Genomic DNA, 142,851 nt, shown 5'->3' with positions numbered 1-142,851 from the left:
TCTGTGAGAACAGAGACTTCAGTTCCATGCCAGTCCCAAGGCCAGGGCCCTGAACTCCAGGCAGCAGCTGTTGGTTACTAACATAATCATGTTTTCCTTGTTCTGTGGCAACATTTTTCCTGTGTCTGAGAAATTGGCTGTCATGGCCCAGGATTGAATTCTCAGTAATTTTTTCATTAAAATTAATGAAAATATTTCTTCCCTTAATGGCTTTTCATTTAGGGGCAGGACTTTCAGGGATTAATGGCTTGCTGAGTGAGGAATAGGTACGGACTCAGGCTTTAGTGAGCGTGCCTTCCTGCAGCTTCTTGGAGGCAGCTCTGTCTCCAGCAGACCGGCCTGACCCCTGATGACAGGAGGAGATCCATGTGTTTCTGTCGGCCTCCCCATGGGACCCCTCAGGAAAGAGAGGTGAGCAGGCCCTGGTCCAATCAATCCGCAGTGGGTAGGTGTTCTCTTTGGAATGTCCCACCCTGGGGGTGGGGGGCTCTGATGGGGAACTGCATCTCCTTGCCCACCCCAGGACACTGGGCCCTCAGGCCTTACCGCAAGCCCACTCTGTCCTAAGATTTCAGACCACAGGCACAGGCTTTGCCAGACCTGCAGGACCAAGGAGTCCTGGCAGCTAGGCTTGGAGGCAGCGTAGGGAAGGGTAGAGGCTGGAAACCTCACGAGAGGCTGGGGGTCAGGAAGGCAAGAGCTGGAGCTGAAGCAGCCTGAGCTGGGGAGGGCAGGGCCAGAGTAGGGGAGAGGCTTCTGGCTGTGCTGGGGTGGGTCCCACATGCTAGGGGAAAGTCAGATGGAGTGGGTAGCTCAGGGTGGAGATGGGATCTGGGTGGAGTAAGAGCAGATCTGGAGGCCGAGGTGAGACTAGGTTGGGGGCTGGAGATCCCCAGGTCTCCTAACTCACGCCTTCCAATGTGTTAATCCAGTGGGCTTTAAACTTGTCTTCATCCCAGCGTTTCTTTTACACTGGCCTGTGACACTGTAAACCCTGTATTAAGCAAATCTGAGGTAGGTGGGAGCCCCACCTTGAGCTGTCTGGTGCATCCGCAGAGGAGTCTGGGGAAAAGCAGCCAGCTGCCCGGAACCAACTCTGGTCACAACATCCTCAGCTCCTCCCTGGGTAGCCATCTCCATGGTCACCTGAGGCCATCTCTGCTGTAGTCCTGATGTGATGGTGCAATCCTGTGCAGTCCATCCCTTCCAGGGCTGCAGTTTCTCTGCAGCGGACAGACCACAGTGTGTGTGCTCCAGAATGGCTGCATAATATCCCCAGAGCTGCGCAGAGTCAGAGCCCTTATGTGTACTGAGTGTGTACACATGGGAGCGCATCTGACGGTGTGTGTCCCCGTGAGAGTTCTTTTGTAGATGTGTGCATTTGTAGCCTGCATGCACAGGGATGCATCTGGCTTTCCTGTTTGTTTCCCAGGTTAGTCTACCTTGAGTCACAAAGGCAGGAGTGGGGTGGGGGCAGGGGCAGAGGAAGCCTGGGGAGGGCCTGGCTCCACCCCTGCCTTTGCTGACAGGTGTTGGCAGTTTCTCTAACTGTGATAACGGAAGAGTAGGGGGGATGCTAATTCCTTCTCAGTTTATTGAATCCACCAATCCCTCGAAGCCTTAGGGGCTGAGAGAGAGTGATTAAAAGACACTTCAGCACACTGGTTATTGCCAATTAACAGACTGCAATATAAACAATTAATAAAGGCACACTGGGAGGTAAAGGGGGGGGTTGTCATCTCCCACAGGGCATACTGGCTGGCTCCTAGGACAGCCTGCAGGGTGGTGGTCAGAAAGAATGGGCACCAGAGAGACATCAAGGATGAGAACTGGGGGTCCCCCCAGGGGCCGAACCGCAGGGGGACGCCTGTACCTGTCCTATTGATGTCAGTGAGGCTGCGCCAGACACCTGGCGAGCTCTTTGTCACATCATCTCTGCAGCCCAGCCTGGTGAGTGTCCACCGATGTGAGGCCCAGAGGTCTTCACCATCCACCATGACTCTTAGGACAGACACCAGGACACGGTTTCCTTGCCGGGCTTCCCTCCCCACCCACTGCAGTCCCTGTGACTCGCTTTCCCCAGCAAAGGGTGCTGCAGCGGCCTGGAGTAACAGTGTCTATTGAGGGCACCTTCCAGGGACTAGAAAGCACCACTGCGGCCCACACATGTCAGATGTTGCCAAGATCAATCTCATGAAACCCTCAGGTGATCTTAGCAAGAGGCGTGCTGAAAAGAGACCCCCGTGCTAGGGAGGGCTGGAGACCTTTCCATTGGCAGCAAGCTGATGGTGGACCTACCCTTGACTCTAGAAGCTTGCCTCCAAAGACCACCATGCTTCAAGTAGGAGACCTCCATCTCAGTCTGGGAGGGAACAGAGAGTGTCTGAGCCTGGCCCAGCCCAGCCTGCAGCCCCTGCAATCCCACGCAGCCGAGCAACTATAGGAGCAGCTACAGACGCCTGGCATAACATGAGCACAGCTGTGTGCCAATAAAACTTTATTTATGGCTCTGAGATCCAGATCTCACACAGTTTCACATGTCCCATATACGCTCGGCGGAACTCTCTGTCAACTGTGTACAAACATGGAAGCCATTCTCAGCTCAAGAACTGCTCAAAACTGGGTAAGGGTTGGCTGTGGCCCAGAAGCACAGTTCCAATGTGGGATCTGGACCTGAGGAATCTGGGGCTTTGGAAGGGAATTCTCCTCAGACATGACTTCTCCTGGAGGGAGAGTTCAAGTCCCCTCTGGAGTTCTGTGTTGGAGAGAGCCTAGCTGGCCAGGCAGCATGGCCCACAGAGGAGGAAGGTCAGCTGAGAGGTGAGTAGGAGCCCCAGACCATGCAAACTAGCAGTACCCAGGACAGCTCGGACACTCACCTGGGATGTGGCGACGTCAGCTGCTTGAGACTTTTCCCTTTAAGAGTTTGTATCTTATGGGCCTGTGTATATGGCTAGGGGTGTGTGTGTGTGCATGTGCGTGTGTGCGTGTGTGTGTGTGTGTGTGTGTATGTAGACACGCCATTCCTTAACAGCTACTTGGATTACTGTTTATTTGTTTGAGACAGGGTCTTTCATTGTAGCCCTGGCTAGCCGGGGACTCACGATAGTATTTTTGTGTTTTGTTTTGGTTGGTTTTATTGTTTTTGTTTTTGTTTTGTTGTTGGTTGGTTGGTTTTCAAACAGAGTTTCTGTGGGGCAGTGAGCTGTGCACAGACAGTCTGGTCCCCTGTCGGTCGAGCACAGTGACCTGGTGGTCGGTGACTTCTGCCTTCATGGGATGGCAGGTATTTGGCCACACCTCCTGGTCCCCTGGCTCCTGTCCCAGCTACAGCCTCCCACAGCCCCTCCACACACACACACACCCACCACCACCTCCCCTCCCTGCAGAGAGGTATGTGACCATCAGTCAAGTAGGCAATGCCCCAAGTTCCTGGTATTTGTCTGGACTCCACCCTCACAGTTACCTGGCAACAGCCAAGTAAGCTCCTCCCCACAGGATGGCCCAGCCCACTATAAAAAGGGCTACTTGCCCCCTCCTCTCTCTCTTGCCTCTTACTCTCTTGCTCTTACTCTTGCTCCCTCCCTCTCTGCCTTCCCTTCTGCCCCTCTCCACGTGGCCATGGCCGGCCTCTGCTTCTCTACTCTTCTCCTTCTCTCTGCCTTTCTACAATAAACGCCTTAAAACTATGGACCGTCTCTTCTCATCAGGATCCACTGAGCTGGAGCAATGGAGCAGCTCTTCCCCCAACGAGCCAGGCGTCTAACCTCCTGTCCAGGAGGCCTCCTGAACTTTCAGCCACAGCCGCCAGCTGCCACCAACCCAAGCCACCAAACTAAACACCCACGGAACCAGGCTAGGACTCCTGCCAGAGCACTCTCCTCCCTGCCCTTTTCCAGAGTCTGCTTGAGGGTCCCCACTCTGTTCTCAACTCTTCCAAGACATACAGGAGTGAGAACCTGTCGTCCCTGGCCTCCGTGCAGGCCTGGGGACCCCAGAACTGGCTCTTCCATGGTACCCAGCAGCATCTGGTGCCCAAGAGTTGGAGCCCAACTCCAGCAGTTCCTCGAGGACCCCAGACTGCGCCTTCCTCACCCTGAGAGTGGGGTCCTCCAGCTTCCCACAGGCTCAGGTACCTGAGCTGCGGTACCGTGGGATGTGCGCAGTCAAACTCCTGGAGTCCGGAGTCCACCTCACCCAGTGGCCCTAGCCCTGAGCAGACATGGGACCTCATTTTTGTCCCACTGGTTTCTCTGTGTAGCCCTGGCTGTCCTGTCCTGGAACTCACTCTATAGACCAAGCTGACCTCAAACTCAGAGACTGCCTCCCTGTCTCTGCTTCGGGGTTCTGTGCCACCTCTGTGGGGGGTTAGAACTCACTCTGTAGAATAAGCTGGCCTTGAATTCACAGAGATCTGCCTGTGTCTGCCTCTCAAGTGGAGAGAAAGGCACGCACCGACATCATTTTGGTGTATGTTTGCTTTTGAGGTTGGGTTTCTCACTAGCCTGAAATTCAATTATAGGCAGGCCCATGGCACACTAATCTCTGCCTCCTTGTTCTGCACGTGGGTTGATGCAGGGGTCAAAATTCAAGGGCTTGTGCTTTTACAGCAAACACTTTAACAACCCTGGGATATCTAAGCTAATGCAGGGGCCAGATGCAGGGAGGCTCAGAAGGTCTTTGTGCCTCAATCAGTTCATAAACTTGGTCCTCCAACTGTGGCTTGTGTTTGAGGCCAAGCTCCTGGTCTTGCAGCAGCTGTCTGTGGAACTGTCCCTGGAAGAGAGCAGTGTTGTCACGGGTTGCCAAAGATGTTTCTGAGCCTCCTGGGAAGTGAGTACAGAGGGTGTCTGTGACTTTTATTTTTCAAATGCCTATTTTTAATGATGGTTCTTAAACGCTTTGACCTCCTTCGTAGCCCACCACCCACCAGAGGTAGTGGGAAAGAAAGGATACAGGGGAAGTGGACCTGTTTAGAAAGGTTCTTTGGAGCAACTCCTGTCTATGTTATCTAGAAATCGGCAGTTCAGTTCATGGGTCAGCAGTGGCAGTTTGATTCACTCGTAAACACTTCATGGATACACCAGCAGTCCAGTTCAGTAGAGTTGGAATAGCAAACAGGAATCAGCAGTGATGGCACGACCTAACAGACAGCTAGGCTTCAGCAGGAGGAACCTGGAGGAACGCCAGGAAAAGTGCCTCCCTCGGCGAGACCAACAAGCCTTACACAGCCAAGCTCACCCTCCATCACTATCCGTCAAGTCCTTTTTATACTCTCCAAACATCATGTGTCCTTTACGGGTCCTGCCTCAGTGCATGTGTCTGTCTCAGCTGACATCACTCTGGCAATCAGCCTGAGCCCTCAGAAGCAGCAAGAAACTACAGCACACCACCAGAAATTTTTGGTGCGTTTCGCTTTATGGAGTCCCGACAAATGCAGCTCAACTATGCAGTGCAAGGCAGACCAATGCATGCGTGTTGTTAGCAAAGAATCCTTCATCACGTGTCCTTTCACGTGTCCTTTCACGTGTTTGCTTTAGTAGAACATCCTCTCTCCTGCGTCCATGTCAGGAAAACATTCCTTCGCGAGTCTGCCTGAGCCTTTCACACCTGTGTCCACTTGAGGAAAACACTTCTTCATGTGTTTGCCCCAGCAAACACTATCACACACAATTGACTTTCCAAAGAACCCTTAAGTTTCCACTTCAGATATCCATGATGGCGGAGCTGAAAAAGGACTGTGTGAGGGGTTCCCTGGGCATCAGCATAGCAAGTCGGTAGATGGAGCAGCAGCTTTGAAAACCCCAGCGACCTTGGGTCTGTCCTGCTGGGGGCTCCACAGCGGTCCCTGCTCATCCCTTCCCAGGTCTCTGGCAAGAAGGAGCACAACAGGACCCTGAGAGTTAGACCCAGCACAGCTCTGCTAGATCCCTGACCGCTAGGGAAAGATACATCTGTTATCCACCCAGCGAGGGGTCTCAAGGGGATGACACCCACATGTAGTGTCCCAAGCATCAGGTCCCAGCTGGTGTTGTCATCTTACAGGTAAGGAACTCCAGGTACAGGGATTAGGTGGCTCAGCACTAGATCCTCTCACTGTGCAGAGGCCTCAAACTTCCTTTACATGTCCCAAGCTAGCCTCAGCCTTGTTTGGCAGTGTCTGCTGGAGCAGACTTACATGGGTTCTGAGGTTCTGCTGGGACCACAGGGTGTGGATTTGGGGGCTTCTCAGGGACACTCAGCAAGCCTCCACTTCACGCCAAATGTGACTCTGACCTGTGAGTCTCTACCTGTGAGAGGCCCAGATACCCACGGAATAGTAAGGGAGGCTGAGGACCAGTGCCAAGACTGGGTCCAGCCTGGCCTGCACTACATGGCCATAGCTGCCCCAGAGCACCCTGGGAAGAAGGGTGTTAGGGACAGGGAGAGTTACTGGAAGGGGGCAGACTGGGCTGCTGCCACAGAAGACAGAGCTGAGCCGAGAAAGGCAAGAGGACAGCCATGTCAGCCCCACGCTGACCGCTGTTCCAGGCTCCTTCCTGGTAGCATCACGGCCGTGAATGCCTCCAGATCCTGGGGTCCTCGAGAACACCCTCTTTAGAGACACACTCTTTATTAAGAGCACTCAGTGTTCAGGAAATACAGGAAGTCAGGCTGGCAAACCCTGTTACCAAGGAAGCAGAAAGCTAGCAGCCTGGCATTCAAGTGGCCATAGGACACACACCTGGGCCTACACAGCCAAGCCTGTGCAAGAAGGGACCACAGTAGCTGGCAGTCCCTCGGCTGCCATGCTGCCTCGGAAGGACATCAGCCCTCCTGATCTTTTCCACTGGCCTCAAAGGGAGGGCCTAGGACCAGAGCTGCCTCGGGGCCACGAAGGCCATTGCTACTGTCGCCACTGAGATTGGTCATCCGTATCAAGAACTTTGGATCTTGTCATGTTGGGGCCCCACAGGCATACTTGTGCCTCTGTGTGCATATCCACATAAATATGCAGGCGGGTCCATGTATGTCTGCAAGACGGTGCACGTTAGTGAACATGCAACTGTGCATAGGTGCATGGGTGCTCATGTACAGTGAGTGTGGGGACACACCTGAGTGTGTGGGTATGAGTGTGTGTGTGCATACTTGGTGACATCTCTGTAAAGAGATTGTGGGTGCTGCTGCCTTCTTGCCCCTGCCCTGGAGGAGGAGGCTGCACCCAGCTCCCCTGGGAAGGCCTGGGAGCCTGCTCCCAAAGGTTCTGACAAGCATGGAAGGAAGCAGCAGCTGATTTAAATGCAAAGGACTGAAATCCAACTTTCTTTATCAAAATGCAAATCGTGCTTCAGTCTGGCATCTTCTGAGCACCCAAATCGGGGAGCACCACCCAGAACCAAGCTGGAGGCAGCTGGAGCACCCACAGCATGAAGAATCCCCCTCAAAGACCTTGAAAAGAAAGCTGACCAGAGAAGGCAGCTAGACCCTGAGACAGGAGCTGGTGGGGGATGGGGGCAAGACCCAGACAAAGTTGGCGCTCTCAGCTGATTTAAGCTAAACCTGTGCCCACTCTGGCCTGAGGCAGCCCAGCTTCAGCACCCACACTCCCCACAGGGCTCAGGCCAGGAGCCATCAGCTCCACGGAATGACAGTGAGTGGCAGCAGGCCATGTCCTCTCCCCAAAGCCACAAGCCCTGGTATGGGGCCACATCACGTGTTGGAAGGGTCGCTTTCTTCACACAGCTACTATGGACAACAGTCTTTTTCCAATTTATTCAGTGGCAGAGGGTACCTCTGTGGAATCAACTCTACTGTTGCAGCTTGGGGACGGGGCTAAGGCTCCAGGCTCCTCCCTGCTGCTCCTCATCTTGCTCTCCCTCCCCTTCCTGCTTCAACATTCCCAGGTCTTTGCAACAGCCCAGGGGCTTTGCTCACCCCACCCCTTCCCCCACACTTAACTACCCCTCATCTGTGGATTCCCCCATCTGGTTCTTGGAGCCAGGCTGCTCCTGGAAGGGAGCTCGGGAAGGGTGGTGGGCAAGGCTCCCGCGTACTGGGAGGGGGCGGCACGTGCCCCGCGCCTGAGCTTGGAGGAGGGTCGTGCAGCTTCGCATCACTTCCATCTGCCTTACTCCTAATATAGGCTGCAGGAGCCACAAGGAGGAGCCCCAGCAGGGGAAGCGGAGGCAGCTCAGAGTGGAGGTGGATGAGGCTGCCTGCATTCTAGCACACAGTCTGTCTGTCACCCTGGGGCGGGTGACATCCTGAGGCTGTGCGGCTAAGGTACAAGAGGTCACCTTGACATGCCCGAGGTCTCCACACCTTGGCCAGCTGTGTGTGGTCTCTCCAGCGCATGTTGGTGACCAGGGCTTGAGTCCCACTAAATTACCTACACATAGGGTTCATTTTTGTAACACCCACAGACTACTCAGCCAGAGCACAGCCCCTGGGGTGGTCCTAGCTACAGGCCCCCTGGGTTCTGCCCTGCTCCCTGCCTGTAGGTGAGGGGAGCTCTATTTCTGGCTCTCTTCCAGGGCGTCCTGGAAGGACAACACACTGGGCCAGGCTTCAGGTTTCCTATGTTGCTCTAGCTGATTTAGATCCTAGTATCCACCACAACCAGAAAGTGGAGGACACAGCTGCCTCCAGTACCAGAGCTGAGCCTCCCTCGTCAGACAAGGTCCTGGAAGGCCACACACACCCCTACCCTTCATGCACAGAGAACTGCTGGTGGTCTCCCTGGGAGCTCTGTGGTGGGAGCTCCTAGGGAGATGGTCCCAAATGAACCCTGGGCTGTACAGCAAGAGCAAGGATGGGTGTACTGCTGGCATTTTGCCAGAGGCCCTGCACTGAGGCAACACTCTCAGTCCAAACACCACTCTGAGCCATGAGTCCCCTGCCTGCCCAGGGTGAGGGGCTAGGCAGCTGCATAGGAACCTCCCTCACCCTTTAGGTTCTGTGGGGCCCAGAGAGAGAAGGCAGAGCATGCAGGGGCCAAGCGGATGGTTCCCTGTGGGTCCTTCCTAAGCCTGGAGGACTGGACAGAACAGGGTAACAAATTTCCTTCCGTGCTGTGGTCCTCAGCACTGACCTATGGAAGTATCCTCTCTTGTCCAAAGGGACCCCAATGGCACACATGGGCGCCCAGAAGGAGGCAACCAAGAGCAGGGCAAGAGTTTTGTTTTTGTTTTCCTTTTAAGACATGGTTTCATGTAGCCCAGGCTGGCTTCATGTAGCCCAAGCTAGCCTCAGACTCACTCTGTGGCCGGCTATGATCTTGAACTTTTGATACCCCAGGCTGCTCTTCTCGAGTGTAAGGATTACAGGTGTTTGTGGTGCTGGGTGTTGACTCTCAGGCTCTGGACCAACTTTGTACCAGACAGTCTAACAACTGAACCCTAATCCCAGCCCTAGGGAGTAAAAGACCCTAGTGGGGAAACCCCCACTCAACTCCCGATTCAGCGTGCACCCAAGAATCACGAACAGATTGTCTTGATGTAAATACAGGAGGTAGTTTAATGGCAGAGCTCCAGATCGAAACGTATATCACGTAGGAGACAGTGGATTTGACCACAAGGCTTGGAAGCTAGGGGTTTTATACAAAAGGGTCTGGGGCTGGGGGAGGAATTGGCACAGTTTCACATGATTGGTTCATTTAAACATCAGCAGACTGTACATGCAGATAACATTTAACTTAGGTCAGAAGGGCGGGAGATAGGGAGGCACTGGGCCAGTCAGGCATGTCATTCTCTTTATCTTTATGGCCAAGCAGCCTCAGGAATGTCTTAAGGACGACGGGCCTGCCCGGGCATGTCCTGGCCTGTTCGGCTATGTTCTTAGGCCCAGGTTTCAAAGCTCACAAACAGCTCTTTGGCTATTTGGCATAAATTACATGAATCACAGGTCTCAAGTTTTATTTTTTCAGGAGACAGTTCTCCACAAGTTCAGCAGACCCTCCCTGCTTTTAGTGCTGTGACAAGAATCCTCTTGTCTGCTTGTCAGGGTGGTTTGCTTGGTTTTGTTTTGTTTTTTATTGTTTTTTTTTCTTTTTCCAAGAACAGATCTTATGCTGCCCAAATTGGCTTAAAACGGGCCATGTTCCTGCCTCTGCCTCCAGCTGGGACTGTAGATACAAACCACTGTGCACCCCAGGTAAACTCATTTCCTAGAAGAGGCCTTCTAGCCCGTGGGTAGCATCAGTCACATAGAAAGGTGAGGACGAACAAGCATGGGTACCACTGAGGTCTATAAACCCACGCCATAGACAGAGTGGCCACAGTCAGTCAGGATAGCGACTGTATGAGATCTCCAGGTAAGAGTATCGACAGCTCACACTCCTGCCATCAAACTGTGTCCTTGGAACTTAGTCGTCCTTCAGTGGGGAGGAGAGGGGAGTTATTACTTTTCGATTGCTGTGATAAGGCACCACGACCGGTTTATGAAAGAAATAGCTTCCTGGGTGGGGGGGGGGGTACAGCTTCAGAGGGTTGGTTAGCTCATGACCATGGGGATTGGGACCTAGCAGCAGACAGGCAGGCACGGCTCCGGAGCAGTAGCTGGGGCTCCCTTCTTAAGACAATGAGGCAGAGAGAGCTAAATGGGCAGAGTGTGAACTTTTGAAGCCCCGAGTCTCACCCTGAGTGACACGTCTTCTCCAACAAGGCCACACCTCCTAATCCTTCCCAAACAGTTCAACTAATTAGCAACCAGGCATCCAGACATAGGAGCCCAGTGGGACCAAACTTATTCCAACCTCTTTTTTTGGTTTATGTTAAAGCCCAATGTGTACACCCACCATGTTGCTTATGAAGCAATGCCTGAGCCTGTTGTGTGAAACACAGAATGCAAGCAAATTGCCATAGTCCCTCAGCACAGGGGCAGTGAGCTAACCTCAAACCCACAGTCCTTTGGTACACAGGTGGTTAGGCTAACCTCAGACCCACAGTCCCTCAGTACACAGGTGGTTGGTCTAAGCTCAGAAAGAATGCTGGCTGCATTGCTAACTGTCCTTCTGCCCTGGTGGGACTGTGCCAGCTACAGCCATAGGAAGCTCCAAGACTCCTGGTCAACTAATGGTTGCCCCTCCTGAGCTGACTGTGAGTCTAGGAGCCAAGCCTGAGCCACTGGCACAAGAGGATGAGGTGAGCACAGGTAGAGACAGGCATGGGGACTGAGCAGTCCCATGGGCCCCTGGGAAGCCAGTGTGCTATGCTGTTAAACAGGAAGTCACTTGCCTCCTGCACCGGCCTGGATTAAACCAGCCATATGAAGGTTTCAAAGGGACAAGGGATTCTGCAGGCCTTGCTTTGCCTAAGTCAGTTTATCACACGCTTATCAGCTGCCTGTCCCAGGAGATGCCCCTCCACTGCCTGGCAGCCGATCTTCCCCAAGGCTGCCCCCCACCTCTCTTCTCAGATGCTGAGCAGCACGGCCCAAATGCCAGGCTGCTCGCTCATGACTCAACCCCCCCACCAGCCAAACATCTGGCTGACAGAGGGCACGGCCCGCCCCCGATGCAGCTCCTTCTGCACAAATATGCTCTTAATATTCAATTAGTATTTATCCACCGCGAACAACAATTATGCCGTTGACTCTCAATGAAGCGCCTGGTTAATTAATGAGCACGGTCTTTAACACACTGGCAGGATCTCTCCGAAAGCGAGTACTGGAATAATGGCAAGAGGGTGCCAGCGTGAGCCAGCTGCGGGGATGGGTTGCCCCTGGGGATCCCCGGGCTCCAGATGTGGGTCAGGCTGAGCATGCACCTCAAGAGATGTCTACTACAAATGAAAGACACTGACTGGGACTTCTAGCAAGCCACTTAACCTGACTCACAAGCTCCCTCCCCAAAAGGCCTGGGCCACCAAGGTCACCTAGCTCATGCCTCTAGGCAACCAGTTTGTACAGTTCCCTCCGGAGCTACCCGTCAGCTCCATATGGCCTACCCCACACAGCAGCTGCCTCAGCTCTCACCCCTCCGTCTGCCTCCTGCCTTTCTCCCAACAGCTTGGGCACCAGCCTCCCTTCTCCTGCCCCTCGGATGCCATCCCCCACCAGCTCGGCCTGGCCTGGGTCTGCAGATCCCAACAGCCTGGCTCCCAGATTTCACCACCATCAGACCTTGCTGAAAGCAAAGGGCACGGCAGCCCTGCCACTTCTGGTGCCCTGGACACCTACAGAAAGTGTGCTCTCCTAGGTAGTTACTCCGCATCTGGTGCCTCAGTTTCCCTGATGTGCACTAGGAGAGTGGCAAATGTGTATGACAGATTCAAAGTACGACACAAGCTTGGTGTCAGTTTTCTCTCCTATCGCAGCCCAGAGTCACAGCCTACTGTGCGTGTGTGTCCCTACTGTGCGCACATGCAAGTGAGAGCAGTCTAGGATCTTGCTGTCTTGTTGCTCTGTTTTCCCTGTGGGCAAATGGAGCAGGGAAGACAGACGGGGAGTTTGGAAGCCCCTCAGGTACTAAGTGAATGATGACACTCCGGGATCAGCTTCAGAAAGGCAGATCAAATGTATTCAGGGTGAACAATGCTTATATGAAACTTTGGGGAGCGGGGTAGGAGTATCTAGGGTGGGCAAAGGTCATTGGCTGAAGGCTAAGGTACTGAGATGCTCATTCGCATGGGATGGCATATCCAGGGATGTCAGGTGCTTGCTGAATGGGTTTATCATCAGGAGGAAGGGAGTTGGACCTGTAATTTTCCTAAGGGCAAGGAAACATTCCTCAGGAAGCGGGTGTGAGGTCCAAGATCCCCCAGCTGACAAAGGGAATCCACCATTTTGCGCCAACCTCAGGGCTTTCTGGTAATGTCAGACTTCGGCCTTAGGAACAGAGTTTCCCGATCCCCGCCACTATCTTCATGGCTCTCACTGTCTTCCACCACCAGAGTCCCACTGGTGTCATTGGCAGAGGGGTGGGTCCCACTGGTGTCATCGGCAGAAGCTCACCCGCATGCTTAACACCCTGCTTGAACTGGTCCCTATGCCCCTGAGCAGCTCCCATAGGTGACAAGGGGGTTATACACACGCACACACGCATGCACACATGCACACGCACGCACAGCCACAAGGCATGCCAGGAGATGAGGCCAGTCAGACCCCTAGGAAGGAGAAGTGAGAGTCATGAACAGCAGCCTTTCCTTAGAAGGTCACTAGGAAGAGCAAATGACAATATGAGACCCTATGCAAGGGGCCACCATTGTTATGATTTTGTGCCAGGGATCTGCTAGGGTTGGGGGCTAGTTAGTATTAGAGTTTAACACTAGAGCTGGGGTTTAAGTTAGGGCTTAAGGGTAGTGGTTAATCTTAGGGTTAGGACTGGGTTAGTGGTGAGGGCCAGTCAGGGCCAGGGTCTTAGCTTAGGGTTAGGAGGTGAACTTGGGCTAGGGGTTGACTTTGAGTCAGGGTTAGTGGCTCCAGGCTGCATTTGGATTTAAAGTTAGGGTCTGTGGTAGTCTTCGAGTTAGGATTTAGGGTTCGAGTTAGCATTCAGGGTAAGTTGTAAGGGTAAGGTGTGGTTTGGGTTAGGGTTAGTTTTTGGCTCTGGGCAAGGCATCTTCGTTCTGCTTCCTGTGACTGGGATACCCTAAAAAAAGCAACTGAAGAAGAAAAGAGCGCATTTGCTTCCACGGTCATGGTGGGGAGGTCAGAGGGGCAGGAACTTGAAGCAGCCAGCCACATTGCATACACCCACAGTCCGGAGAGCAATGAATGCAAGCAAGCCTGTGTTCAGCTAGCTGTCTCCACTGTATCTATAGTCCAAGATATCCTTCTCTAGGGAATGGCGCCGCCCACACTGGGTGGATCCTCTCACCTTAATTAACAGCATAATCAAGACCACAGCCACCCCAAGACGTGTCCACTGATTTGGATAATTCCTCAGGGGAAGAACCAACTCTGCCAGGTGACTCTGCCACGTGACTCTGCCACGTGACTCTAGATCGTCTTAGGCTCACAGTTAAAACCACTGCAAGGCTAGAAGTCACAGCTAATGCTGGAGGTTAGGGTTAGGGTTGAAAGTTAAGATTAGAGGTTAGGGTATGGTTTAGGAACACCAGAGCAACGGCTGAGAAATCCCTGAGCCTCCATCCTTCCGTGAATGGTCACAGGCATCTTGAATCAAATCTAGATAGCACAGACCCAGCTAACCCTCCCCCAAGGGGCAGGGAGGGGTGCTCTCTGAAGTCCCTTGGGTCTCAGTAGAGTCCCCCTGAAATTAATGCTTTGTGTATTGAAAAGAGCTTAGGTAACAAGTCAAACCCTGTATTCTCAGATTGGCATAGAACACTTACTGACTAGAGCTCTTGGGGCCCACTGGATCCAGTAGAACTAGCCAGGTTCTACTTGCCATCCTAGAGCCAGTGAGACCCCTCCCCTGCTCCTCCACATACCCTAACATACCCCCTCTCCTTGTGACTCTGTCCTAATCCAGCCTTACCAAGGCTGCTTGGCGGCAGGGGCTGAAGTGGAACTGGACCCATGGTGAGACAGTAAGTCCTGGGAGCATCTCAGCTTTATAGGTCGGGCTGCTGAGAGGTCTGAGAAAGGGGCCTGAACTTCCTGTGAATCGGGGAAACCAAAGCCCCTCCCTCGTGATTTGATGTGTGGCGCTGAGCTCTGCTGCAGGCACCTTGCAACCCTTCACAAGGTTCTAGAAAGGGTCAGTAAGGCGGTCCAGCAGGGAAAGGTGCTCCCAACCAATCCTGATGACTTGAGTTTGATCCCTGGGATTCATATGATAGGAGAGAGCCAAGTCCTCCAAGTTGTCCTCTGAGCTGCACTTGTACACATGTACGCCGTGGTGCTTGCAATAAACAAACAAACAAGTATATCAAGAAATTTCAGTGCTCCTATGTGACATCACCCTGCCCGTTCCTCTCCCAAAGCTTCTCAGACCCAAACTCCCGGACCCCTCGCCTGCTCAGGCAGCATCTCCCCATCCCACAGCAGAATTTCCCCCATTCCTCCTCATGCTCCCTTTGTGATCCATTCACAGTCCCACCCCTCCCTCCCCCATCTCTATTCCGCCTGTCCCTCCCCCAGCCTGCTGCTGCTGACGGTGACATCAGCTCTGGCTAGTCTCAGGCTCCCTTCAGGCTCTCCCCCTGCACACCAGCTGCTGAGATCTTTCTCAATTACAAATCGGATCATGTCTGCGCACAACACTTCAGGGGCTCCCTGTGGCTTAAGTCGCAAGTCCCAGCCCCTGTTGCCCCAAGCATAAACTGCTTTTCAAGTCAGACCTCCCTGTGGCTGATAGCATCTACAAGGGCTTTCCTGCACAGCTAATCCCCCGCCACTGTGTCCCTGGAAAGAGCCAGGATCCTCAGTGGGTCTCCGCAGCTTCTGCCTCCACATCCTCACACCTGGGTCCTGCTAGACTTTGAGCAATTCCCCAAGCCCACCAATGGGCCCCCAACCAGACAGCCTCCATGCCTGTCTCTTGGTGTCTCGGCATATGACACTGTGATTCCAGGGTACCAGGGATATGTTGAACCCTAGGGACACCAAAATCATGTCCCCTCTTTAGACATCAGCCTTATAGTTAAACCATGTGTGCACGGCCAGGCCATCTCCACCTCTGGAGAGATGACTCAGCAGTTAAGAGCACTGCCTGATCTCCCAGAGAACTCAAGGTGCCCAGCAGCCACAAGGATACTCACAACCATCTATAACTGCAGTCTTTAGGGTTCTAACGCCCTCTTCTGGCCTCTGCGGGTAGTGCATACACATGGTGCACAGATACACATGCAGGCAAGACACCAGTACTCTAAATACATACATACATACATACATACATACATACATACATACTACATACATACATACATACATACATAATACATACATACATGCATGCATACATACATACATACATACATACATACATGAAAATTAAAATAAAATAAAAAGTAAATCTTAGGCAGAGAAAGGAGACAGGCTGAAGCAGGCTTGAGACAGTGCTGGCAAGGGACTGGTCCTCAGGAGAGTCTCTTGCATGGAGGGACAGGGTGAAGTAGCTACGGCTGCCTGTCAGTCCCGAGGGGAGGAGATCTGGTGCCAGAGGGAGGGGTTCCAAGTAAATGGAATGGTGGGTGACCCAGCAGGGTGGGGTGCAGATGGAGTGGGGATGTGGAACACAGAGAGACAGACCCCGCTAGCCCGTGCTGCTTTGCGGATGCTAGGGAAAGTCTGCCGCTCTTCCACTGGGAATTGGAGCTGCCTAGTCCCTGGCAGTCACCAGTCAGAAGTGGCCCAAGGCCATGACTGCAATTTAAAATGGCCTTCAATAAAACAGCACAATAAAGCCACACTGCAGAGCAGTGCTGACAGCAAACACTTCCCTTGAAGAGTCAGAATCTTCGGTGGGGACAGCACAGCACTGGGGGTAAGGAACACAGGCCTGGCTGGCCAGGGCAGAAGCCTGGATGATGGTTGGTCCCCCAGACATCGGAGGAGAACCAGGCTTCCTACGTGGGGGAGGATGCAGGCCCACCTGTGCTGAGCTCACCTTGAAGGAAGCAGTGGGAGGAACAGCCATACTGTCTGGAAGATAAAGGAACTGTTTATGCTGATAACTTACTCTGAACGGATCAGGTAGAAGTTTTCTGTAGCCACTTTGTGCAGGAAGAAAAGCAGGCGGAATGTTTCCCTGTAAGAACAGGGCAGGGGTGTTCACGCTCCTTCTTGTCGCCACGCACAACAGCGACTGGTTTCCTGGGCACTAACACAGAACGGTCTGCTTACACGATTATCTAGGTCCCGTGTATACAACCTTTCTCTAAGAGCCCTGCACTGCTGTAAGGGGTTAGCAAAGTCGGTCACAGGACACAGGTCAGCACACAGAAATCCACCCCTGGCTACAGACAGGCATGTGCCTAGAGATGACGATGTCTAAAGCAATATCAGATCGTGGTGCGTGTCTTCAGTTCCAGCACTCAGTGGGCAGAGGCAGGCAGATCTCTGTGAGTTCAAAGCCTGCTTTACACAGTAAGTTCCAAGCTATCCAGAGCTACCCACAGAGACCGAATTTCAATAAAATAAAATGAACGCTGGAGTAAGAAATAAAAGACTCAAACAGACACAGAACATGTTCCTAGATTGGAAAGACCCAAACATACAGAGAGGCACAGCACAGGCAAAGTGTGGGAGACTCACAGGTGAGTGCAGATTCAATCCATTACCAGCCTAAGTCCCAGCAGGTCTTTGTGTAGACGCAAAGCGATTCTAGAATCTGTGTGGAGGAATGACAGGATAAGATCATCAAGAACACTTCTTTAAAAGGAGAGGTTGCCCGAGCATGGTAGCACAGGCCTGTCCATCTAGCACCTAGAATGAAGAGTCAGGAGGATCATCGTGAGTTCCAGGTCAACTGAAGAATGACATCCTGTCTCAAAAACAGACTGACAAGTTAAATTTGAAGGATTCCCAGTACCCAATTCTACGATGGAATTAGTCCCCTGGTAAAGAGGACTCAGACCAGCAAAGAGATAAATATCAGGTCCATGGGGCAGAATGAAGGCCAGAAATAGACTCTCTTGAGCACACGCTGCCCATTGTCCTTTGACAAAGTACAGCAGGGGCTGACGGAGAAACGGTCATCTTCCCAAAAAAAATGGTGTTGTAAGGAAAGGTTAACCTCAGACCGTATCCCACACCGTGCACAGACTGACTCATGGGACATATGTGGGTGTAACACTGTAAAACTCAGGCCAGAAAAGCGGCTCAGCTGGTAGAGGTCCTTGCTGCCACCAGGCTGTCAACCTGCGTTCAATCCCTGGGGCTGTGTGGTGGAATGAGAGAGCCAACCCCCTCAGGTTATCCTCTGACCCCTGCACTCTCCCTGAGGCACACATACAAGTAGATAAATAATGTCATTTTTACTAATGTAAATCCCCAGTGCTGGAGCTGGCTCAAAAGTGAACTAACTGCTTACACATGTCTGGTAGGAAGCAAACTGCTCAGACCCTCTGGGGATAGTCTCCTGGGCTCCACTGCTTTCTTTCTTTCACTATTTATTTGCTTTTAATAGTTAGTCAGTTACTTAGTTAGTTCTTTAGTTGAGTCTAACTGTAGCCCATGCTGGCCTGGAACTCATATAGACCAGGCTGACTGTGAACTCACAGAGATCCACCTGCCTTTGCTCCCTGAGTGCTGGTACTACAGGAATATGCCACCATGCCCAGTTCTGGTTTCCTGTAAAGTGGAATGTATGTATGCATCTGCAACTCCTGTCCACGTGTGTTCACCCCGGAGAAAAGAGAGTGTGTGTTCTGTGCGCTTGAAAAAAAATACTACAGACAGAGATGGCGACAACAGCTCTACCCACAATCGGCCACACTCGGGGAAACCAGCAGGAAGCACTCGATGTGGAATACTGCTTAGCCCCGAAGAGGGAGCGCTGACACTTTGGCCTTCATGGCTCTCAAAGGCACCCTGAGTGATGAGAGCCAATCTCAAGATGTTTTCAACTTCACCATTCCCATCCCGTTGCATTCTGAGAACGACTTTTGGGAACGGATTTGTGGTTGCCAGGGATGAGTGTGGGAAACGGGCCTAGGAGGCTTCAGAAATGGGCTGAGAAGCTAAGAGGCATGCTCTAGAGTGTGGGGGATGATTATCCTCACCCAGGGCTGTGTGTGGGCCCTGGGGACTCTTGCTGATGCCCCACACCTAATCCCAGGAGCCCACCCAACCATGGACCCTGGTCACCCCTGGGGTCATGCGTAACTACACACAAACAATATAATTTGTGGGGAAGAGGAGGGAATGATTCATACTGAGCCTCAGCCCGAGGGTCCCCTACGGCTCACCTCTGGGACCCTCACCTGACCCCATTGTGCTGGACAGAGGACAGAGGCTACAAAAATGTCCCTTCTCATTCATTTAATCATAGCAGCAGACCTGGGGTCATCAGATCACTGCCAAGGTCCTCAGATTTTTTTCAGCCTTACTGTGGGCCACCACCACGGACCCCGCGGGAAACCCAGCAAAGGCAGCCGGAGGGCAGTAGCGTTTATTAATATCCTACCAATGTGTGTCTGCAGCCCCAAGCGGGGCCCTGGAGTCTCAGTCCAGTGTATTAAATAATGCTGTCTGGGAAAAAGCCGGCATGCACGATGATGGGACTTTAAAATTTAATTGCTGCCAAACAAGATTACAGTGGGGAGGTGGGGCAGGTGGAACTGGGAGGGGAGAGACTGAGGGGCGACGGCTGTCATTGAGCCATGGAAGATGTAGAGAATGAAACACAGCCTGAGCTGCCCCCATGACGCCAGGCTCCCAGAGGCCTCTATATCTCTCACCTGCAACTCCTCCCTACCCCAGCCAGGCCTCCGCAGACCTTGGGGTACAACCTGCCGACCTCAGATGAGGCCCCAGGAACAGAAGATCAGACAAAAGCACACCTGAGTACAACTCAGACGTTGCTTCTCTATCACTGTTTTGAGTCTTGGGCAGCCCTAGCTAGCCTTCCACTTCCAGCCACTCTCCTGTCTCCAAATGCTGGGATTGTGGGTATATGCTACTGGACCCCCAAAACCTTTTGCAGTCAAAAGAGATCACTTATAGATTTTTCCCTTCCTGACAAAATAATTAGTCCCAGTTCAACAAGGAACCACTGTCTGCAGAGAGGGGCAGAGTCAGGCTGGCCTTCTCCCCTCCTCTGGTGCTCACTTCTGAGCCCCACACTCTTCAGTCTGGCTTCCCAAAAAACCCAGGGTGAGTCTCCATGTGCTTCAGACATCCCACTGCCACGCTTCAGCCCCTCTGTCTCCTTCCCTCTCTTCCCACCCTCGCTCTGTGTTCCTGTTCAAGCCCAGCGGCTGCACTTAAAACTAAGGGTGCCCATTGCTTGCCGCTCTAGTTGGCGGTATGAACCTGAGAATGTGGAGCCTTAAAAAAGAATGAGGTTGATGACAGTCTCACGAGCAGTCAACTTTAGCCAGAGGTCAGACGTCCTGTACTCTGAGGGCTAGGGCTCATGTGAGCCACGTGTCCACTCACGACGTTAAGGTGCACGGGGCGGGCAAACAGCATGTGGCAAAATCCTGTTTCTCTGTAGAGGCATATAAGCAAATAATCGCTGGCTGTGATGAATAAGCTGAAGTAAACTCACTCCTATCCGCTACACCCGGGAGGGCACAGAAACCCATCCCAAAGACAGTTCTGTGGTTTTGAAGAAATTGAGGTCACAAAACTCTCGTTTTCTCACAAGCACTCAGAATTCCCCTCACATCCCCACCCACTCTTGGACTGGGTTCTGACAGCTCATTTCTCCACCAAACACCCTAGAAAAGCCTACGCCTTTCGAAACGAACCCCCAGATCCCACTAAGGTCTGCTGGGTCCTGCTGCTATGTGCAGGTATGACGCTAGGTAGGAACAGCGGACACAGCAAAGAGGACAAGGCCCTTTTCCTGGAGCTGTTTTTCTGGATGTGAAGAAAGGAACAAGAGGCAGACAGTGTGGTTGTGGGCAGTGAAGAGAATCCTGGAGGAGGAGGGTCATTGGCCAAGGAAGTGACACCTGTGGCAGGACCAGAAGGAATGTTCAAGTGAAGATCTTATCACCCTGTGCAAATGCAGGACATACCTGGCTAGCTGGGGAGGCTTGCAGAAGGACTGTGAGAGATGACTGAGTGACAGAAGCGACGGCTGGCATTCTGACCCCTTAACCCTTTGGCCCAGGCAGAGTCAACCCAGGCCTGATGGAGGAAGGCTCTTGAGTTTTCAGGGAGTTGGGGGGTGGGGGGAGAGGCTGACAGGTTCTTTCAGTGTCAAGCTAATGGATACCTTCACAACCCAGAAATTGCCTCAGCTGCCCCACACCCTGGCAGTAGGGGAGGTTCAGGGTTATACTTAGCCTCTGGGCCACTGTGTCAGGACACACAACAAGGTTGCAATCCCATTCTGGAGACTAGCCCATCTGCCCTTTAATCCCAACGTTGGCCAAATGAGCCCTTCAAGGCCTCTGTCTTTATTCTGATGCATGCATGGCCTCCTGGGTCTGGGGCTATAGCTGGCCTTGATGGGCCACTGGCTGTCCCCATGAACACTGCTGTTGCTCACCCACCCCTACCCTCACAGAGAAGTAGCCAAGAGCTCGTGGCTCCTGTTCCTCCACTGGAAGTGTTGGGCCTCTCCAGCCATGAACCACAAGCTAGGTCTGAGTGTGAAGACAGAACGCTGTGAACCCACCATCTTCCCCTGTTGCCCCCCCCACACACACACTTACTTAGAAGAAGCCTAGGGGTGGCAACTTGGATCACCCACCATGGTGGTGCCTGGCACACTCAACTTGAGCTCCCTCGCAAATAATAAAATCCAAAGAGAGACTTGTGCAGTGCGTACCACAAATCAGAGCCACGCTCCTCGAGGACAGAAGCCCTTGGCATGTTCACGTGTGTGCCACGTCCTCCTTATAATGGGAGAGAGCAATTACGAACACATCAGATAAGATGGAAACAGGGCTGCTTCGGGGAATATAAAACATAAAAAACGGGATTAGCAGAGACAGTTCCCTCCCACATTCGCTGCAGCCTCCCTCGGACTCTTTTTTTTTTTTTTAAAGATTTATTTATTTATTATTATATGTAAGTACACTGTAGCTGTCATTATGGATGGTTGTGAGCCACCATGTGGTTGCTGGGATTTGAACTCTGGACCTTTGGAAGAGCAGTCAGGTGCTCTTACCCACTGAGCCATCTTGCCAGCCCTCCCTCGGACTCTTGTACTCTACGTCTGTGCTGAGTCTGTCCTCACTGGTATAGATAACTGCTTGCAAACTAAAGCGTGGCAGGGAGGTTTCTCGTTTCTTCTATCTATCCCTTCTTAAGATGCTTTTCAACCAAATACGGATGCAAGAGGGCTGGGGGTACGGATCAGTAGTAGTGGGCCTGCCTAGAATCTACCAAGGAAGGATTGGGAGCACGGCCTAGTGTCCCCCCAAGGGAGGGGCTGGGAGCCAGCCTTAGTATCCCTGAGGCTCCTGGCTCATCCCCAGCAATGCAAAGAGAACAAAGAAAAATCAGCCACAACGGGATAATCTTAGCCTGGGACCCTCCCACTGCCCCTCCTAGCGGTTTCCAGTGCGCTGAGCACTGTACAGTCCTCGGGCTGTGCTTGTCTCACACATGAGTGTTAACAGTAAACTTGGGGCCAAGCCTGTGAACTCTGAGCTATACCCAGAAAGGCCCTGGGAAGCCACATCTCACTCTGTGGTCCCCCACCCCCACCCCAAGGACTGGGTCCTGTCACATCTCCTGGGGCTTATTTCTGCCTCCCTGGAGACTACAGCAGACACAGGGAATGCCTGTGGCCCTGCAACTTGAAGCCCACCTTCTCAGCAACTCTTCCATTCCCATTCGACAGCGAGCCCCTTGGCGCTGCTTGAATACCTAGGGTGATGGGGCTCTTACCACTATAGGAGGCCACCTAGCCTGGTCCATTGTTGGGTGACTCCCAGACATTTCTCCTCTTGGTATCTAACCTTGTCTGTGGGATGGCTTGATAAGGCTGACTGGGCCAAGCTGTGGAGCCCAGAGGGCTTCCTACCATGCATGAAGCCCTGGGTTTGATCCCAAGAGCCACAAGCCAGGCCTTAGCTCTAGGGGCAAACCTGTAGTCCCAATTAGTGGGGAAAATAGAGGTAGGCAAAGCTTCAGTTACTGGGTTGGGGTTCTCAGGTAGGGACCACGAGGAGGTACAGAAAAGGGGGCAAGGGCAAAAGATGGAGAACCAGAAAATGGCGTGATGGAGCGAATCCAGCAGAGACAGGACAATGATTGGTGAGTAATTTGGGGAGCCCAGCTGGGAAACAGCCAGTCTAGTGCAGAAAAAATAGTTTCGGGGTAATCGCCCAGGTCCTGCTGTGCTGAAGCGGATTAAATTAACCGATAGGACTCTGTCTCAATTATGGGGGGTGGGGCTGGTCAGCTAATAGGGTTATTAAATAGATAACAATAAATAACTCTATTAGATAGAGTTATTGACTAATCAATAACAATAGAGGATCAAGAGTTCAAGGCTACCCTCTGCTGATTCGGAAGAGTTCAAAGAAGGGGCTGGAGAGTTAGCTCAGCAATTAGAGGCATGGCTGCTCTTGCAGGGGGACCCAGATTTGGTTCCCAGCACCCACATGGCAGCTCACAATAATCAGTAGTTCTAGTACCAGGGCACCTACTACCATCTTCTGGCTTCATGGGTACCAGGCATGCATGCAGTGCACAGATGACATGCAGATAAAACATTCATTCACATAAAAAGATGCTCAGATGCAGTTCAACAATGTTCAGACCCTGTCCCCAGCCCTGTGCCCTGTTCCTGTCCCCAGCCCTGTGCCCAGCCCTGTGCCCTGTTCCTGTCCCCAGCCCTTTCCCTGTCCCTGTGCCCTGTTCCTGTCCCCAGCCCTGCCCCCTCTCCATGTGCCCTGTTCCTGTGCCCTGTTCCTGTCCCATGCTCTATCCTGTCACAGGTTTTAGAAAGTTTCATGCCCACAGAATTGAAGCTGAAGTGGGGATGCACTGTGCCTTTGTGGACAGAGCTAAGGGACGCTTGTGTCCTTGGGCACCTCAGAGAGCTTGCTGAGGAGGCAGAAATGGACCAAAGCCCTAAGGACTGACACAGTGGGACCCAGTGGGCTCCCCCACTCCGCATTCCTCTCCCTCCCACGCCTCGGAGCCTCGTCCATCCATCTTCCCTCCTTCTCTCCTGTCACAAAGCCTAGCGGAGGTGGTAAGGGGATTAAGTCCAGGCTGGCCCTCACCCCCGCCAAGGAGCTGGGACTTCATTACAGGCCTGCCCAGCTGTCTGCAGCCATCGATTGGCCCTGGCCCCGGTGACCTCCCGATCAATGGATAGCATGTTATTTACTGGATTCTGTCCTGAGCTGGCTGCAAAAGGGGAAGGGGCCTGGACAGCGCAATCCAGAACCGGCTCTAAAGGCCTCGCTCTTAAGGCAGAAGACAAGGTCTGAATCCCTGAGTTGGGGGGTGGGGTGGGGTAGGGGAGCAATGGCAGGCGATGCTGGTCTGACGTGCACAGCTGTGGGGCCTTGGCTGTGGCTGCATGGCCTCAGAGTCCTCTGAAAGAAGTTAAGGTGTGTATGTGTGTGTGGTTGCTACATAGGAGCTGTGGTGAATGCTGAAGAGATACAAGCTTGGAGGAGCCCCTTGACTCTGCAGAGCCTCTCCCCCCAAAAGATACAACCACTCCTGAATGGCTGCTATTGGCAGCTGAAGCTGCAGGATTCAGGGGTGAGTATGCATCTCTGTGTTCCACTTCCTACCTCAGGACTTCAGTCCCATCAGCCCTTTGCTGGGCAGCCAGGGGGTCCCAGGCCAGGCGAGGGTGTGTGTGGCTCACAGCCATGGCCCCAATTTCCTACTTTCAGTGGACAGTTCTGAGGTGTGGTCTCCTCAGGCTCCCAGGAGAAGGAGCCACCGTGTCCGCGGCAGCTAGCTTAGCTCTGCACTGGCTGGCTTTTCCCTCTTCCTGCTCAGTCTGCCCCACCCTTGCCCCTGGGGTTCACCTCAGTAAGAACAAATCCTTTCCCAACTCAGGCTCTGGTCCAGGGGGCCCCAAACTATCACCCGTGAGAAGCTACCCAGCAGGAGGGCTGGGGCTGCTCCCTGAAAGAGTGATGTCACCCATACTAGGGTGCGGGCAGATGATGTCACACAGCCACCCATCCTCTCCATCCCTTGCACCATCACGTTACAACACAAGTGGGCTGGGTGGGGCAGTGGACCGCGCCACCAGACAGAAGGCCTGGTAAGGTAGTATCGGTGCAGAACCCCATTAAAACTTGTAACTGATAAATGGCAGGAGTTCCAACTAGCTCCCGACCAGGCTCCTGTCCTGGAGCAGGTGACTGTGACAACCGGTCACATAGCATAGAACCTAGAGTTCTCCATGCTAATGAGGTATCTAGATAGTCCCTGAGTGTTTAGCCAGTGAGCCTCCCTTCCTGCAAAAGGCATTTAATCTCTAGTCTGAGTAAGTTGTATGCATCTTCATCCACCATGAATAAAAGTCGTACGGACAAGCAAGAACTGTCTCCTTCATCATGGATGGCCATGGGTTAGGGGGCTATATAGAGCTGGGCCTAAGTCTCCCATAAAGGATCCCTCTTCCAGTCCTTCCACACTCCTGGAACTCACTCTGAGCTAAGCCTTGTTCCCCAACCCCAGGCTCATCACAGGACCTTGGGCCCCATTCCCAACTCCTTGCAGTCTCCAGTGGGGCCTGAAGACGGCAGAAGGATGGAAGTCCCCGTACTCAACTCTTCATGGTTCCCAACAGCATCTGGGCACACAGGAGTTTGCGAACTACAGCCTCTGTCCCAGCCCCTGCCGTTTCTCACCAGAGAAGCACGGGATGGGATGCCTATCTCAGACAAAGTTTTGCCTCCCCTGAGCATGTATCCGCAGCCAGCACCCCAGAGGCAAGGAAGAAACACAGCCTAGTAGTATCTCTGCGTTTCACCTCGAGCAGCGTATTGGTGACCCACAGGCTGTACGGATGCCAAAAACAGGCCACCGCAAGATATCCTGATGTGTGTATAGTGAGACCCAAGTCATGGCCTCCTGGCCTCTGGAGGGTAGAGGTAGCCCGTGGTGTTTCCTAGGAGTACTTGAAGTGGCTCTAAAGGGAGTGGGGTCTTTGAGAGACAGGACCATTGTAAAGATTATTGGAAGAGCAGACCCCTGACCCCCAGCCTGTCCCAGTCCCTTTGGAAGCAAGTGTAGCAAAGATACCTTATGCCCTTGGTCGTGGTAATGGAGGCTGGGCAGATACCTGTCAGTCACTAGTGACTTGAGTGGTAAGGGACTCCGAGTGGGGACAGCAGAACCCAGGATGGAGTTAGACTGGCCCACTTGGAGTAGGGTAGAGTAGGTGGGTGGGATGTGCCCCAGGCTCCTTTGGAGGTTTGGAGACTAGAAGATCAGCGTATCTAGTTACTAAGAAGCCAAGGCAAAGCACGGAGCCCGAACTATCTACAAACTTGAATCCAATAAATGTGAATCTTGGACGGATGGGGCCCAGCATGAGGAGAGGCTGCAGGGAGGAGGCTTTCAATAGAACAGGAGACTGAGGCAGACCTAGAGCTACAACAGAGGCACGGGGTGGTGTGAGGACCTCAGGCAGCTGAGACACTGTAGGGACATTGGCTCAGAAATGAAGCTAGGGTTGAGCTGGAGCTTGCGGGGAAGGTAAGACTGGACCAGGCCGTGGAATGTCATTTCCAGCCCCGACATGGTGGCTCGAACCAATGTCAGAGAAGTCAGCACTGGAGGGGATCCCAGGGCAGAGTTCTACAAAAGATGTTGCCTACCCACCACCCATTCTATAATGGGCAGGCAGAGTCTTGGGTATTAACCATGCTGAGACCTCTGGACCTGACACGTGGGACATGGGATATGGCTTCTGGAACTCAGGATTTTGTCTATCTGTTGTACAGGTGCCCATGGTCTGCCTCTCCTGGAGTCCCTGGGAGTCTCCCTGTTATATGGAGGTCTGCATGCTGTAGGGGGTTCTGCATGCTGTATAGGAATCTCCATGCTGTATGGGGGTCTGTGTATGAGGGTCTCCCTGGGTAGAGGGATATCCTTGTTGTTAGGGGTCCCAGTGATAGGGACCATAATCATGTTTCCCCATGTTACCCGGACACCTCCTCAGGGCCTCTGATTGGCCAGAGGCCCTCACCTGCCTCTACCACGTTATAATACACCTGTGTTCTTCTTACTCTACATGCCTAGCTGGCCAGTTCTCAGACTCCAGACTGCCAGGGCCCTTTGTGATCTTAAAAACTGGGCTGGGGATGTCACTGGTCGATAATGTGCTTCTATAACATACACAAAGCCCAGCGCCTTCCTCAGCGCCCCATGAAAGGGGAAGTGACGTCACATATGTGCTATCACAGCAGGGTCAGAAGGTCAAGGTCTTTAATAAAAACAAAATTTGAGATCTTGTCCAAAAACAAAACCAAAACTTACTGCAGTGGGCATGGTAGAACATGCCTTTGACTGAAGAACTTGGGAGGCAGAGGCAGGTGGATCTCAGTGAGTTGGATGTCAGCCTGGCTGACAGAACAAGTTCTACGTCAAATAGAGCTACGTAGTGAGACCCTGCCTCAAACCTGGAAAGTATTGACACCTCCCAGTGTGTTGATTGGTATGGCTTCAGAAATATTTGTTATGTCAAATACTTAAAACAGAGAACTCTTAACTACTTGATTCAAGGATGGCTCAGCAGTTAAGAATACTGGGGGCTGGTGAGATGGCTCAGTGGGTAAGAGCACCCGACTGCTCTTCCAAAGGTCTGGAGTTCAAATCCCAGCAGTCACATGGTGGCTCACAACCATCCGTAAGGAGATCTGACTCCCTCTTCTAGAGTGTCTGAAGACAGCTACAGTGTACTTACATATAATCAATAATAAAAAAAAAAAAGAATACTGGTTGCCTGGCCTTCCAGAGGACCCAGGTTTGATTCCCAGAGCCCATATAGTGGCTCACAACCATCTGTAGCTCAGGTCCCAGGGGTCCAACGCCCTCTTCTGGCCTCTGTAAGCACTGAACGCACATGGTGTCCAGACATACGTGCAGGCAAAGCCATACAATCAATAAATACATGTTTAAAATATCCAATAAATTAACTCATTTAAGATAAAAAAATAATCACCCAAGTTCACATTAACAAAGTAACGTGTTTTTGTGAAAGATAACTATTGTAAAGGCAAGAGGCAAGAAGAATGATCATTAAACCTCCATGATCACCGTGCATGGATTTTGAGTCACCTTTGAGTCACTCACTTCTGGGTTTATCTAGAGGGTGTTTCCAAAAAAGGTTTGTCCGAGGAGGGGAGGCTCACCCTAAATGTGGGTGATGTCATCCTGTGTCTGGGGTCCTGGACTGAATAAGACGGGAATGAGCAGAACTTCAGTATGCATCTCCTCTTCGTCACTGTGGACGTGAGCCGCCTCACACTCCTGCCACCACGCATTCCCAGCACAGCAGACTGTGTCCCCTCCAACTGTGAGCCAAACTAGCAAACCCTCCTCCCTCAAGCTGCTTCCTCCAGGAAGTAACCAACCAGTGTGTGCCACATCGCTTTAAGTTTTACAGTTTTTGTGGTGGTCCAGTGTCTGGCTTAAGAGCAGATGGCTGGGTTCTTATCTGCTTCTGCACTAGGTCTCCCACAATATGTTGTTTTGGTTGAAGGAGATTAAGAAACTCTAACCTCTCCCGCCGCATCGGGAGCCCATCGGTGGCTGGGGCATTCAACGCTAAACCTTAACATATGGTAGATCCTGGAGGGTGCTTACAGCCTGAAACCTTACAACTGCAAGCACAGGCTCCACGCTGCATAATATTAATGTCCTCATGCAGCTCATGTGTGCCATTGCTTCCTGTGGTAACCGTGCATGCCCGGCCACTTGTGAGAAAGGCTTTCAAGGGTGGGGAAGCCAAAAGGCCCAGCTGTTTCCTGAATTCAAATTAAGGCTTGAAAACTCAAACTTTATCACTGGCAGCAAATCCTAGTGGTATTTTTTGCTCAAAGAAGCATACTCACTCATTTCTGTCAGGAACAGAGGTGTCAAACACCCAAGATGGAGTGACTCTGGTTTGTCTGTGCAGTGTGTGTGTGTGTGTGTGTGTGTGTGTGTGTGCGCGCACACACACACACACACACACACGTATGCCGCAGCCTGTATGTAAAGGTCAGAGGGCAGCTTGCTAGAGTTGTTTCTCTTCTTTCACCACATGGGTTCCAGGACTTGAGCTGTGGTTATCCAGCCTGACCACAGGTGCCCTTACATGCCGAGCCAGCTTGCAGGCCCCAATGCACCCCTCGCCCTGTGAAAGTGGTGTCCACAGGGAGGGTAACTCCATCTCCCTCCTGCTCAGTGAAAGCCTCCCCATGGCCTTGCGATTTTTAGAATTTAAAAGACTCAGATATCAAAGGAGAGAGATATTTAATCAAGTCTGTGTTTTGGGTCAGCTCATCAGAAGCATTAAATAAACTCTTTTTTCTATACGTTGCCTTAGTCTGCCTTAGTCGTGGTGTGTATCAACGGCAATAGAAAAGACAGACAGACACTTACACTGTGGTCAGAGAGACAGAATCTCAAAAGGTTAAGAGCTCAGTAGGGGCAGAACCGGGGTCCACTGAGTCTTGGACCCCAGAAGTCCCAGATCATTGAGGAGTAGCCTGTACCCCTAGCAGCAGGGCTCAGCTGGCCCTGAGGGGCTAGTCACCCCTTCCCTCACATTTTTTCTCCTGGTACCAGCCCTTGGGCCTTGCAAGAGGGCCTCACCTGGGCTGGACACTGGGTGGCAAGTGGTGGCATGGCTTCTCTTTGCTGTGCTAGAGAGCCCCACCCTCGTGTTGTAACCAAGTCTCCTGCACACCCACCATGCATGCCAATGACTTCTGGGATGCGACTCCGCAGAATCAGTCAACACTGGTGATTCCTCTCCATGAGCTGAGGTCTCGCTAGGCCTCTGCTCCTTTCCCCTCCCATCTTTGCAGAAAACAACACTTGGGAGGGAAGCCCATGGGTAAACAGCACAGAATTTGCCCTGAACTTGCGATGGTCCCACCCCTAGGCAGCAGCTGAGAACAGCAGATTCCTTTCCGACTCCCTGCTTCCCACCCTGTACCAGCTGCCATGCCCTAGAGCAGGCAGGGAAGCCTATGGGCCCAGGGTATAAGAGGCTCCAGCCAGACTCCTGACACAGAGCCAGAAGCTTCCCGAGGCCTGAAGAGAGTGGGACCAGTGCCCAAAGGAGCATGGAAGCCTTGAGGTATACAGTGGGGACAGATGTGACTAAAGCCAGCCGGTACTGGGGACCTTCTGCCAGGAGGCATTCCAACAGGTGCCAAATCTTGCTGACACCTTGGGTCTTGTCTTCTTACTGCACCCTGTGCCTTGCAGGCCACCTCTCTGCTGCCTGACTCTACCTCAACCTCTTTGATTCTGCCCACTCACCACCTCCTTGAACTAACTTGACTGGTGCTGTTCAGGGTCCTGGGGGCCCTGGGGCAAGGCCAGGACCCAAGGGGTGCACTTTCTCTATAGCTCAGGATGCAGTCATAGCACTGTGGGAAAGGACTCCAAGGTTCCCCATGAAGGATGATGTAATGCCTCGCTGGACCACTGAGCTCCAGATCTTTGAAGGGCTGTGGGAGACAGAGCTGCAGAGGACTGAAGGAGTCAGGTCTCAGCTGGGCTGTGTGGTCTCGGGACAGGCTAACAACTGTGAGCCTCAGTTTCTGCATCATTGGGGGGTGATCTTGTGCATTGTGTATTCAGATGCAGAATTCTGTGCCCCGAGATCTGTTTTCCAAGCCTAAGCATCCATCTACAGTCCAGATGATGACGTGGCCAAGCATCTCCAGTCTCCGTGTTATATAAAAATTATTTTCTGTCACCTCTCATTGGTCAATAAAGACCCGATTCAGCACATGACTGGCAGAGGAGACAGGAAGGCTGGACTTCACATCCCAGCCAGGGTTCCCAGGGGGAGAGAGATAAAGGACTAGGAAGAGAGAAGGAACAGTTGTGGGGGACCATGTGGATGGACCAGGAGGATTTGCCATGAGGCTGCGATGAGAGATACACATGATACAGCCATGAGGATACACATGGAGCAGAGTGAGCCAGGGCAAGGCTTGTACTGAAGGTAAAGGACCACGTGGTTGAGAAATAGGCAGCCTTGGCGGGTTAGAACAGCTTAGAACCAGCCCTGAGTAGTACCAGCAGTGTATTCATAAAACTATAAGGTCTCTGTGTCTTTATTCAAGAGCTAAAATAGGCTAACTAGGGCATAGAAACACCCTGTAGTTATGTAGTAGCAGAGGCAAACCCTCTGAAAAGACTATTATGCTTTGTCTATAAAGCGGGGCGGGGTGGGGTTCACACCTGTGTTAAGATTCTAAAGGTGTGATTGTAGGGAGTTGGAATGTTGCAGGTCCAGAGCCTAATCCTGTTCTATTTCTCCTGGCTCTGGAGCATGGTTTAAAGGTAGCATAACCGTGTGCCCCTGGGCATGTTCACTTGCATTTCCAGAATAAACTGGTATTTACTCCCCTTGAGCTGAAAGCCAGTTTTCTGCATCAGCAGATGCAGCAAACTGTAAGGACAGCTGTCACCCAGCAGGTGCCAGGAGGCAGAAGTTCCATTCGACAATGGTTGCCACACTGCTGCCAGTGTGGTAATGGCCGATGCCCATCCCAAATCCAAACACCCCTGGACCCCGGGATGTGAGCAGAGGCTCAGACTCTTGTGACTTGACTGAGGAACAAGGACCAGACTAGAAATGTGACAGCTGGGATCAGAGTCACGGTGGCAAAGGCCCAAAGCGAGCCCAGCCTAAGAGGATTAAGACATGGAGTGTCACGTTGTGATTTCACCTAGAGAGTAAAAGACCATGTGTCTCCTGCTGCAGACCCAGATAAGACCTTGTCTCCAAATCCCCAGGCCCCAGGAAGGGGAACCGAGGGCTAGAGAGGACAACCTGGAGCCAGGGCATGAACATAAGTCAGGGACCAGGGCCAACCCCGCGAGCTCCTGTACTAGCAGCCCACTATATGTGGACAGCTCTTGTTTTGGGCTAGAGAAAACCCTTAAGTGTCCACAGCTAGTGCCACAGTGATGACCAGAGGTTGTCACTGCCCCTGATCAGTCTTAAGTGAGACCCAGGTCCAGAAACTGCATTCATTGGACAGCCTCCAGGGGAGCTGGGAACCGAGTGGCTAATTTGTGGTGTGACTGGCCTGGCTCCCACAGATATTTCAGTCACTGTTAATGTGGATCCCCGCCATGTGGCACAGACCCCATGTATCTTAGTTAGGGTTTCTATTCTTACACAAACATCATGACCAAGAAGCAGTTGAGGAGGAAACGGTTTATTCAGCTTACACTTCCCACATTGCTGTTCATCACCAAAGGAAGTCAGGACTGGAACTCAAACAGGTCAGGAAGCAGGAGCTGATGCAGAGGCCATGGAGGGATGTTCTTCACTGGCTTGCTTAGCCTGCTCTCTTATAGAACTACTAGCCCAGAGATGGCACCACCCACAAGGTGCCCTCCCGCCTTGATCACTCATTGAGAAAATGCCTTACAGCTGGACCTCATGGAAGCATTTCTCCAACTGAAGCTCCTTTCTTTGTGATAACTCCAGCCTGTGTCAAGTTGACACACAAAACTAGCCAGTACACTATGCTAGCCAGCAGTTCATGCCCCTGGATGGTGGCAGCAAGCCCGAGTCCCCGCCAAGACATAATATTTTTTGTTGATTCTTTTAAATTTTTTATTGTGTGTGTTTGTGTGTGTGCGTGCGCGCACGTATGCTGAGGGACTCACATGCTGCAGCAAGAATGTGGAAATTAGAGGAGAATCTGTGGAAGTGGGTTCTCTCTTCCATCCACGTGAGTCCGTGGGACTGAACTCCTGTCCTCAGGCTTGACGTAGCCAAGTCTTCCCTAATGAGCAAGCTCCAGGTTCAGTGAGAGATGCTGACACCAAAGGCGATGTAGAGCTATGGAGGTGGCTCAGTGGGTAAAGGCACTTGCTGCCAAGTCTGACCTCCCTGAGTTCAATCCCCAGCACCCATGTGGTGAAAGGAGAGAGCTGACTCCTACAAATTGTCCTCTTACCCATGTAAGTGTCCCGTGGCCTATGTGTACATGCATGGATACACACAGGCATGAACACACAAGCTGCACAGGAACCGTTCCTTAACAAGTGGCATGAGAGAGCTTTCCAGAGTGTGGGTAATGGTCTGTATTTTGATTGAGGCTAGGCTATCCAGATGCTTCATTCCTCAGAGCCTCCCAAAACACTCCACACAAGCTCTGAAATTCCACTCGGTACAAACACATCTCAAAACAAACACACAGAGAACCAGAAGCAAACACTGAGAGCCCTGCCTACCAAAGCTGGTGGTAAGGTCTGGGGCTTGGTGTGAACCCAAGTGGGAAAGCCTCGTGGGCCAGAGGATGGCTTCTCTAACCTGCTCATTTGAAATTACGATGGTAAAGTGGGTTTGGGGGAAAGAACTGTCTTCCTGTCTCCTCTCCATTCTCCTCCCAGCCTCTGATGTCCTTGGCTGATGACATTGGCAGGCATCAAGGTGTTAAAAATAGTGCACAGTGAGTTCCAGGACAGCCAAGGATACACAGAGAAATCCTGTCTTGAAAAACAAAAACAGCCGGGCGGTGGTGGCGCATGCCTTTAATCCCAGCACTTGGGAGGCAGAGGCAGGCGGATTTCTGAGTTCGAGGCCAGCCTGGTCTACAAAGTGAGTTCCAGGACAGCCAGGGCTATACAGAGAAACCCTGTCTCGAAAAAACCAAAAAAAAAAAAAAAAAGAAAAACAAAAACAAACAACAACAAAAAAAAGTGTACAGGCCACCTTTGTCTTCGAGGAGCCTTGTGGCCAACATGCTTCCTGTACTTCTGTCCCTCCACTGAGCGAGCTCTTGATCGTAGCTTCCAGGATGCCGCAGTGGAGGAGCTAACTCAGTCTTTGGATGGATGGTGGCCCTCTGCCCTCCAGTCCCCTACACTCAGCTGCCCACAAACAGGATTGGACCGGTGTGGTTCCCAGACCCCAGCACTGCTGGCAGGGAAGCAATGGAAGAAGTTAAGAGAGGGCAGACATCCTTGAGGAGGAGATGGTCCTTCTGCCTTTGCTCTGCTTCCTGCCAGTCACAAATGGAGCAGCTTCCTCCTCACAAGCTCCCAGCATGCTCAGCTGCCCCACCACAGATGGACCAGCAGACTCTGAATTGACACCTTCCAAACTGTTAGCACCCCTTTACCGTGGTCTCAGGGATGCTACTGCCCGCCTTCAGGTTGGGTGTTTCCACTCAGCTCCTGTGGGATCACCCACACAGACACACACATCCTACGGGAGCACTCTCACAGACACACCCCTCTGAGGTACACTCACCAATTATCTAGTGACTAAATCCAGCCATGTTGGCCATGAAGAGGAACTGCCACAGAGCACTGATCCCCATCTTTGTTCCCTCTGAAGTCTCCGTCCCTGCCTCAGGATGTCCCAGGCCACCTTTCTGGGTGTCCCTTGCTGTGACACGCTCTTCACAGAAGAGGGGGCTGAGGCTCTGCTGGAGACCTGGTGATGTCTTGAAAGATGAACTGGATCCTGCAAACTGGGGGTGGAACCAGCGTTGGAGGCTGGGTAGCAGCTAGAAGTGGGAGGAGCAGGCATGCGAGGAAGATGTGCACCCATGTCTATTACCTTTTAATGAAACCTCCAACTCTGCTTGGAACTGGAGAGATCTGGAATTCTTTTCTACCTCAAAACCAAGAATCCTGGTTTTTCTGAGTTGAGGGCCCCTCAGGAGAGTGGTTAGAGGAAACCCTCAGGCTCTTAAGAACCACAGCAGAGATGGCCATGAGAGCCTTGGAGACAGAGCAGCATACAGGCCTGGAGACACTCCTCCATCAGTCAAGCGCTCAGCACCCACCTGCTGTGTGGGAAGGCACAGCGCAGCGCTCAGGGCACAGTGACGTCAAAGTGCCCCCCTTACAGACTGTGAAGGAGACAGACTGCTGGGGAAGACAGAGCAACAGAGAGGTGAGCTTGTTCAAGAGCTCAGGAGTGTGTGCTGTCTTAAAGGGACCAGCAAAGAAGACATGGCAAGTCTTAGGCTGGAAGGGAGAGACAGAGTGAGCCAGAGGGGTCCCCTCTTCCCCCACCACCTCTCTCTCTAACTCCCACCGGCACCACAGAAAAAGTACTATGTTGGATCAGGTTCAAGGAGCTGTACCTGGGACCTCCTCTTGAAGGCCCCCAACTGCAGTCACACACACACACACACACACACACACACACACACACACACACACGCATTTTCATGCGCATGCACACATCCCATGCCAGGCCTAGCACCTTTCTACTTAGCAGGTAACTGGGAGGCCTGAACTCATTGCATTCCAAAACCGAGTCCCAAAAGTGAGGACTCAAAAACCAAACAATGCCAGACTTGCCTGAGCTTGGACAGGAGGTTAGGGTTGCCCTCAGTCGTGGTAGGGGAGGGCCTTGCCCACCCCTCTATGGATGCTCCAGCTCTGTCCCGAAGCTGGCCAAATGAGGGCCCTGCAGAGGGTTCGAATTCCAGGGAAGCCCCCAGCATAGCCAGGCTGCACAGCTGGGCTCAAGGCCCATCAGCCAGTTCCATCATTCCTGAGAGCCTACCACCATGTGCTGCCCCCGGTGGGCACGGCGACCTGGTTAGTGCCTGAACGAGATGAAATGACATCTGCAAGGTGCTTAGGCCCTGACAAGCCCCATCCGAGTGTTTTTAAATAAAAGGGAAAGTGCTTAGCAAAGTGTATTTTAGAATCACTGTCGCCCCTGTAATTGTATTTAAAATGTTCCCTGGGAAAGGGCCTGCTCCCTTAAAGAATGACTGAGAAGAAACTGCCTCTGTCAGCACAAAGCCAAGATTGGGAGACAGAGCCGGAGTGGCCAAGGATTTAATTAGCTCAGCCAAGAAGCCTGAGCAGGTGGCCCTAATTGGGGGCACCACTTGGACTGTCCCATCTCCCCTACCCCAGGCCAGCCCTCCCAAGCTGAGAAAATTGGGGGGGAAGGGTGACAAGAGTCTCAGTCTTGGCTGTTGGCATCTGACCCAACATAGTTTAGGGCACAAGTAACCAAGGTCAGAAAGCAAAAAGGGGTAGAGAAAAATACCAGGCCACTGGAAGAAAGGACAGAGTGATGGCAAGGACAGTTTAAAGTCAGCAGGTATGGTGGCTCACACTGTCATCCCCTGGCTCAGGAGGGGGCAGGCAAGAGAATCATGGGAGTTTGAGGTGAGGGCTGCATAATGAACTCTAGACTAGCTTGGGCTATTTGGCAAGACGCTGTCCCCCCCCCCCAAAAAAAAAATCCAAAAGGAAAAGAAAGGATTGGGGGTGGGGCGGAGCACAGTGACATGGCTCAGTAAAGATCAGCCTGATAATGTCTGTGATTTCCATCCCAGGTCCCCCACGGTAGAAGGAGGGAGCCAGGTCCTGAATGCTACCCTCTGACCCCCACATCTGGGTTACTGCTTGAGTAGGCCCATCCACCACAACCACAAAATAAATAAGAAGGATTTAAATGTTTTAAATGTTAGTTATGGTAGTGCATGTCTAAATTTCCATCAGTCAGGCTTGGGCAACAGAGGGAGATTCAGTCTCAAACGGGGAAGGGAAGGAAAGAGGAGAGAGGGCTCTACTGTCCTCCCAGACCGGAAGAGTAAGTATTGATAGGATGTCAGTTTTCACCAAAATGATCTGTAGCCTGGTGAGGGATGCACTCCTGTGACCCCAGGACTCTGGGAGCTGAGGCAGGTGGATGGCTGCAAGTTCCAGGGCAGCCAAGACTAAGTAATAAGACCCGTGCCACAAAAACTTAACCAGGAGAATAAAACATCTGGAGAGTTTCCATCAGCAGAACCCAGTGTCTACAGGGCAGCCTGTTTGACATCAGGAGCTGTGTGGGAAACTGCGTAGCATGGAGACCAGGACCAGGCTGCCCAATCAAACCCTCCTGAATGTGGAAAAGGCCACAGGAAGTTGAGACAACCACAGAAAGGCCAGCAAGATGGCTGGGCCTGCAGTGCCCTGGGTTCTATCCCCTGCATACCACAGAAACCCACACAGAGGTGTGGGCATCAAAAGAAAAAAAAATTCAGAAGTTCTAAATCATCCTTAGCTAATGCAGAAATAGTTTAGGGCCAGCCTGGGATACCTGAGAGCCTGTCAACAAACCAACAGATCCCTCAGCATGTATTCATTTCCTGTTTCTTGGATAACCCCCGACCCTTTAACACCCTATTGTCCAGCCCCTCTTACCCCAGCTTCTTTCCGACTCTATGCCACGGGCCGGCACTCCCATGATTGACGATCCCAGGTACATCTGTCAGCTGCAATGGCTGAGGGTGCTCAACCTGGGACCACAGTAACAAGTTGTATAGAGCAGGGTCTGGAGTCCTGCAGTGGCCTCTCTTTTCACAAGGGAGCAGCTGCTGGAACCCCCACGTTGGGAATCTGCAGACACCGAGGCAAACCTGTCTCCCAGCACTCAGAGTAGGGGGCTCCCAATACTGAGATGTAGGGAAGCCGCTTGCACTGGCTTGCACGGAGGAGGTTCAGGCAAAGCTCCCAGAGAAGCCAAGGCTCAAGTATGGATCTCTGCCTATCCAAACGGGGCCTCCCAACCTCACCTGCAAGGAGGTATCAGCATTTTGGTTATAGTGCACAGTCACAAAGATGTTGCCCTGAGGATTCGAACCCTGACCCTACTGCCCCTCTCAATACAATTGCCAAGTATATGCACCTGCTGAGCATGCGCGGAGCTGCATAGAGTCGATAGATCTTAAGCCACACAACGAACGACACACCTAAACTTGGGAGCCTTGAGGTTCATGGGCGCTTGGAAGAGTATTCACGTGAACTGTAGATGAGCCAAGCCACGCTGTGGACGAGAGTCACTCTGTGAGCAGGGAGTGGGGTCCTTCCAGGTTTGAACCATGCCCAGTGAGGTCTGCTGTGGGCTTGGGCTAGCGGCATCGCAGTCTCCATAGCTACGTGCAAGGGCGGTGGGAGCATCTGCGGATTGATCCGGCTCAGTCAGATTCAATCGCGAGCGAAAATGGATTTTTTAATGCGTCTATTAGCTGCTTTGAAAACGCAAATTGAGTTCAAGAAAAGACAGACGCCGCCATCAGAAAACAATTTGGCGTCCGTCAAAAGGCGCAGTGGGCCAGGGCGTCCAGCTTGGGCAACACACCCACCGCAAGCCTGAGAGCACCTTGGGCGGGGTCAAGGAGGGTCAATAGGCCACACTGCGGAGTTGTGGATGGCTCTGCTACAGAAATGTGCAAATTTCCCACCCAGAAGAAAGCGGGCTCCTGGGACAGGACTATTCTGGAAGGCGTCCCGGAGTTGGCAATGCCTGAACACCTTTGAGAAATAGCCCCCATCTCCGCTCCAAAGTGGAGATGCAGAAGAATTTAGTCCGTGGAGTGCAGTCAGGCCTGGTGACGCATCACCCCGTGTTTGGGACACCTGTTGCCTGGGGCCAACCAGACGCTGCAAAGGCTAGACTCTCCAGTCCATATTTTGAGATCCCCTTCTGGAGGAGCTGACTGTCGGCCTTGAGGAGAAGGCGGCCTCTGCAGCTGTCCAGGGAGGCTGAGGCTAGCCTAGCCTCTACAGGGGTGAGGTCAGATGACAGCCTTCCCTCCATTGTCTCTGTCTGTAGCCTTCTTTGCATATGCAAATGAGCTCATCCTCCCGCAATTACACAGTAATCAGGAGCAAATTACCTTCTTGCTGTTTACTTTCAACGTCCTTAATTAATCCGGTTATTAGACGATTAATGGAGCTTGTTTGGTGAGAAACTCGTAGCAAAAATGGAGAACAGGGCGGTGCGGTGTGTGTGTAGCTGGTCTTAGCTATTTTTGTGGGTTCTTTCTCCCACCTTTCTCCCCCCTCCCAGTTTCACACCCCACCCCCCCATCACTAGATAGGAGAGGAGGGATGTGGGGGGAGAGAGCCTGGAATCTAATTTATTTTCTCTTGTTTCTTCTTTGACCATGACTACTAACAAACCACAACCAACCCTCCTCCCCTCACACACACACCCTGAACACCACCAACCCTGCCTCTTGGGGCTCCAGCATTTATTTACCCTCTGAAAAGTTCCCAGAATTCTAAATGTCACACAATTGCAGAAACTATCTGCAGCTGGCAAAACCAGGCCTCTGTTAGAGCACGAGGCAAATCACTGTCATCTGCCTCGAACAGTCCGGAGCTGCCCCATACCCCACTCCTGGGATTAAAATGAAAGCACATTCTTATAATAGGTCTGTGGTTCTGAAAGAAACCAAAATTCCAAAATTGTCACTAAGGAGTGTGTATGTGTGTGAGTGTGTGTGTGACTATGTGAATGTGTGTGGGCGCTCAAGGGGTGTGGGAGTGTGTGTATGTGTGTGGGTGCTTATGGGAGTGTGTGTGTGTGTGTGTGTGTGTGTGTGAGAGAGAGAGAGAGAGAGAGAGAGAGAGAGAGAGAGAGAGAGAGAGAGAGGCTGAATGTGAGTGTGTGCTCCTGGGAGTGTATGACTCTGTGTGTGTGTGTGTGTGTGTGTGACTATATGAATGTGTGTGGGTGCTCGTGGGAGTGTGAGATTGTGTGTGTATGTGTGTGTGAATGTGTGTGGGTGCTCATGGGAGTGTGTGTGTGTGTGTGTGTGTGTGTGTGTGTGTGTGTATTGGGGACAAGAGATGCTGTCCATACCCAGAAGTAAAGGATTGCCTTGGGTTTTCTGTTTCTCTGTTCCCTTCTCCACCTCCCCATCCCCTGCCCCCACCCCTGCCCCATGCACCACTCCCTTCCAATCCCTACAGCTTTTTCCCTTATCCTCTCCTTGGAGCCTTTGAGGGTCAGGCAGGCAGCCCCACCATCCTTCAGAGTCCCTGACCAGCAGAGGCTTCAAGAGACCTAAGGTCCTGGAGCTTGAACTCAGGCTTCCTCTGTCCTCCAGAGCCTACTCTGGTACCCAGAGCGGCACAGCAGTGTTTCTTCTCTGCACGTGGGGACTGTGTCCTGTGTGCACTGACTTGAGAAGCCAAGGATGAACTTAAACCCTTTTCTTAAACCCTTTCCTTTGAGGTGTGACCTGCTGCCTGGTTTGTCTGACTCCCCAACAGTCCCCTTCCCCCACCCCACCGCTAAGTGCTTTTAAGATACTCTTCTTGGGGGCCTGTGAGATGGCTCAATGGCTAAGAGGTGTTTGCTGCTAAGTCTAACAATCTGAGTTCAATCCCTGGGATTCATAGTGAAGGAAGAGAATCGACTCCACTAGTTGTCCTCTGACTTCTACATACACACTGTAGGGCATGTGTGTACATGTGAACTGTGAGAGAGAGAGGGGGGAAGAGGGGGAGGGGGAGAAGGAGAAGGAAGGAGGGAGAGAGAGAGCGAGCATCTTCTTGGGGGGTCTATAGTTCACAGTAATAATTTTTGCTCTGGGTTTCTTTTATTTACTGTAAGAATCTCTCTGCCTCCTTAGTGTTCATATCACCATCATCATCATCACTGAGAAATTCCTTATCACTCTACATCATTAAACATCTTGGTATCTCTTGGTGTCTCCTTGGCACTCCTCATTCTCTGACCCCATACTTCTCCCTAGCTTCTAGCTCTCTGTGTATGCTCTGTTACAGCTAATGACTTCTTCAGATCTATTTTCCAGTCCACCAGCTGTCTCTTTGGCTGTATCTAATATGCAGTTTAACTCTTTGGCTGGGCTTTCAGTTTCAGCATTATCATATTTGTTTCTGAGTCTCTTGGTTCCTTTTCAGATTTGTCTAGCATGATAATTTACCTTTATCCAACTGGGTGGGCTTTGGAATTACCTAGAAGACCCATCTCTGAGTTTAGCTGTGACAGCACTTCTGGAGACGTTTAACTGAGAAGACCCCCTGTGAATGTGCGCAGCACCACCCCATGGGCCGGGTTCTGAATAGATACAGACAGAAAAGAAGAGAGTGGAGTAAGCAGCAACATTTCTGCCACTTCTCCCTGATGGGGGTGCAGTGTGACAGGTCACCCACACCCCCTCCACCTCTGGGGTGCCATGTGACCAGCCGCCCCACACTTCCTCTTCCATGACCTCTCCACCTGAACTCTAAGGCAGAAAAAAAAATCTCCTCTTTCCATAAATTGCTTTGGTCAGTGTGGTGCTTAGAATGAGAATGCCCCCCGGTTGGAAGGCTTGGTTCCAGCTGATTTGGGAAGGATTAGGAGGTGTGGCCTTGTTGGAGGATATGTATCTCTGAGGGTGGACTTTGAGGTTTCAAAATCCCATACCAAGTCCAGTCTCTCTCGGACTCTCTCAGCATCACCCCACCTCCTCCCCTGCCACCCACCTCGACCTCTCTCTGTCTCTCTCTCTCTCTGGTGCTGCTACTGCCTGGGAGTCAGGATGTGAAGCTCTCAGCTGCTCCAGCACCCGTGCCTGGCTGCTTCCTGTCATGATGGTCAGGGACTAACCCTCTAATACTGTAAGCAAGTTCCCAATGAAATGCTTTCTTCATAAGACTTGCCTTGGTCAAGGTGTCTCTTCACAGCAGTAGAGCAGCGACTCAAACAGCTGCTTATATTATCAGAGCAATAAGAAAAGTAATTCACGCACCCAACCATCCTCATAGCAGACTTATTTGTGCTTTAAATGTGGCATTTTAAGTAAATACGCACATAATTTGGACGTGGAAATAAACCTTCTTTTAAAAAAAAATTTTAAAGTATTTCATTATTTTATGTGTATGGATATTTTAGCTGCACATGTATCTGTACACCACATGTGTGCCTAGTACCCTCTGAGGCCAGATACCATGGAACTGGAGTTGTGGATGGTTGTGAGCTGTCATGTGGCTGCTGGGAATTGATCTTAGGTCTTCTGGAAGAGCTGCCCGTGCTCTTAACCAGCTCCAGCTCTCCAGCACCTATTCCTTCTTTTTTAAAAAGATTTTTTAAAACATTTATTTGATATTTATTCATATGTGTGTGCATGTGTATAACTGCAGGGCTACCTGGGGAAGTCAGAAGAGGGCCTTGTTACCTGCCGGCCCTGGGAACTGAACTCAGGTCCTCTGCAAGAGCAGTCTGGGCTCTTACCTACCAAGCTGTCACTCTAGCCTCTTGGTTCCAGTTTTTTGAGATATGTCTCATGTAGGTAAGGCTGGTCTCAAACTCACTACCTAGGAGAGAATGGCCTCGAACCCCTGAATTTGAACACATGTTCTATCTGTAACAAGGGACTAGATTACTCTTCTGAAATAACTAAATAGTAGGAACATAAAATGCATGAAGCTACAGTTCCCGAGACTGTAAGAGGCTCACACCAGGCAGCCTGCGATGGGACAAAGCTGCAGAGCTTACAGTGGTCCCATGGAGAACTCGGGGGAACTCCAGGCCACAGTGAGACCAAAGGCTGGGGGAGGGAGCACTAGGTAAGGATCCAGAGAGGGGCTAGGGGAATGGAAAGAAGCTGAGCCCCGAAAGATGAGGACACTACCTGGAGCTCCCATGGGCCCCCAGAGACTGCCCCAGCACATGGACACAGTGGACAACAAACAGACCTGGCCTCCCTGCCTGCTGCCCAGGACCCTGGGCAGACTGCTGCTCCCAGCATCTTCTGGAGCTGACTTGAAAGAATCTGGCTGTTTCCAAGTAACCGCGCATACCCATAAAGTCAGGTGACTTCTTTGTAGACAAAAATACCTGGTACCGTAGGAGGCCATCCGCCGTGTCTGGATCTGGGGTCAAGTCTGGCGTCAGGAGACAAAGGCGGGGAAGGTTTGACAGTGATGAGAGAGAGAGCAGCCAGGAGCGACCTGACAGCAGAGGTAGCCAACAATAGCCCAACGGTCTGATCATCACACACGTGTGCTCAAAAAGGTCAGAGATGAATCTGTAACTAGAGCCATGGAGGACATTAAAGGGACCCACTAAGCTCCGGAGTGGGGACGCTCCTACGCTGAAGCTATTAACGTGCCAGGTGTGATCCGCAGCAGACCGGGGAGCCAAAGTTAACACAAATGACCCTGACGACAACAGCAGAAACCACAAAGGAACCAGTTGTGGTGATATGTGTCTGAGAATGAGGAGTTGGAGGTCCAGCCTGAACTACACAGTAGTAGTCCAGCCTGGGCTAAATGATACTGTGTTTGAGAGACAGGCAGACAGACAGACAGGAAGATGGGAAATAGGAGGTAGACAGACAGACTAAACATAGAAGGATAGACAAAAAAAATCAAGAAGAGGAAGCTATCAGGATTGCTCTGAGGTAAAGTTCTTGCTGCCAACCGTAAGCACAAGTTGTCTGCTCATTTTCAAAAGCACATTCCCCCAAATAAACAAAGTCATAAAAAGAAAAGATTTTTTAAAAGAATAAAGAAACCCCATGGCATGGGGGACAATCATCGTCTGCGGATGTGACAGAAGTCTCTAGAACGGAGGATGTGAGAGACGCCACTAAAACATATTTGAAGAGATAACGGCCCCAGACTTTCCAAGTATAATGGCAGCAGTAAAGCCCAAGAGACTGGGCTGGCAAGATGACTCATGAGGTAAAGGAGCTGCACCCCGAGTCTGGTCCCCAGAACCACATAAAGGAGGATGGAGAAACAGCTCCACAGAGTTGTCACCTCACCTCCACACATGTGCCTGTGCACACAAGAAATGTGCAAAGTGTCTAAGAAACCCAGCAAGCACAAACAACATGAAGAACGCTGCCCCATGGCATATTACCAAACTGTTCAGAACTAGAGGGGAGCACCACGCTAGAAGGGAGCACCACACTAGAGGAGGGGAGCACCACACTAGAGGAGGGGTGCACCACACTAGAGGAGGGGAGCACCACACTAGAGGAGGGGAGCACCACACTAGAGGAGGGGAGCACCACACTAGAGGAGGGGAGCACTACACTAGAAGAGGGGAGCACCACACTAGAGGAGGGGAGCATCACACTAGAGGAGGGGAGCATCACACTAGAGGAACACCACACTAGAAGAGGGGAGCACTGTCCTAGAGAGAAGAACTTCACTACAGGAGGGGAGCACCACACTAGAGGAGGGGAGTACCACAATAGAGGAACACCACCAGTGGTGAGGAACACGGGACAGATGACACAGAGGAGGGATAAGGATGGCAGCAGAGGGGGTGCTCCTTGGAAACACTGCCATTCACAACTCAGGAGCTCTGTACAGAGTGAAGTAAAGGATAGCAGAGGGGCTGCTGAGATGGCTCATCAGGTAAAGGGGCTTGCCACTAAGCTAAAGGACCTAGGTTCACTCCCCAGAACCCACATGGTGGGAGGAGCAACTCCCACAAGTTGTCCGTAGACCCTCACACATATGCTATGGCACATGTACAACCACGGTAGATGAATGAATGCAAAAAGGAAATTAAAACTTAGAAAACAAAATCTGGGAGCCTCCCTTCTCACTCCTGTGTGTGATGGACAGTGGATGGGCTTGGCGGCCTGGTCCAGCTCAGCCTTCAAGTTCTCTGTCTTCTTCCACCACGACAGGCAAAGCATCACCCTGGGCAGATCTCCTCTGGGCCTTCTTCCACCCCCTTCCGTGACTCCCTCCCTCGCACTAAAAAGGCTTCAGCCAATCCACCAAAGCTGGAGGAGAAGAGAATGGTCTCATTTGTATGTTCAGCCTCTCCCCTGCCCCTTATTAGGGGCACAGTTACCATAGTAACTGCTCCCCCCAAACCTCTTCCGTCTCTTTCTCCCCTTTTCACAGGGTAGGATCTCTGTCTGCTTACTCAGCTTTGAGCTCAGAGCTCACCTCCTCATCTTAAGGGGGAAGAAACTGGACCAGAAAAGGAAGGCAGTTTGTCCAAGGACACCCAGCAGTCAGTAGCAGAGCCTTAGCTGGAATTCCGGACTCCTCATTCCCAGTGCATGCTGGGAAGAAGCTGGGCGCTAGTGCTGCTGGTCCACACTTTCCCCAGATCCCCCACCCCCACCCCTGAGGAACCCTGAGGAGGGGGGGGACATCCCTGGAAAGCCCTTTGAAAGCATAAGCTGTTTCCCGCCCCTCACCATCATGGCTGCTGTCTGCATGCTGGACTCCAGCACAGTTGCCAGATGCTCAGAGTGATTCAGGTGAATGGGGGGCACCTGAGACTTTGTTTGGGGCTGGGGGCTGGGAGCATCTGGTTCCAGGCATTCCCATCAGGAAGGGACATTTACCTCCCCCTCACACACATACACACACACACACACACCACACACCACACACACACACACACACACACACAGAGCACTAATTAATGATGGAAAGATGTTGCTCTGGCAAGCCCAGAAAGCAGCCAGCCGACTCCTTCCTGGGAGCAGAGTTTCATTTAACTTTTTATTATGGAAAATTTCCAGCATCTGCAGAAGATGCAGGGGCTCCCTCGTGCCTGCTCCCAACTTAGGAATCATCCCTTCGGACACAGTTTCTGCTCTCCCCTGGGTGGGCCATCAGGCAGGGCTAGAGGGAGTTCCCAGAGATGCTGAGGGGAAGTGGCCCCCAGAAGGCAGGGAGGCTCTGGCTAAGGAAGCCTGGCCCGGGTTCCTGCCCTGGCCCCGCCTCTCTTTGTTTCCTTTTCCCCTGCTTTCCCCCCTTCACTTGCAATAAAAACATAATTATGGCTTTGTAAGGGGGAAAAAAGGCAAATTATGGTGACATGCTTTAATTATGTGCCAGCAATGGCGGGCTGAATTCCACGGGCAGGGCCTCAGAGGTTACCTAAAAATAAAGCAAGAAGGCTCATTAGATGCTAATTGCTACCCTTGCCAAATGAAGTGAGATCCTGGCTCGCGTGTGCTGTTCAGCACGGAGAGCTGTCTGGGGAACAGGCCTGGTGATGCTCTGGGCCCAGAGCTGAGGCTTGGGGCATGGCCAGGGTACTACAGAGAGGCTGACAGAAGCCAGGGAGCCTGAGACTACCCGGGCGCTCAGTGGACATCTGGGCTCTGAGACCCTCATGAGACTATAAAGGGGTCCAGGTCCTTCAGATTCCTTCCTTGGGGCTCCACAGCTCCTTGGTGGTCCTGAGGGCAGACGTAGTTCAGGGGCAGCTGGCACAGTGCTAATTGGGGTCTGCATTCCAAAGCTGGCTTCAGCAGGTCCTGAAAGGGAGGGGGGAGGTGTCACTAGTATGTCCATGTCACCTGGCAGCTCTTGGCCCTGGCCCAGGCAGGAGCAACTGTCTTGTCTGTGAACCATAGGCAAGCTTGTAGGGGGGCACTGCTGGTTCCTCTTTGCTTTGCCGACCCCAGGGCCAGGTCCGTGACTGGCCCGAGTGCCTCAGCCATCCCTGGGCTGTTCTGAGAGCCACTTAGCCTCCCCAGGCTAGTGCAGGTCTGTGGCCTGAGAGTGCCTTAGGCTGTGTCATATAAGCAAGGATGGAGAGGATGCTAGGGTAGATTTACCCATTTAACCTCCTCAAAATTGAGACCCCAGGAGAATAGTCCAGCCCTACAGGGATTCCATCGTCCTGTCCTACTGAAATATAAAAGCCTGGGTGTCTCCAGCACCTATCTGCGTGACTCAGTGTCCCTTATGAACTAGGGAATGGGGTGTAGACTAGACTTGTCCATGTGGCTAGGGGGTGTAGACCTATCCGTGTGGCTAGGGGTTACAGACCCGTCTGTATGGCAGAGAGCGGGGGAAAGGGCAGTACAGACCTGTCCCTGTGGCTAGGGGGTGTAGATCTGTCCGTGTGGTGGGGGTTGGGGGGGTACAGACCTGAACAATGTGGCTGGAGCGGGGAGGGGTACAGACCTGTCTGTATGGCAGAGAGCAGGGGGAAGGGCAATACAGTCCTGTCCCTGTGGCTAGGGGGTGTAAATCTATCCGTGTGGTGGGGGTTGGGGGGGTACAGACCTGTCTGTATGGCTGGGAGAGCATACACACCTGTTTTCTAGCTACCCCAGAAGCTGGGGCAGCAGAATCAAAAAGTTCAATGTAGAGAAAGACTGTCTGAGAACAGAAAATAAAAACAAGAGGGAGACTGGAGGTAAGCTCGGTGGGTAGAGGGCACGCCTAGTGTGTAAGCGGCCCAAGATACCAGTCCCCATACAGCAATAGGAAATTATCATAAAATTCAATTTATAACATAGGATGGGAGCTGCCAGCTGGCCCAGGAAGAGCCTCCCTCACCTCCAAGTGGCTCACACCGGCGCTCTAGCCACTCCTGTCTTCCAGCAGTGCGTATGGACCCTTCTCTACTTTCCCATGTTGCAGGCAGCCCTGACTTTCGGGTTACTCATACCAGCCTTGGGCCCACAGGCCCCCACTTTTCAGTACCCACATTCTGGTTCAGGGATTCAGACCCACCCAGCTCAAGGCTTCCTACTTAACAATCTGTGACTATCACCTTCCCACAGGAATCAATGTTTCAGGGTTAGTGTGGCTTTCTGAGGGCTCCCTGGCAGCTGGGTTTTCTCAGCTCTCACATAGGGGAAGGAAGGCTGGGGACTGACCTCAGCCGCTCCAGAGTGATTCCAAACTAGATCATAAATGATGTCACCATGCACAGTGGGAATGGGCTGCCAAGCGTGGCATTATAGCTCTGGGCCAGGCCTTCTCCCTGGGAAGCCTCGAGCCTCAGAGCTGAGGAGGGGCAAGGCTGGGTGCTGCAGGAATCCCCCAGAGGAAAGGGGGGGTGCTGCGGGAATCCCCCTGAGGGTGCCTTTCTCCTCTGAAGTTAATCCTTCACCCCATATACCTATTCACCTGGAAGCTTCCAGAAGTCTGTGATCTGGTACTCTGGCTTTGCCTGAGTGAGCCTACTTGTAGCACAGGCCTGGCCAAAACCTAATCTGAGCAGTTGTGGGACCATCCCACCAGGCAGCCAGTCCTCTTCTCCCTTCCTCACACATCCTGGGTACCACTCAGTGGTGAAACCTGGTGATGCGAAGGGCTGAGCAGAGCTGGCCCCCAGGAGTAAGGGCTGGCTCAGGGGGCTCAGGGGACCTCAACACCTGATACCACCCAGTGATGTCATCTGCATCCCTGCCCAGGGCCCCTCTGTCCCTTTGGCTATGATGCCCACAGCCCTGTCATTAACTGTTGGGTGGAAGAATTGGGGGAGGGACAGTGCCAAGAACCAGGGTCAGATCCCATTGCCAGCTCCTGGCAGAGCCCAACCTCTTAGCCATGCCCCCTGCCTACCTCCCAACCTGTCAAGGGAGCCAGCTAGTAGCAAAACACACTTGCATGCCTGCCACACACACTTGTCACTGGCTAGGACAGATGCATATGAGGTAGCGAGGCACCTGAGCACACAAAAGAGGAGACATGTGGGAAGCCACATGTGCCGTTGCAGGGTGGCGCTGGCTTTCGCTGGCCACCACGCATACATAGGCAGTAAAGTTCTTTTGCCAAGATGAGGTTTTGAGAATTAACCAAAGTTAACCAATCAGATGAGAGACAAGTTAACCAATCAGATGAGAGAGAAGTTAACCAATCAGATGAGAGAGAAGTTAACCAATCAGATGTAGGCATGCAAATGAGGTGAAAAGCATAACCCAAGCACAACCAATCCGGGTGTGAGACACGCCTCTCCTAGGCCTATATAAGCAGCACCAGTTCTGGGCTTGGGGTCTCTTCGCCTCTGCAATCAAGCTCTCCCAATAAATGTGTGCAGAAAGATCCTGTTGCAGCATCGTTCTTGCTGGTGAGTAGGGTGCGCAAGAGAGACAGACACACAGACCACAAGGAGTCATACCCCTACAGTGCCATGTGCCAACACATGGGTCCCAGGCACCCTAGCACCTGAAGATAGGAAATCAGGACTGGACTGGGGACCCTGGTATCCTGAGCCAAATTCTGCAAGAGACGCCCTTGCCTGGAGAGGTGCAGGTTTCTTTAAAGATTTTTAAATTTTGTGTGTGTGTGTGTGTGTGTATAGGTGTGTGCCCAGGTTAGCCCAGAGAGAGCAGGTGATCCCCTGGATCTATGCTGATGTGGATGCTGGGACCCAAACTTGGGTCTTCTGTAAGATATATTTAACCACCACTCCATCTCTCCAACCCCCTGAGGCACTGCAACACTCTGCAGTGTCCTGCTCACTTCGTTTGAGATGCCGGCAGTCCAAGTCTAAAGCCCTCACAGAGCCCCGCTCCCAGCAGCCTTCTGGAGTTCACAGTCCTTCTGCCCCTGCTGACCTCTGGCCACCAGCGGTGGCTAAGCACGGGGCCCGCAGTGGACACGCAGGCCGGGTGCAAAACCATGTGTTTATCTTTATTAGAAATGTTCTCGGTATAAAAACAGTCATGCTACACATCAGAGACCATCACCAAACACCCAGGCACTGAACTCCGTGTCGTTGGCAGGAAGGGCAAGGCGGACAGGCGGGCAGGACACATGGCAGACGGGTAGGGTGGGCGAGCAGGCTGCAGGCCACAGGGACACACAGGCCACCAGGAGGACGCAGCACTTCGAGCACTTTGACACACTCAAGATTAGTTTTGTTTGGGCTTTTTTGGGGGGTTGACCCCCCCTTTTTTCTCTTTTGTGATGTGAAAGAGTTGGTAGATGAAGCAAAGAGGGGGAGAGGCTGGAAGGAAATGAGGTCGAGTGGTGCAGAAGAGAAAATGACAGTGGTTGGGTTGGGGCAACTCAGGGAGCAGCGGGGAGGGAGCAGGGCAGATGGTGGGGAAGGGCGGGAGCAGAAAGAAAAATACGGGAGTAGAGAGCCCAAACAGACAACACATGCAGAGCAGACAGAAGAGAAACGCAAAGACAGGGTGGGGACCAACTGGGTCACCAACAAGACAGACGGAGGCAGAAGGAGGGAGAAAAAGCCAGGACTGGGCTCTTGAGACCGAGCCCCTGTGCTTTGGAGTAGGACACAACATCGGTCTGGAAGGAAGGCCTGTGTGGCGCAACCTGGAGCTGCCCCAGCCACTCAGCCTCCTCCGGTTGCCCACCACGGCTCACCCAGCAGTGATGGCTGGGGATTCTACTGTCCTCAGCACCAAGCCACATTCGTGGATGCCCACGAAGCAGGCAGACATCAGCAGGGCCCTCGGGAATGGCCCTGGCCGGATGCACCATCCTCAGAGGTTGTGGCTCTTCAGCCTGCTTGGCTTTGTCCGCAGCCCGGCTAGATTGCATGGTTGGTGTAAGTGACGTAGGTCTGTTTGGTGGCCAGTGCTGGGGAGAGACCAGAAGATTTGGGGAGTCAGCACTACCTCTTCCAGGGCCTTTTCCCCCCAGAGGTGCTGCCCAGCACAGAACTCCATTAGGGCCCCCAACCCAGGGTACCCCTAACTGGGTACAGGGCCCACCTTTCCAAAGCTGCCTCTCTCAAGGTCCCCAGACCCCACGTCCCACACAGAATTCCCCACACCACATCTTTGTTCCTATGAACCATTACCTGGAGCATCCCTCTTCCTCACAGTGTTACCTAGATGCAACCCCCCATCTTTAAGCACCTCCCCTATAGAAGCCTTGTCACCTCCTAAATCTATCCATGCCTTAAATAGTTCTTTGGATGTATGATACAATCATAGGCTCTCAAAGCAACCTCCAAGGGAAATCTTTCAGAGGTTCAACCCCTGATATTTTGAAAGAGAACCCGCTCAGCATGTTAGAATAGTGGCCTGGAGGAGGAGACTGGGACTGAGAGGAAACAGTGTCACAGAGGGGCCTTGGTTGGCAAGCAGCTGAGACACACAGTGGGCTTACACATGGGAAACACAAGTCCCTGGTCCCAGAGATGCCCATCCTGTCCATTCCTGCTTACCTGCCCATCCCCCTCTGTCCGGAGGCCTCCATCTGACCAGTCTTTCTCTGCTCTGGTCACTCTGGCTGTCACTCGTGTCCCCCAGCCCAGCTAAGACTGATGAAGCACATCTGGGGTCTTCCCATTTCCTGGCCACAGAGCCATCAAGGACCCTTCCCTAGGGGCCCAGCCAGGTGACAGCATCAGCTCCCATAGGCAATGTGAGCCCCCCCTACCTACCAGAGTTCAGACCTGTCCTGCAGCCCAGTGGGTTGCCCCAGCTGTCAGTGACCTGGGACTAGAGGCGTGAGGACGCTTGCCACACCCTTGGTTCTGCCCTGCCTTGACAGGTTTTGAGGTCTCCCTCAGTGGCAGTGACAGGGAGCCTGGGGCAGGGGTAGAAAGAGACTGGGTTGGGAGAAATGCCATCTCCATCTGGAACTGCCTCGTTTCCCTTGGGAGTCTTTCTGCTCTGAAGAGGAGGCACACCCATTGGGTTGGGCCAGGGACGTATGACCTAGAAGAGAGGAGGTGGGGCCGGGCAGCATGGAGGGCCACAGACTACCTCCCTGACTCTGTCCCTGTTACACTGGGCACATGGCTGCCAAGTTAAGAACAATGCTTCCCAGCCTCTCTTGCAGCTGAGCAGGCTCTATGGTAAATCTTGTTAATTAAATCCAAGGGAGGGATGGTGGCCTAGTTAGGGTCAGTTATCAACCTGGAGTCATTGGAAGGAGTCTCAGTTGGGGGATTAGCCAGATCAGATTGGCCTGTGGTCACATCTGTGAGGAATTGTCTTAATAAGTGATTTGGAAGGGCTCAGCCCACTGCAGGCTCTGCCATCTTCATGCAGGTGCGTCTGAGATATATAGAAAAGCTAACTAAGCAAGGGCCAGAGAACAAGGTAGTGAGGAGCCATCCTCTGTGGCGTCTGCTTCAAGCTCCTGCCTTCTATTCCCGCTTTAGCTCAATGATGGGCTATATAACCTTTAAGATGAAGTAAACACCTCCCCCAGGGGCCCCAAGGTGCATCTATCATAACAATAGAAAGCAAAGTAGGGGAGATGCTGAACAACTTCTGCCACAGTCTGAGTAAGGCAGCTGTTTCCCTTGTGCATCTGCAGACACTGGAGATAGCCAGTCTCCATCCCTAGGGAACCAAAGGAGCAACAAGATGGAAAGAACCTGGGCCCATACATCATTCCTGTCCACCTGTGCATCTATTACCTTCCTTGACATTAGAGAGAGACAAGCCTCCATCTGATTTGAGCCTCTTGGCTTCCTTCTGGGACCAGGGCTCAGGTCAACTAAAGAAATAACTTTCTCCTGGCCAGTGGAGAGGGTGGGCAAGGGACATTATGTGGTAATGAGCTCCCTGTCCACAGAAGTATTCAAGGCAAAGCTGGGTGTGATAGAAGGAAAAGTGCCCTAACATTCAGGGAAGGATAGAAACAGTGGTATCTATCTCTGCATCTCTCCAGGAAGCCTGGTAACCAAAAGGATGGTGGGATGAAGCCACAGAACCAGGAGGCATCCTGGGCCTGCGGTGGACTGGTTGAACTCAGAAGAGGTGGGACACAGGATGGCAGGTGTGCTGGATGAGACACATTCTAGTAGGTGTGAGCCTCCTTCTTCCTGGGTGACCTTGGATGGCTCCCTCCTTTCCCTACTGGGCCCTCAGTCTCCCTATTATAGCTAGAACAGGCAAGTGAGGTGAGGTGGCCCTTTGTGCCTAGACTTCTTTTCCCAAAGAACTGCCAAAACTTCCAACACCTCCACCAGCTAAACCCCAGTGTCCCAGCAGAGCTACTGCCAATGGCAGTCCAAGCTGCCACAAACCAGTTCCCCAGACTCCGTCATCCCTGTGTAAACCAGTGAGAACTGTTTCCCAGCTGCCAGACCCTCCCTAAACCTCAGCAGCCAACTCCCTGCAGGAAAACATCAGCCCGAGCCCTGCTGCATCAGGAGCTACAAGGGGACAAGAAAGAAGCACGTGGGTCCTGTGCAGGAGCTGCTTGCTCCAGAGCTTGCGAGATGGGAGTCTCGGCCTTCAGCTGCAAGTCAGGGAACCCCCAAGCCTTTTGTCAAAGCCTGTCTCATCATCTGGAAAATGGGCACAGCACACTGATTAGCACAGGGAGAGAATCGGCCAGGCAGGAGGGGGCCTGGGACACAATCTGCACCTCCTTAGCAACTACACACAATCTGCTAACAGAACAAAGGTTCTCCCTCTCTGTAAAACCTGTGACAGCCAACACAGTTCTCCCTCCCTGCAAACCAGTGACAGCCAACACCGTTCTCCCTCCCTGTAAACAGCACAGCAGCTGACGCTTGGTCCAGATTCTGAGAAGCTGGGCAGAAAGGTGCTCCGCTCGCTCTCGCTGTGAGGCCAGGGTGGGACTTGACACCTTTCTCTTTGTGTTCAGGAGGCATGAAGGTGTGGCAGAGCCCTCCCCAGGGGTTCCCAGTCACCAGCCAACCATACAGCAATTTGCGAGACAGCTCGAGGCACTAGGCTAACGGTCACCGCTTGTCGCCCTGTGATTCTGCACCAATCGGCCAGCAATCAGCGTTCTAAATTATTTATTCTGTTGTTTGTTTAAAGATACGTGGCCTGAACTTGACAGGGTGAAAAATGTCCCTGTTCCACGGGAGTGACACCTCCCCATTCCTCCCTCTCCCTCCCACTCCCCTGCTGGGCTATTCCTAGAATTGATCACCATGGAGCCCTGTCACTGAGAGAGACAGGGGACAAAGGGAGCTGCCACCTCTGGCTCTGGCTGCAGGGGATTCTGGGCCCACACTTGAAGGCATGAGGTTGAGGACCTGGCTCCCCTCTAAAACTACACTTCTTTTTCTGACCTTGTGATCAGCCTGAACAGGACAGAGGGACAACGTCCGTGGGGCCATCAAACTCTGCAAAGCTCCTCACCCTGAGGCCCCAGCTGGCTGATGAGTGTAATTGAGATTTTAATAACCCTCCTGAGTTATAGCGTGGGTGTATCCTACTCTCGACAGACAGCATGTATGTGCATGTGTGTGCACATGTGTGCATGCATGTGCATGTGTGGATACCCATCAATTTGTGTGTGGAGCTGTGTACAGAGCTGCTCCTGCACCAGTGTACAGGGGCCTTGGAGGAACTGGGCTGGAATGGACACGTGGCCGTAGGAAGGGGCAAGGGGTCCTGGTGCTCAAGCCAGAAATATAGATACAGCTACCCTGATGTTCCCTGACATTCAAGTGAAAATGGAAGCCAGAGGGGATGTCCTGTAAGGACCCTCTGCCTCTATCCATCCTAAAGTGGTACAGGATGGGGTCACATGGTTTTCCAGGAGAAGGAACAAGAACAGTGATGTAAATTGTGTGGGAAGCTGTTGTCATAAGGTTAGGACATGTCAGAAATCAGATATAACACCCCACATAGAGGATGGGCACCCCAGAGACAGGGAGACCATAGCACAGAGAAAGTCACCATGTTGAGGTCAGCCATACAATAGCAGGAAGGGACCTCACTTCCATTGGATCTCAAATGGGGATCCAGCCCAGGTCGAGCCTGTGTCTGCTGCCACCAACTGGCTCTGTATGCCAGTTCTGCAGAGCAGAGACCTCTGTTGAGGCCCCGGACAAGGTCTGGGGAAACTGCTATCCCATGGGGACATCAGCCAATGTCCCAGCCTACTTTATCCTCACCCACCTGTCCCAGGATGGCTATGTCCTAGGGTCCCCATCTTTCAGCCCCGTTAGAGACAAAGCCATAGGTCCCTCCTTGCTGACTCCAGGAACTGGGCCTCTGCAGCAGCCCCTTCCCCCAGAAGAACTGTTAGACATAGGCCGGAGCAGGGATATGATGGCGTCTCGGCACCCTGCGGGAACCAGGTCAGCAGCACAGAAGGATGTGGTCACGTCCAAGGGCTCTGAAGTTCTCTCCCAGCCACCAGGAAGGGCCTAACCTGCAACCTACCATCTCCTACCAGACAGCAGGTAGTAATGAGGCCTTCAGCGGACTAGGCAAAGTCGTGGAGCGGGGCGGGGCCGGGCAGGGCAGGGCCTGGGAGACAATGGAAAACGCGGCCATACACTCACCTGGGGCCTCCAGGTTCTCACACAGCTCTGACTTGGCTTCCCCATTAGGCCTGAAGTTGCCCTTCTGTGTGAACTTGTTGGACATGGTGGCGGCGGTGACAACGGCTTTGAGGCTGCGCTTGCGCTTGGGCACGTTCTGCTCCGGGTGGAAGAGGATGATGTAGACTTTGGGCATGTAGAGCATCCCCAGGGACACTGAAGCGCTCAGACTCACAGAGACCGTCAATGTGGTTGTCTGGATGTACAGCTGTGGGTGGCCGCAGGGAGGGGTCAGAGCCAGCTCTGCCTTCACGCCCCTCAGCGCCGCCCCATTCTGCCAAGACTCCACCCACCTGGCCCTGGCCCTGCCCTGCTCCAGCCCCACCCCCTTTGTTCAGCTGATTCTCATCCTAAAAGGCCCTGATCTGTCCAGCACACACAGCTGGTACAGACCCATTCTACACCTGATGGCTTTGAGCAGGAAGAAATCAGAATTCCTGATGCTCACATCCTAGCATGTGAACTCAGGCAGGTCAATCCTTGTGCCTGTTTCCTTATGTACAAAACAGGCCTGAAAAAGGCTGAGCCTACCTCACAGAGCTGTGGCAAGGGCAGAGTCAACAGTGTCAGGTGTACAGGAAACACTATCTGTGTGTGGTGGTGTCATGGAACACCCCCTACATCCAACCTGGAGAAATGTCTCCAGCATAGTTCTCGAGGACCAGAGCTGACCTTCATAGGTGCAATCCCTGCCTGAGGCTGCTGTGAGCGACCTGAGTCCCCACTGGTGCCTTGGAATAGCTCCCAGCAGCCCCTCATCCAGTGAATCCCCCCCATGTGCTCCCCATATAGAACAGGCCCCGACTGGGGACCCACGACACCCGGTGGAAGACGACTGTGGCACCAACGCTGTCAAAGCTCATTTCATGCTCGCTGGCCAGCACTAACGGTGACAGATGCTTAGCAAAATGGGAGCCCATTAATCTGGGTGTCGGATAATCCATTCTTCAATGGCGGAAGCCCTCCAAACAGAGCCCAGCAGTTGCCACCGCCCTGCCTAGGTTCCCTCCCACCTCCTTCTTTGTGACAGATGATCCAGGCCTCAGCTGCCCCTCTTAGCTCAGCTGGGGCTCCAGGTGCTGACATGGAGGAGACAGGAAATGCCCCAAGTCTAGGTTCCTGCCCTAGAGTGTGGCTGATACTGTCCTGACTCTCTCTGCAGTGTGGGGCACACTTCTGTGCTTCTTTCTGAAGAAACATGGGTCCTAAAAAAGTAGAGGCTGTCTACCCTGGCCTGTGTAAGATGCTGGGCCTGCTCCCCTCTTTGAGGCTTACAGCCCCCACTATTTAGAATGGGCAACATTTCGGACTCTCTATGATGTGTGCACAGGAGCCCTGTGTGTGACTTTGCCCCGGGTTGTAAGTGGCACCCAACGCTGAGCACAGTCACTGTTTCCGGATTTCCCTTTTTCAGGCCAGGAGCTTTTCTGAAGACACAGAAGGGTTAAGGGCAGCTCAGACTGGAGTTAAAGTTGTTGAAGATCTGCTCTGAAACTCTCCAGCGTCCCTAGCCACCTCAGGGTACGAGAGTGGTCGCCCACCTGGAGCCCAGCACCTTCCGGTGTCCCCTGTGTACAGGTATATGTGGCTCCCAGAAGTGGTGGCTAGTGACTCCTTCTAGAGAAGCCAGTCTAGAGGTCCTCTATTACTCAGGTGGTACCCGAGGCAAAGTAAGTGGGGGGAGGCCTTGGGATAGTCTAAGTGAGGGCCAGCCTGCAATGTGACTTCACTGCCTTGGGGCCAGCCTGCCACTATCCTGTTCTTTGATAGACCAGACCAGCCAGCAGTGCAGCTTCTGTGTAGAGTCCTCACAGTCACCACTGCCTAGCGATGAATAGGGTTTGACAGGGGACAAAGCACAGAGCAACAGTTGTATGTGTGGACCATTGTCCCCTGTCTCTGCGCCAGGGCAGTGAGAAGCACAGGGGATCTGAGTCCCCCCCCCACACACACACACACTTTGGCTTTCACTCAGGCAGGGACTGTGGTGCTTAGACTCTGTACAAACCCAGAAACCTCCTCTATCCTGGCTGACTCTACAGCCACAATCTGCACAAGGCTGGCTGAGCAGTGACCTCACACAAAAGAGAATTACCTCATTAGATGGCTCACAGGACTACCTCACAGCTGTTAAGCCCTGAGAATCCCAGTTAAGGCAGGAGAGCCACCACTGGCTCACCAGAACAGCCCAGAATGCCTCACACAACACCCAGGGGAGCCATGCACTCCTGCTAACACCTGACCTCACACACACATCTGATTGACATCCTGTCCCTACAGCTGGGTGCATATGAATATACACAGATTCATTCAGACAACTGCATGGCCACCCATATGTACCCACCGGCACCTGAACCCCTGTGTGTACACACACACTCCTCCTTGCAGACAGCTGTGAATCCCTCAGTACACCGGTCCCTCATGTCCACTTTCCCTGTGTGCCTCACACATAGTTCATCTACCGCTGACCATGCCTGTGTGCAAAAGGCCCTGCTTACATCTGTGCACACCACACACACACACACACACACACACACACACACACAATTTATATACACGCGTTCTCTCTCTAACGAGGCTAGTGTCCCAAGTGACTCAAAACTCAACCTCTCCTCTCTGACTCCATTTGGAGGATGGGAGAGGGCTAGCTCTGGGTAGCATGGCCACACATTGATGAGGGCAGCCTGTTACAGAGCTTGGATGTGCCCCTTAACCCTCTCAGGATTCTGAAGGGGCTGTCTCCAAGCGGGGATACACCCTAGCATCTCCATCCGAATCCCAAGGAGAGCCTCTTGCAGGGCAGGAATCCAGGATGGGAGGCCCTTGGCTGTCATCTTGTGGCCTAGCAGCTACAGACCCAGACGCTTGACCCCCAGGTGAGGCCAAAAGCAATTTCTCAAGCTGCCAGCTTCCTGGGGGTGTGGGGTCATATACCCCAAGGGCACCCAGTAGAGGAGTGGGGCTTCTGCAAGGGAGAGATACAGAGCAAGGCGAGGGGGGGGATTAGGGGGAGGAGAGATTTCCAACTGGGAGAAAAAACCAAGCGAGGTTTAAAGAAAGCAGCTCCAGGCTCCTGGGCTCTCAGTCCCCACACAGCCATGTTCCCTGACCACCCACCTTGTCAGCCGACTGCGAGGTGCCAAAAAAGATGGGGATGAAGGCCAGCCAGACGATGCAGGTGGTGTACATGGTGAAGCCTATGGGTTTGGCCTCATTGAAGGTCTCAGGCACGCCTCGAGTCTTGATGGCATACACAGTACACGTGACCATCAGCAGCATGCTGTAGCCCAGGAGGCAGATGAGCGACAGGTCCGAGATGTCACACTTGAGGACGCCCCGGGCGAAGCGGGGGTCAAGTGTCCGCTGGTCCTGGAAGTCCACCACTGAGTGGGAGGGGTCCACCACGAACCACACGCAGATGCCAAGCAACTGCAGCGAGATGAGGACGAAGGTGATGGCCAGCTGCGAGGCAGGGCTGATGAACCTCGGGGCGCTGACCGACCGCTTGCCCTGCTCAAAGATGCGGTAGATGCGGTTGGTCTTGGTCAGCAGGGCCGCGTAGCTGATGCTCATGCCAAGCCCCAGGAAGATGCGGCGGAGTGAACAGGTCCCCAGGTCAGGCTCTGCGATCATGAGGAAGGTGGTGGCATAGCAGAGAAAGATGCCCGCCAGCAGGACGTAGCTCAGCTCCCGGCCCGAGGCCTTGACGATCGGAGTGTCGTTGTAGCGCACGAAAGTGACCACCACAAACAGTGTGGCGGCGATGCCCACCACAGCCAGGAAGAGGGGCAGCACAGCCCAGGGTGAGTCCCACTCCAACTTGACAATGGGTATGGGCTGGCAGCTCGTGCGGTTCTCCGTGGGCCGCATGTCGTAGGGGCAGGTCTTACAGGTGTAGCGGTCCACTTGGTACTGGTACCCCGTGCAGGGCTCACAGTGCCAGCAGCAAGCCATGCCCTTCACCGTCTTCTTCCGCTCACCTGGCTGGCAGGGCAGGCTGCAGATGGAGCGTGGCAGCTGCTGGCCACTCCCTGGCCACTGCATCCGCTCTATCTGCCAATGACAGGACCACAGAGCTGGCCTCAGGACATGCTGGAAGCATCCAGACCTTCTCTCTGGCTCCACACCTGAATAGGCTGGATGTTGGCCAAAAGCCCAGCTACCTGGACCTCACCAGAGCTGACTGACTGAGAGTTAAAATCAGACAACTTACCGTGTGACCCGGACACCAGTGATCTGGGAGAGTTTCAAACTCATCACTCATCTGGAGAAACTGAGTCTCAAGAGCATAGTGGTGACTCCTCGAGTCACCCATGTGGAGCAAAGACACAGGAGTCCTGACTTCCAAACCCCCAAGGCTGGAGACTGTGTTGCCAGGAGCGAGTTAGAATTGCCCGTTTCAATCTGCCTAGCCCCTGCCTGCGTGAACAAGCCCCTCCAGTGTGACTCTCGTGCACTGGTGGAGACAAACTGCCTCACAGCTCAGCCCCCACCACAGCTTCTACCCAGCAACTCCGGAGTCCTGCTCTGCTGAAAGCCAGGAACAAAGATTTAATCAGAAGACACTTAATGAGCGCCTGGGGGTTAGCATTCCTTTACATCTGGCTCAAAATGAGAGTGCTGCTCCAGGGCTCTGAAGATGCAGTTGGTGGAAGCAATGCCAGCCGGGGAGTATCGTCACACTCTGCCGAATTCCTCACAACATTATGGGAATGAACCCAGTGGCCCAGAGAGCTACAGGTGCTGGACCAGCGAGCCTGGTTAACCCGGGGAGCCCTGGTCAAAGGGAGTGCGCTAAGGGTCACAAGGCAGTCAGTATGTTCTCAAAGCAGCAAGCCTGGCCTAATGAGAGAGAGAGAGAGAGAGAGAGAGAGAGAGAGAGAGAGAGAGAGAGCATGTGTGTGTGTGTGTCTCTGTGTGTCTGTGTGCCTGTGTGTGTCTCTGTGTGTGTGTTTGTGTCTCTGTATGTATGTCTCCGTATGTCTATGCCTGTATATATCTGTGCCTCTGTGTGTGCCTGTGTGTGTGCCTATGTGTGTCTGTGTCTATGTGCATCTGTGTGTCTCTATATGTTTCTGTGTGTGTGTGTGTGTCTGCCTGTGTATATGTGTGTGTATGTATGTATGTATGTGTGTGTCTGTTTGTCTCTGTGTCTCTGTGTTGTGTCTGCCTATGTGTCTGTTTTTTGTGTACCTATGTGTGTGTCTGTGTGACTCTGTCTCTGTGTATCTGTGTCTGTGTCTTTCTGTATATGTATGTGTGTGTCTGTATGTCTGGGTGTGTGTTTGTTTCTGTGTCTCTGGGTTGTGTCTGCCTATGTGTCTGTCTTTGTGTGTCTGTGTGTGTATGTCTGTCTGTCTATGTGCCTGTGTATCTGTTTGTTTATGTATCTGTGTGTCTCTGTCTATGTGTCTGTGTGTGTGTGTGTGTCTGCCTGCATGCTTGCCTGTCTATCTGTCTGTATTTGTCTATGTGTCTGTGTGTCCATGTGTTGGTCCATGTGTTTCCCAAGTGCCCTCTCCTGCAGGAATGTGAGTGGCTGGTTGAGGCTGTCCACAGAACTCCTGAGCTGAGCAGGGCAGAGTGGAGACGAAGCCTAATGGAGAGGCTGTCTTGGGCTCTGTATATTATAGGATGTGTGACCCTAGCAGCCAGCAGCAGCAGTGGCTGTGTAGTGGTCCTGCAGGAAGATGGTGGATATTCGGGAAAACCATGGTCCCCCATGAAGATAGTGAAGTCCTAGGGTCACCACTATGGCTAGGGGGCTTGAGAAAACACCTAGCCCATGGAACCAACCTCTGTTCTCCGTGTGTCCCAAGGTGGCCCGGATGAAGCTACCTTGTCTCTTGTTACCACCCGTGGCTCCCACAGGGAATACTGTAGACTCACTGGGACAGCTTCCTTTGCCCTCAGGTAGCCTGGTACCCCGAGTCCTCTCCCTCAGCTCCCGGATGCCTACATGCAGTAGCTCCTTGGGCAACCTAAAGCCATCCATCCAGGGAGCAAACTGGAAGACCCAGCCCTCACCTCACCATTGTGACTTAGTCCCTTTCCTCACAGATCAGAGGGCGTACTGATCTGGGTTGGACCAAGCTGGGTGTGGGAGCAGACAGACTGGCAGGGAGGGAAGAGTGAACCTTCAGAACTATACACACACCTGCCCAGCCTTCAGGCCCAGCATCCATGAAAGAGAAACAGGACAATGTCCGCCTCACAGAGCTACCAGCCTTTCAGCAAGACACACGGTTAGAACTGCAGCAGTACAAAGGGGCGCACATGTGCATATGCCACTGTGAATGAGCCTCTGTTTCCTGCACAGAACACACCCTGATCTGGTCTCCCCCTTCTCCCCAGCATCTGGAAAACCTTGTTACAAGATCAGAATCTGTCCCTCCAAGCTGTGTGACCTCAGGAGAATCCCTCTCTAGGAATCGTGTCCTGAGACATTTACGACACTGAGAAGGCTCTGGGATCCAGAATAAGGGGTTCCCTGCAGGGTGGGGCTGTTGGAGCTCCTTGCCTGGAGAGGGTGCCTGAAAGAGAACAGATGTCTCCCCTTCGTTCTTGCAAAGCAGAGACCAAGCCCCCAACAACTCTGTGTGTGCTTTCAACAATAACAAAATGTTTCACTGTGTGGGGTACCACCCCAAGAGCAAGAAGGACAGCCATGGCATCTCTTGGGTAAGGCGGAAGGGCATGACCAGGAACACCTGGGAAAATGTCTGCCTTCTCTAGTGAAGCCTGAGCAGCCAAAGACTCGCTCTCAGGTGGCTTGGCATCAGCCAGTGCCCCGCAGCCCAGCCGGGTGTCTGCACTCTGTCCCCATGTCCCTTCCCTGCCCTCATGCTTACTCTGAGATGCAAGTGGTCTGTCCATGAGCCAATGACCTTGTACTCAGCCGAGCCGTTGCGTAGTTGGTACTGGTAGATGTCATAACGCCCTGGCGCGTCTCCGTTCTCGTTGAAGGTCACCGGGTTCCCGGCGATGCCTGCATGGGAGGGCGTCACTGAGACTTTATCCAGACACAGGGACGTTAATGACTGAAGACAGAGGTGTCTCTGGGGAGATTCCTGCACGGAACATCCAAGGAGAGCACTCTTCCCACCCCGAGAGCCCAGACCTTATACCCTGCAACTGCATAGCCCAGGCTACCCCAGACATTTATACATAGCCCAGGCTACCCCAGGGTTAGTGTCCTGTTCCATGCCCCCACCTGAGAAGTTGACATTCCTGATGTACTTAAGCAGCTGGGTGCCATCCACAGGGTCCATGCGAGGGCAGAGTCCTACGCGGCCGGGACACAGGTCACGATGCATGGCGTGCAGTGCGTGGCCCATGGCGTACACGGCGTCAATCACGAACTGCACCTTCCCCTCCTGTTCGTAGGTCGAGTCCTGCCCGATGCGCTCTCGGTCTGTGAGAGAACACCACGCTGGGTACCCATAAGGCCCTCTGAGATCAGTAGTGCAGTGTGGGCCTGAGCCTACCCCACCTAGGCACAGCCAGGCCTCCTGGTTTGAACCCTGATGTGTTTATGGAGAGGGTAACCCCAGAACATAAACGGGAGAGTCCTTGGCCCTCCACTCTCCACTCCACAAGGCTCAGGAGCAGCCAGGACAAGCCCCTTGGTCCCGCCACTGTCAGCCAGCAGAGACCTAATGAACATCCTGAGGACTGTAGCACCTGCCAGCCCTCTCTCCGGTGACCTGCAGTCACCGAGGACACAGCTGCCCCCCATAGGCTTGGGGACAGCCACGACAGGCATTGTGTCTCTCCCGAGGGTCGTGGTGTCCCGAAAGCAGCTCACCCTGGGCTAACACTCCAGAATGTAACACCCTCTTCCTAGGAAACAGATAAAGGAGACCCAGAGAAGCTAGCCTCCCGAGGCCCTCGGTGGCTTTTAGTCCGTTGACACCAGACATCAGAGTCATGCCTGCTCGTGACTCTGCCCGTAACTCCTCACCCATACAGTCCACCTGGTCTCTGTATGTGACCTCCCTGTCACCTTAGGGCTGTCCTTCACAACATGGCTTCTGTCCTTGGCTGAGTCTCTCTGAGACAGAGTGTTAAGAAAGGCATCCCAAATGAACCGAGGTGGACTCAAATCTTGGTTGGTCGAATGCTTACACATTCCAGGAAAGGCTTCTTACGACCCTTACCTGGATGGCCACCCTGTTCAGCAGCCCTGTGCAAGCCCCTGGGCTTCCAGAGGTCTGGGTGCCCTCATCTGACAGGGGTCCAGCAACCCTGCTCCAATGGTTGTGAGATTGTGGGGCAGGAAGAGATACAGGTTGGTGGCCAACCAGTGTCATCTAGGTACAGGTGGCCAGAATGGGGGCTTTTGAAGTGGCAGCAGCAACCCCTGGACTGAGACATCCAGGAAGTCTCCCTAGAGATGGCAGCTCTTGGCCTGGGTCCTACATGATAGTGATGATTTTTAAAACTGTGTCTTCCAATATCTGCTGAGCTCCTATAGGCTAGGTGCTGTGCTGAGCCCTGTATGGGCTGGGCTTTGCAGGATCAGCTCATTGAATTCTTTATTACTTTTTTTAAAATATTATTTATTTTAATTGATGCATATGAGTGCTTTTGTCTACATGTGTGTACCACACCCTGGATGTCTACATGTGTGTACCACACCCTGGATGCACCAGTGGGGCTGAGAAGGGATCACACCCCCTGGAGTTAAACATGGCTGTGAGCCGCCATGTGGGAGCTAGGAACTGACCTGGGATCTCTGAAAAAGCGATAGCTCCTGAGTTACATTGGTTTATTAAGTGTGTGAGCTCCTGTGTCCAGTCCACAGGCTGGGGTCGGAGGACACTTGGAAGAGTCAGGTCTCAGGCTGGAGAGATGGCTCAGCGGGTAAGTGCACTGACTGCTCTTCCAGAGGTCCTGAGTTCAAATCCCAGCAACCAATGGTGGCTCACAACTACCTGTAATGAGATCTGATGCCCTTTTCTGGTGTGTCTGAAGACAACTATAGTGTACTTAGATATAATAATAAATATTTTTTTTTAATAAAAAGAGAGTCAGGTCTCCGTTTCTACCATGTGGGTCTCTGGACATCGGTGAATCCTTACCTCGCTTACATTACCAACCAGTTCCTTTGCAGAGATGGAGAGACTACGGCACTGAAATGCCGGGCAACGAGCAGGGTCCTAGCGGGAGCTAGATGCGGACATCCTAACCCCAGGCTGTCCTCAGTGCTGAGCATGGGAAGGAAGCAGGGAGGAGATCTGGGAAGAGGGTCCAGGGCCCAGAGGTGGCCGGGGAAGGAGAGAAAATGGGTGAAGCCTTCAAGAAGCCCAGGGTGCTTGCAAGCCACAGCCACTGCCTTGCCACAAAGCAGAAAGGGCACTGGCTGTGTCTCAGCCATATTCCCAGATCCCTGCCCAAGGGCAGAAGCCATACTGTGAAGGACAGTCCTAAGGTAAGATCACATACAAAGACCAGTGGGGTGGGTTAGCACTCAGCCCCTGCTCCCTGGGAACTCAGGACGTCATGTCCATCCTCCTGCCCCGGGCACCTCAGAAACAGACCTGAGGTAGGGAGAGCTCAGCGCCCTCTCTAGTGTGTGCCCCGCCATCCAACCCCTTCACACCAGGAAAGACAGTCACAGACCCCTGGACCTGGGAGGCAGGGCTGACATCTGACAGCTGTGGTACTTGTCACTCGGGGTTGGCCTAGTCACTGTTGGCCAGGACTAGTGCTGGCTCACCCAGAGTAGGTATTCATTGGTTGAAAGTAGACATAGGAGATGTCAAACAGCAATGTCCCAGGACTGGGCTGTTGGTTACCTCCCTCAACCACCTTGTCACAAATACGAAAGCGGAGGCCAGGAGAGAGGTACTCCAGCTACACAGATATGGTGTGGCCTCTGGATGGCAGGGCAAGTATCCCACCCTCCAGAGCAAGCCTGCACCTCTCCCTCCACACTTGGCCTGTGCCACCTCTGAGCCTCCCTGTCTGGTTTCCTAACAGCTCTGTCAGTTCTAGGTCAAGGCACAAACAGCTGGAGCAGCAGAACACAGATCTCCCAGTTCACCCATCCTGTCTTCTTATCAAAATCTCCACCATGGGGCGGGGCAGGGAGCTGAGAGCCAAGGAGGAGAGAAGTCAGAAGAGGGGGCTGGGCTCGATTCCCAAATAGCCTGTCCTAGATATCCCAGCCGAGTTTCCACTGGGGTCAAAGGTCACTGGGGAAAGAGATGCTAAGGACAAAGGCAAGCTCTCCAGAAGCTACCTCAGCGGGAAAGCCTGTCTCTACTAGAGCGTCTGTGGAAGGGATCTAGTTGCAGAGCCATGCCCAACCCCCCTGATCTCTAGCTAGCAAATCACAGGGCTGGCCACTGGCTCCTCAATATGCTAGCCCAGATGCCACAGATGCCACAGAGCAAAACCCCTTACCAAGAGTGAGCCAGACTGTGAGTGAGCCTTCTATGTCTTTATCTTCTATCTCCCCCCTTCTCTCTTTCCCCTCCCTTCCCAGCCTGGGACTCCAGGCCTGTACCCCCAGAAGGCAATGGTGACAGGCCAAAGCACCCTTCAATAGGTGCTGATCCGAACTGCTCTTGCTCCAGGGGTCTCCATACTGTTCTTTCTCCCTGCCCCAGGCCAAGACAACATTAGAGACTCCCTGTCTGCAGGTCCAAAACAGGGAGGTGGCCAGAGGGGGATGTGAGGGGGTCAGTGTCCCTTTCCCAGGTGAGTGGAACCCCAGGCCCAGCAGCAGCCTCGCAGCTCTGGGAGGAGGTGAGGCCCACGTGCTTGCAAGAAGCTGCAGCAGGAGGAGATAGATTCCAGACACATGGTGCGGTGACAGCAGCAACAGTTTGAAGATGTCCTAATTGTGTCCCGGGGCACCGCGAGGCAGAGATGCATTTGGCTCAGCCACGGGTGACAGGCAGCTGGGAACAGAGGGAGGATTTTCTCCCTCAAAGCCCTGAGCGGTAGTTACTGCAGAGACTGCAGCCTTTGTCGCCAGGTTGTAAATTGTGATCGGAATGAGTTTTCAAGGTTGAAATAATCAGAGTCCGAAGCTCTCTCCACTCCCCCGCGTGCCCCACCCTGCCACCTGAATTCCACTCCTGGAGACGCCTTCAGGATTGAGCCAGTCCCCTTGCCAGCCCAGACATGCAGATTCTCACATACACACACACACACACACACACACAAATACAGACAATTATATCAATACACATACAGTACACATACCACTACAAGACAGCAGCATATATGTGGGCTGTCCAACATCCCTGTATCCTGGGCTGACCCATCCCACGAAGGGGATGCTGACAAGACTCACTTCCACGTCCCCCTCAGTCCTCCCAGGTAGACCAGGCCTCACACCTGACTCCATACCTGTTATCCATGTCTGTTTGGTTAGTTGGGGGTTTTGGGGTTGTTTGAGGGGAATAGGGTCTCACTCTATAGCCCAAGTCAGCCTCAGAAACTAGAGTGGTCATCCTGCCTCTGCCTCCCAAGTTCTACAAGCACAGATGTGTTCCACCACAGCAGGCAGGTGCAGTGTTTGCGTAGAGAAGGGTTTTGGGAGAGGGTGGGGAAGAACTGGAACAGGCAAGAGTGGGAGAAGAGAGCACAAAGTTGCGGCAGCAGAATGCAAAAGTGTGGGGCCTGTCTCCCTGGAGACCTCCCGGACACCCCAGGCGCAGGCCTGCCTAAGCTAGCTGAGTTCAGTGGTTATTGCTCCCCAAGTCATCCCATTGCGAGGCCACTCCCTCCCAGGGGCTCCCCCTCACTTCCTGGCAGGGCTCTCCCCAACCATGCTCACTCCTGATGCTCAGCTGTCTGTGCTGAGCCCTCCCTGGGATCCTAGACTGAGCTCCTGCCCAGCCCCCCCCACCCGCCCACTCCTCCTCCACCCTGCCCCTCCCAGATGAGGTAAGTTCAGCCATTGGACTTCAGGCTCCATCCTTGGCTTCTTGTCAACTGCCTGGCCCCTGCACAACCCCTGCTCGCCACTGACATGCCTCTGGCCCAGGCCCTGTCCCTGTCCCTGTCTTCCTGGGTCACAGCCATCTCTGCCATCCATTCAGCAGCTCCTTCCCAGACAGCAGACAGAGGGGACAGCTGGAGCACCGGTTGGGTCCCACCACCCTCCTTGTCCAGGTTTTGCTAGTCACCAAGTGACCCAGGCTACCTCTCTCCACCTCTCTAGCCTTATCCCCCTCCTCTTGCCCGACTTTAGCACTGTGGGAGTAGAGTCTCTTTTTTTTTTTTTTTTTTTTTTTTTTGGTTTTTCGAGACAGGGTTTCTCTGTGTAGCCCTGGCTGTCCTGGAACTCACTTTGTAGACCAGGCTGGCCTCGAACTCAGAAATCCGCCTGCCTCTGCCTCCCGAGTGCTGGGATTAAAGGCGTGCGTCACCACGCCCGGCTCGGGAGGAGAGTCTCATGACTTCCTAGCACGGGTCGGGCTTGAGCGCACCTCAGGACCTTTGCACACACTGCCCCCTCCCTGGCATGGGCTCTCCCAGCTCTCTCTCCACATAGTGTTCCCTCTCCCTCCTCAGGTGCGTGCCTGAGTGTCACTGGAAGTCTCAGGAACACCTCAGTTAAGTGTGCAACCTGCCTTGGCTCCTAGAACTCCTTACTTCCCTCCAAAGCGCCCCCTCCCCACCCCCCACCCCCATCCCCCGCACCAGAATGGGTTCCCTTCTCTCTGGAGCTGTCAGGCTGCCAGAGAACTCTGAGACAGGTCTGCTCCCAGTGGAAGTAGCACAGGCTTGGCACACACTCAGCCTCTCCCTCCCTCCCCCTCCCCCTCTCCCTGTCTCTTCTCTTTCCCACCCAGCATGTGTGTGTGTATGTGTGTCTTGTGTATGTATGTGTGTGTGTGCGCATGCATGTGTCTTTATATGTCCATGAGTGTGTGAGAGTATGCATGTGTATATGAGTGTGTGCATATGCGTGTATGTGTGTCTGAGTATGTGTACCTGCATGTCTGTTTTGTGTGTATATGTGTCTGTATTTGTGAGTGTGTGTGTATGTTTGTGTGTGTCTGTGTGTGAGTCTGTGTTTGTGTGTTTGTGTGTGTGTCTGTGTTTGTGTGTTTGTCTGTGTCTGTGTATGTCTGTGTGTGAGTATGAATGTATGTGTGTTTGTGTGTGAGTGTTTGTGTCTATGTGTGTGTCTATATATCTGTGTGTAGGCCCGAGATTACCTTCAGATGTCATTCCTCAGGGAGCCATCCACACTGGGATTTGTAATCTTTGTTTCTGTTTTGAGATGGGGTCTCCTGCTGGCCTGGATTCACTGAGTAGGCTGGGCTGACTGGTCACTAAGCACAGGATCTGCCTGTCTCCACCTCCCTAGACCTGGGATTACACACATGCATCTGGCTTGTTTAAATGGATTCTAGATCAAACTCAGTTCCTCCTGCTAGCAAGGCATGCACTTTACTGACTAAGCTATCTCCCAACCTCACATTTAGCCTCTAAATAAAGCCATGAGTTTCCGATAGAAAAACCAAGAAGCCGGGCGTGGTGGCGCATGCCTTTAATCCCAGCACTTGGGAGGCAGAGGCAGGTGGATTTCTGAGTTCGGGGCCAGCCTGGTCTACAAAGTGAGTTCCAGGACAGCCAGGACTACACAGAGAAACCCTGCCTCGGAAAAAAAAAAAAAAAAGAAAAAAAAAAAAGAAAAGAAAAAAGAAAAACCAAGAAAAGGGTTTGGAGTAAGGACCCAGCATCCCCTGACTACCAAACACCTCAAAATACTGTCCTTCTCCCCTTTCCCAGAAGGAAGGCTTCCTTGGTCCCTCTTTGGAGGAGTTGGTAGAAAGATCCCACAAGAAGGCTGAGGAAACCTGGGGACAGGACACCTCTAGAGCCCTGGGTCCAAATCCTAGCTCTGTCAGCTACTACCTGTATGACCTTAAGGAGGTCCTTAACCTCACTCAGCCTCAGTTCCTCATCTATAAAATGGGTTACCATAAAGATGAAATGCAAAATCCCAGGTCAGATCTTGATAAAACACGAATGAATACAGTTTAAACTAGCTGTTGGGAGAGCTGTGACCATTCTAACTGCAGCCAGCACGGTGGGTAATAAGCCCTCCCTACACAGCCCCAGTCAGCCCATCCTGCCCTCCCTCTCCGGACTTCCAGCCCCTGGGAGCAGCCAACAGTAAATTTTTCCTATCTCCTCATAAACCGAGCCTTCCTCCGCTCAGCCATCACCTGGCTGGCAGCGCTGTCAAAAAGACGGATGCCACATCTGCTTTGTTTATGACTTTAATTCCCAAGCCTGCTCAGCGCACTCATGGGGAGGGGCTGGGCGCGCAGGAGGCAGGTGGCAGGCATTGCCCTCCTGGGCCTGACAGCCACAGAGCTGCCCCTCTCTGTGACCCTTCTTACTCAGTGTGAGCAGCCCACAGGCCAACAGCAAAGCAGCTCCCATCGTCCAGGGGAGGCTGTGAGGGAGGGCCGTTCCCGTCCCGGGGCTCTGGAGGCTGAGCAGGGTGGCAGGGTGCCAGTTACAAATGAGGACCCGCTCAAGGTCACACTGGCAAGTGTTGGCAGCATGATGCACACCCGGGTCTACAAGTTCCCGCAGCTGTGTCGGGAAAATACCAGACCACATGGCTGCCTGCCTTACCTGCATCCTCACATAGCCCTGTCCCCGTCCCTGCATGCCAGCCCTTTCTGCACAGCCTTGAGTGACGGTGACACTGAGACCTCTGAGTGTCCCCCACCATGACCCCCACTACTTTGACAGACACCCAGAGAATGAGGGCTGCTTCTCTCTGCTCTCCAAAGTACCCAGGACTGAGATCCACAGTCCCCAGGGAGGTCTTCTTGCCACTGACTCTTCTGCATTTTATCCCAAACAAAGCTGTGCGCACGCACACACATACACACACACACACACACACACACACACACACCGCCCCAGGCCCTAAGCATCTTCCAGAAGTTTTTTCCCATCACCCATGCTGGCCAGGACAGGAGGGACATAAACTGGACACAGCAAGAGTGGTCCATGCTCCCCATGAGATCAGGGGCAGGGCAGGCAGGGCCAGACAGGCAGAGGCTACCGTGGGGTCCCACTTCCAGGCGCAGAGCAGTGCTGCTGAGGGACAGTGTTAGAATCCAGGCTCCAGGGCAGCGGGGACACAACTCCTGCCTCCATTCTGGCTGCCTGTGCTAGATAAAGATGAAAGAGGCCCTGGGGTTCAAGGAAGGAAAAAGAAGAGGGAGATGTGGGGGGAAGACAGGGCACCTGCTTCAGCTGCAAGGCCATGCTACTCAGAGGCAAGCTGCATCCCGCCGACTTTAGCACTGTGATGCTTGAGAGTGACCTCAGTTTTCTCTTCTGCAAAATGGGTGCTAGCCCTGAAACAGTCTAGACCACCCACCCTTGGGATGGCATAACCCTTCTCTCCATCTTTTACAGCAGACAAATCAATACCAAGAGACTCAGCCTATTTGATTATTTAAATCCCAAATACTTTCCACACCCACAGCCCCGTCAGCACCCGGCACCTTCACCCCGGCTCCATTGCTCATGCTTCGTTCTCAGGAGGGGGTGGGCAGGGTCTTTCATGAGGTGCTGCCCCTCCATGCCACCCTGCCCATCTGCTTGTGCCTAAGCCAATGACTGTCACCCTCTCCCCACAACCAACCCCCCCCCCTTAGCTACAAAGTCCCAGGTGCCTGCACAGAACAACTCCCTCAGGACTCTTAGCAACCCGAGTGTGCTAGTTACTGTAGTTCCAGAAGTAAGGAGCCTGATGCAGGAGGATGGCTGCAAGTGTGAGTCCAGCCTGGGCTACAGAGTGAGACTTGTAGCCTCAAACAAAGAAAGAAAGAAATTACAAGCCAGACCTGGTGGTGCATCCTAGCACTTGAGAGATGGAGGCAGGAGGGTCGGGAGTTCAAGGCCACCCTCCACTACATCAAGACTCTAAGACCAACCCAAGCTATAAGGCCCCTGTATATAAGATAAAAGCTTTTGTGGTAGGCTGCCAGACTGCCCTGGTAGAGCCAGTTTGAGAACTCGTGGGCTTCCCCAGTTAATTCCCTGTGGTCTAAACCTCAGATTCAATACCCCGCCCCAAGTTCCCATTAAAGTCACCAAGGGAGATTTAAAAGGCCAAGCCCACCCATGATGGGGACCCTAAGCATTCCCCAGGGGGCTCTAATGCACAGCCAGGCTGGAACACTTCCGCTTCTCAGTTCAGAACGTGACTTTATGAGTGACCTCATTTCCTCCTGCAGATCCCGGGACAGCTCACATTGGTCCAACCTCTCAGAAGGGCAAGCAAAGGCCAGAGGGTCACAGAGCTGGCCCGGGCACCCCACGAGGACCTCTGGCTGCCTGCTCCAACACACAGCTGGTTCTGGGAATTCCACCTTCAATTGCCTCAGAGCCTCTATCCAGCCTGAAGCCAGAGTCTGAGCTGAGCCTGTGACAGGAGGTGACTCCAGAAAGCTCTAGTCCTCTAGTCCTCACCTAGACACTGGAGCAGGATGCCCCAACTGTCCCTTTCACCCCACTTCCAGTCTCACCCACCCACCCTGGGAACCAACTCTGGTAAGCTGTGACCAGGGTGTTCAGACAATGTGTTACCCCCACAGGGACACAGGGAGAGGGCAGGAGTGGACAGGAGACATGATGGGCCTGCCCGTGAGGGCTCAGCCTCCATTACTAGGCATGTCTGTACTTCTTTGTATGTGTGTGTGCACGTGTTTTCAGGGAGGTACACACATGCACGTGTGTGTGCAGAGGTCACAAGACAACCTCTGTGTCATTCCATAGATGCCTTTTACCTTTTGTTTGCAACAGGATTTCTCACTGGCCTGGAACTCGGTAGTGGGCTGGGCCAGCCATGCAGTAAGCCCAAGTAAGTCCCTGGGATAACAACTGCAAGCCATGCCTGGCTTTTCCTTTTCTTTAGACTCACTTATGGTTTTGTTTTATGTGTATAAGCGATCTGCCTGCCTGTGTGTATGTATGTGCACCATGGACATCAGTCCTTGTGGAAGCCAGAAGAGGACATCAGATGCCCCGAAACTGGAGTTACAGATAATTGTGAGCTACTCTGGGGGTGCTTGGAACTGACCTTGAATCCTCGGCCAGAACAACAAAGATGCTCCTTCTTAACCGCTGATCCATCTCCCCAGCTCTGAATGCCTGCACCACAGGCCTGCCCTGCTTGCACGGCTACTGTGATCCTTGCTGCAGGTGCTGTGCAGCCTTTGAGATGGTTCCTAGCCTCTCTCAATCTCCATGGCCTCTTTTACACTTAAAATTGTAAGTGCTGCTAGAGTGGGAGGGTGAAACCTAACATGGAGAAGGATGAAAATGGGCTCACGCAGGACACGTGAGCCTCCACGTGAGACCCACCCCACAGCCCAGCTCGGGCCCACCCTCATGCACACACACAGATACACACACTGTCCCTTGGCACACTCGCACACATATTCTGCAGCCCAGACACCAAGAACTTGACTGTGAGCTTGGCTGTGACCCAGGAGGATACCACTGGCCAGTGTCGGCTTGTCCATGAGCTGTGGTCACCAGGGGGTGGCGCACTCCTCACTCACCCAGACCCCCGTTCTCCTACTTCATCTGGCTACCTCTTGCCCTACCCTAGAGAACCTCAATCCACCAAAGATTCCTTGTGGCAGGTCTCCAGCCCCGCTCTGCCCAAGCAGCCCAGGCTACTCCAGAGGACACAGGAAACACAGGACAGAATCTTCCCCAAGTACAGATTAAGCAAGTGCCAGGCTGCAACCTCCGGGGACCTGAAGCTCAGGCCTTAGCCCCTGGCACCTGTGGGGAAAAAAAGACCCCCTTCTCAGACCTCCCCCAACCTGGCTCCTCCGTGGGGGAACTCAGTTTTCCCCACAGCACACCCCAGTGGCTGGGGAGGGCTGCTGCCCCGGCACGCCCCACTCCTGTTCAAATGGGTTCTGTTTCTAGCACACATCTCCCTCTGACACATCCCATGATTTATTTATCTTGTTTATCATCTGTCTTTCCATTAGAATAAAAACTCCGTGAGGATTCAGACTCTTTTGTTCTTTATCCTCCACCAGAACAGGCCCAGGCAATCTGAGCCAGCCCAGTGCCTGCTGGGGGACCGAGGAAGCCCCTGATGGGTCAGAGGTATGATATTCAGTCCGGATTGGGCACCATCCATGCAGGGTCAGTCTAACACGGTGACTCCCAAGGCAAGTCAGAACTGGACAGCTCCTCTGGTGAGATACCTGAGCCGGTTCCTCACCCAGCTCTGCTCTCCAGAGGGAACACAGTGCTCCCTCCCACTCTGTCCTCCCAGGGCCACTGAGGGCTGCACCCCACGCTAGCTATAGCCCTGTCCCTTCAGCCCTACAGACTCCACTCTCAGACAAGTCCATTGCATGTCCACAAATGTGAGGGGTAGTTTCTGAATACCGGTTCTTAAGCCTCTCTGGCTAGGCTCTTGGTTCTTCCGGAGTTGGCCTGAGAACTGGGCTAGCTGTGGCCAGAACTGGTGGGAGTTCAGGGGCCTAACACCTGACCCTACTGCCAGTAGGCAATGCCCCTGCCCCTAAAGTCCCACCTCCTGCAGGCTCTGCTTCCCATGGGTCCCCACCCCTACAGCCCCACCTCCTGCAGGTTGTGCCTCCATGGTCCCCACCCTCTTAGTCCTACCTTCTGCAGGTCCCACCTCCCAGACCCCACATTCCGCAAGCAAGCACCGCCTTCCACAGGCCCCACCACAGGCGCATGCTCACTGGTGCACTTCTTGATGTGGCTTCCCTTCTTGAGCGCGTGGCGGCTCAACTTGCAATGGAAGTTGTCCTCCCAGAACTCAGCAAACCAGATGTTGCGCCTGTTGTTGTCAAGCGTGCGGCTGGAGAAGTATCGATCAAACCCTGGCAGGAAGTGAGGATGTCAGAGCCTGTCCTCCCCACACGCACCCAATCATGGAGAGAACAGGGACCAGGAAGGGAAGGGGCAGCCTCTGACCTGGGGCCCAGGCAGTTAAAAAACAAAAACAAAACAAACAAACAACAACAACAACAACAAAAAACAGAACGTGGTGTCATTTTATGCCATGCAAAACAAAAAGAGCTGGGGTTAGGTCCCAGGGGAGCACAAAAATGTAGGGTCACAGCCTACTTGGCATAGACACCCTCTTGGATCAGGGGTCAGAATGGCAAGAGTCTTAGAGCAAACCGCAGGGCTGGGGTCTATCTTGCTCCCTTAGCATAGAGCATCTCCACTGCAGGCAAATACCACCTGCTCCTCCGTACTCTGCCCAGCTCCCTCACCCAGGCAACCCTGCCTCAGGGCTGGCACTAACGGGATAGTGCCCTCTCCCCTGCCCAGACACCGTCTGAAGCTCACCTCACAGTGCGCCCAGATGGAGCTAGGGAGCTAAGCTATAGGAAACAGTGGCGTAGCAGAGGAGATGAAGCCTGGCCTATGGAGAAACTGGGTAGGTAACTTTGTTGCGGGGACTATTATGGGATGCCAAATAGCACCCCGGGTCTCCCCGAAACGGACTCCAAGAACTTCACTTTCTTACTACAACCAATCATCTCTCTAGAGGAGAACCAGTAGCCAGGTACGATGGCCACACCTTTAATTCCAGCACTAGGGAGGCAGAGGCAGGTGGATCTCTGTGAATTCAAGACCAACCTAGTCTAAATAAGGAGTTCCGGGACAGCCAGGGCTACTTAATGAGACCCTGTCTCAAAAAGCAAAAGAAAAAACAAAACAGAACCAGTATCCTTCAAACTCCCGAAGTGTCCCAGAGAGAAAGGGTACTTAAGTCTTAAGTTCAAATCCCAGCTGTGCCCATGATATAGGATGGGCGACACAGTGGAGTATGGCAGGGAAGCCAAAAATGAGGAGCCTGGCTGGCAGGGGCCGCACCACACCGCACCACACTGGTCAGCCAGCCACTAGGGTCGTTTTTGAGCTCCTCCCGGCTCAGTGTGGCTGAGGTGCTATGGAATTTTCCACTGCCTATGCTGGCTGGGTATCAAGGTGAAGAGAGGACACTGCACGTGACCTTCGGCAAGTGATGGGAAGTAGGAATGAGGGCTGACTCCTGAGTTCCTTTCCCCGGCAGCCTGTCAACTCAATGACTGCTGTGTTCTACTCAGTTTTAGAACACAGTAACAAGAAGGCCCCAGGAGCTGGCTCCCCTCCGTGAGACTGTGAGTCCCACCAGGTCAGGCCATTCTGGGGACACTGACAACAGGCCGCAACCCCTGCAAGGCCCTCACTGTTGGCTCTGAGCTGGCCACACTCAAACATGCGGCCCTGCTGGCCTCTCTCTGCAGCCTCTGAGGGCTTTCTCCAGGGCAAGGAAAGGTCCCAGATAGGAGAAGGGTGGGGTCGGACCAGTAAGAGACACTTTAGTGACACGGGGCTTCACGCATCCCAGAATCCAAGCAGCTGAGAGGCCAGGGGTCTACACTCTAGTTCTGCCATGCTAGAGGCCTCTGCATGCAGGAGGCTGTAGACAAATGAAGAGGCAAGTCAGGGAAAAGAAGGCGGAAGTGGACCTTGGTGGGGGGAGGGGGGCGCGGGAGCCACCTGCTGGGCCTACCTCTCACGGAAGTGGACCTTGGTGGGGGGAGGGGGGCGCGGGAGCCACCTGCTGGGCCTACCTCTCACGGACGTCCTCTTGGGAAGAATGGTGACTGCACCCTCAGCCACTTCCTCAAGGCGCAGCACGGGGGCGCTCTTGGAGCCCCAGCTATCGGAACCCATCCAAAAGAAGTGGCCGGTCTGGTTGGCCCTGCGCGCTGCCTCCAGCACCCTCCTGTAGGGACACAGCAACCAACCCAAACGTGTATGGCTACCCAGCCGCCCCAGCCTCCGTGCCTATGCCCCAGGCTGTATCTGGACCCTCCTCTCATATTCTTCAGTCCAGAACTCCTGGCTACCCCTGCTCCCAGCCACAGATGATACTCCCATACACACCTGTCCCCCTGGCCCACATCCACCCGCAGGCTATATCTGAATCCCTCACGCCTGACTCACAAGCCTATAACGGCCTCTGCCAGTGCTCCAGGCCTGTAGATCCCCCACTGCTTGGCCTTTGCCTGTCTACATGTCTACAGTGACCTCTCTCATCCCAACCTGTCTTCATGGGCTCACATCTGCCTCGGTGAAGACAGCCAGCCGTGTCTCCTTAAATCCATATCTGCCTCACTCGGGGTTCCAGATGCCAACCCCTATCCTCTTAAAGGCATGTTCTCTGGGTACCAGGTCACCCCACACTAAAGCCATCTTCACATGGCTGCCCACAGAGTATCCACCCAACCCCACCCCACCCCCCACTCCAGAAATCAGGCCCTTCCTCAGTTGCTCCAGAGAAGGGTGGGCCCTCCAGGGCTCACCTCTCTTCCAAGTGAGAGCCTTGGGTCAAAGGGCACATGCCAGGCCCACCACATGGCTGAGGGAAACACATGGCACTCCACTGGTCTTACAAATGGCCCTCAAGACCAGCTCTTATGACCCCACTCCCTTGGAGAGGAACGAGGACTTAGAAGAGTCAGAAACTTGCGAGTGGGAGACACAGACATCAGGGATCATTCCTATCCTTCTCTGGTGAGGAATAGGGTCTGTGGCCCCAAGGGCACTGGGCTGAGGCAGGCAGCAGCTTAGGGAGGCAGTGACTAACATCTGGAGAGAAACTATTGTCCCCAAGCCCCAGAACCTGCTTCCAAGCCAGCTGCAGTCATCCTGAGCCCCTGCTCTCGTCTCTCTGCCAGCCCCTGGCCCCTTAGCAGGTCACCACCCACCTTGGGCGACCACTAATGGTAGCTGGGGCCGCACACAGAACCACAGCCTCGATCCTGTTAATGCTTCCTACATCTGAGAAGTCAAGGGGAGCCAGCATCATCTCATCCCACATCCAGCCAGTCACCTGCGTTTATTTATACCTTGGTCTGCTTCCGAAAACACAGTGTGTTTCCAGAAACAGCCCTCTTCCTGCCAGGCTGCCCATGTGGCTCAGGAGAGTACCATCCAGGCCTTTCCCAAGGGACAAAGACTCGGACCTTCACCCTCCCTCCCAATGGGAGGCTTATCTGAACGGAGGTACCCTCAGTCGCAGTGTGCCCAAAGTGGAATGCACAACTGGATGTGGGCCTGGTTGTAGGGGTGTGAGAGAGAAGCCAGAGGGATAGCTCAGAGAAGCCTGGCCACTAGCGGCCATTTCCCTGAGGGCATGGAGTGCTCTGGCAGCTGCATCTGGGGGAGCTTTGAGCCTTGAGGAGCTCATACAGTCTCTGTGCATCCCGGAGGGCCTCCAGAGGTGGTGTCTGCTGGGAACCCCTACCTGAGTGGGTCCTTTCTCCATCCCTGCCACGTGCCTCTGGGGCCTCTCTGTGTTGTTGCAACTCGGGACTCCAGGGTAGGGTGTGGCAAAGGGTTAAAAGGGGGAAGAGGGGCCAGCATTGGCCTTAGAGTCCACCAGAAGAGGTCGCTGAGCCCCAGGCTGGCTTTCCTCTGTCAGAATAGTCCCAGCACCCCAGTTCTGTTCAGATGTGGGCTTCTCTCTCAAAGGGTAATCTCAGGGACCTGCCACTGGGGTTCTGGGAGGGTATGTCAAGTGAGAAGCAAGCAGAAAGGAGGGAAGTGGGGACTGGTTGGCAGAGATGGTCTGTAGAGAGTCCTTGAGCTTGTGACCTGTGACCCCTGTGTAGGACCCCTGGCAGGGTCTCCACACTCCTTGCAGAGCCTGGGGTCCAGGAAAGAACCAGCCTCCAACAGTGAGAACATGCCGGAGCCCCATGTCCTGAGCTCACCAGAAGCAGAGTTCAGGCATGAGCTGTGGCCTACAGCCTCTGAGCATCACTCCCTGTCAGGTCCTGCTCTGTGGCTCTGAGCATCTTCCTATGCTTGGTCCTCAAACGCTACTGCTCAGGAACTGTTTTGTGTTGTTAAATGGCAAAGAGCCTCCAAGAGATTATGAAACTTGGTGGAGGCCACCCACCCCCTCCAGCAGGTTGGATTAGAACTGGGTAGCACACCTTAAGTCCATGAGACAGTAGCCTTTCCCCTAAAGTCTCCGAGACTGGCAGGATGGATGAAGGAAAACAAAGGCATGATGAAGCCCCATTATAGTAGCTGGGTCTAGCCTAGGAATCCCACCACTCCAATTCACCGCCTGCTCCTCCCCATCTCCCTAGAAGGAAGGCATCCAGTGGGTGGTGCCTGGGCTACTGTCATGGCCACCCTACCTGATATCATCCTCGTTGGCAAAGATGATGATGGCTCTGGCATTGGATGTTTCCAGAAGGCGTTTGATGATCTTGTCAAACTCCCCGGTCTTGGGTTCCCGTGGAATCTTCACCGACTGGGCAATGCACACGCCTCCTGTGGAGAGGCCCGGCCCGATGTCAGCTCAAGCCATCAGGCCTGAGCGTCCCTCTTTCCCAACACATCCAGGATGCTGTGACCAGGGTCTCTGGTTTGACCCTCAGTGAGTCACACCAGGATCACAAACACCAGCCACTGCATGAATACAGAAGACCTTAGATGTGATACGGCTCTGTGCCTCCGTTTCCCTAATTGAGGCTAGCAAGAGCCAGACTGCCCATTTGAAATCTTGGTTTTTACCAGTCACCGCTGGGGTAACCTCAGGGCAGTCAGGCAAGCGTTCTGTGTCTCAAACGTCACATTTATAAAGCAGAGACAAGAGGGCGACCTAGTTCACTGGCTTCTTGTGGAATCTGTGAACAAACCCGCTGTCTGATGCAGAGCAAGTACCTGGGAGCTCTGGCTATTTTTATCAGAACCATCTCAGAAGGTTCTTTGAAGGATTAAATCTGAGAATGGCCATCCTGGTAGCTGCTGTCCCCACACCCATGTCCACACACCTCCTAGGGCTTCTGTCCTAGAGACTCGGCATACCAAAGGTCCTCAGAGGGGCCTGCGCGTGTGGCTGCTGGGGTGGACCAAGGTGAGCACAGTCCCCATGATGCACCGGGGCAGCAGACACCAGGGAATGTCTTGCCACCCCTCTCTCAGGTGAGCACAGATAGGAAGACACTGCCCTGTGTGTATAGTCACAGCCCACCTGCGCTCCCTCCCACGGTGCCTGTCCTCCCCTAGGTCCAGCCCTCCCTTAAATCGTGGCCGATTCCATAGCTGCTACCCTGTGTCACCCCAATTAGGGCTTCCCCCTGATCTCTGTACATCGGTGCAGTGTTCCCAGGTATGAGACACCTCTGCATGGTGCTCACAGCTGGACAGGAATCACACTGGAGGCCCAGGAGGTGGCACGTACACACAACCTACACACATAGACACCACCTACACACACCTCACACACACATAACAAACACCTCACCTACATACACCACACACACACACAGAGAAACACATACACACAACACACACATAACATACACAACACATACAGACACACAACATACACACATATAGACACCACACACACACACAACACACACACGAGGATGCAGGGGGATCTTAGGTCACTCCTAGATAGCTAGCAGAGCCCGACCTCTAAGAACACAGGGATCAGGGAACCAGGCTGAGGGTCTTTGATCAGGGCCTCACCCCTGCCAGCCCCCAGCCCCGGGCCACAGTCAGAGCCAGGAATGGCTTGCTGCCCTCACTGCCTGGCGGTTTCTAATGATGGCAGCACTCAGCTCCTGCCAAGCTGCCATATGGCCTCTCTCCAGTCAGAAAATGGGCCAATGGAGACATGTCTTCGTCCCCATCTGGGAAGGCAGATGGACAAGAGGAAGAGGCTGGCCCAGGCAGTGGGGACGGGCCACCTGGCTCAAGGAGGGAAGTGGGAAGTAGGGAGTGGATGGCTCTCCAGCAGGGAGAGGGTGTTAGGTTAAGTCACACTCCTGGGCCAGCGCACGATGTCCTGCTGCGAACTACACGCTTCACTTCACATAGCTGAAGAGAGGGTTAGGTGACGGTGACTCAGGGAGGGGGACGTTAGTCACAGGAACTGAGTGTGGCATGTGGCCTTGGAGGTGTGATATTTATGGAGCGTCCCACATAAGCTGATTGTGACCTAACAAAGTCACCCCTTGGAGGACTCACACCACATACCCAGTAGACAGATGGGAAAACTGAGGCTCTCGAAGGTGGAGTGGCTTCCAGGTTATGAAGAGAACTAGGTGAGGGGCTGAGGAGGCTGCAGGGCCACCTGTTGACCCATAGTGTGCTTAGCGGGGGTGGAGGGGTGGGGGTGGCTCTGGAGATGGGGTTTCTGTGAACAGGGGTGTGGACATGCCTAGGCATGGACTTGGGTAGATGTCCCCACACTGTGACTCTGCGTCACAAGAAAGCAAGTATATATCATGACTTTATTGTTCACGGTCAACATGGCAGGCAGTTGGGGGACTGGGGAGAGGGAGAGGGTATTTCTTGAGGGACATGGCTCCTGGGACTGGCATGGTTCCCCATCACAGCCAGAGAGGACTGGGATGGCCCCAGAGGCACAGCACTGACTGAGCACCCACCCTGTGGTGGCACGGGCTAGGCTTGGCCTGCATGACTTTTTGATACCAACCCCAGGGCAAATACGAATATCCCCACCTGGCAGGCACGGAAGCTGAGGCTCAGAGCTGGCAAACAGCTGAGCAGAGGCGGGGGAAAGTGAGGCCAGAGCCTCCATCAGACCAAGGTCCTCTCTCCTGAAGCCTTCCTGATCCAAAAAGCCCTGCTCTCCACGGCTGCTCCTGGGACTGAGAGGGAGGGTCGCCATTGCCAAAATCTCACTCTCCTCTGTGGAATGGGTAGAGATTACACACGTGTGTGGACATGGTTGGGAGTGCGCACACCAGACTATATGTGCACAATCACACGACCTTCCTTTGGACACACACACACACACACACATGCACACGCACACAAACACACGCACACACACACACACAACACACGCACACACACACAACACACGCACACACACACACACAACACACGCACACGCACACACACACACACACACACGCATGTGCACACGGTGACAAACCATGCTGCTACAGGGTTCCTGTGTCCAGCCCCTGCCCCCATCACTGTGGTCTACACTGCACTCTTACCCTCCCCTGGGGCACTGCCTCCTTCCCATACCCTCAGCCTCTCCGTGGACCTCATCAAGAGCCACTTGTCCACACTGTGATAGGGAAGCCGGCAAACAGGCAAGAAATAACCAATTCCCAGCTCCAGACAGACACAGGACCAGGAAGGCTGGAGGAAGCCAAGGTTCCTGAGCCCAGCAAAGCCCTCCTGGGTCCCCTTTAGAGATCATTCACAGATCCTACCCAACCTCCTACGGGGAACCTGGCTGCCAGATCACTGTTCAGATCTCAACTGCCCCGTGCCAGCTGTGCTGGTTAGAGTCAGCTGCCATAGCCTCTCATCAGAGATAGCTCTGACTACATGGGACCCCTGAGGCCCCAGTCTACACCAGAACAGAGGGTCTGAGGCCTGAGAGGGGCTTTGCCTTACCTGGGGACACATAGTAGCAGGGGTAAGCCTGGTGTCCTCTGAATGCCTACGACTGCGGTTCCACCTTGCGCACCTACCCAGGGTCCTCCCTACATGCTCAGACTCCTCACACACCTGCTCAAACTCCTCCCTACCTGCTCAGACTCCTCCTACACCTGCTCAGGCTCCTCCCTACATGCTCAGGCTCTGTTCAGGTTCCTCCCACCTACTCAGACTCCTCCCACACCTGCTCAGCCTCCTCCCTACCTGTTCAGACTCCTCCCACGCCTGCTCAGACTCCTCCCCACCTGCTCAGACTCCTCCCACAGCTACTCAGACTCCTCCCCACCTGCTCAGACTCCTCCCACAGCTACTCAGACTCCTCCCCCTTCCTCAGGCTCCTCCCCAGTCTCAGAGGCTCCACGTCAATTTCTCACAGCCCAAGTAGCAGCCTGTGGGCGCTTCCTCTCCTCGTTTTTTTTCCCCCTCTTCTGAAAATGCTTTTAAATGTAAAAACAGAGAAAAAAAAATAATGAAAAGACAAACCCTAGGAAGTCAAGTGGAAAAACCTATATTGCTGCAGAATATGGTAGACTGCAGAGAGGAAAGCAGGCGGGGAGGGTCCCCCAGGCCATGCTAGGCTCCCTGCAGGAAGCAGGGCAGACAGGAGGCAGTGGGGGGTCTCACACACACACATACACGCACACACACACACACATACACACACACACACTCGCGCCTGCACGCATGCTCACATACACATGCATGCATGCACACATACACATGCGTGCACACACACACACACATATGCACGCATACATCACTTTTTCTTCCCTTTCTCCTTTTCGGAGCCAGGCTCTCAGCAAGCCTGCTCCCTGGAAAGTTTGGGTGGGTGGTTCCATGACAGGATTCTGCTATGGGACAAGGCCTGGCCTAAATGTTTGAGCTGTGATGTGACGTTTGGGGTGAGCAACACTTCCAGACCCCCAAACAATGAATGCCTCACAGTCGGCCTTTGGGCAGGTTGCCCCCAGTCAGAAGAACCCCGAGCCAACTGGCCAGGTATCCATCATTACCCAACACCCGTTCCCTTGCTGGATTCTCCTCCGCAGGGACTCAATGAAGACAGGCAGCTGTCCATGTTTGGTAGACACACACGGGACAGGAGTGCAAAGGGACACTGGCAAGCACAGGTGACAGAGGCCTAGGAGGAATCCCACCTGCACATGCCCTCTCAAGGGTGCCCAGAGCCCGCAGTGATCCCTCAGAGCTGCCACCATGTCCCACACAGGCTCTGGGCCCCCTGTGGTGCCTGATGTCCACTCTGTGCCAGGAAGAATCTGTGCCTTGAGTTCTCTACATGCCCAGGGCCATCTTTCAACCCTGCCTTCTGCTCTGTCTACTCCCTCTGCTCAGTCCTGTACCCCTGCAGCAAGCACTGGGGAGCACGGACTTGCAGCATGAACAGGCAGCAGGACAGCAATATGACTCACCACTAGCCTGCCCCAAACTCAGGGTGAGACTGCTGGGCCACACAGGTGCATGGCGCTATCCCCTTCCTTGTGGCAAGTGACTTGAGTTCCTGGTAGGCAGTGGGTCCCCTGGGAGAAGACCAGTCAGGTTCCGGCGGATCCAGGTTTGCCCACATTCCCTGTGTTCATGTCGATTTGTAAAATGGAAACAAAGAAAGGCAGAGAAGGGCGAGCTGAGCCTGCTGCTGCTGCTGCCTTCCTGTGCATTTTCAGACAGGTTAACTAAGCCTCTGACCTGCCCTCTGTGAAACAGGCAAGGACTAAACTCCCCCTGGTAAGGCTAGAGGAGTGAATCTTAAGAGTGTTTGTGATAGTCCGGTGCTGGGGGCAGCTGCAGCCACTGCCCTGAGGAGCAGGGAAAAGCCTTGCTACTTGGGAAGAAGCTGAGATGGAGATCATGGCTCAACTGTATCAGAACTTTGTGTCCTTGGCTCTGTGGAGCAGGGTGTGCACTCTGCAAAAGCTATCCCGGAAACTCGGTGCTGGGCAGTTCCCGGGCTACAGCTCGGAAGCACAGGGACTGTGTGAGGTGATGCTGGCACCAGCAACCAGCACACACGTGGGCTCAGCAGGTTGCTCATAGTCAGGACTGCACAGAGACACGTCCACAGCTCTCCCGCCCCAAAGAAAATCCACCAACATAAGGACCCACATAGGGCCACACACCACCCTAAGCAGCTCGCAAACTCATGCAGGAACCATACAGCAACACAAGTGCAGGCACCCTAGACATCACCTGTGTGGCAGCCACAGCACACTGCACAGCTGTGCACACCAGGCCACACGGCTGTGCCTATAATGACCTCAAGTGTGTTCCCAAGCACGGTGTCCTTTTCACACAGCCATACAGCAGACACATACACAGACAGCAAGCTGTCACATAAACTACACGGGCATGTCCCTAGCCAGTCAGGCAATAAGCCTGCTAACATGGGCTATGCCCTGCACCCTACAAGGCTCACAGCCTGCTTCTCCAAAGCTTCCCTAGGTCTCCCATGCTCCTCTCCATGCATGTTCAGTGACCCTGGTACCATGCAACCCTATACACGCCAGGGTCTGTTAGAACCTGGGGGTTCCAGCAGCTCTCTGGACCCTGCCCACACATTCACAGATCTCAGCCTTTCCTTTTGCTGGCGGCTTTGAACTTAGCTGGGAGCAAGGCTGGACTGTCACACAGCCCCCCAGGGACTAAAGCAAAGTCTTCACTCTCCTCTGTGGGGTTAGGGATGCACAGGGAAGCAGAAAGGAACTCAGATATTAGAGAGCAGCGAGCCTCCGTGACACTAGAGGCCAAGAGGCCATCGATGGTCCTAGTCCCATCTCAGCTGCCCATTGCTACCCACTGACAGCCAAGTCACCCGGTGTTGAGAGTGTGACACATAACCACCCTGGGCCAGGCCAAGTGCCTAGGGTGAGGTAGGGCACGGGGGCCTCATGCAAGCCCTGCTGTCCCTGGCTATTAGAGTTTCATTAGCCTCAATGTTGGGCTCTTGAGAGGAAATCCACTGAGCAATTGCTCTAATATCTTAGCACAGATGCATTTAAGCAAAACACTTTCAAAAGCAAGGAAGGCAGAACTACATAGAAAAGGGAATTGCTGGAGGCAGGTAGCAAGGCGGGGACTAAGCAGACAGGATATCAGCAAAACATTAGTGGGGACCCTGTACAACCCTGTATCTTCCCTCAGTAGCATGTCTGTGGATGGAGGAAACACACCTGCTCCCCAGACTCACTGCAGACAGAGCCAGGGTTCCCCCAAGACCTCCACATACTCATAGCTGCTAAGTACAGTTCCAGGCCTACTGACCAGTCCACTGATCTACCTGTGGAAGGGGGGCGGGGCTCAGTATGGCCAAGGCTCTGTCTCCATCAGCCACACCAAAGTATGCCACACATAGAATAAGACCTCCACACCTCTCCCATCTGCCTCTGCCCCTAGAAACAAGCAGACGTGGGGCTAGCTACACACACCCCCACCCCACCCCAGCTTTTTAACCATGACCACCTCCTCCGAACCACGCTCCCTCTGCTACCTCAAGGCTTTGTCATTATAGTCCTGAAGCAAGGAACAGTCACCCCCTTCCTGTCCGCTGAGCCCAAGAAGCCCTGGGTCTGATCCCTCCTCCTTCTTCCAAATCCTGGCATTGTCCAGTTCTGCCCACCTGCTCTCTCTAATGGCTCTGGCTGCCACTGCCTTGTGCTGTGTAACTTGTCAGCCTCGGGGAGAGGGCTGAGCCTGTAAGAGGCAGGGTTCAGGTCCCTAGCTACCACTTCCTAGCTGTGTAAGTTTGGACAAGGTAAACCTCTGAGGATTCTGTCCATCACAAAGTATAAGAATGGGACATATAGGCGAGTGTGGTATAATCAGGAGGCTGAGGCAGGAGAATGACCTTGAATTCAAAGCCAACCAAGCCCATATGATAAAACTCTATCTCAAAAACCAAACAAACAGCAAACCTAGGTAAGGGCCACAGGACAGTGTCTGATGCCCGAACACAGCAAAATTGCCCCCTGTGTTGTCCTGCCCTGACTTTCCTCCGTGAGAGTCTCCAAGAGCTGTGTCTTCCTCCCTTCTGACCCCTGCCCCCAGGCCCAGCAGACAGGGTAGCTCAGTTAACACTGGTTCAACGTATCTTAATTTCCAGCTGCTGTCCAGAAGATGGGACACCAGTGGTGCTGGAGATTCCTGGGTGGGGAGAGACTCCAGGTACCCCTGGACAGCTCCACCCTCTATAGGAGCAACATACAGGCAGGAGAGAGCGGCGGGGAGTTAGGGGCTGGCAGCAGCGAGCCTGTGGTTTGGCCGGAGTGGGGAGGGCTGCTGCAGACGGGGATGAAATATTTAGAAGCCCACATCCCCGGGAAGTGGGAACTGCCAAGCAAAATGAAATGTTGAGATGTAATTACGCAGGCAGCCCAAGCATGTCTCACTGCAGGCAGCTCAGCCCCTGAGCCTACCACATCAGCCACTGGTAAAGAAGTCCTCCAGGGCCCTCCCAGCCAGCCCCGCCCTCTCTACAAGCCAGGCTAGGAAAGGACAGCCATAGCTGACAGGTAGAATCTGGGGCCTGTGGCAGACCCCACAATCTGTTAGCTTCCTGGCAGAAAATGGAGCTGTTGACTCATGCCCCAGAAAGGGGGCTGTTAGATAGCCTCGGTGTGTGTGTGGCAGTGAGGGTGAAGTGGGCCCAAAGCAGCAGAAGCCAGCCTGATCCAGTTTGGGGTGGGTGGTACCAGGAAACCCAGCTGCCTGGGGCTCTGGTTAATAAAAACTGGATAGACCAGGTCAGGAACTGATCCATCAAAATTGCCTGAAACCCTGCTGCCATTGGGAAAGAGTTTGGAGTTCCAAACAGCCACCAGTCCTGGGGGGGGGGGGCGGGGGGGACACGACATGACTGGCAGGGAGGGAGGGTCCTTCAAGTCTCAGTCCTAGATGGGGGGGTTCTTCCTAGATGCCCACCTTGCTGGGCAGTATGGGATAGATCCGCTACCTCTTCTGGTTTGGTGTAGGGTATTTCTGGTGCGAGACCAACACAAGCTATGACACTATGACACAGGGGACGTTCCCAAGTTGTGATAATTGCCCATGTCTGTAAGAATATCAAGAGAAGAATGGGACCACCCAGCCTTGAGAGCTGCTTTATGATCTAAACCAGAGTCCACAGAAGGGCTTCAGCTTGCCCCAGGCTGACCAGTATGAGCCAGGAACACACGTCTGGTGCCCAAGGTCCTGTCTCCATCCTGCCTGTCACCAGGCTGCCTCTGAAGCGCAGACCCAGCTAGCTGACCACGCCACAACTACACCCTTCTCCTGTGGGTCCTATTCTCACAGACCACATAGCCTCAGCCGGCCAGTCGGCCTGGCCCACCCTCCTCCCCCAAGAGTCCAACGTTTCCTTTAGGAGGCTAGCAAGATACCCCAGCTCCCTCTTACTGTTCCCTACCCACTCAAGAGGCCTGCTACCACAGCTCAGCCAGCCCTCAAATGCAGCTGGACACTGAAGAACAAGCAAGCTCAGATCGCTGGCTGACACCTGGACCGTAGCCAGACGGTGGCCCTGAAACCCCTTCCCATCGCCAGCCCTTGCCCCACTCTCATTCAGTCTTCTGCTTCCTCCCTCTCGCCTCTTCACAACCACACAGCTCTCCTCCAACAGCTAACATTTACCCTGTGCTGCCTCACTGGCCCCTCCCAAACAGTTCACATCCTGGGTATCGTGCCTATTTCACAGACGAGGAAACTGAGGCCACCTGTGAGCCAGAGCCTGCTTGGCTGCCTCTGTTACTCTGACTCAGATACTCCATCCTCCCTTTCCTCCTCCCCTCCCTCCTCCCCTTCTTCCTCTCCCTCCTCCTTCTCTTTCTCCATTTCCCATCTTGCCCCTCTCCCCACATTCCTATATCTGACACAGGTCCAGGCAGGACTTTCTCTGAAGTGGCAAAAGCCTCCGGGCCTTCCCAAGCCCACCTGGTCCCCTCCCAGTCCCCTCCCATCCCCTCCTTCCTCTCCTTGCCTTGCTGCTTCCTAGACCCAAGGCTTCCCTTGGGTCCCAAGGCATCGTTAGCTTCCTTCTGGCTCGTTAAAAATTTGCATAGAATTTGCATAGAATAGCCACATGATCACTCTGTCTATAGCAAAATAGAGCCAGATGTAGCAAGTGTGAGTCAAGGACTGCAGAGACCCAGGAGTGGGAGAATCCCCAGTCTAGGAGGCCAAGTGGCCCTGGGTGGGCATGCCCTCCAAACCTCACGGGGCCTCAAAACTAGAATTACCTCCACTTCAGAGGAACTAAGGGCCCAAAAGGACCTGCAGCCTGCTCATGCAGGAAAGTCACCAGTCTGCCTGGGTGCCTGCTCCATCTGCTTCCGGGAGGGACATGGCCTTCTGAAGGTAACAGACCCCTCCAGGACACCCTCAGGGCCAGGCCCAATCCTAGGTCTCCCAAAGGAAGCTCTTTCCTGGCCTGGCCTGGCCTGGCCTGGCCTCTCCATCCTGCAAGCACTCGTGTGCATGCACACACACACACACACACACTGCACTTGCTAACCGTTGGAGACAAGCACCTCAACTCTTTCATCTCAGCTTTCTAGCTGAGCCGGACCTGCCTGGTCACAGCAGTGTCCAGGAATAAATGTGTGTGGATAAGAAAGAAATCGGTAACAAAGCAGAGGGGAAGCGACCTGTGTTTCAGAGGCTTGGCTCAGCCTCCGCAGACTGCTTAGGAGCAGGAAGCAGGCTACAGGCAGCCCAGGAGGGCCAGGGTGCCGCTCTCCGAGGTGCTGAAGCCTGGGCTGGGCTGGGCTGGGCTCAACAACCTCAGCCCACGCTAACCCAAGGATCTGTGAGCTCACAACTAGAATATAACCTGACCTTCTCTTCTCGACACCTGAATCCCTGGGTCCAAACCCTCACCTCTTAACTATATATATATTTTAAGAGATGTATGTGTGATTATGTGTGTGGTGTGTGTATATGTGGAGAGATGTGAGTGTGTATGTGTGTTGTGTGTGGTATATGTGGGGGTGTGTATGTATGTGTGCATTTGTATGTGTGTATAATATATATGTGTGTGTGTATGTAAAAATATATATATATGGTAGGTGAGTGTGTATATGTGTATATGAGTGTGGGTGTATGGTATATGTGTGTGATATGTGTGCATGAGCTTGTGCATGTGTGAGTGTAGGTGTGAGTATGTGTGAATTGTCTGTGTGAGTATGTGAGTGTGTGTGGTGTGTGTAAGTATGGGGGAATGTGGGTTTGTATGGTGTGTATGTGTGGTATGTGTGTATGTATGTGTATAGTGTTGAGAGTGTATGTGTGGTATATGTGCGTGTGAGTCTGTGTATGTGTGATTGTGTGTGTGAGGTGTGTGTGTATATATGGGGGATGTGGGTGTGGTGTGTATGTATTGTATTGTATGAATAGTGTGTGTGTGGTATATGTGTGTGTAGGGTATGTATGTATGTGTGTGTCTTTGTGTGTGTGCATATTGTGTGAGGGTATGTGTCTATGTATGTGTGATTATGTGTGTGGTGTGTGTGTATATGGGATATGTAAGTGTGTATGGAATGTATATATGTGTGTTATGTGTGTGGTATATGTATGTGTGCATTTGTGTGTGTGTGTGTGTTGCACACAGCCAGAGAAGCCTGTCTCTCCCTAGCACTTTCAGCCCTGCCCTCTCACCTCACTGAGCCTGCAGTGACCATTGTGTCCCAGTGAGCATCTTGCCCCAACTCTTTCCTCTCTTTCTCCCTGTCCCTCCCTCCCTCTTTCCCACCCTAAACACATGTACATGCGCACACACACACACACACACACACGACTTTCACAGGGCTTTTACCAAGGCTAAAGTTAGGCCTGGCACTGAGGGGTTTCCATTACAACTGTCAATGACCTGTGTCTGGAAATGAATGTGTGTCGGGTGAGTCTTGGAGTCTCAGAAGACTAGAAGAGACAGGCTGGTGGAGGGGCTGACAGAGGACTGGCCAGGGCAGCAGAGTCTGTCCATGCTCAAGTACTCTGAAAGGGAAGTCTGGAGTAGATGGAACAAGGCAGAAATGGCTTCAGTACCCACACATGAACACATGGAGGAAGGCACACAACCCCTTGCTGGCCCCACACACAAAGAACTGAAGGGTCTGGGGAGGGGTGTGACTAGGGTCTCACACATGTACACGAGGGGTGGTGGCAGAGCAAAGCTGTGGGCATGCTGCTCAGTGCCAGACCTGGAACAGGGCCCCTCGGAAGCCTGGCAAAGAAACTGGCTGCAAGCTCCTCCCCAGGGACACGGTGACGGCTCACACTTAGCCAGAGCTCCAGCACAGAGGAAGCAGCCAGGTAGGCCAACAGACAGGGGAGAAGGCCATTAATCAGACCAGCCTGAAGCTTTAGCCAGATGTTCTTGGACCACCAGAAACAGCTAGAGGGACTCTCTCCATTCCATGGGTGTCTGGGAGACATCACAATATGCTTTGCAGGAGAAAAAGATGAGTGTAATGACTTTGGGGTTCGAAGACCTGTGGAAATGACAGGAGGGTGCTGGGAGAATGTGTGACTTCACGAGTACCGTGACCTGGGGTCCAGGGCCAAGGAGCACCATGGGACCAAGCCTCCAGACACTAAGGGGAGATGGAAAGCTAAGGGACATCAGGACCCCAGCCATGGGAGTCCAGAGGTCCCCTGCCCCAGCACCTTCACAGCAGAGGAAAAAGCCAAGGCTTGCGGTAGCACCCCACGGCCAGGTCTAGACTCCGCCAGACTCAGAGCCGTTCAACCTCACAGCACTGGGGGGGGGCGGAATGTGCTCTCTATTCATGTTCCTGTTAGATTAAAGAGAGAGCCAGAGTCTCAAGTTCAAGGCCACACACATGGATTAGAGCCCAGCCTCCTGCCATGGCGCTTGGGCTCAGAACCACCCAGAACTGGCTTTCAAAGGCCAAAGCCCCAAAGGGGCTGCCATAAGCAAAGGAGTTCTTTATTCTCCAAAACATCTTCAGGGGTGTCCCTCGGAATATGCACATGGCAAATCAGAGCAGGACAGACAGCCCGACTGTCTTCCTACTGCTGTGTGGGTACATTCTCAGAGGCTGGCAGAGAGAGCTAAGGAAAGTGACAGTGTGCGTGCACACACACACACATACACACACACACACACACAAACATGCATGAACACACCGGTGCACATACATACCCACGCAAGCACATACATACACACACCAGTGCATGAACCTGTACACACACACACACACACATATGCATGCACATGCACGAATGCACATGTGCACATACACACCCACTCAAGCACACACACACATGCACATGCACACACACAAACATGCATTAACACACATGTGCACATACACATTTACTCAAGCACACACACACCGGTGCATGCACCTGTACACACACACACATGCACACACACAAACATGCATAAACACACACTTACACATATGCACCCACTCAAGCACATGCATACGCACATTCATTCACACATACATATTTACACATACACACACACACACACCAGTGCCTCACGACATCTAGCTCTAGGGACTCACCGACCTGAGAGGTGTCAACACCCTCCCACAGGCCAGAGCATCAGAGAAATCAGAGCAGACAGGCAAAGTCCCCGAGGCGGGCCACGCGAGCATGGGAGTTCATCTTCATCACACAGGATTGACCTGGCCATCACAAGCAGTCACATTGATGCCAACACCTTGCCAATCCCCATCCTGGCAAGGATACCAGCTGGGGCCTGGTGGGCCTCATCACTCAGCAGGGCCACTCATAGTGATCCAAGGGCAGAGTCAGGCCCCAGACACTGAATGGGAGGGCTCAGGGCAGCCTGTGGGGGTTCTGGGATTGCGAGGAGGCCAGGAGGCAGGGCCCCCTCTTCTTCTGAATTCTCCAACAAGGGCTCACAAGCCAGGCCTCAGGCTACCACTCCAAGGAGTGGGCAGCTAGTGGGGGCAGGGATGTCCAAAGCTGCTGAAGCCAAAAACAGGCGGATACCCTAAACTGAAGCTACAACAGTCGCTCCTGTCTCCCCTACTCCTGATGGGATCTTCAAACAAAGCAGCCAGAGCTGGCCAAACACAGGCACAAAGATGAAGCCCTGAAGTGTCCTCTAGGTGCCCCGCGAGCTCCTCTTGGTGCCCCCCGAGCCCCTCTTGGTGCCCCCGAGCCCCTCTGGGTGCCCCCCGAGCCCCTCTGGGTACCCCCAAGCCCCTCTTGGTGCCCCCGAGCCCCTCTGGGTGCCCCCCTGAGCCCCTCTGGGTACCCCCCTGAGCTCCTCTGGGTACCCCCCAAGCTCCTCTGGGTGCCCCCTGAGCCCCTCTGGGTGCCCCCGAGCCCCTCTGGGTGCCTGCTCCTGCAAGCTTCACTCTTTCCCATGCATCCGCCGAGGGAGATGGGCCTAAGTCCTCTTCAGCCAATGTCTACGAACACTTAATCAATGTGAGGAAGGATTTGTAATGGTTGGTGTTGGGGTGGGATGTGACCAACACAGGCTGGGCTCCATCGACGATGGAACCACTCTGAGCATGAGTTAACAGGTGAGAGTCTCATGGGCTGACGGGGGCAACAGTCTCCACCACAGGACAAAGCTCCTGTCCAGGTTCCTTCAGTCTGGCCGTGTAGCCTAGGGAAGGCCGCTTACCCTCTCTGGTCTGTCTTTTTCTTGGAAATGACTGAAGGACCCAGAGCCATGTCCATGCCAGAGGCCTGACAGACTCACCATCGTGGTGAGACTTCCCAGCCTGTGAGCAAGGGCAGCACAGCCCTCCCCTCTCCACCTCCCTCCCCCACAAGCCTCCCACCACCTCCCAGGTGACTTATACTTCAGAGGACAAATCAATACAGTATGCAGCCAAAAACATCTTTAATCTTTCTCGGGGATTAGGCTATAAGGTGCTGTGGCCTCTCTCCCAATGTTCAATTCTGATTTCAATTTGGCCTGCTGGAGCAGTTCTGTCGTCTCCCCCCCCCCCAGGTTCTCCCTCCCTCCTCCTCCTCACTCCCCCTCCTCCTCCCTCTGTGTATCTCTCCCTCTTCACCCACCAAGCGCTGACTTCCAAATCAAGTCCCATTTAGCAACAGGGCCAGGTTGGGGACCCAGTGTTGAGGTGGTCTCAGGTTAACCAGGAGAATCTAAGGAAGTGTGTACAGCTGGACCTCAGAGGCACAGGACAGAATGCAGAGGTGGCCACGTGAGGGGCCTTGCCAGACAGGAGGACGGAGGAGCCAGGGCCCGGGATTCTCTTGCTTCTCTAGACTCTGAGGTCCTCTCTAAGCATCTTGTACACTCCTCTTCCCAGTTCCCTACACCTGATTAGGAGCTTTAAAAAGTAACTCACGGTCCTGCCGTCAGCTAAGCACACCACACACCAGCCTCTTCTGTGCCTGCAGGCCATACGCACAGTGTTCCATGTGTCCTTGTCACCCCCCAGCTGGCCATAGACCCCAGCAAGAGGACAGCATGGGCAGAAGACAAAGTAGGCGAGGACAGGAAGCCAGTTGACACTACTTGCCCTGGAACTTGAGGTCAAACCCCACACCCACCCTCTCTGTACTGTGTGACGCCTCTGAGGCTGGCCTGCTCATAGAAATGGGGTCCCCTCCACATAAGACAGAAGCCACCCAGACAGCAGGTGTGGCTCATGATCTAGCACCTCCAAGCCACCCACAACTATGACTCTAAACCCTCTGTCTTCCTCTAAGCAGTACCTTGTCCTGAGCCCCATGGAGGACAGTTTGTGCTTTTAATAGCAGGCTTGTTCAGAGCAGGGAGCAACCCCTGAGGTTTACAGAAGCCGGCAGCACAGTGTGGCATCTATCATCCCCGGAAAAGAGAGAAAGGAGAGAGGACATGGCTCCCGGGCTCTGACAAGGTCCCAACATTGCATCCCTCCAATATCCCAGACCCTGGCAAGTCTGCACGGGCACGGCCAGGCCTCCATCCTGCACTTGCTGCAGAGTTAGAAAGGACCCCACTTCCCACCGCCCCTGCACTGGCTGTGGCCCCCCAGGCAGCTTTCCCAGTACAATTAAAGGGCTTATCACAGAATTGCAGTAGGATTATGCCTGCAGGCCATCACCACCCTCAACCCCCGGCCACTCTGCAGTTTTAGGAAAGGCAATTAGAGGTCTGGACCCTGCGGGTATAAATATACACTGGCCAAGGTCGAGAGCAGCAGTGAGCTACTTAGAACCCACAGGATGAGGCTGTCAGGGGCACCGAGGCCACCCCTGTACTCCTCTGTGCAGGGGACCCTAGGGAGACACAGGATCCAGAGTCCCCCACCCCAGGGGCTACCTCTGAACCCTCCTGACACCCCTTCAGATGGATAGCTGGAGTCCCCATCCTGATGTTAGCCCTTGCTGTGCCCGTGGCTTACCAGAGGCCTCCAGAGCACCCGTCACAGGGACAAGTGAGCAGCCATCTGCTCAGTGGGAAAGCAGCATGGAGACACAGCACACCCACTATGGAGGGTACCCCAGTCCTGAACATCCCCTGCTCCAAGAGCCTCCTGCTGATCGCTTATGCAACTGAGTCCCTGGTCCCCACCTAAATAAAACCCTCTAGTGTCCTTCCTCCCCTGCCCACGAGAGGACAGGGATGTCTACAGATGTCCCTCGTGGCCTTTACCCATGATGGGGCTGGGGAGAGGGGACACCAGACAAACCCAGTTCAGAGAAGAGCTCGAGAACCCAGCAGCAGCGGGCCCAGCCCCACACACCACTCACCGTTCTCTCGGGACTTCTGGATAAAGGCCTCCACGCCGCTCTCGCCGTAGCTGCCCTCTGAGGCCAGCGTGGACACATAGTTCCACTTGAGGGCCCGGACGATGTCCACCATGGCCTGGGCCTGGTATGTGTCCGAGGGCACGACCCGGGAGAAGAAGTCGTAGCGGCTGTTATCACTCAGGTCGGGAGCCGTGGAGGCGTAGCTGATCTGGGGGATCTGGGGGTAAGAGGACACGCGGATCGATGGGCAAAGGCATAAATGGGGCAGTTGCTTCCTACCCACCCACAGCTCTGGGACCCCTAAACCCAGAATCACCCCTCTCACGGAGACAGTCTCCCCACATCCATCCTGTGAAATGGTGGGACAAGTTCCAGACACTGAGAGGAACAGGAAAAGGTCTGATGGTGGCCACCCCTACCTCCAGCTCTCCTCCGATTCTGAGGCCACCTACCTCCTGCATACAACGAGCTTGCCTATGCCCCAAGGGAGACTCCCAGCTGGCTTCATGGGATCTATGACGAATGGTCTCCAGGAACATCCCAGATACAAAATACACACTTGAGTAGGCACACACATGGCAGGAATAGAGAGCACACCTGGACCCTCAGTCTCCAAGGCCCTCTAGTCACCATTCAGACAGCTTTGACTCTATGGTTCCAGTGGCCTCTGTCTCCTGTCTCCTGCCCAGTTGGAGGACACAGCCCAGAACCCAGGCCTCAGATGCTCCCCCATCCCAGTGGCATCCACTTAGAGATCCTTTCTCTTCACTGTTTGGGCAAAGGGCCTGAAGAGGCAAAGCCACCTCAGGGGTACCCTAGGCCTCTCTTCCTGCCCCTACCCTACCAGCCATGGAGTAACATGACCCTGTACCCTCCTGTGGTTGTTTAAAGGCACAAGGAAGGAGCCATGTGACCCTCCTCCCCGTCCCCCTCCTCTCCAACACCATGGAAGCCACAGCCCTCTGCCCCTCCTCCCCTCCTCTCTCATCAGGGCTTTCAGTCTCCACACAGACAGGCTAGGGAAGGAAGGCTCCTAAACAGAGCTGTTCTATGTCCTCCACATCCAACCTGTACCCCACGTGCCAGAAGCACCTCCACCCACGGTGACCATTGGTATATCTCCAGACGTGGTCAAAAGTCCCAGAGGAGTGACTACCCCAGCTGAGGGTCAGTGTTCAGAGATTTGTGTAGAGATGCTCGGGAGGAAGCTGGTGATGGTGGCACGCACCTTTAGTCCCAGCACTTGGGGTGCAGAGGCAGGTGGATCTCTGTATGAGTTCAAGGCCAGCCAGGGCTACACAGAGAAACCCTGTCTTGGGGATGGAGGGAGATTCTAGAGAGGAGAGAACAAGGTGGTATCTAGGGTCAGCCCCACAGGAACTTTATGGCCCAGGAAGAGCAAACCAATTAGCAGCGATCTAATCATTGTTCAGTGACAGCAGGACTGAGTACATGTCTAAAATGTCTATTTTCCTAAAAAAGAGGATTACTATACGCTATGATCTGGGGTGCAGTCAGCTGGGACCCTGTCCACCCATCCTTCCTCCAGATAAGCAACACCTGGGACCCCACTCTTTCCTCATGCCCACCCAGCTAGGCTGCTGCTCACCCCCTCCCAACTAGACCCCCAAGTATCCTGCTGTTAGGCTGGGAGCCCCCCCATGAGCCCCTTTCCCCAGTGTCAGCAGCTTTACACCAGCAGGACTAATCCAGGCAGGTGACCTCCATCATCTGCATGCACCCCATTCCCACAAAGGTGGGGGATCACATGGGGATCCTGCATGCTATACTGCAGGAAAGCCACATGCTGAACTGTCCCACAAGGCAATTTTAAAAAGCTGCTTCCGGGCTTCAGCAACCATCAAGCAGGGAGCGGAACCCAGTGCTTCTGCGCGCGCACGCATGTTCCAGAATAGGTGCTGAGTCACCTGAGCACGTGGTGTGTGACATGGGTATGTCACGCTACGTCACGCAGCCACCGCACTGCAGCCTGCAGAGTCAGTGGACACCTGTCCCTTGGTCACCTGCCTAGCCAAGGGGAGTGACAGACAGCTCTGGAGTGGGAGGAGCTGGGCATGGAGGCACTCTTGAGATCCCAGCACTTGGGAGGCAGAGGCAGGAGGATTGTTATGAATTCCAGGTTAGTCTAGCCTACATAGGGACACCCTGTTGAAGAGGAAGAAGAAAAATGAGGAGGAAGAGGAGGAGAAAGAAGAGGAAGAGGGGGAGGAAGAAGAGGAGGAGGAAGAGAAGGGGAGGAAGAGAAGGAGGAGAAGGAAGAAGAGGAGGAGGAGAAGGCAGAGGCAAAAGGGAGCTGAGAAGGCAGGGTGTAAGGAGAAGAGACTGAGGCCCCTGCCAGGGTGACTGACAAGGGTATCAAATTCTAAGGAGCTGTAGGCGTATTTGAGGGAGGGTAATCTGCCTAGGGGGACCAAGATGGTATTTATGCACATATGCCTGCATTGGGGTGCTTATGTGCCCTTAGGATTACAGCAGGCCCTCACCCCCATAGTCTAAGCAAGCCAAGCCTGGCCAGTACATAGGAGGGATTCATCACACCACAGCTCAGGCCCAAGAAAAAGCCTCCAAAGTGTCAGACTCAGAGGCCCAGGGAGGTGGCCGTTAGTGGCCAGAGGGCGGCTGAATTAGGACATGCCTCATCACAGAGCCTAATTAAGGTGTAGTCAGTCCCCAGCGTCTCTGGAACTGTTCTGAGAAGTTAGGGTGAAATCTTTGCCCAAGGTTAGCTCCACAGGGGACTTGTCTGTAACAGCCAACACTGAAGGCCTACAGGGCAGGGACAGAAGATCTCCATTCCTGTTGGGTGGCCCCTGAAGGATCTTGCACAGCTGATCACTTGCCTCTGGCACACCAGGTCACATAGAGGTTTTTTTGTTTTGTTTTGTTTTGTTTTGTTTTGTTTTTGAACCTCCACAGACAAAGGCCAGCCCCAGCCTCTGGCCACTCTGGGCCCAGTTACACACTCTGCCTGGCCCAGGCTGCATCTATCAAGCTACACTGCCTGGCCTCTCTACCCAAGGCACTTCCTGGGACCCAGGCCCAGCCCACAAAGCTCCCTGCTCAGCTCGAGAACTCCAAGGTATCATGGTTCTCCTCTGCCCTGGGAACCAGAAACTGCATCACACAGGTGCCAAACTGTCGCTCCTCGGGGGCCTGCAGAGTAGAGCCCCACTGGGACTGGGAACACTCGTGAGAACTTTCAAACTGCCACAGTGTCCTGGGAAGTAAATTTCGTCCACAAGAGTCAAGAGGTTTCTTTGCCTCTGTGGCTGTCTCACACACCCTGGTGCCTTCTTCATTAACCCACTCACTCCGTAATGGCTTCCCGAGCCCCTGCTGTGTGCTTTACCTGCGGAGTTCTGGGAGACATGGAGACCTCAGTGAAGCTGATCTCAGCACTGGAGACAGAGACAATTACTTGAGCGATAAACACACAGGTATCTAATGTCAGGTGCTGCTCACAAACCACTGCCCATGGTGCCGACTCTCACCCCGTGGTACACATTCGTTACCTTTACAGCTCCCTGACCCTGTGTTGGCCAGGTCACATGACACGCAGGGCGTGTCACTCACTGAATCAGGAGCAGAGGGATGCATGTTGTCTCTGGGCCCGAGCGTGTCACCACAGGTAGGGGACACTCCATGGTATATGTACCCTCTGCTATTGTCACCACCAAGGTTCCAGCCTGACGTGCGTTCCTGAGGCAGGACGAAGCACTCCACATGACGGGCGGTCAGCAATGACTAGGCCTATGTCTTTGCAAATCCCAGAGGTTGGCAGAACGGTTGCTACTACAGCATCCCTCGCTTGTGCCGACTGATACAGGGGACAGATCTGAGGGCCGCTTTTTTCCCAGAACATCCCCTTCATTCAAAACAGGTCTGAGGGTTGGTCGTGACCAAAGCACCCACCGCCTGCCCCTTGTGTCAGCTTGTACGGTCAGCAGTGACATGATTCTCTGACTCCCAGACACTAATAATGGCTGGCATTTTAGAACTTGGATGTGTCAGGCTCACTCTTAGCACACTTCTCGGCTAGGAGCGGACAGACTAGATTGAATTAGATTCATTCTGGAACACACATGACTCATGAGCATCATCAGGACCGACGCTGCTTAGATGCCTTATGTCCTAAGAGGGCTTCTAAGCATAGCACCTTCAATCACCTATTTAAATCTTCCCTTACCTAAAACTAATCCAGAAAGGTCAAGTTACTTATCCAACGTCCCACAGCTCTTGACAGGCCGAGGCAGGATTTGAACCTGAGAAGGCCTACTCCAGAACCCTTACCAGTAATTGCCAGGTAAAACTTTCAGTCTCCTCTGTGCAATGTGCCTTAGACACATGTAGCCACACAGCGAACATGCATGCATGTACAGAATCCGAGGCTGGAGCTGGAAAAACAGCTCAGCAATTAGGAACACTGGCTGCTCTTCCACAGGAGCGGGGTTCAATTCCCAGCACCCACAGGATGGCTCACAACTGTCTGCTAACTCCAGTTTCAGGGGGGTCTGGCACCCTCTACTGGCCTCCATGGGCATTGTGTACATGGAATACACAGACATGCATGCACAATAAGAAATTTGCAAAGTAAATAAAATAGCGAAGTGGTGCACATCTTTAGTCCCAGCGCTTGGGAGGCAGAGGCAGGCAGATATCTGTAAGTTTTAGGCCAGCCTGGTCTATGTAGCTAGTGAGACCTTTTCTCAATAAACCAAAAATTGCAATATAGTTAATAAAATTAATTAGAAATTAAGAGTGGTGCCCACAGCCTCCAGCGACAGGTGGCTGCCTGAATCTCCCAAGGCTTAGAGAGTGGGCAGCAGAGGAGAGAAGTCGCATTTTCTCTGTTCAGGTCCACCTCATCTGCCTGTCAATCTACGGGCTGAAGTGGTCCATCTGTCTCTAACACAAAGGACAGAGCAAGGCTGGCCCCGGGCCACAGAGGGCTGTGCAAACGGCCTGCTTTGAGCAACAGCTAATTTCTAAGCGTAATTATTAATTTCATGCTTATCGTATGCAAACCTCTGCTTCCCAGACGAGATGAGATTGATTTAATTAGAAATTCCACCATCAAGTCATTTGGATCTGAGCTTTTAATTAGGGTCTCCAACAGCACCCTGCCGCCCCCTACATCCCCCAGGATGCCAGAGAGGACTACTCCCTAGGAGGACATAGTCTACAGCTGCCAGTGTCCCATAGGCCAGGACAGCACCTGTCACCAGAACTCTTGCTGTACCCTGTCCCTCACAGCACAGCACAGCCTCGGGTGGGCCTCTCTTTTCTCTAAGCAACTGTCTTAAGTTACTTCTCTATTGCTGTGATGAGCCACCTTAACCAAGGCAGCTTCTAGAAGAATTTAGTTGGGCCTTACAGTTCCAGAGGGTTAGAATCCATGACAATCCTAGCCGGGAATGTGGCAGCAGGCACACGGGCACACGGGCACATAGGCATGGCACTGGAGCGGTGGTGCAGACATCCCAGAGCATGAGGCAGAGAGAGCTAACTGCGAATGGCTGGTGTCGTCAGATGTTTGCTTGGTTTTGTTTTGTTTTTCGAGACAGGGTTTCTCTGTGTAGCCCTGGGTGTCCTGGAACTCACTCTGTAGACCAGGCTGGCCTCAGCCTCCCAAGTGCTATATTAAAGGGGTGTGCCACCTTGCCCGGTTCGTGGCTTGAGCTTTTGAAATCTATCTCAAAGCCCACCTCCAGTAGAAAGCATCCTCCAAGAAGACCACACCTACGAGTGGGGCCGGAGTGATCAGAGCAGAGCAAGCGGGAGAAGGAAAGGGGGGCGGGGGGGGGGGAGAAGGCCACACCTCCTAATCCTTCTCAAATAGTTTTCAAGTATTCTCAAACCAAATATTCAAATCCATGAGCCCTTGGGAAACCGTTCACATTCAAACCACTAGAGCAACACACTGAGGGAATGACTGGGCAAGAGTCCACGCCATTGGCACAACTTTAATCCTAGCACTTGTGAGGCAGAGGGAGGTGGATTTCTGTGAGGCCAGCCTGGTCTACGTAGTGAGTTCCCAGAAAGCCTGGGCTACACAGAGACACCCTGTCTGGGATCTGGGTGCTCATGACGTGGGTATCAAGCCATGTCTCCCTTGCAGCTCACAGCAAGGCAGTCCATCAGAATAATTAATTTGGAGTAGTCTCACGTGCATGACCTCTGACCCCATCTCTTCCCACACCACCCTGGCCCCCAGCAGCTCCTGTCATGCCAGCCTCCCTCCATACCTTGGGTCCTGTGGGCACATCGTACCTCAGGACCTCACAGTGGTCCTCCCTGCTGCAGGATATCCTCCGCACAGCAGTGCACGTGACCTGCCCTATTTGCCCTCATTTACAGCATAGGCAGCCTGCCAGGGAGGCCTCACTCTGCCCGGTACCTAGCCAGGGCAGTAAGTGGGCCACCTATGATAATACCCACAAAAGGGCAATACCGACTCCCCCACCTCCCATGATGCCTCTGGCCTGCAGGGCTCTGCCGGACCTTTGTTTCTCTGATCCCACGGTGACACTCTGTCTGACACTCCTGCCTCCGCTCTGGCTGCTCAACCTCCTATCAATACAGGAAACTTGCGCTTGGATTAATTTCCTGTTCTGAATTGTTTTCCTGGATGGAATCAGGCAGCACCGCAACGGGCCCTGGGCAGATATGCCCCTGGAAGGCGCGTGTCAGTCCCTGCTTGCCCTTTTAAGCGGTGCATATTTTCATAGGAACCCAGCACACACCCCTACTGTGAGGCTTGGGAGCTGGAGAAGAATGGGGTGTGGAGGATGGGGTGGGGAGGGAGGAGAGAGCCCAGCTTTCCTGGCATCGGCTGACAAAGGAGCCGCACCAGTGCGTTGGAGGAAGGGCTTGAAGACAGATAAGGCTGTTCGAGCGGGCGGGCAGGCGCCGGCCCTGGGCCGAGAGCAAACAAGATCCTCAAATCAGCACTTGCCCTACTTCATAAGCAAAATGTAGATCAATCAACTACACTCAGGGTAGCAGGTTTGCTCGCTGACTGTGCCCCTCGTCCGTGTCCATCTTAGGGGAGGTGGGTGGCGGCTGAGCCAAGCTCGCACACCCAGGACCACAGGCAGCCCTTGTGCTCGCTACAAGGAGAGCTAGAACCAAGCTCCCAGAGATGAGATGCAGGTAACAGAGCCTCAGTCTCTTTGTCTGCAAAGTGGGTTTTGTGATGAGAATTGACTCTTTGTCAAAGTCGTAGTGAGGTCACGGTGAGGGGCATCCGAGAGGATGGGTAGGAAGGAAGCTGGGGAAAGAGGCAAAGGACCTAGGTGCCTGAAGCCTTTATCCTGTCCAGGGTGTGGATGGCCAAATGTGGGAACCTCTCTGCTCTCTTGCTTCAATCCCCATAAACTGAAGAAAGAAGGCTTTGCCCAGGTTAGAGACGTGGAAGGGCTTATCCAGGTCACCAGGTCATACTAGACCAGCCCAGGTGGCCTCAGGACCCCAGGGCCTGGGCTAGGAGCTAAACAGGAAAGATAACAGGAAAGCATGGAGGGGAGTCATACACATCAGGCCTGGCAGCCCTGTCAACAGGTGAGCAACAGAGGGTGTTCGTGGTGACTCAAGTCTCAGCATTTGTGACACACTAAGAATCAACTCTGTGCTACACACACGCGCGTACACACACACACACACACACACACACGGGCCATCTTGTCAGTCCTCACACAACAGGACCACTGTTAACTCCCTTTTTCAGATGAGGAAACAGATCCAGAGTTCAAACAGCAAATTGTAAGGCAGGATTTGAACCCATGTCTGAGGGCTTTGCTTGAGTGTTCTCAACCCACAGCTCCCAGCCCCTCACCCACCCGGTGTCTGGGCCCAGGAGACAGTGTAAATAAGGGTCAGGATTGCTCTTGCTGCTTCCCCACACCCCCACCTCCCACCCCACCCCGAGCCCTGCGCCCCTGAGCAGTCAGCTTTCCACCTGCACCTCCTCTGTTTAGTGAGAATTTAATGAGCTGCCTGGCTCTCATCAAGAACAGAGGGAGGGGCTTCTACAGCATGCAGGATCTCATGAAAACCTGTCCCAAACCTGATGACCCTCCAGGAGCTTAAGGAGTTAGGGCAGGGCCAGGAGGATCTTCAATGCCCAAAGCAGTTATTATTATGTAGGTGCCCTGAGGTCCTCTTAGCTGCAGAGCACAAGTGGTGGGGGTGTGGCTGGCCTTCAAGGAAATGAGCCACTCTGCTGTCCACCACTGTTCCATCAGACTGTGTGTGTGTGTGTGTGTGTGTGTGTATGTGTGTGTGTGATGGACTGCACCATATTAATATAAGATGATATAATGGGATGTTTTAACATCATTGAACACACGAGACGATAAAAGTCACACCACCAACACTCCCCGTGATTTATATCCACAGCCAGGCCACAGTCAGACCAGCCAGGCAGCCAGGATGAAGCCCCACTGGGGCTCTGGGGCTTATCTGGGAGAAGGGGCTGGAGGTGTAGCCAGAAGCAGAAAAAACTCACAACTGACAACTGGCACAGCCTCGGGGTTCCCAGGCTGGGTGCCCCACTGGAGTCCCCAGCAGGCAGCTCTCCCCTAACTGGCCTCTATTGTGCTTGTCCTCACTGTGGCATCTCACTGTGTGGTCTCCTTCTGGGTCCTGTGCCTCCTCAGTTAGCACAGCCTCCCTTTCCTGCCTCAGCCCTGCACCCCAGGGTTCAGAGCACACACCCCCGCCAGCCCCATGCCCTCACCTGCCTGTCTCTATGCTCACTCTCTGATCCTTGAAGGCCAGGATCTCACCCAGCTGACCACCTCTGGGGACACCAACGAGTGTCCAGAGCAGGAGCAGCCTCAGAAGAGCCACCAAGTCCTTTCTGCATTCAGGCCAAAGACTCTTCAAGACCTTGAGTCTTCCTCACTGTCTGAGCCTGGCTTATCATCTGGTGTTGCCAGCTTTCTTCTGGAAACATCTAGAACCCACACACACTCATACACACACACACTCACCCCCTTGCACACATAAGTATTCCCACCCACTGCTGGAAGGACAAACAAAACCCTAAGCTAGCTCAGTCTCTCCTGACCTCTTCCCTGGGCTGACCTCTCCCTTTTCCTTGCTCCCTGGCTCTGGTCTGCACTTCCCGCATCCCAAGGCCTCGGTCCTGCTGTTCCCTTACCTCACGGACTCTCTTGAGACATCACACACTTCCCTGAGACCCTGAGGAGAACACACTGCCTGCCTCTGCCCGCCTCCCATAGCCCAGGGTGTAGACCATGGATATGAACGACTATGGTCCAGTAAGGAGCTGCTGTCCACGGTTGCTGATTCTCCTACGCAGGTCCCATCAGGATTCTGTTGGAGGAAAGTTTATGCAGGGGCCCTCAAGATGGTTTAGCGGGCAAAGGTGCCTGCTGCAAAGAATGTCAGCCTCAGTGTGATCCCTGAGACCCACACAGTGGAGAGAAAGAACCCACCCCTGTGGGTGTTCTTCTGACCTCCACTCACAGGAGAACTGGAATCCTCTCCCTTGGCCTTCCTCACCCAGGCTCATTCAATAATCAGAACAGGCTGCTGCCAGCTCTCAAGGGGACAGATGCTCCCCACCCCTCCAAGGGGACAGGTGCTCCCCATCCCTCCAAGGGGACAGGTGCTCCCCATCCCTCCAAGGGGACAGGTGCTCCCCATCCCTCCAAGGGGACAGATGCTCCCCATCCCTCCAAGGGGACAGATGCTCCCCATCCCTCCAAGGGGACAGGTGCTCCCCATCCCTCCAAGGGGACAGATGCTCCCCACCCCTCCAAGGGGACAGATGCTCCCCACCCCTCCAAGGGGACAGATGCTCCCCACCCCTCCAAGGGGACAGATGCTCCCCACCCCTCCAAGGGGACAGATGCTCCCCACCCCTCCAAGGGGACAGGTGCTCCCCACCCCTCCAAGGGGACAGATGCTCCCCACCCCTCCAAGGGGACAGATGCTCCCCACCCCTCCAAGGGGACAGATGCTCCCCACCCCTCCAAGGGGACAGGTGCTCCCCACCCCTCCAAGGGGACAGGTGCTCCCCACCCCCCAAAGGGACAGGTGCTCCCCACCCCTCCAAGGGGACAGGTGCTCCCCATCCCCCAAAGGGACAGGTGCTCCCCACCCCTCCAAGGGGACAGATGCTCCCCACCCCCCAAAGGGACAGGTGCTCCCCACCCCTCCAAGGGGACAGATGCTCCCCACCCCCCAAAGGGACAGGTGCTCCCCATCCCTCCAAGGGGACAGGTGCTCCCCATCCCTCCAAGGGGACAGGTGCTCCCCATCCCTCCAAGGGGACAGGTGCTCCCCATCCCTCCAAGGGGACAGGTGCTCCCCACCCCTCCAAGGGGACAGATGCTCCCCATCCCTCCAAGGGGACAGATGCTCCCCACCCCTCCAAGGGGACAGGTGCTCCCCATCCCTCCAAGGGGACAGGTGCTCCCCACCCCTCCAAGGGGACAGGTGCTCCCCATCCCTCCAAGGGGACAGGTGCTCCCCATCCCTCCAAGGGGACAGGTGCTCCCCATCCCTCCAAGGGGACAGGTGCTCCCCATCCCTCCAAGGGGACAGATGCTCCCCACCCCCCAAAGGGACAGGTGCTCCCCACCCCCCAAAGGGACAGGTGCTCCCCATCCCTCCAAGGGGACAGGTGCTCCCCACCCCTCCAAGGGGACAGATGCTCCCCACCCCCCAAAGGGACAGGTGCTCCCCACCCCCCAAAGGGACAGGTGCTCCCCATCCCTCCAAGGGGACAGGTGCTCCCCACCCCTCCAAGGGGACAGATGCTCCCCACCCCCCAAAGGGACAGGTGCTCCCCACCCCCCAAAGGGACAGGTGCTCCCCATCCCTCCAAGGGGACAGGTGCTCCCCATCCCTCCAAGGGGACAGATGCTCCCCACCCCCCAAAGGGACAGGTGCTCCCCATCCCTCCAAGGGGACAGGTGCTCCCCATCCCTCCAAGGGGACAGGTGCTCCCCATCCCTCCAAGGGGACAGGTGCTCCCCATCCCTCCAAGGGGACAGGTGCTCCCCATCCCTCCAAGGGGACAGATGCTCCCCACCCCCCAAAGGGACAGGTGCTCCCCATCCCTCCAAGGGGACAGGTGCTCTCTATCCCTCCAGGGTGCAGGATCATGTTTAATGTCACCCAGGTGGTGAGTGGCTGGGCCAACTCTACTTCTATTCTACGTGCCAGTAAAATCTGCCACCTCCATGGGGAACAAGATTGAGTCTCTGTCACCTCTGAACCCCAGGGACCCAGAGAGGGACAGCCTCCAAAGATTCTCAGCTTATAAATGCCAAGGAGGCTACTTCTGCTGCTGGACAGCAGATGCCATAGGGAGTGGGCAGCCCCAGCTTTTTGCTGCCAGCCTCTTGCTGCAGAAACCTCCACACGTGCCACTCAACATTGCCACCACATTTCATGTGCCCACCGTGCCCCAGACAATGGGACATGGTAGAGTATGGGACAGCCCCTCTCTAGTGCCGAGAAGGACTTAGTGACCGGTCTGCTGCCCACAAAGGGATTCACTCATTAAGACCCTAGGCAGCCCTTTCCCATGACACTGCTCTTCTCCACAATCGTCCGGAGGTCACCACCCACATAAAACAACATTACTTCATCTCAGGCCTGCCTTAGAGATCCACCTGCTATGGCTGATGCGATTTCCCCTCGATAACTTGAGAATCCCAAGGCAAGACTCAGAGGCTCTGAGGCTCCCATTCGGCAGCTGTCACTGAAATCTGGGCCCCCAGGCACCAAATGCAGATGTACAGTCCCTGACACACCACCCCCCAAAACCGTGAGGACCACCAGCCCATCTGAGTCTAATCCAAACCTCCCAGGAGTAGGCAGGAAGTGCCCACAGGCTTAGCATCCAGCCAGGCACCGACAGTTCTGCAGAAAGAGGAGCCTTTTCCACCTTGCGGGCCCCCAAAATCTCCATATAATTCAAATGCATCTCCAAAGCCAACTCAAGGAACAGAGCTGAGAGAGCAGGCAGGACAAGGTCTCCCGGGGACAGAAGACAGTGGGATCATCACAGGAGAGTGGGAGCTGAATACAGCACTCAGGCTGAGACAGGAGCATTACACGTTTGAGGCCAGCCTGAGCTACATGGCCGACTCAAAAGCAAGAGCCCCTATAGTGTAGCGGTAAATGCCTGCTTTGCATGCACGGGGCCCTGAGTTCATCCTCAGCACGGCAAAAGCTGGAAAAGCCAAGGCTGTCCGGTCCCTCCACTCTTCCAACACCTGTGGCCAATCTGAGGTTCCCATCCTGGTGTCAGACCCATCCATGTTCCTGGAAAGAATCTCTCACCTCAGACCCTCGGCCATGGACTCCTCCAGCTTGTGCCTCTGACAGGGTTTTACAAGCAGGTGGCTTACACATAAGCCAGCATGGAGCTGAGTCCCCCTTGCTTTCAGAAGTTCTAGATCTGACATGGGCATGGCTGTGCTCTGTGCTCACGGGCATGGCACTCCCTGGAATTGGGAGCATGGCTCCACACTAATGGGCATGCTACCTCCTGGCTCTGCTACCCACTGGCCCTGCTACCCCTGGCTCTACCCCTGTATTCATCTCCCTCTCCAGTCTAGCCAGTACCTGCCTGTCTACAGCCCTGTGAACCAGGCCTGTATGTGTGACACAGAGCACGATGGGGACATAGTGGCACCTGAGACACCACCCCCTTACATTCAACAATACAAGAGTTCATACACACAGGGCACCCAAGACTCTGCATGCAAGAATACAGGCATGTACACACACAGCACTCTGAGTCCCATGCGTGCTATCCTCTACACAGGGCACAGGGCTCTGGAGCAGTCTAAACTGTGGAACTGTCCCGCCTTGCCAGCGACCTCTCCATCCCAGCCCCAAATACTGCATGAGGAACAGGGAGACCCTCACCAGCAAGTGAAGTGGGGGAACCTCCTTTCTTGCCCCTAAGTTGCCCTTAAATAACCACGGTAGAAAAAGGAGCCAGGACCCTCCCTGAGGGCCTCCCCTGAGTCTATGTTTGACAATTCCTGCAGGGGGAAGAAGAGGACAGTAATGTCTGTAATTTGTTTAAATAATCCTGCTGAACCGGAAGAAAATTAACAGATGAGAAACCAGCTCGAAATTAATCAAACTTCTCCCTGTCCGTGTCCCCCACCGCCCGCCCCGCGCTTTTCTGTCTTAATGAAGGTTATTTATCCAACGAGCAATAAAACAGGGAATTAAATTAAACAGGCTCTCTGTTCCCGCCTCTCCCCACCCCTAGGGAGGCAATGGCCCTTCTACAGCTCTATAGCTGTGCGGGCTGCCACTATGGGGGACAGCGACACCAGGCAGGAGTCAGGACTCCCCAACTGATGCTGCTGGGGATATCAGGGCTGGTGCTCACCACGGTCCGATGAGACACCAGTGACAGGAAACACCACCTTGGTGTGGAAGGAAGCACAGCTGAGGAAGACTGCCCAGCAAACCAGAGTCCACCCCCTGCCTCGTCCCCCTGCGCAGAGTACCCAGTCCCTCAGAGTGTCACCCTCTAGGCTTTGGGTACACACACCCCTCACCTCCTCTGAGCCCTCAGATGTCTCCCCCTGCCACTTTTAGATCCTTGTATGTTTTCAGCCTGGCCTCCTTTGGAGTCAAGGTGCCCTAGCAAATGACTGTCCCTGCCAGAAGGGAGGGGGAGGGGGAGGGGGAGCGGGGAGGGGGAGCGGGAGCGGGGAGGGGGAGGGGGGAGGGAGGGAGGGAGGGAGGAAGAAAGAAAGAAAGAAAGAAAGAAAGAAAGAAAGAAAGAAAGAAAGAAAGAGACAGAAAAGAAAAGAAAAGAAAAGAAAAGAAAAGAAAAGAAAAGAAAAGAAAAGAAAAGAAAAGAAAAGAAAAGAAAAGCATGGGGTGGCAAGATGTCTCCGTGGCACAGAGGCAACATGACATGAATCCCCAGCACCACGTGGGCACGGCAGCCTGCTCTAGTTATGGCCTTAAAGGTGAAGACAGGCTCCCCTGGGCCTAGGTGGCAACACTTCTCAGAGAGTTCTGCTTTAACTGAGAGACCTTATCTCAAAGAATGGGGTGGAACTGTGATGGGGGAAGACCTCCAATACCAACCTCAGGCCTCCACATGTGTCCATAGGCACACACACACCCACATGTGCCCACATGTAAGCCAGCAGACGCACACATATGCTGGCAAACCGCACACATACCAACTCATGAAAAGAAGAAAAATAAATAAAAACAGCCAGAAAACACATAAACCTGGTCATAGCCTGTGCTTAAAACTTCCAAAGTCTCCATTGGAACCTAAAGTCAAAGTGGGCTCCAGGTCCCATGTCGTGGCTGACCCAGGCCCACCACTAGGTCCCTTCATCCCTCAACAGCCACTGCTTCTCAGCTGGGTCAGGCATCCTCCAGCCACAGGGCCTTTGCACCAGCTCCACCCTCCCCTGAGTCTATGTTTGACAATTCCTTCCTGGGGGCAGGGGGGTTCCCTGATGGCCCTGTTTTGTCCCTTGCAGACACCCACACATCCCATCCTTTCTCACCCTTGATGCCACAGCCTTATTTCTGTCTAGGGACAGTAGTCACCTTCTCTAGGAAGCTACCTCCATGCACCCCCCTCATCAGAACTGCTCTCTACCTCTGAATGTCCAGACCCTCACCTGTACCTCTGTCACAGCCATCCACACCCTACTTAACGCAGTGACCAACCAGGAGCATGCCACCTCCTCATTCCCGGAAGAGCAGATGGGTTCACTCTGGCCATCCCCACCCCAACGCCTGCTCTGCACCTCCCACTGATTTGGAGCCCCATAAGATTTGCTAAATCTGAAGGGGCTGGGTCAGGAACAGGGCCAGAGAGTGTAGCCACTAAGAGGGTCCCTGTCTTCTGGTCAATGACGTCTCAGGCTGTCAGAGGCCAGCACACAGGACCACTAGCCTGTCTTTAAGGGCTACCTGGAAAGAAGCCATTGCTCTGAAGTTGAAAGCTGGTGAGTGCCCAGTTAACATGGAAATGCTTAGCCTTCAGTCCAGACACTGACCCCTAACAGCAGCTCTGCTTACTCCTGGCTCTGTGTGTGTGTGTGTGTGTGTGTGTGTGTGTGTGTGTGTGTGTGTGTGTGTATCTATACCCACGCGCTCACGTGTGGCCACCCCCATGGGCGAGGATGGCAGGCAAAACACAACCACGGTTGAATTATTTATTCCGTACATTGTTAGCACAGTAGAGAGAGCAACTGTGTCTCCAGGCTTCAATTAAAATATCAAGGCACCCACACCGTCTGCCTAGCCACATGCCCACCAACACAGACGGGAGAGAGAGAGCCTCCGTTGCAGCCAGAAGCCCAGCCCCATTTGAGGCCCCGCCTCGGCCTGGCAGCATAGCTTGTTTCCATAGCTTGTCCGGAAGTATAGAATGTTTCTGGACAACATTCTCAGGAGTTGCCCTGGACTCAGCCCACCGGCTGCTGAAACATTTCTGCCTTCTCTCTCCAGGAACAGTCAACCGTGGCCTTACAGATTCTTACAGATCTTTATAACCGTCAGCCTTACAGATTCCTTCTCAACTCCCAAAGGGGCCTGGGACCAGCCTTGATGTGGAGCTGATCCAACTCGCAGTCACTGGACCTCCTAAATAGCATTGCTGCATGTGGTCAGGGGGCAGGGACTCCAGAAGGCATTCAGACACAACACGCCAACCCCAGACGCCAGGGGCAAGTGACAGTGGCCAGGCTGGGGCATCCCCTGCACCCAACGGTGGTCACAGTCAATTGAAATTGACTTTAAAAAACCAAACAAGATTTTACTCTGTCCTTTAAATGGCTCTTTCTTATGAGTCTGTACAATTCCACTAAGCACAATTTGGACAGTTCCTAGTTTCTGTATCTGCAGGCTTACGGCCAGAATGAGCTGAATTTCTGGCCCTCTATGCTGAGCCTGGTTTATGGGGTGCAGGGAATTGAGTCCGGGGCTTCATCGTGATAAGCAACCACTCTGCCCACTGAGCCACATTCCAGGCCCCTGGAAAGGGACTTTGAAAAGGTAAAAACAGGAAGATGTCAGCCTCGGTGGCAGAGAGGTGAACTTTAACGCGGGTCATCGCCCGATTCTGGGGTGAAGACTCAGATGACGAGAGCCAGTGGGGACATGCTAACTGGGTCACCCACCAGATCTGATTCACTAGCCCCCAGATCAGAACATGAGGCCACGTGAGATCAGAGTGGGCAGGCAGAGAAAGAGCAGTGCGGCTGTCACCACAAGCCCAGGGAGAACAGAGAGCAGGGAGAGAACCTTGCAGGCAGTGCCTCGGGCCCCAAGGCCTTCGCGGGTCCTTCTCACCTTTTTAATTTTTTCCCTTTCACGGGTGTATGTTGTGTGCATGTATGTGTTTGTGCACACTTTGCACGTGTGAGAGTGCACAAGCACACGTGTGTGCACATGTGTGGAGACCTAAGACTTAAGTCAGGTGTCTTCCTCTGTCCCTTTTCTGCCTATTCGTCGAGGCAGGCCCTCCCAATCAAACCTAGAGCTCATCAATACGGTTGCTCTTGGTAGCTCGCTTGCTCTAGGGGATCCTACTTGGCACTAATGTGAAGTTTGGGGATCTGAGCTCAGATCTGTACTCTTGGGCACGAGCACTTTAACCACTGAGCCATCTCCCAGCCTTGGGATGCTTCTATTTTAACACAGCCAGCATAGAAGAAACCCAGTTTCCTCTACTAAGACGCTGCCTCCCTTCCCAGACAGCAGTGGTTAGAGCTGCGGAACAAACGCAATGCCAATGCCGCAGACACAGAGCTGACCTTGGAGACCTGCGTGTAGGGGTGTGCACAAGCTGGCACTTGAGAGGGGCCTCTGGACACGAGAGCAAGTTAAAAGGTAGCGAGGGACATCGTCTGCTTGGGAAAACAATGGACACTGATGGACGGTGCCCCTAAAGCTGACAGCATGTGCAGCTCTGGGGCCGGTATTTCCAGCAACCTAGTCAGTCTGGGAAAGGAGGCTTTAAGTCCAGAGCAACACGTTCAGGGTTCTTCATGTGAGCCAACCATTGGGTTCATCCCAAATGCTCAGAAGCAGCAGCACGGATACATGAATTATGAATTATCATAAAGACGCAGTCAGATAATACAGAGCCATTATTTTTTAAAAAGTGGGAGGGGGGACTCCTTACATGCCCTGCCCCAAGGACGGACCTCACACACAAACACAGAGCAGAGGCCCTACTGTGTGCGTGTGCTGAGGTGAAGCTTGAAGTCAAGTCCAGCAGAAGAGGAGCCTCATGGAGAGAGACATTGGCCAGAGGACAAGGAGGGGCTAGAGGTGGGGTGCCCAGACAGAGAAGGCTTCTCCTGAGGCTTCACGTCCTCCTCAGCCTTCCTGCCAAGCAAGACACCCTCAGCCCATCTCCCTCCCTGGACACCAGCCTAAGGTCAGCCCCCACGCTGCAAGAGGAGCTGAATATGTCCCACCCCCGCTCACGCCCCCCTCCCCTCCCCATCCCCCCACAGACACCACGCTCCCATGCTCCTGAGAGCACCTGTCCTTCCCAGACTCACAGCTCCCATGAGGTAAGTCCCTCCTCCCTCAACCACCTTCCCCAGCCACCCCGGGGGCCACTTTGTCATGTGTCCTTGAAGAGAGATGGCCCACTGGAAAAATAGACATGTGTAGCAACCCCCAAATGACACATCAAACTAGCCACCAGTAAGATTTGAACCAGGAATGGCCAGGGCCCCAAGTAGGTGGCGACTATGCCGCCAGCAAACAACATGTTTCAAAGATTCGTTAAGGACATTAGTAGATGCTCACCACTGTAGTCTGTCTGTGCAAACCCCAGCTACAGATGTGAACTCAGCCTGCTAAATGAATAGAGGGCTGTGGGAGGCAGGTTGCCACCTGGCAACTTCGATTTGCCTGTTTTATTTTATGTGCTTCAATGCAGAAGAGTGTTTTGTCTGCGTAGATATCTGTACATGCTTGCTTGGCCTGATGAGCATGTCGGGTCCCCTGGTACTGGAGTCATGGATAGCTGGGAGCTGCCATGTGAATGCTGGCAATCAAGCCCTCCTAAACCAACCAGCCACCTCTCCCTCCAGCCTTCTCTTTCCCATGTGTGCATGTTTATGTGATTGTGCGTGCGTGTGTGTGTGTGCATGCGCGCGTGCCCATGTGCACGTGCACCTGTGAAAGTCAGAGATCAATATTAGGTGTCTTCCTCAATCACTTTACCAAATTTATAAAAGATTTTTTAGCTTTATTTTATTTTTATTTTATGTATCTAAGAGTTTCATGTGTGTATTATGTATGTATATATGCATGTATGTATGCATGTATGTATGTATGTATGTATGTATTGCACTAAGCACATGCAGTGCTCACAAAGACCAGAGGAAGGCGTTAGATCCTCTGAAACTGGATTTATGGACAGTTGTAAGCCACCCTGTAAGTGCTGGGACTCGAACCTGGGTCTTCTAAAGGGGCAACCGGAGCTCTGCTGATCATCTCTCGAAACACACCACCCTAGTTTTTGAGACAGAGTTTCCCGTTGAGTCCATAGCTCACTGATTCAGCTTGACCAGTTAGTTAGCCAGCCAGCCAGGGAGCCCCCACCTCTGCCTCCCCAGTGCGGGGATTACAGATGTGTTCACAGCTGTACATGATGGCCTTTAAAAGTCCCGCAGGAAGGAGACAGGGGACATTGGACATCCGCAGACATGGGGCTCTAAGCTGGCTGTCCTGTCTCAAGGACATCTACTTGACATCTGGGCTTGCAGAGACAGAGCAGCCAGAAAGGACCTAACTCAGTCCAGCTGTGGCTCTGTCTGCATAGCCTCCTCATTTTCTACAGGCCTCTGTTTTCTCATCTGTAAAATGGGGTCAGTGTCTTGATGGCTCTGCAGGTTGTGGGAATGACCAAGACGTGACCATGTCAGGCTGGCATGTGACTCACCTGATAGAATGCCCACCTGGCATACAAGAGGCCCTGGGCTCCGTCCTCAGCACTACATAAAGCACTGCTGTGGCCCACACACCTGTGATCTCAGCAACTCGCTCAGAAAGTCAGGGTTATCCTTAGCTAAACAGTGAGTTCAAGGTCAGCCTAGGGTACATGAGATCCTGTTTCAAACAATTTTTCCAAGCATGGTGGTGCACACCTTCAATTCTAGCACACTGGAGGGTCTCTGAGTTTGATGTCAGCCTGATCTGCATAGCAAACACCAGGACAGCCAGAACTATATATAGAAAGACCCTGTCTCAATAAACACAAACAAACAAACAAATGTCCTATGTGGTCAGAAAGAAAGAAAGGCCCTATGCAGTTCCAGATGTCAACAATAGCAGCCATTAGCAATCAATCCCTGAGCCCTGGGCTGAAGAGATGGCTCAGCAACACAAGCACAAGGACCTGGGTTCGGTTTGCAGCACTCACATCCAGCAGCACACACAGCCTGCAGCACACACAGCCTGCAGCACACACAGCCTGCAGCACTCACAGTCTGTAACTCCAGTTCCTGGGGATCCAACACCTCTAGATGATTCTCTGGTGTGCACAGACCCAGACACACATACACATAATTAAAAGTGAAATAATAGCTCTTTCTGCTGGCTGGAGAGATGGCTCCGCGGTTAAGAACACTGACTGCTCTTCCAGAGGTCCTGAGTTCAAATCCCAGCAACCACATGGTGGCTCACAACCATCTGTAATGGGATCTGACACCCTCTTTTGGTGTGCCTGAAGACAGCTACAGTGTACTCACATATAATAAATAAACAAATCTTTAAAAAAAAAATACTTGCTGGCTGGAGAGATGGCTCAGTGGTTGAAAGTGAGGCTCAGTTCCCAGTGGCTCATAACCATGTCCCAGAGACCCTGCTACCTTCTCCTTTGGCTCCCTGGACACCAGGTACACACATGGTGAACGGAAATACAGATATAACACTCAAAAGCCTATAAAATAAGATAAAGAATATTCTTTTAAATAATGGTAAATTTCTTTTTGCTTTTTTTTTTAAAGTAAAACCGCGAACCCCAGAGTCGTGGTAGGACTGTGTGCTGTGTCTGAGCCTTGTGTGACAGCAAGGACAAGGTCTGCGGACAGCTTCAGGGACATATCTGAGAGCGAGCAACCACACCAGGCTGCTCGTCCACCCTGGTGTAACTGAGGAGACACCAGCTGTCTGAGTGGGCCTGTCTCCATACCAGGAATCTTTCAAGGACAGTCAGGGTTTCCCGTGCTGGCTCATCTACGCAGACGTCTCCTCTTCTCTCTAGATTCTATAAGGACCTGGCCACACAGAGGCCAGGCCAGGACTGGCACCTATGGAAGCACCTGGTCGGATGCAGGCATGAGACCCACCAAACGGTGCCTACTGGTCCAGCCTGGCCCCACAGAAATAGGCACAGCACTGGAGACAGGGCCGCCAATGGGCCACCATGTCATCACACATGGCAGAAAATCTTGTTCAGAGGAGTCACAGAAACCAGGAGTGTCACATGGTCACACACAGAAAAGAGGGCCGTCACACTCAGTGTCCAGAAACCACACAGGGGAAATAGGCAGGGTTCAGTCCCCTCAGGCCCCAACAACACAGAAAGACTCCATGCAATCTCCCAGGGAGACCGAGATCTTTGAGCAAGGGTCCATGGGACCAGCCCCTCCTGTGGAACTAGAATACTGAAGTAACACTGCCCTCTAAGAGACAGCCAGGCTGGTCTGTGGCAAGCTGCCTGGTGGCCAGATAGTCTTTCAGAAGACCCTCTAGGCTATCCCAGTGGCCCGCCATGCTGCAGCCGGAAGCAGGCAGGGGCCAGCAGAGATCCTGGCAGGGCTAAGGAAGTAACAGGACCGACCTGCGGGGAGAACAGGGCAGAGGGGGCAGGGCAGTGAAGGCTCCCGCTAGCTCTGTTGTACTTTCCTAATTGATTTTGTGTCTGTGTCCTCGGCACTCAGGCTTCTCAGGGCCATCTTAGCCACTTAAGCAATTTAAAATAATCAAAGCACTTACAAAGTGCTCGGCTGGTCTTCACACTTCAGACTCCACAAGCCCTTGGTAGGTGCAGGGCTGCCTGTAGTGTCCCCAAGTTCCCCACACGTCACGGCCAGAGTCACCCCAAGCCCAAGCAGCCTCCCTCCCACAGGTGGGAAACCTTGAAGCCTCTTGTCACCAGTCACACATGAAGACAACTAGGCTCAAAGGGATAGAGCAGAAGCCAGGGCAGAGGCAGAGGCAAGCTTATCTCTGTGAGTTCGAGGCCAGTTTGGTCTACACAGTGAGTTCTAGGACAACTAGGACTACGTAGAGAGACCCTCTGTGTGTGTGTGTGTGTGAGAGAGAGAGAGAGAGAGAGAGAGAGAGAGAGAGAGAGAGAGAGAGAGATCTGGAAGCACCCATGCCTTCCCAAGCCCTGGCAGAGGTTGGTGCTGCCCCTCCCCAACCCATACCACCTTGGGGACATAAGATGTAAGTGCCATCTACAGCCCCACAGTCCCCACTAGATCTTGTCACTCTCCTCCAAGGAGGGGCCTCCCACCCCTACAGGACCACTGGCCTGTGATAAGCTTCAGAGTCCCCGTGGCCTTGAGAAAGGCTACAGAATGAGCCATTGCTACCACTGGCCCGTCCCGTCCCCCACCCCTGGCTGCACCTAAGCAGGGCCAGAGGGAGCCAAACAGAGCATCTGCCTTCAGCTAACACCACAGGGAAACTGGGCTCCTAGAACTCTAGAAGGAGAGTGTCAGGGGAAGCCACCTCCTGATTTTCAACGGGGATGACTCCTGTGCATCTGGTGTTGCTGGGTCTGTCCCTCTCTCCTGCTCAGTGAACCACAATATCCTCCCCAGCCACGGCCCTGAAAACGGGGATCAGAGCCAGGATTCAAACCCAGACTGCATGTCAACCTCATCACCCACTGGCATCCAGACTGCGGGAAAGGCACCAGCCAAGGGAAACTTCGGGAACCTCAGGAACCAGGGGGTATCCTGAGCCACAGGAGAGGGTCCAGGTGAGTCAGGTGCCCACTGGCAAGGGCTTAGAACTGGGCCACTTACCTAGTGGGAGGTAGGAGGTGGATGGCAGAAGTGCCCACGAGGCCTGGACACACAGAGGAGGGGGTGAAGCTAAGGGAGTCCCTGCCCCTCCCAAACACCTCTCAGATGCTTTCAGAGCATCTCCCTCACCCCGCCAGGCCCCCAGGGGCACAGTGGGAAAGGTCAAGTATTCTATCAAGCCGACCTTTGCTTCTTATTCTTTCCGGCGTGCGTGTGATCATAAAAATGCTAGTTTAATAAACTTGGGACACGAAACATTCGTAGCTCATTAGAGGGAGGCAGGCAGGGAAGGCACCGGACCTAACCTGGAAGACCTAGGCCAGGCACTGACCAATCACCCGGCTCCACACTGCCTGCTCCCTGATCCGCCTGTCAGATGCCTAAACGTGAGGAACAGCCAAGAGACGCTGCCTCCACCCCACTTCCTAATATGCTGGGCCAGAGGGAAAATTCTAGCAGGCTGATGAACCTTGAAAGGCCTCAGGCAGAAGAGACAAGGGCCAAGGTTGGTTTGGGGAAACACCCACCCTGATTAACCAAGGAGCAGGGTAACAGCCCACCTAGGCCTCAGCTAGTGAGTCAGCAGCTGACCCACCAGAAGCCCCGCACTGAGGTGGCAGCCTTGCCAGGCCCTGGGCTTCACTGAAAAGGGGACCAAAAGCCATTCCCAAGCCACCAACCCCTCACAGGGCCAGCCGCTACGGGAAAGACAGCAGAGACCCTGTCAGCAGGTCCCCTGGCATGGGGCTTCGGGGTTCCCAACAGTCCTCAGCTTGCCTGCCGGTCTGTCTGTTCAGACCACATGCTCACCTGAACAGGGGCATGATGGAGCCCATTTGGGAGCCGTGAGCGGAAGCTTCATCAGCTGCCTCTGTCCTTCAGGAGGGCCTTCTATTCTGGCCTCCACCATGAGCCCTGCAGATAGTCAAACCCCAGCCGGACAGACGGACAGACAGACACTGCCCTGGATCAGCTCTAGAAGCTATAGGTCAACAGCAGGAAGCGGGCAGGTGTGGCTGTGTCCCCCACGGACTTCCTCACGTCGAGACACAATGTATTTTGAGGGTTTGCCCCCCCCAACACACACACACACAAACCATTTTAAAGTTCCAGGTATACCCAAACTTTTGACACAGTAACACAACAGAATTCACACTTCATAACTGGGCAATTTTTTTTAAAAGACTCATAATTTTAAAAAATCGATATACTATTTTGTTTGTGTGTGATAGTGTGTGTTGTATGTATGTGTGATAGTGTGTGTACACCAGGGCTTGTGGGAGTCAGTTCTCTCCTTCTACCATGTGGATCTTGGGGATTTGAACTCAGGCCACCAGGCTTAGCCACAGGTGCCTGTATACCCACTAAGCCATCTTACTGGCCCAAAATACTGTAATTTTTAAAATTTTATTTTTATTACTTATGTGTCAGCGGTGTGTGTGTGTGTGTGTGTGTGTGTGTGTGTGTGTGTGTCCACAAAAGCCAAAAGAGGGCATTGAGTGCCTTGCAGATGGAGTTTCAGGTGACTGTGAGCTGCCTGTCGTGGGTGCTAGGAACTGAGCTGAGTCCTCGGCTGGAACAGCAGCTGCTCTTCCTCACCGATCCATCTCTCTAGCCCCTCAATAGGCTTAAGTAATAGGCTTTGTGTTTGGCTACATTCATATCTGTCCTGGGGCACACACAGCCCATAGGCCTGGACTAGACATGCCTGGACTCTAGGGACCTTCTTGTAACGCACAGACCATATGATAACAGGAGCGGGCTAAAAATGATGTCCAGTCTAGAAGGCGAGGCAAGGTGTGAGAAGACACACAAGTCCACATGTAGTTCCCATACATGAATGGTGAATGCAGCTGCAAAGAGCACCATGAGGAGAAACTGAGACCCAGTGAAAGAGGACTCCCAGGCTGAGGACTGTATGCCCCTCACTAGGCCCAGAAGAGCATGCCTCTAATCCCAGAACTCAAGAGACTAGGACAGGGGCTGGAGAGATGGCTCAGCAGTTAAGAGCACTGACTGCTCTTCCAGAGGTCCTGAGTTCAATTCCCAGCAACCACATGGTGGCTCACAACCATCCGTAATGAGATCAGATGCCCTCTTCTGGTGTGTCTGAAGACAGCTACAGTGTACACATATACATAAAATAAATAAATCTTTTTAAAAATAGAGAGAGAGAGACTAAGACAGGCAGATCTTCATGAGTTTGAGGCCAGCCAGGACTACATAGAGGGGGTGTATCTAAATAAATAAGAGAGAGAGACAGACAGACAGACAGAGAGACAGAGACAGAGAGAGAGGAGATTCCAGATAGAGGGAATAATGCGCACAAAGGCTCTTGGTTTGAAGACAGCTTGATGTGTTCAGGGGTGTGACAAGAACAGTGTGACCGGCATGGAGTGTGCCCCGAGAGAGCAGGAAGTAGGTGGGGTATCAGAGGGCACAGGCATCCAGGAGGACTTGACCCTGCCGAGCACTGTGTGAAGTCTGCACCAGGTTTAAGGGGCTGAGGCAGGAGATTCAATTTGTGTTCTAGAAAGATGGCTCCAGGGCTGGTGAGATGGCTCAGTGGGTAAGAGCACCCGACTGCTCTTCCGAAGGTCCAGAGTTCAAATCCCAGCAACCACATGGTGGCTCACAACCATCCGTAATGAGATCTGGTGCCCTCTTCTGGAGTGTCTGAAGACAGCTACAGTGTACTTACTTATAATAATAAATAAATAAATCTTTAAAAAAAAAAAAAAAAAAAAAAAAAGAAAGATGGCTCCATTGGCTGGGGCATGGTCCAGTGGTCTAGCATCCAGAAAGCCCAGAGTCCATGCTTGGCTCTCCATAAGCTAGGTACTGTGGTGTGTCTTGGGTTTCTGCTGCTGTGATAAAGACCATGACCAAGAAGAGCTTGGGAGGAAGGGTTTGTTTGTTTGTTTGGGTTTGGGGGGGGGTTGTTTGTTTTTTTTTTTTCACCTTACACTTCCAGGTAACAGCCCACCACTGCGGGACACCAGGGCAAGAACTCCAGGTAGGGAGTGAATGATGGAGCGGCCACAGAGGAACGCTGCACGCTGGCTTGCGCTCGGTAGCTTCCTCAGCCTGCTTTCTCAAACACCCTAAGAGCACCAGCCCAGGGGTAGCTCTGCCCTCCGTGTGCTGGACCCCCACACAGTCAATCATCAATCAAAAGAATTCCCCACAGACAGAGAAATTTCCTCAATTGAGGTTCCTCTTGCCAGACAACTAACTTGTGCCAATTTGACCAAAAAAAACAACAACAACAAAAAGTCATTATGAATGCCTGCCCTCCCAGTGCTGGGGAGGTGGAGGCAGGAGGATCAGAAATTCAGCCAACCAGCAAGTTTGAGGCCAGCCTGAGCTAAGTGAAACCTTGCTGAAGGAAAAAAAATGAGGGAGGAAGTGAGAGAAAAGACAATGAGCAGACTGTGGAGAAGCATAAGGCAGGGCCCTGCGAGACGCTGGGAAAGGCTGCGTCAGAAAGAACCCAAGCACTGCTCTCCAGGAAGGAAGGGCCAATGTCTGCAGGTCCCAGCTTTGGGCCTGGAAGGCAGTGCCTCCCAGGGACATGAACTTTGTGGGAAGGTGGGGGACTCTCAAAGTTCCTCTCATCCATACCTGACACATGGCAAAAACACCAAGACCATTCTTCCAGAGGAAATCCGGTCTAACTCTACTACAACACTTCCAGGAGTCCCAGCGAGAGCTGAGGGCTGAGCCTTGGACCTGCTCAACAGCCTCAAGCCACAAGAAGGGCACTAAGCCCCACGGGCGATGGCCAGGCTGAGGAAGCTCGAAGACGCTTCCTCCTTCACTAGGCCCAACAAGAACACTGTCACTACCCGTGGAGACACTGGCTGCTCAGCCAGGACTGAGCTCGAAGCCCCCACAGGAAAGAAGAGAGGCCCGGCAGATGGCGGGAACTCTCTGAGATCAGCCTCAAAGGTCACCGTCTGTTGCAGCCTGCCTGCTCCTGGCTCTTCTGCCTCAGTGGAGTATCTCACGCTGACTTAAGGCCCAACTCCAAGCTGGGTAAGACATTTCCTGCGGGCTGACTATGCACGCCAGGCTCTGAGCTGCCCTTGCTCAGACCCCTGCCTCCTAATTCCATCCGCCTGGCCAAGGAGGTGGCTGTTGGCACTCATCTTGCAAACAAAGATGCTGAGAGAGAATAAGGCTGACCACATGGTCAGCCCGCGTCTACCGAGGACCCTGGCCAGCCCCTCCTCCAGGCCTCAGCTCTCTCCCATGCAAAGGGAATGGTGATTCACGGAGTCTGTCTTCCTCTGAGTTCTTACACATGTAGGCACAGGTTGGAGCCTACAGTCTGTCAGGACCACCCACAACATCTGCTCTCAGAAGATCCTACTGGCCCATTCCCACAGGGTTGTCATTGCCTGATACAGTAAGTGGGCTGGTAATGGCTCTGGAGGGACCAGGATTAAACCTCAGGCCTGAGGTGCCCAGTGCTATCACTGCCCCATGGCTGGCACAGCCACATCCTCCTCTCTCCTCAGCAACTCTGGACCCTCAGCAGGTGTGCTCCACACACTCTTACTCCCTCTCTTGCCAGAACAGGTCAGACTAAGGCAATAGGATCGTGATGAATGGGGTTGCCAGGCCTGTGAATCCCCAGAGTCTGGCATCTGCTCCCCAAAGATGGCCTGGGTTTCCATCCACTTTGTTCACTGTGTGATTGTGTGAGCTTGCAATTCCTCCTAGAGGAAGCCAGGAGACCTGACAGCTATAACACACAGCTCTAGCCCCAACTGCACCCCAAAAGCACTCTCCAGGCAGGCTGTACCCCTGCAATCCCCTCAGAGGGAAGAAAAGCAGAAATCAGCAGCAGATCCCAGTCCCCCTGCCAAGAATTAGTCTCTGTCAGGGCTGGGAGGCAGACCTGGGTGGTGGCCCCTCCCCCACCCCCACCCCACACTCCAGACATGGCTCTCCAGCTCCCCTTCTGCCCTCTCCAAGTTAACCTTCTTGCCTCCATAAATGGCTTTTGAGTTTCTGGTCCAATCTCTCATCTCATATTCTCTCTCTCTCTCTCTCTCTCTCTCTCTCTCTCTCTCTCTCTCTGTTTCATTAGTGAAGAAGTCCCTTGTCCCCAGCTTGAACCATTAATATCACTAAAAGGGACCCAAGGAACACAGACCACAGCCTTTTCTGCCCTCCCTACCCCTCCATCTTTCCAGACCATCAGTCACTGTAGCTTGCCTGCCTCACAACACACACCAATCCCTACCGTCCTAGGAGGCACAGACCCGGCAGCTGAGTCTCTTCACGATCCGGCAGAGGGACAGAGAGAAAGGATCCCCTGAGCCCTGGCTCCTATCGTGGCAACTGTGTCTGTCCTTGGGTGAAATATCACCAAAATCCTAGCCGCTCCATCCCAGGAGACTTGAGCCCCTTGTCCCTTGTCCCCAGAGATACACGCTCTTGTGAGTATGCTTTGAAGTCTAACATCGAGACAGGCCATTCTGTGGGCTCAACACCCAGAATGCCAGGGGGCCAAGTGACACCCCCATCACCAGGGTTCTCCCCAGTATGAAGTAGATGCCGGGAAGCCCCTGCGTTCTAGAGTGTTGGGAGCAGAGTCTGACACCATGCAAGGCTTGCTTGCCATGATCTGGAGGCTGGGCCAACGTCACTGGGAGCACACTGGGGTGGCCCAGGCTGCCTCCCTCCCAGGCCTGGCAGGGCCTGGGTGACTCAGCAGTCCCAACCATCTCTGAAGCAAGGCCTGGGACAGCCAGTCCTGGTTTTCCCATTGTCCCCTCCTCTCCATGGGTGGACCCCACCAGGCTGCTCATTCCAGTGCAGTACTCTGAGAGCCCACGAGAAGATCAGAATCACTGGGGGAGACCCAGAGACCCCTTGAAATTTCCACTGTAGAGGCAGCTTCTCCTCAGAGGTCCCTGCTGCTCCTACACCCAAATCAAGTCAAGCCCAGGAGTTGGCCATCCCGGGGCCACAACAGGAGCACATGTGTATGTGTGCACAGGCGCGCGCACATATACATACACACACACACACTTATAATACATGTGCACACACACTTATAAATGGCTGCAGATGCTGGCAGGGTACACTTTGCAGTGGGGGTTACCTGAGACTCACCATGGCTTACTTCTACCTCATCAGACAGGGACCTTTCTCTTTTTCATCCCCTCCTCAGAGGCACACACACCACACCACACCACCCCCAGTTCTGATGCATCCTCGGAGTTAGACAAATGAGCTCCAGGTGAGAGGGGTCCTCTCCTCCTACCCCTAGTGGCTCAGACAGCCTCTTCCAGACCTTGGCAAGCTCTGGAGACCACAACAAGCCACACACACACACACACACACACACACACAAGGAGGTCAGAGTCAGAGGGAAGGAGGGAACCAGAGGCCTCTTCAGATCCCTTCTGCTCCCTCCCACTCCTTCCCCCCTACCCCCCCCCCACCACACCGCTCAGACCACGTACTGAGCAAAAGAGGAATGCTTGGGGGTGGGGGCAGCTGCTGCATAATTATTGGTAAAATGCTTGTAACGGTTTTTTTTTTTTCTTCCCCTCTCCCTAGTAGCTTTCAGTTGTTTTAGCAGCTTAGCAAGCACTTGGCTCCAATTGAATTGCAAATCAGCAGCTCTTGCCCCGGGAAGAGAAGAAAGGGAGGTGGTGGAGGGGGCAGGGAGGGGCTAGGGAGGGAGAGGAGGAAGACGTAGAGGAGGAGGAGAGCAGAGGGCAGAGGGGAGGAAACGTGGGAGGGAGGCCTGGAGTCTAGCTGAACCCCCTTCTCTCTTCGTCCTCCTGACCCACAGCCCTGCCCCCATCTGAAAACCAGGACACTCCCCTCCAGCCCGAACTGGAGGGCGGGCTGCCAGGGCCACCAGGGGCTTCCTCGACTAACCAGGAGAAAACGCGTCTTTCTTGGGAATTGCAATTATTTGAAAACAATGTCAAAACAAAAGTCTTGCTTTTTCTCCCTGGCAATCTGTAACACCGTGGTTTCCATCCTATATTTTGTCTGTCTGCCCTTCCATCGACCCGCCTGTCTTCAGTCTGTCTGTCTGTCTGCCTTTCATTAATGTTCTTTCACAGACTTCCAGCCCTCCCCAGGGGCAGCGTCTGAAGGAGAAGCCCGGGCGGGTTCTGCTTCAGACCCATGGTCAGCACCAAGGGGCCCGTTCCTCAGCCCACCCTCATTCCTGGCTCCAGCTTCAAACACGGAATCAGATACCAGGCCCAAGCTGCCCCATTCTCAAACACTCTCCCACGGTCAGATGAGGAGAGAAAAGAGTCATCAACCAGGCACTCTGGGCCATGGAGAGCACTAACCTTGAAGAGGCGGAGGATGTTGGCCACCATGATCGAGACGGAGCTCCCCGAAGCTCCGATGACACCCACCACTCGTTCAGGCTTGGTGATGATGGGTGGGCCCCCACTGCCGCAGCGGACCTCCGTGCCATCCTTCTCGATGAGCGCCTGCACAAAGGTCAGGGACTGCTCCAGGGCGTGGGTATCCCTTGAGCAGGTGTCCAGAATGCGGGCGCCCAACGTGATGTTGGGCAGTAGGTCCGGGTCGTTGTTGATGCGGTCCAGGGCAAAGAGCATGGCCTCCAGTCGGTGGATGCCTTTCTCCTTCTTCAACTCGCCGCAGGCCTTGCCCTCCGAGCCGCGACCGTGGACGGGAAACAGGCCTCCCAGGGTGATGTCTCCATCAATACGGATAGAGTTCATGTGAGGGTGACCCTTGGGCTTTCCTAGGGATGAAGGCACCCAGGAGCCATAAAGGCTGAGGAGTAGGCAGAGGGGCAGCCGGGCCCACCACCAGGCCCAGCCTCCCTTCCCAGACATTTCGGAAAGGCTTAGAGACCCATGAATAGCGGGCCCCACTCCTAGCCCTAGCAGGCCCTGGGTCCCATGATCTGGGTGTACATGGACAGCGCAGCTTCAGCAACAGGATGGCTGCTGAGGGCCGATGGGGTGGCCCATTCCAAAGATCTCCCCTCCTCCTCTTTGATACTTGAGTTGAGCTCAGAGGCCCACACAGGCCAAAACCACAGACAACAGCCAGTGGCCAGAGATACAGGAGGTCTCAGATCCTTGTCCCTGTGTCCTGAAGGCCAGATATCCGTGTCTGGCTGTGGAAAGGGAGCCGCGCTCCTATCCTGATAGCCGATCTTAGAATCAAGGAGAAAACAGCTTCGGTCACTCCTACCAACCTGGGAGAGAGAGAGAGAGAGAGAGAGAGAGAGAGAGAGAGAGAGAGAGAGAGAGAGAGAGAGAGAGAGAGAGAGAGAATGCGAATCAACCCAGCCCTGAAGCAGACATTAACTGTTGTGATTTCTCATCGGGAGCCTGGGAGAGGGAGCTCAGAGGTTATCGCCAAAGCTGCCATAAATCTCTTCTTGATTTCCAGTGCTCTGCGGCCCAGCTCCTGGGGAAATGCAGAGCTGGAAGCAGAAACTGGGTCACGTTTGAAGACCTTCGCTGGCCAGGGCCCACTGCCCCCAGAGGCCAGGTCTCCAAGAGAATATGCCTAGGGAGAGCAAGCATGGCTGAGGAGGAACGGGCCCCCGTCCTCAGAAGCTATAGTAAAATACCAACCCTGCCAGTCCAACCTCTTGAGAGAAACGAAGAGACTGAGACCCTGGCAGACCTCGAGTCTACAGATAGTTCCTAGTTCATAGCTCTGAACAAGAAGCATAGCTGTCTGGGGGACCCAGGATCCAGAAGAGAAGACCTGGGAGGCAGGCAGCCTGCCCCATAAGGCTGTATGTCGTTCTGGCTGTGCCCAGGCCAAGAGCTGTAACTCCAAAGGGTGGGGGAAAGTGGGAATCTGGGATTCAGAGGTTGGTTCCCGACTTCCACGTATTCACCCCAGCCACACAAGTGCCCAGGCAGAGGGCAGAGCCAGGCTCCTTCCTCCTGCCCCAGCCTCCTCCAGCCTCCCTCCATCCCTGTCTGCCCCAGTGGGGCTGAGGTTGCGACCTGAGCCTCTGCATATTACTGCCATCGTCGTTGTTATTGTTGTCGCGATTAAATATTTATCTGCAGGGGTAGAGAAGAAAACAAAACTCCTCCTTATTCTCACAGCTAATTTGGGCTAATTTCCCCTGGGGATTCTGCCTCCCCCACCCAACGTCCCCCCCTGAAGCCAGCAGCCACCTCTCTCTACTTCGGAGGCCAGCGGGAGAATGGCTGGTAGCTGAGTCAGGGCTGGGCTAAGAGGTGAATCCATGGCCCCTTCTCCAGTGAAGGCCAGCTAGCCATTTGACTAATCTGTGCCTCAGTTTCCCGCCCAACTAGAAATGGAGCTGGAGTCTAGATTGAAAACATCCCCGCTAGAAACGGGGTGCCTCCATCAAGACCCAGCAGGATTCTGGGAACCATAGCTCCCCATCTTGCCAGTTCTCCGACTGAAGCCCAAGGAGAGGGAAGGATGCCAGACCGGATTACAGCTTCAGTTTCTGGGCTTCTCTGGCCGCGGGGTCGTCAGAGCGTTGCAGGGGTTGGGGGTTGAACCCAAGGTCTAGCACAGCCTAAGCAAGCTCTCCACCACTGAGCTACAAGGCCAGACCTCAAACGGTCCATCTGCCACAGCCCCTCAACAGCCAAGGCTCTAGTGACGAATTCCACTTTGCCTCGCTCTGCCGGCAAAATGGTAGCCTGAGGCATTCCATAATTCTCCCAGAGTCACCCAGCAGATCAAGATGTGTCAGGTCTAGAAACATAGCAAATGGAGAACCTGGAAGAACTACCTTCTGCAAGACCCAGGGACCTGTAGCACTACAGCTACAGCCAGTGCCTTAGGGGTGATCTGAAGGCTACCTCTGTTGAGTGGTCTGACATCTCTTGCCCCTCAGACTTTCTGGTATCGCTTTCTGGGTGACTCCTTTGGGAATTGCTGGTTTGGGCAGTAGACAGTTCACAGGCAGTTGGAAAGAGATTGGGATCACCTGGGGGTCCCAGAGCCCTGCCCTGCCCTCCTCTGCGTCTCTTGTTCAGATACTAAGTTGCGGAAGCTGGGGAAGGCTCCAGCCTAGGCACCAGGCTGGCCTCTGAGGCACATCTACAGCCATCACTGAAACAGCCTGTGTACAGCCAGGGCGTGGGCAGGCCACACATCTGCCTAAGGGGTTACCGAATGGTTCAGACAATGTGGGGAGGCGGTGGAGAAGCATGACACCCCGCCCTGGGATTGGATGGAGTGTCCAGCCCTGTCCCACAGAGGCAGCAGCTGTACCACTAAGTGCTACAGAGACACACAGAGCCCAGGACCCCACGCATGTGCAGGGGCCTGTGGTCTGCTCACCCCTACTGCTGTGCTGGGCAGTTGCTCAGGCCTTCTGGGTTCACAGCTGTCTCTATGGGTGTCACACGGAGTTTGCACCCTGACAGAGCATGAGCTACCTCAGGGCCAGCTGGTACAGGGAGCTTGCATGAAACAGCTTGTCACAGTGACCTACACAGCCTGCAGCTCTTTCCAGGGGTTCGCTGACAGCTTCTCCTATGGGCTCGGCCCACGGCCCACATGTGGGAACTGTCAAGGCACGGAGGGAAGGAAGACTAACACAAACGGGGCCAGAATCAGGAGCCCTGAAGGCACTTGCGATGCCAAACTTCCCACATCCCTCCTGCCTTCCTGGGGTTGGGCCCCAGTCCCTGACCATATCAGGTCCCCTGGTTCCCCTGGCAGGCCTGACTCCTCCAAAGGGTTTGGTGGACAAGCCTCCTTCAGCCCTACCCCCACTCCCACCCCCAATCCCTGTCTTTTGATGCTGTAATAGGAACAAGAGGAAGTAAAACCACCCTGAAACAAGGCAGAGAGCAGCCCTGGGGATGCCAGTCTCCACCTGCAGGGAAAAGGGGGAGGCTCTTTGAAGTCCATTCCCCAGGCCCCAGACTCTCTCCCCCCTGTAATTTCAAAATAGCCATGGAAACTCAAATAGGTCAACTAGGGGCACCTCTCCCCAGAAGGAGCCCCCAGATGCAGATGGCTACATCTCCCTCCTCTCCTCCCGCTCCTCCCACTGCCCCTGCCTTAGTCCTCCTCCCTAATCCCGCCCACTGGCTTCAGGGTGGACAGCGACAGCACAGAGGAACAGAGCAGCGTTGCCTTCCTGGTGTAGCATCGCTCACAAGCCAACCGTAAGGCATGTTCCAGAGTGTACTCTTCACGGAGGAGCTTGTGAAGGGAACTTGGGACGGACTGCAATCTGGGAGGGGCCTGCGTCACCCGAGGGTGGTGTGGGAGGGCTCTGGAACCTGTCACATTGGCAACGCAAAGTCCCCTCAAGCAGGTTCTTCATACCTTTCTGACTTCAACGGCTCCTCCCCAGGCATGGCCCAATCCAGAAGGAACCAGACCACAGAGCAACAACCATGGAAACCTGGAAAACCATGCCTGATTCACCAAAACTCCAGCCATCTTCCATTGAGCTGACTTCTATTCTTCTAAAGCCAACCCAAGGCTTTAGAGAGCTACAAAACCCAAACACCAGAATTGAGCACAGAAAACAGGCCTTGTACTTTGTCACGGGATGAGGTGGGAGCCACTAGACTTGATCCTCTGAGGGTGTGCCCCAGGAGAGATATGGGTACTCAGGGGGCACCAAGCCATTCCTGGGAGCCCAGACTACATCCTCAGTCCTCCTAACCTTGCTTCCAGATCCTCCATTTAGCAAGTGGCCTGTGCCATCTCGGCTACCTTGTGTTCCCGGCCAGCCAGCTGCTCATCAAGCAGGAGACTGTGAATGGTTGAGTGGGGACTGTCCTTTACCTCAGCTGTATAGACACCAATTGGCCCACATCTCATACCCTAAAAGGCAAAGGGAAAGAGAACCAGGGGCCTCTCCCCCTCTTCATGCCTGAGCATCTCCCCACTACTCCCAGGACCCCACGGCCCAACAAAGGATTAGTCTGTGAGTCAGTATCATACCAAAGGGGTTGGGCCAGTGCCTGGAATTAGCAAGCAGGTCACTCAAAATCTCTCCTGACCCATAGTGGGAAAGCCAACAACACCCCTGCCTGCCTGAGACCAGCACTGCAGACCCACAGGCATACAGCCTCCCACAGGACAGCAGGCTATGTCCTCTGTGGCTTCTGTACCCGGGCATGCCACCCATACATCCTCAGCCTGATGTGGAGAGCAGATGCCAGGGAGAGACACAGGGGTCCACGCCGCTCCCCAGGGACCTGCACCGCATTCACCAGACTCTATAACACACCGAGTGGTTCTAAAGGTGGAACCTGGCGTTTCAGGCTGCAAGCAGGCCTTCCTGGCAGAGCCGAGGCATCAGGCATCGAGGCACCTGGAACTTTCCCACCCAGATGATCAGACTTATTAAAGAGCAGGAGTTCAGACTCCCTACCCAGCTCTGGAAACCCCACAAGCCAGATAGCTGAAGCTCCCAGACTGGGAACCCACCAAATCCTGAAGTCCACATCCGATACTTCCAGGCTTGCTTTCAGAGCACAGGCCTGATTCAGGGGTGACTAGAGAAATGTGTTTGGGAGGAGAGAAGGGCATAGGAGGTAGGGAGGGCACAGGGAGTCACGTCCCAGCTCCATATTGATGGGAACCAGGAAGAAGGAAACACGGCACCCACTGTCCTCTACTTCTGCAGAGACCCCTCCTCCCCCAGGAAATCTGCCCTGACTGCTCCAGTTCCCACAACAGTATTGGTCTCAACGGTGCTAAAGCTGACGGGGTGGGGAGGAGGTGGCACCTTGGGGCCCGTGTGACCAGCTCCTTTATGTCTCCTGAGCTTCATCCACGGTTCAGGACACACAATAACATGCTCAATCAATGACAGGCAGAGACAGGTCCCGCCCAGAGCCAGTCATGCATCTCCACTGGGGCAGATCGAGGACAGACAGACAGCAGCCGTGTCTGCAGTCCACAGGGAAGGACTTGGTCCTTAAACCAAACACCTGAGACCCTCGTGTGTGCTCGGGCACGGAACGCACTCCCTTTGGCCCTGACCATTCAATCAAATATGGCTGCCATCCTACATTGTCCCCTGCCTTGCTGTGCCTCAGAGACTCACACCTGTGCAGCTAACCCTGAGGATGAAGGGGGGCCCAAAAGCCATGCAGCACTGCAGGGGGCTGGGGGGAGGTACCCAGAGGAGCCCTTTGGGAAGAGGGTCATGAAAGAAGGCTTCTCTGAGGCATTACTGTGAAACAGAAAGCTAGGAAGGACGCACCCTGCTCCATTTCGGAGCAGAAGCCAAGAGGGGACCACGGGGGCAAAGGCCCTGAGGTTGACGCTTAGCCTTTGTCTGGAGAGCAGGTCCAGAGGGGGAAAGGCCAGAGAGGGTAACTGGCTAAGGTCAAGTGTGACTCCGTGGCCACTGTGCAGACAGAGAAATGGGAGCTTTGAGCTCAGTGGCAAAACAAACCTGAGGCCCAGAAGGACAGGCACCTGCGTCAGCAGAAAGTCTCCTCACCAAAGTTCAGGCCCTCAGCCAGCCATCCCACCAACTCTGCCTTCTCTGTGGGATCAAAGCTCACACTACCCCTCCAACATTCCACGGCCAGACCTCCCTAGACACTGCCATAGTCCCCTGCAGGAGACCCAAGCCCAGGAATGTCTGCTATGGCTTCTCCTCAGCTGCTGCTCCCTCCCTGTCCTGCCCTCCTCCTCCTAAACCCAACATCTCACCCCACCACCACCCCAGCACTGCCTGAACCCTGTGCTTAGCCCTATCCAATGCATCCTGCCACAGCTGAGAACAGGACTCCATCCCTACGATGGCCACACAAAGGCCACGGGCCAGAAGTGGCCATGATATCTGTGATGGACAGTGCCTGCCAGGCGCTGCAGAATTCAAGCCGAGTCCCTGCCTCTCATCTCTGTATTTGAACCTGAAGACAGCCCTGCATCAGGGCAGTGGCTTTGTTTTAACTAGAAGTCTTACCCTGACCAGTAGGAACAAGGGCTGGTTTCTCTTACTCAAGAAAGTGGAAGGCAGCCAGGGAGCCCAAACCTCTGGCCCATGTCCCCTCCCCACCCCCCAAAGCCTTGGTACAACCCACAGGAGCAGCTGGGCTCTCCTGGTCCTACAGTGGCAATGACCGTGGCCTTGCCTTCTCCAGGAGAGAGGTGGCTTTAACTAGATTGTCTCACTTGGGCCTAAAATGGCACAGGCTGTCATTATGAGCTGTCATTTCCCAATTACTGCAGATAATATCTACTTTAATTGAACAGGGTCCCGATAATGCCATTATGCACCGAGTTACCCAATTCATTTAATATATGCATGTACACACATTAGCACCTGACGGCCACCACGAGACTGAGGCTGCTTGCTGTACAGAGACATTCATGAGATGATACTTTCGGGGGGGCAGCAGCTTTCATTTAAGGGGTGACTGTCCTCAGTGTGCTGCTTTTACCAAGAAACCAGAGGACAGGGAGGCGCTAGAACTGTCTCTCGGGCCTCATGGGGCTCATGGGGCTCATAGGTAGGGGAAGCTCTGGGCTAGGCCAGCTTGGAGTCGGGCAGTTGCTTCTCTATAGGAGCAAAGCTGGCTGGGGAAGGGGACGCACAGGCTCTGGAGGGAGAAGCGAGAGTGGGCAGAGGGATGTATTGCTGCACAGGGAGCAGGTAACAGGGACTAATGAGCCAGTCTGCTCTCTAAGGGCCCCAAGCAGGGACACATCTCAATGCAGCTGTGTGCATGGGATGGGGGTGTGATCTTTGTGTGTATGTATGGTGCACACACACATGCATGCTTGTGCACATATGGAGACCACAAGTAGACCGGTGTCTCCCTCTGTTTCTCCTCCCTGATTGTTGAGATAATCACAAGGTGAGGCTGGCTGTGGCTACCTGTCTCTCCCTCCCCAGTGCTGGATTACAGGCACACTGCCCCCTCACACAGATGCTAGACCCAAGCTCGGGTCCTGATGCTCCCTGGATGAACCAGCTTCCAGCTTCCTCTCAGTGCATCTCTGCTGATCCTGACTGACTAGGGCAGAGCTGACACTCTTGGAAATGAGAGGTCTTGTAGAGAGTAACAGGAAGCTGTTGTCTCTACACCAAGCCCCTCTGCTTCTTCTTCGGGTGGGCCTGCTCAGCTGGTAGATCTTCTGTCAGACCAGGAGCAGGGCTGGGGCCTGGCTGCTGGCTCCCTCACGCTTTCTGCAGGTGGCAGGAGGTGCCATTTCTGCAGAAGTGCACAAACCTTCCGGTGGTAGGAGCTGACAGCCCAGCTGCCCGGTCCCCAGGCAGGACCTGCCCACTGGAAAGCTGGGTTCCGGGGCAGGGAGGACAGCAGGGTGGGCAGATGTCTTGAGGTGGGTGGTAATTAGGGGGCTGCTGCACCGTGCTTGTAGGGAGAGGACGGGTCTGTCAGCTATAATTACAAGGCTCTGGAGTCCATAGGTTTTGCTCCGTGTCTCCTCACCAGCTGTGGGGCCCTCAGGACAGGGACATTGCCTTCCAGGCTCTTCTGCCCAGCAAACTAGTCTCTCACAGGCTGACTGCGAAGCTCCCGAGAAATCACACTTCCAACAGAAGCATTCAGAAGCCACTGACACAGGTCACAGGAGGAGGGGAAGACCAGAGCAGAGGCCAGGCAGGCTGTTCAGCTCCCGGCCTATTCAGGGCCTGTTCTGGGTGAGCCCTCTCTGAACACGCCTGAAAACCCACCACCATTCATGAAATGTTCCTGTAGGCTAAACACTGCCAGCTTCCAGGGCAAAGGATCATTTCTGGGGATGGTAGAAGGCAGATGAGAACGGTATCCCCCCCCACCCCCCCACCCAGGAGGGCGGGCGTGAAACTCAGGGCTGAGCAGAGACTCGGCGCACAGGTCCTAAAGATCCCACCCAAGACAAGAAGCTGACCAAGGCGGGGGGTTCCTCCAGGAAGCAATCTCCGACCCAGAACCAACACCCACAGCACACTACTGCCTGCCCAGGACCTGCAAGGGTTCTCTGCGATGGTCTCCCACAACCTCCACGGGAGGCTCTGAGCTTCTTACTGGGAGCAGCTCAGGAAAGTTCCCAAGTTCTCAGCTCTTCACCAAAGGCCTGCCACCTCCTCCCATGCACAGGGGACTGAGCCCAGGGGAAAGAGGGCCAAGACCAAGCCACCTGAGAGGTAGGGAGCTGTCATGTGGCTACCCAGGAAGACAGCTACCCAGGGCTGCTTAGGTGTTAGGCTGAGCTGGAGAGACCCTCTAGCAAGCCGAGGTGCTTAGCAGGGTCACCCTCAGAGTACTGGCCTTTCTGCCTGCCCTAAGTCCCATCCAGAATTCAGAGTAAGTGGGGGTGGAGGGTGAAGGGGTGGGGGTGGCTGGGCTGTAAGCACACACACACACACCTCCCGCCAGACTCACAGCAAGGGTGGCATCACACTGCCACTGTGGCTTGCGGCACCGTAGCCCTGAAAGCCAGTTCAGAGGGTGTCCCCAAAAGCCAGCTTTCTCCCTAGCCAGGGGCAGCCGATTGTGAGAAGATCAAGGAGAAGAAACCAGGTACCCCCTGCAGAAAGGATTGTCTGACAACGAGAGTGTCGCTCAGGGCCTAGGGGCAGAGGGCGCTCGTCCTTTGGGCTCAGGACTCCCCGCCGCTGTGCCGCTGCCCCAGCTCCGCACAAACAACCACGCAGCGCCGGGTGCGGGGTGCGGGGGCGCAGCGCACAGTCAGGCCTCCACCTCGGCCCCGCCCCCGCGCGGGGAGGGGACACGGTTGCCCGCGGGCTCGGGGAAGCGACCCTGGAGCAGGGACCTCCCCCGCCACACGCGCGCTCACACAGAGCCCTTAGAGACGCTCGGTTCACCCGGGTTTCAGAGAGGGTTCGGTCCCAAGTGTCCAGAGAAAGCCTGACCTCAGGTCCCGGGGCTGCGGAGAGACCCCAGACCTGCAGCGCCACCGCAAACCACGGCGGCGGCTGCAGGCGGGAGGCGCTTCGGCTCCAGCCAGTGGCGAAGGTGGTGCCCGGGCTGGATGCGGTTCTCAGAGCAGGGAGCCTCAACACGGGGCTGGCGCTGCCCTCTGGCCGAGGACCACGGCGCAAAGGCGCACACCGCGCCCCGCGCCCCCATAGCCTAGCCTCTCCGCAGAGAGGACGCGCGGCTGTCACCGTCCCCATCGGGACCAACTCCACCTGTCATCAGTGCAGCCCCGTCACAGCCCCCATCCCACTTTCCCCCAGACCCGCAGACAACACTGCCCCGTCCCTGAGGGGGCAGCGGAGGGGCGGCCCTAGCCCGGAGGGAAGCCCCTGCCCCCGGGTCCTGCGCCCTCCTCCTGGAACTAGGGAGAGCTCGCGGAGGCCACCTCCTCAAACGCCGGGGTCCCCGCCGCAGCCCGCGCTCCCGGAGGCCGGAGGGCATCGTCCCCTCCGCCCATGCCCCTCGGGCCACAACTCACCGCGCATCGGCGAAGTGAACACCGCGGCCAGGGGTCGGCTGCGCCCGGGAAGTGCAGGGAGGCGGCGGCCAGCTCTTAGCTGCTCGCGGTGCCGGGAGCCCGGGCCGCGGCGGGTGGCGCTGACGCTGCGGACCAAGCCGGGCGCCGAGCCGCCGGCGGTCCCGGACGCGGCGGGGAGGAGCTGGCGGCCGCTTTGGCCGGAGCCTCGGAGCAACGAGCGGTGGCGCTCGGCGGCTGCTCCCGGGAAGCTGGAGCTGGGAGCGGCCGCCACGGTGCCCGTGCTGCTGCTGCTGCCGCCGCCGCCGCCGCCGCGGAGCCCGAGAGCGCGGGCGAGGCGGTGCGGGGCGCTGCGTGCGCCGAGGATCGGGGCTGGGGAGCGAGCGCAGCCGGCCGGGGTGCGGGCACCTGACGGCGGCGGCGGTGGCAGCGGCGGCGGCGGGGAGAAAATGGGAGCGTGTGAGCCTGGCACAGGGAGCCGAGCGGCGCGGGAGGGGCGCGAGCGCCGGGAGCGCGGGCCGAGGGCCGAGGGGGCCGCACGGCTCCCGGCGCCCACCGCCCTGCCGCACCGCACGCGCGAGCCCAGCCCGCAAGTTTGCGCCGCGAGTGCGGGGCGAGCGCGCCACGCTTCCGCCGGCCTTTTAAAGAGCGAGAGCCCGGGTCCACCCCCACACACCCGCACCTCCACCTCCGGAAGCTGGGACTCGCCACCCCTCCACGCCCTCCCCGCCGGCGGCTCCCGCTCCCTCCGCACCCGGTTGTCGCCCGCTCCCGGAAGCCTCCCCCTCCTACCCACCCCCCAATCAGCCCCGTGTGCGCGCCAGCTCACTACCCCGGCACCCCAAAGACGCGGCGAAGATCCCTCCTCACCCCCACATGTCGAGGGTCAGGGAACCCAGCTTCCCGTCGCACACCCTGCAAAGTACAGCAGAGCCTAGGGACCCTTAGGGGCGAGCCATACCCATTCGGTGCGTCACTGGAACCCCCTACCCGCGGGGCCGCTTCTCATAGCCGCGCACACACGTGGCGTGTGCCCCCCTGCGGCATGCTCATTTGCACATTTCTGTCATAGCATGCCAAGGAAGGAAACTGAGGGCCAGAGACGTTAATCCACCTGCCCAGGTCTCACGACCTGTGGGGAGGAGCGCTCTTACCCTGCGCTAACACCCCAGGGCCCCCAAACTAGGGGAGCAATTCACCTCCCCCCCCCATCCACTGAACACGGTGTAACAGGTGGCCTGAACTAGCCCCAAGAAGAGTTCCTCAGCTCAAGAGGTTGGCAGCTCGCTGCCCACTTCCCCTCGCGTGGGCTTTGATGATCCCGGAAGGGCGCCTTCAAGGCAGGCCTAGAGGAAGGCAGGGACAGACCACGCAATCCTTGAAGAGCTGCAAACAGGCCCACACTGCAGAAGTGGCTTCCCCGGGAGCCCCAAGGAGTGGCAAGCCTCGTCCTGGGTGCTACGGTGCCGGGGAGCCAGGGGAGTGGGTGGCTGCTAACAGCTGGAGAGGGGGCCAGGGCGCAGAGTGCCACCTGGTGTTCACTGTGCCCAGGCCTGAGACACTCCGCCATCCTGACTGCTAGACCCCCTGATTTCCAAAGAACCTAGAGGAATGCTTGGGAGAGTCCGGGACTAGCAAGGCCCGAGCTATCTCTGTCTGCTTCTCTCCCTGATCCCCTACCAATGCAGGCCCCCATCGCCAGCTCTCCAGACCATGAAGGCCAGCGCGGTGACTGTTCACCACCGTTCATGCAGTGCCTGGCTCCGTGCCTGGACCCCAGTGAGCTTAGGAATGTTTGGTGTATGAATAACTGTTGTCAAACTGTGTACTCTTGTTGTTGTCACATGGAATGACCCAAATACATGTCTCCTTTACCAAGTCGGCCCGCGGTTTCTGAGAGAAGTGTGCAGATTGTTCGTTCATCTATGCTTTGTCGTGTGTAACTGACACCACTCACAGTGACAGGGCCATCTCCACGTCCCTGGGTCCTCATCCAGCCCCTGGGTCCTCCTACAAAGCCAGCATAATGGAATTGGGCTGCCTTTCTGGGCTCCTGTAAGTGGGAGCTGCCGCACTTCCCGTACAGAACATAATCCCAGCATCCTTTGGTTGGTTGGATAGATGGAGCTGAAAATTACATGGGCCCTGGTTTATTGAGAACCCAAACGACCACATCAGGCACTCCCTACCCCTGCCCCTCAGTATCGCCTCTACTCTGGCCATAATTATCCCCCACCTCCCACCAGCTGTGTTTCTAAAGGCTGTGTTTTTCAGCGATTAAAAAAGAAACTGTTGCTGGCAGATGCTGAGCCTGGGGCTGGGCTGGAGAGCCTGTAAGTCCCCAGCCAAGACCCACATCTGCCAGACAGCCATGACACCTCAGACCACAGAAGCCCGGTGTATTCCCCCATCAGCCCTTAGCCATGGGCCCCAGGTGGCCTGACTCCTCATCCAGTTTGCTCTTTGTGCCCATCATGGAGAAGAATGGACACATGCCCTCCCCTGGTATCCTCTGCCAGGGAGCCAGCCCCAGTGGAGGAATGATGGCCAGAAGTAACTTCCCAGGAGTCACACAGTGCCCTGCCTGGACCTGCTTTTCCAAGGCCTCATTCAAACCACTATCTCCTAAGAACCAACTGCAGACCCTGGACCTCAGAGCTGGTTCAGGCTGGATGGAAGGGGGACAGGTCTGGGTCCTCTTTGCTGAAAGCCCCTGGATGTGGGGTCCTCAACCCTTGTGAGCATGGAGTTTTCCATCTGTCTGACCTTTGGCTGGGTTGAGGGTGCCTCGCAAGATTCCAGAGTGGGTAAAGCCTCGTTCCAATACCTTTTGAAGAGGTGGGGAGGCCACAAGGACCCATCCCTGAGTCTTCTTGATGCCGAGGAAGGGTACTTAGCTCTGCCCTACAGGTTCAGGACTGTGCCCTGGAAGTCGTTCCTGAGATCTGACCTATCTCCTTCCTGCTGCAGCTTTCAAGCTTGTGTTTTGTGGTTTGGGCTTTTTTCCTTTTTAATACATTTGTGTAAGTGTCTATCCATCTGTATCTGTGATTGTGAGGTGTAATCCCTACTACAGCACACTCACAGAAGTCCGGTGATCAACTGTCAGGAGTTGGCTCTCTGTGACTCAGGGTGGCACCTTCGGTGCTCAGCCCCTTACCCACTAAGCCATCTCACCATACAGCCCTGGTTTTGGCTTTTTTTAAAGACAGTAACCTACTACAGAGCCCAGGTTAGCCTTAAACTCATAGCGATTCTCCTGGCTCGGCCTCTTGGTTACTGTACCTATACCCACTATTTCGTTTTGTTTTTGAGACAGAAAGGGCATTGAACTCCTGGCCTTCTGCCTCAGCTCCCGAGTTGTGGGGTTGCAGGCTTTCAGAATGCTCTGTTTGTACAGCACTGGGATCAACTGGGGTTTCATGACTGCTAGGCAGGTGCTCTACTCACTGAGCCACATCCCAGGCACAACACCTGATGTTTCAGCTGATTTTTGCAGTACTGGGATTTGAACCTAGGACTTCATGCATGTTAAGCAAGTCCTTGATTTGTTTGTGTTGGTCTTTGATTTTTGTGTTTTGGTTTGGTTTAGTTTTGGTCTTGATTTTGACTTGGTTTAGGTTTTGACTTGGTTTGGTATGGTTTGGTTTGGTTTGGTTTGGTTTGGTTTGGTTTGGTTTGGTTTGGTTTGGTTTGGTTTTTCAAGGCAGGGTTGCTCTGTGCAGCCCTGGCTGTCCTGACACTCACTCTGTAGACCAGGCTGACCTCAACCTCAGAGATCCACCTGCCTCTGCCTCCCAAATGCTGGGATTAAAGGTGTGAGCCACCACGCCACCTGCTCTTCCAGAGACCTAGGTTCAATTCCCAGCACCCACATGATGCCACACACTGTAACTTGAGTCACAGGAGATCTGACACCCTCTTCCGGCCTCCTGGGTACCCAAGCACATACATGGTACACAGACATATACATACGGACATGACACCTATATACCTAAAAATGATTCTTTTACTATCTTTAAATAATCTGTGTGTGGAAGTCAGTTCTCTTTCCACCATGGTGTGGGTCCTGGTCAGACTGCAGTCCCAAGCACCTTTGTCCACTGAGCATTCCTGCTGGCCTGTCCCCAACTCCCTGTCCTCAACTCCCTCTTCATGCCTGTATCCTGACCTCCCCCAAAAGAAAAAAAGAGTTTGTCCACTGTGCTAGCTGGAGTCGCAAAGCCGTCCTGTGACTTCTGCATTCAGAGGAGTCTAATAGGAGAGAACCATTTTCTTGGAAAGCCCTGCAGTTGGGGTCCATTACAGTAAGTCGCGGTGAGCATGGTCCCGGGAAGACTTACGGACTGTCTGACAAATGGCCAAGGTCTCAGCTGTGCCTTACCCTCTGCCCCTGAGGGTTTCCATCCTGTCTCCCCCCCAAACCAGCCAATCAGGTAGAAATGTCTATTTAAACACAGCCGCACCCTGGCAGAATGCAGAGAGCCAAGTCACCATGCAGGCACCCAGGGGTCAGAGATCACCTTGGCCTGGGGTTGCAAGATAAAGTTAGGGACTGCAGGAAATCTGTGCCACCTGTTCCTGGAGTCACACAGCCCTTTCATGCAGGAGGCAGAAACCAAGTCTCAAGGGCACAGACACTGGCAAATTTTCTCACTCGGTCTTAGGGACAGGAAGGGACAAGGCTTAGCTATCTCTCTAGATCCACACCATTCATCTGTCTTTACAGGCAAACAGCACAAGGTAAGGACAGGTGTCCGGCATGGCTGGGCTAAGCTACACCTCCCCGAACCATAGTACCTGCCACAGGAGGACTCCGAATGGAAGACATTCCGCAGTGTCCCAGGCACCCCTTAGCACCCTGCATCACAGGAAGAGGATACAGGACAAGAGATCAGGGGGGACAGGGGTCTCTCTGCCCCTTGCCACTAACATGAAGACTGCACACAGGGACCAGGGCAGGAGGAACATCAGACGGGGAGGCAGAAGGGAGCAAGGGGGCTTCCAGGCCCACATTGCTTCCCAACTGTTACTCCAGAGTTTCCTGATCTGAAAGCAATTTCCTTCGTCAGCCTCAATTTCCCAGCAGTGAAGAAGGAAAAGCAGGGGAGGCTGGGAAACTGTCTGCTCCAGCGTCAAGCCATGACATGAAAACCCAGAAAAGACAGAGATCTCTCCGGCCCCTGAGCTAGAGAGCAGAAAGTGGTCCTGTGCACCCAAGGACTGGGAAGGCTAGTTCATGGAACTAGCTCAAACCTCTGAATGGCTGGGAATGGGAACTTCTCAGACAGGCAGGCCTCCAGGGCAGGAAGCTTTAGGACGAGGGCCTTGAAAGATGCATAGGTTTAAAATCCAAAAGACCCAGATGTGAGGGGTGTAACACAGCAGGACACACCTGAATCCTCCAAAGGCCTCTGACTCTGCCACCAGTCCGCACAGTGGATGCTCAGTGCATACAGCTGGCGCTCAGAGACCAGTGAGAGGCTGATTTCCCTGACAAGAAAGGCTGCCTCCTACCCTACTCCTTTCCACTCTCTCCTCCCCCTTCCCTGTCTCTTTTTTTTTTTTTTTTTTTTCTTAAGACTCGGGATTTCTCGGCTTCTTTGCCACTCTGCAATTTAAAACTACTTATCATCTCTCCCGCTCTCCCCACACGTCCAGGGGCTGTCAGCCGCGAGCCAAATGTCATTAGGATGGATGTCACAAGCCCAGATGTCAAAATACAATTAACATTTAAAATCTCCTCCCGCCCTCAGCCTGGTGGCCAGCCATTCCACAGCTCCTTCGGCTGAGTGGCAGGGCCCCTGAGCTCCAAGAAGAGCTGCCAGGTGACAGGCACAAGAGAGGACACCATCCAGCCGTCTAGTTGGACTGATGCACAGGGGGGCAGGGGAGGAGAGGTGAGACCTGGAGCAATGTCAAGCTTCCCCCCTACAACACACCCCCCCAAGTCTCCTCCATCCTGTCTTCCTGCTGAACCTTGTCTGTTGTCCACACCTCAGGACATTCTGCCTCTGTCCTGCCAACACTCTTAGGCCTGCTGTCCTATCTGGTGCTGTCCAAGCCTGGCCATCAACTGTGAATCATAATATGGTCTGCCACTCAACTCTAGCCTGCATGGGAAAAAAAGGAAGGACCAGGAGTAAGGGACCCCCACGATTGGGACTGGTGCCACACAGCCCCGCTGATAGATGAGTGGGGCGCCCCTCTGTCAGCCACCCCACCCCCACTGCAGCCCTGGCCTATTTAGGAAAGTGCTGGACAGCAGCCATGGAACTGTATCTAACTGTAGGGGACCAGGATGGACAGAAAGCTGGAAACGCCACCGTACAGTTCACTGCCAGCCGCCAGAGGAGGCCATCGATCCAAAGGCTTCTCTGAGGTTATCTTCAGACGGAGCACACAGCACCATGAAGGCTGGACTGACCCAGAAAAAAAGCCCATGGAGGTTGCAAGGAGGGGAGCAGGATCTCGTGCCTTGGCCAGGGGCAGAGGTCACAGCTGCAAGGACACACCCCCAGTCCCTGGTGACCTCTGACTCAGCCCCTCCTGCCTCTGCCTCTCAGCCACCTCACCCCTGCGCAGACCCCCAAAGAGGACAAAGCAGGCTGGGGAAGAAAAGCTTACACCGCAGGCTCCTACCCTCGTGGGCTGCATTCTAATGGCGTTTGATTGGATCGGATGCGCTCTTAATTCCCTCCTGGGACATCAGAAGGAGGGTAGGGAAGAATCTTTAATTCATCAAACTGAAATATTAATAGACTTTCAACCAGCTGGAGTGGGACGTGGGGCCCCCACAATGGAAAAAGAGAGGGACAGGCAGGCGAAGGTGGGAACGGCTGAGGAGGAGAAGAGCTGTCCCCGCCCAGGGTGTGGTTGTGTCACTGGGTGCGGGAAGAAAAAGTTTGTAAGCTTTCAGGTGGGCCGCCAAGACCACGTGAGTCAGCCACTCCTGTAACAACCCACAACAGGGGGATCAGAGGACACTTAGAAGCCAAGCCAAAGTCACTAGGCCAGTGTGGCATGCAGATCCCAGGACCCTGGAGAAGCCAAGTCACCTTAGCACAGTGCTCAGTCTCAGAGACCCCAAGGCAGGATCCCCACCTGATGTCAAAGATGCCATTCCAAGACAGCTACTCTCCCTCCACACTGCCCAGGTGCAGGCTGCTGAGGGCTTCCTCCTCAGAGCAGGTGTGAGAAACAAGCCACACCACGGCCCAGAGAACACAGACCAAGGAGGCTGGGGTAGTCAGCCGAGGTGTTCTACTTAGCACACATCTGTGGACTCAGGAGCACCTAATTTGAGGCCAGCCTGGGCTACACGAGGAAACCCTATCTCAACACAGCACCAGTCCAGGATCACAAGAGGGTGTAGTCGCCTGGAGAGCTTTGAACATGCCCCAAGGTTCAAAGCTCCACGGTTCACACCAAAGCCACAGTCACAATGCAGTCAGGCCACCCCTACCTACAGCGTCTCCTCTACAGAGAGGCAACACTCCGCAGGTCAGGTTGGGCAGATCTGGAGGCAGCACCCAATGGCCCTCTCTCACCCTCTGTCCAGACCCCTTCTCCACCCCCAATTCCTCCTCAACCTTAAAAGCCCAAGTGGAGAATTTTAGGGTACTCAGGTCCGTAGTCCTCCTCCCAAAGATGGAGGAATTACGTGTCTCCCCCATTTCTATACCTTGTAATGTGTAAGTAATGTTATCTGGGCACATGATCAGTGGGCAATCTCTTACCAAGTTTAGGCTTTCAGATAGTGTGGAAATCGACCAAAAGCAGCAAAGAACATGAGAGGTGGGGTGGGGGGTCCTGCAGGGCCCCGACCCTCCCCTGCACCTGTAGCAGCATGAGTGAATTGTCCTAAGGGTCGTCCACAGGATGAAGTTCCCTTTGGCCACGGGCCACCACCCTCAAAAAGAGATGGGCTCTCAGGTGCCGGCGGCGAGCAGAGCCTGGGTACGCTCCCATCGCGGGCCTGCAGCGCCGCCTCGTGGCCGAGCGGTCTCACTGCACGCGCTGGCCGGCCGCTGGTGCGTCTGCGGATCTGAGCAGGGGACCCAGGCTCAGGTGTGAGCTGGCAGGAGCGGGAGGAGGGGGAGATGCCGGGATGCAGAGAGTTGTTTTCACCTGAACAGATTCCGGGAGGAGGCAGCGGGGGTGGCAGGGCCCCTATTTCAGGACCATTTTCCAGCTGGGCCGCCGCCCTCAGATTCGTGCGCAGCCACTCACCTGCAATGACGACAAGGCTTTTCTAATCCACATGCGCCCTTTGAAAGAGACCCGTGCGGGTCCCCGGTTTCTTGAGTGGGCTGCGATGCCAAGGTGTGGAAGCCAGCAAGGATGGGTAGAAAGTTGTAACCGTCAGCCTTTCCCAATCCCAGTTCCCTCCTAGGCAAGGCCCTGGGTCTCTCACCCTTGCTGCACGCTCGAACCACAAGGACTGGGACTAAGTTTGAGGCTGCACCTCAAACCAGCCAAACTCAAATCTATGCAAAACGCCCGTGATTTCACTTTTGTAAACTTAACCCAAGTTACAGTCATTTGAAAACAAGCAAACTCTATTGAGAAAAAACACCATCATTTTGGCCTGTAGGAAAGGCTGGGGGTGGGGGGGGTGGGGTTCTCTTGAATAATTGATGTGGAGGACCCAGCCCACAGTTTCATCCTGAGACAAGTGTAAGAAGGTAAGCTAGACCCAGGCATGGAAGCAAACAGGTTCGATCCCAGCATTCAGGAGGCAGCCATGGCTACCCAGGGAGACATGTCTGAAAAGAAAGGGCAGCCGTGGCAGTGACTGTCCTGCTGTGGACGGCAAGCAGTGACCCTCCGTGTGTCTGTGTTGACTCCTGACTAGGCTTACATCACCGATGGGCTGTGAACAGGGCCCCGTAAGCCAAGTCCGCCCTGTGTTCTCCGAGTTGCCTTTGGTCTACATCTTTTTTTTTTTTTTTTTTTTTTTTTTTTTTGGTTTTTTTTCGAGACAGGGTTTCTCTGTGTAGCCCTGGCTGTCCTGGCACTCACTTTGTAGACCAGGCTGGCCTCGAACTCAGAAATCCGCCTGCCTCTGCCTCCCGAGTGCTGGGATTAAAGGGTCTACATCTTTATCACAGCAGCAGACTTGCACAAGGTCCCCAGCCTTGAACTCTCCAAAATAGAGCAGGGACCCAGTGCACACAGCTGCACTCTCAGTGCAGGGAAGGAAGGCTGTCCTGAGGTAGCCCCCTCCTCAGCAACCCCAGAGATGCGTGGGGTGACAGGGGAGGCAACAAAGAACTCAGCCTCCTGGGCATTGTCAGCCCCAGCATGGCCAGGCTGATATTCCCAAGAGAGGTGTGACATTTGTGCTTCTGTGTGTACCCATGTGTGCATATCTAAAGCCAGAGGTTCAATATGTCTTCCTTGATAATCTCTCCTTACTGTGGGGGGTAGGGGGCTGGTGGACAGTTTTAAGACAGGGTTTCTCTGTGCAGCCCTGGCTGTCCTGGAACTTACTCTGTAGACCAGGCTGGCCTCGAACTCACAGAGATCCACCTGCCTCTGTCTCCCAAGTGCTGGGATTAAAAGTGTGTGCTACCACCACCTGGCTCTTCCTTACCCCTCTTTGTTTTAACTGTGGCATGGTTTGTTTTAGTTTAATTGGTAGGTTGTTTTGTGAAGACACCGTCTCACTATTCGGGTCCACCTAACCTTGAACTTACAGAGATGTACAAATAACAG

At 54.0% G+C, this 142,851-nt stretch overlaps 1 protein-coding gene across 1 annotated transcript; it reads right to left on the bottom strand.

Moving 5' to 3' along the window:
* Window positions 1-48,889: 48,889 nt before the first annotated feature.
* Grm4 (glutamate metabotropic receptor 4) lies at window positions 48,890-133,371 on the bottom strand. Its single transcript, XM_021186115.3, has 11 exons — window positions 133,135-133,371; window positions 123,081-123,967; window positions 93,674-93,890; window positions 77,650-77,785; window positions 75,067-75,221; window positions 73,177-73,317; window positions 61,644-61,844; window positions 61,282-61,418; window positions 57,548-58,483; window positions 54,392-54,638; window positions 48,890-49,734 (listed from the first exon to the last, which is right to left on the bottom strand). The coding sequence occupies exons 2-11, from the start codon at window positions 123,597-123,599 to the stop codon at window positions 49,685-49,687; spliced, it is 2,739 nt and encodes a 912-aa protein (XP_021041774.1). The 5' UTR covers window positions 123,600-123,967; window positions 133,135-133,371; the 3' UTR covers window positions 48,890-49,684.
* Window positions 133,372-142,851: the final 9,480 nt, after the last annotated feature.

This window comes from Mus caroli, unplaced genomic scaffold (assembly GCF_978045245.1).
Source record: "Mus caroli unplaced genomic scaffold, Mus_caroli_1 scaffold_18, whole genome shotgun sequence".
Taxonomy (NCBI): Eukaryota; Metazoa; Chordata; class Mammalia; order Rodentia; family Muridae; genus Mus; species Mus caroli.
This window is presented reverse-complemented; position numbering and strand designations above follow the sequence as displayed.

Coding starts and splice junctions, on each gene's coding strand:
- Grm4 (XM_021186115.3), bottom strand. CDS start 123,599: ATGTCTGGGAAGGGAGGCTGGGCCTGGTGGTGGGCCCGGCTGCCCCTC. Junction 77,786..93,673: donor CCAGAAGTCCCGAGAGAACG/GTGAGTGGTGTG, acceptor GCCTCTCCACAG/GAGGCGTGTGCATTGCCCAG. Junction 75,222..77,649: donor GCCAACGAGGATGATATCAG/GTAGGGTGGCCA, acceptor GTGTCCCTACAG/GAGGGTGCTGGAGGCAGCGC.